The sequence below is a fragment of the Panthera pardus genome, unplaced genomic scaffold, assembly GCF_024362965.1.
Source record: "Panthera pardus isolate Hobbes unplaced genomic scaffold, ASM2436296v1 HiC_scaffold_1, whole genome shotgun sequence".
In the NCBI taxonomy this organism is placed as follows: domain Eukaryota; kingdom Metazoa; phylum Chordata; class Mammalia; order Carnivora; family Felidae; genus Panthera; species Panthera pardus.
Genome location: NW_026526654.1, coordinates 57563751 through 57707929, shown reverse-complemented (window position 1 = coordinate 57707929; position 144179 = coordinate 57563751).

Below are 144179 nucleotides of genomic sequence, written 5' to 3'. Positions count from 1 at the left end.
GTGCGCGCACCGCCTCGCCGCCCTTCGTACCCTCTTCCGTGGGCCTCTCGTCTGTGCTTGGCTCTGGAGACTCCGTTCTGCTAGTCTTCTGGTGGTTTTCTGGGTTAGTTAGGCAGGTGTAGGTGGAATCCAAGTGATCAGCAGGATGCGAGGTGAGCCCAGCATCCTCCTAAGCCGCCATCTTCCCTACCTCCTCCCAACTATTGTGTTTTACCACTATAGTTCTCTCCTAGTTTCATCAAGCTTAGATTTTTCTGTATTTTTCTGCTTATTTTCAATGATTTTCAGATGGAAAGAATCCACATTCTTTACACTGGCATATTAAAATTGTTCAAATTGTTTTTACCAAATAATTTTGATATTATGTTGGATAATTTCTGATATTTATAGGAATATTTATCTACTTGAGTTTTTTTTTGTCTCCTTCTATTAAGTTTATATTACCACTATTATTTAAATATTTGGTGGTTGTTGGAGAACCACGGAATAACTGAGGGCAGGGTACAACTGAGGTACAACTAAAAAAAGTTATTGAAAAGTAAATGTATTTTTCTTTTGGCTTTTTACATAAACTTTTAATATCTGAATATGGACATACACATAGTTTTCTAGGCTTTTACCCTTTGTCTACCTGATAATATCTCATTACAAAGTATATTGAAACACATTCTTAAAAACTCAAAATTACTGGGGCACTAGGGTGGATCATTCGGTTAAGTGTCGACTTCAGCGCAGGTTGTGATCTATTTGTGAGTTCAATCCCTGTGTTGGGCTCTGTGCTGACAGCTCAGAGCCTGGAGCATGCTTCGAATTCTCTCTCTCCCTCTCTCTCTCTGTTCCTCCCACACTCATGCGCTCTCTCTCTCTCTCTCTCTCTCTCAAAAATACAATAAACATTAATTTTTTTAAAGTTAAAATTACTTGTGAATATAGTGACAATGAGTGGGTCTCCTAAATTACACACTATTTATCATAGGCTTGAAGAGTTATAAACATTTACTAGCTATTAAAAATCAAAAGCACTTGGCTCAAATACCTATAAAATAGACCTAAGAATACCAGCTTATTGCACTCATGAAAAATGTTTACACCTGAATCTATTGCATTGAATTATATATTTAAAAACTTGGTTCGGAAACAAAACCCAGGGATTGAAATTCTAGGTAATTTATCAAAACCTCTTGCTAGTCATATATATTTTCTCCATCTATGTATTTTTTCCAGTTCTTTCTTTTATGGGTAAGATTAAATATTTTCCTGAGTTCAGATGGTAGGAACACTCTGTAAACTCAACTGCACTTATATATATTATTCTGTCAGAATTTTCTTTTTACAAATATTTATTTATTTTTGGGAGAGCACAAGTAGGGAAGGGGCAGAGAGAGGGGGACAGAGGGGTGGGAACAGCTAGCTCTGTGCTGACAGGCTGACAGCAGCGAGCCCCATGTGGGGCTCGAACTCACGAACCAGGAGATCATGACCTGAGCTGAAGTTGGACTCTCAACGGACTGAGTCACCCAAGTGCCCCTGTCAGAAATTACTGATAGTTTTTATATGGTTCTATGTTTCACTGGTCTTCTTAATATACACAATCAACATAGGTGATGTTTTCATGTACATCTGATCACAGTTAGGGCCTTACACTCAAGGAGAAAACACACTCATATTTTGAAATGTACTTGATAACTCTATGCTCTTCTTGTGTTTCAACATTTTTCAAAACTAACCTGTCTTTGAGGAAAAATGTAGCACTTTGGTTCATTTGCTTCAGACGAGTGGAAAGAATTTTGTATTAAACTAGCTCCAGATGTATTCTTTGCTTTCTAACCCACCTAGTTAAAAATTCTTCTAGAAATCCCATTTTTCTAAAATGCTCACACAAACTAGATACAAATACATCTTAATAAATATTTATATTACAGGATTGAACTTTGTATATTTTGAATAATTTTACATCATTATATAGGAAAACCAAGACGCCAGAGACACTCTTTGCTGTATTTAACAACCTGGGGCAATCAATAACTTTTAGGTAAATATTTCACTGAATATTTCTGAACAATCCATTTTCTGAACTTTTGTGCAGGATGTAACTCTTAAAATATAACAAGCTTAGTTATTGTACTTTGGATTTTTATTTAGAAACATTTCCATAAGGATATTTTCCTATATGTTTTAAGGAGATACAATCACAGAGTTATATAAGCACTTTCCTAATCAAGATATAATCAAATTATAATCCTACATTTATGCTGTATTTGAAATATTATATAGGGGGCACCTGGGTGGCGCAGTCAGTTGACATCCAACCTCGGCTCAGGTCATGATCTCACGGTTTGTGGGTTCCAGCCCAGCGTTGGGCTCTGTGCTGACAGAACAAAGCCTGTTTGGATGGATTCTCAGTCTCATTCTCTCTCTGCCCCTCTCCTGCTCTCTCTCTGTCTCTCAAAAAAATAAAGGAACATTAAAAAAAATCTTATTTAGCAGCCTATTCTCATTGGGGATGTAACCATAAGTCAAAAGAGTAATGAGAATCTGTCAATATGAGCAAAATCATTAATATATAGGCAGGTAGACTATATTTATTTTTAAGTAGTTATTTATTTTTGAGAGAGACAGATACAGCATGAGAAAGGGAGGGGCAGGGAGAGAGGAAGAGAGAAAGAATCCTGTCAGCACAGAACCTGATGCGGGGCTTTGACTCATGAAACCCTGGGATCATGACCTAAGCTGAAACCAAGGGTCTGATCCTTAACCAACTGAGCCACCCAGATTCCCCAACTATATTTTGATATTAAGTAGATAGTACTCCTGGGGAGCGGCAAGAAAATAATTCAGTTAACCATCTTTTCATACATAGGTTCACACTAAAATTATCTCTATATCTAAAGAACTGTTTATTATTGCAATTCAAAATTTGTACCCAAAGCAAATTTTTATAGTACAATTATTGAGAAGATAAAAAGGAGTTAGTAACAAAAACGCTGACACATCTATAACTACACTCTTGCAACCAGGCTTCGCTATAATAAAGCACAGTTTTATTAAGCACTTAATTAATTGCCACATTAAAATGATAGGGGCCCAACTCATAAAAATGACTTATGAGAATGCAGGCTTCTTTTGCTGTGTTAACTGAAAATGCAAGCTGTACACACCATTTAATTAAGAAAAATGTAATCAAGCAATAGTGTGGGTGTTTAGTTTGGAAGCAAAACTTGCAGGTGTAAGGGGACAAAGAGTTGTGATCATGACATCTTTAGCTGAGAGTACCATTTATTGGAAGTGACTATACACATAGGCTTAGCAACTGAAATTAATAAAGGTGCTCGGCAGTTTCATCCTATAGGTTTACCTATTTTCAATTTTCAATTTAGAGTTGCATATAAGACATGTATACAGCAATCCTAATTGCAGACTATATACTCAGTGCCATTTGAGGCAATTTGTTTAAAGGCAACTTAATAATAAGAAATATTTGACTTCTTATTCTATTGCAGATATTGTGCTGAGGACTTTATATGGATTAATTTTATTTCTCTCAACAACCCTTTGAAGTTCATTCCAGTTTTACAAACACAATCTTAGGGACATTAAATAACTTTTCTAAAGCCACACAACATGTAGTGGAGGAGACAGATTCCTAATGGGGCCAATATACGTGACTGCACAGCCTGTGCATTTAAACCTTATACCAGCTATAACTGTTTTTAATTTAAACACCACCTATAAAACAATGATCACTTTCACACTATATGATATAAGATCTGGGGCAATAGTTTTGTCTTTAAATTACACTAATTATTTTAGATTTGCCTCCAGGGAAAAAAAAAAAAAACAAAAGAAAAATTATCGTTTCTATTCAGAGACTCTAGGGAAGCGACAGGAAATATAGTTTTCCCAAGTGGCTAATCTGGAACCCAAATAAAATTATGCTTTCTCAGAGCTGGCCAAACTTCTAAAGCTTATTCTTGTCTCCTTGTCTATAACCATTATTAATGCAATGAAAGCTATACTTTCTTTCCTAAAGAAATAAGCCTTCAGCTGGCCCTCCCAGAGAGCTATTCACACCATCATTTAATTATATAGCAATGACTCACCCTCACAAAATGTTGTAAAGGCGTGAAAAGTAAAGACAGTCATTATGATAGAATTGAAAATCATGGCATTGAGTTCTTAAAATATTTCCTGATTACAGACCCCCAAATTTCTAGAATACTTTACTCATTTATCCCTCCTTCAAATTTTTGTCCAGTTTCACCTTTTTTCACTCTATTTATCAAGAAAGCATGCCTAATTTTTAGCATTCACATGCATCTGGAATCTGATCAAGATAATATAGGCACTGAAGTAAGATAATTTAATTATGCTATACAGAATATATTGTTAATCAAGCTCAACAATATTTTATGTAACAAAAACAGGTAAGATGACATTTAATATTAAAATAAAATATTGCTGATCAAGAAATTTGCTGATAAAAACATTTCTCCTTTAATGATTTCAACAATAAAACTTTAAAAGTAAAATAACTGTCAAAAACAAACAAAAACAAACAATCAAAAGAACTACCATTTTTCTTCAAAGATTCAGTGCCTTGGCTACCAATGGTAAGGTTAGTGTTCCTAAGGTAACTTTGGGCAACTGAAGCAGCATATTATCCAGATAATTTTGACTACATTAAATATCACTATGCTGGGTAATGAAAATAAAGTATTTTTTTTACAGGAAAATTATAAAATATTTGTAATCTTTAATGTAACAAGCTAGAAACACAGTAAGAAGCAAAAAAAAAAAAATGAAGTGAGGACTTTAAGCATCAAGAAAAACCATATATAAAACCAAAATATACTTTTCTAAAAAAATAAAATAGTGGGTTCAAATATATAAATAGAAGATCTCAAAGCAAAATTCAAACACAGATTTTGTTAGTCATAAGTATATTACTGAAGAAAATCCCTAAAGCAATAAAAAACTTTAAAAATATTTACCCTTAAATGTAATTGTTTTTTGCAATCTTTACTTTTCTGTGTTTCTTATTTTTAGAGTTACCATTCTATAATAAATTTGATCAAATATTCAAATAAAAAAATTCCAGGAGCACTTCTACTACTAAAAAACATTCAACTATCTTTGAGTCAGTTCCCAAAAGTTTCTATATTGCATAAGTAATTTAGTTTCTATCAAACAGGACTGTGGTCTTTGAGCCAAATGATTCTTTGATTTTTTTTTTTTTTACAATAAAGAAACAAAAACCTAAGCCAACAAGACACATAAAGGATTTTTATCTCCATAAAACTTTGTGCGTTTTTTGTTTCCTTTTTTTTTCGTTGTTGTTATTTTTTTTTAAATTTTTTTTTTCAACGTTTATTTATTTTTGGGACAGAGAGAGACAGAGCATGAACGGGGGAGGGACAGAGAGAGAGGGAGACACAGAATCGGAAACAGGTTCCAGGCTCCGAGCCATCAGCCCAGAGCCTGACGCGGGGCTCGAACTCACAGACCGTGAGATCGTGACCTGGCTGAAGTCGGACGCTTAACCGACTGCGCCACCCAGGCGCCCCTCGTTGTTGTTATTTTTAAATCAAATGCAGTACAACATGCTATGCTGGCCAAAACCGGCAGGCTTTCGGGAAAGGTGAAGGATGTCAAATGACTGAATATTTCTAAGCCACAAAGTAGGTGAAACTAGTTTGTCAATGGTAACACAAAATGAGAGGTTTTTTACACTCTAGAATCAAAACTCTCCAGGTAAAACAAGAAGCTTGATGCAGTAAAGGGAAATGAATGTTTCTACTTGTCCAAAGGAAGAAATTATGTGTCTCAAAAGAGATTAAAAAATAATTTATCTTAAACACACACACACACACACACACACACACACACACACACACAATTACTCTTTACCCATTTGTGGAATATACTGGTCAAGTTTTCTATTTTACCTTTTTAAGATATTATAGAATCAAATTCAGCCAGTTTTGGTGTATGGTTTGATAAACTGGTAATTATATACATTTGCATGACCACTACCACAATCAGGACCTAGGACAGTTCCACGAATCTAAAACGTTGCTGGTACCACATTGCAGTCAATTCAATTTGACCTCAAAACTCAGACAACCACTAATGTGATTTCAGAATTTGTCATTATCATACTTTAACAGAATCAATTCATTCATGGTCTTTTGTGTTTGATTTCTTTCAATTAACATAACAATTTGTGATTCACCTATAGTTTGCGTATTAATATTATATGTCTCTACTTGTAAGTAGTATTCCATGATATGGATACACCAAAATCTATTATTATTAATATTGATGGTTGATGATTATTTTTATTGATTACTGATTTACTAATGGATATTTTATTTGCTTCCAGTTTTTAATGAATAATGCTGCAATGAATGCACATATTAACATATTTCTGTAGGCACGCATGTTAATTTCCATTGGGTAATTACCTATGATTTGAATTGGTGAGTTTTCATGAGAAAATCTTGAAAGAAGACATAGCTGAAGAAAACATCTTACCTTTAATGAAACAAGGACATACATCACAGTGGACTAATTATTAGAATCCACACAAGCAAAAATACAGTAAAGTTGAAAGTTTTGAAAGAGAAAAAAGAAAACCACCAGACTAGACTTCCACATCCAGCAAATTAATTTTCCAAAGTGAAAGAGAGCTCTTTGGTTTTGTCAGCAGAAATGAGATGACAAAGAGGACGTCATATGTGGAAAGTGATACAAGACCCACATGTGTGTTACCACTGTGGCTCTAAGGCCCATCACTTTCAGAAGGTGACCTGTGGCAAATGTGTCTATCCTGCCAAGAGGAAGAAAAACTATAGGTGGAGTGCCAAGGCTAAAAGACTGGGACCAGTCAAAAGAGGCACCTAAACATTGAATACCACAAATCCAGGCATGGATTCCATGAAGGAACAACACCTACACCCAAGAGGGCAGCTGTTGCAGTACCCAGTTCATCGTAAAGATTTTGGTACTAGTCACACAATAATAAATGTTCTGGTTTTAAAACATTTAAAAAATGAAAGCGAAATAAAGACAATCCAGGTAGAACAAATGCTAAGGGAATTCACCACCAGCAGATCTGCCTTTCAAGAAATGTTAAATGATTTTCTTTAGGTGGAGGAAAATACAGGTTAGAAAGATGGATCTACATAAAGAAAGGAAGAGTTTGAGAAGGAATAAAAAGGTAAAATAAAATATTTTTTTTCTCATTCCCCACTGATCTAAGAGGTAACTATTCAAGTAATGCTTTGGGTGATTATAACAACTAGATAAGCGAGATGAATGATAGCAATGCCACAAAGGAAGGAGGAAGGTTAAAAGGTACCCGCACTAAACTTACAATGAAATGGTTTTATTTTAAAGTAGACTAAAATTAGTCATAAATGTATTTTGTAAATTTTAGGACAAACAACAAATTTAAAGTATAATCCGTAGACTAAAAGATATAAAAGATGATTGACACAAAATATTCTATTGGAGGAAGAAGATAAAGGAAGCTCCAGTAATAAAGAGAAAATAGTTCCAGACGTAGTAGATATTAATCTATCTACTGATACAGAAGTGATATGCATTTACCACAAACTATATTTTGAATTTTAAATTTTGGTCTTTTCTTGGGCTAGCAATATGTGATATGATACCCTCTCATTATGCTGAGAGGGAGTGCAGAGTGCAGAGAGCTGCAGCTCCCAGCCAGCCACACAATCACAAGAGTGTAACTGGTACACTTACAACCCTTATGCATCCATATAACCATTCTGTTTTTCGCTTTTGGTATTCAATAAATTACATGAGATATTCAACACTTTATTATAAAATAGGGTTTGTGTGAGACAATTTTGCCCAACTGTAGGCTAACATAAGTGTTCTGAGCATGTATAAAGTGGATTGGGCAAAGTTATGATGTTCAGTAGGTTAGGTACATTAAATGCATTTTCAACTTAAGATATTTTCAATTTACAATGGGCTTATCCAGATGTAATCCCATTCTAAGTCAAAGAAGATCTTATATAAATACTTTAAATACGAATGTTATTTTTGTGACAATTAAGAGAGAATGATAAACAGTGTAGGTAAAAAAAAAAAACACTATATGTGTCTAAAAGAAACACACTTTGAATGGAAAGACTCTAAAAGCTTAAAAGCAAAGGGATGAAAAAAGATATACAATGCTAGCACCAATCAAAGAAAAGTTGGAGGATCTATATTATTTTCAAGTAGACTTTATATCAATAAAAAAATATTATCACAGAGGATTAAGTGATCTAATTGTAATAATGCATAAAAATCCTAAATGTGTATGCACCTAAAATAGAATGTCAAAATGTGAGGCAAAAGTAATAGAACTAAACAGAGAAGTAGATAAATCCACTATTACAACTGGAGGCTTCAACAGTCCATGTTAATAATTGATAGATTAAATAGGCAGAAATCAATAAACACATAGTTGACCTGAACCAGACTATCAATCAACTTGATCAAAATGACATTCAAAGAAAGCTTCATCCAACTTCAAAAGAATACATCTTCTTCTCATAGAATATTTATTAAGATAAACCACATTCTGGGTCATAAAACACACCTTAACAATTTAATAAAATGCAAATCATGTAAAGTTGGTTCTCAGACCATAGCGAAATTAAATTAGAAATCAGTAACAGAAACATAACAGTACTGGGTGTTGTATGGAAGTGTTGAATCACTGTATTGTACACCTGAAACTGATATTACACTGTATGTTAACTACCTGGAATTTCAACAAAAAATTATTTAAAAAAGAAAAATACCTAGAAAATTACCACATATTTGGAAATTAAACAACAGATTTCTAAATAATACAAAGGCCAAAATTAAAATCTCAAAAGAAATTTTAAAGTATTATGAACGAAATGTGTGGGATGCAGTGAAAGCAGTAGTAGAGGGGCATTTATAGGATGTAATCTATATATTAGGAAAGAAGAAAGATTTAAAACCTAGCTTTCACTTTACGCAATTAGAGAAAGAAGAGTAAGGTAAGGCTTGAGCCAGCCCAGGGAGAGAGATCATAAACATTAGGTCAGAAATCCAGAAACTGGAAAACAATGGAGAATATCAACAAAACCAAAATTTGTTTCTTTCCATATGAATGCATATCTAGGCAGGATAACGAAAACAAAAAGAGAGAGAGAGAAGATACAAATTATGAATTTCAGAAACATAAGAGACATTACTTATTTCACACATAGTAAAATGATAATCAGGGATTCTACAAACAACTCAATATCTATAAATTTGGTAAGTTAGATGAAAAGGGACAATAATTTAAAAATCAAAACTACCAAACTCTCAGAAGTAAAAGATGACCTGAACAGTATGACATCCATTAAGTAAATTGAATCAATTATTAATAATATCCCCAAAATGAAAGCACCAGTCCATTATGATTTCACTAGTGAATTACCCAATCATTTAAGGAAGAAATAATTCCAATTCTTCACACCATTTTTCAGTATATACAAGTAGAGGGAATATATTCCATATATTAATAGCAAAATGATATAAAACCTTTATCAGCAAATTGCACACTAATATTTTTCATAAACATAGGTGCAAACATCCTCAACAAAATGCTTACAAATTGAATTTACAAAGTGTAAACATAATTATTAACCTTGGCCAAGTGAGATTTATTCCAGTATTGTAGAATTCTGGAATTCTATTCCAGATATGAAAGGCTGGTTTAGTATTTGAACAGCAATCATTGTGATGCACAATATTGACGAACTAAAGAAGACTAACAGACTGAAACATACGGTCATACCAACTGATGCAGAATAAGCATTTGACAAAATCAAATAACAATTTATGAAAAAAATCTCAGGAAACTAAAAATTGAGGACTTTCCTCGATTTTATGAAGAACATCTACAAAAAACCTACAGCCAATATTTTACTTAATGGAACAAAACATCACATTCTTCCTAAAATTGAAAAGATGATAAGAAGATCTTCCCTCACCACTCCTATGTAGTAACATAGTGGAAGTCCTAATTAGTGTAATAAGACAAGAAAAGGAAATACAATATAAAGAGTAGAAAGAAATAAAACCATCTTTATTTGCAGATGAATCAATTGTATAAAAAACAACAGAATAGGGGTGCCTGGGTGGCTCGGTTGGTTGAGCATCCGACTTTGGCTCAGGTCATGATCTTGTGGTTTGTGAGTTCAAGCCCCACATTAGGCTCTGTGCTGACAGCTCAGAGCTTGGAGCCTGCTTCGGATTCTGTGTCTCCCTCTCTCTTTGCCCCTCTCTGCTTGTTCATTCTCTTTCTCTCTCTCAAAAATAAATAAACATTAGAAAAAAATAACAGAATTTACCCCCCCGCCAAAAGCCTCTGAAAAGACATAAATAAGTTATACAACATTACAGGTTGATATTATATGGATGTTAATTGTTTTCCTATATAGGAACAATAAGGAAATGGAATTCATAATTAAAAATACAATTTAGGGGTGCCTGGGAGGCTCAGTCAGTTGAGTGTTCAACTTCAGCTCAGGTTATGATCTCACAGCTTGTGAGTTTGAGCCCCACATCCGGCTCTGTGCTGACAGCTTGGAGCCTGGAGCCTGCTTTGGATTCTGTGTCTCCCTCTCTCTCTGCCCCTCCCCCACTCACACTCTGTTTCTCTCTCAAGAAATAAACATTAAAAAAAATTTTTTAAAATACCATTTAGCGTTGCATCAAAAAGTGATACTTAAGCATAAATCTAACAAAGTATATAAAAAACCTGTCTATGGAAAATTTCTAAATAACAATGCTCTTTTAAAATATTTAAATAAATGTGTAGAGATTCCTCAATCACTCATTGACAGACGTAATAGTGTTAAGATGCCAATTCTACCCAGCTTGATCTAAGGATTAAGTATGACCTTAATCAAAATCCCAGGAAACTACTATTAGATATCAACAATCTGATTTGAAATTTATACAGAAAGCCAACAGTCTTGACAAGAGTCAACACAGTATTGAAAATGAAGAACAAAGTTACAGGACTTACACTACTTAAATTCAACCTTTCTACAAGATTTTATTAACCAAAAGAATGTAATATTGGCAATAACATAGGGTAATGGAACAAAATATAGTTCCTAGAAATACAGCCTAAAAAATTTAGTTAACTAATCTTTGACAAAGAATCAGAGGCAAATCAATAAAGAAAAATCTTTTCAACCCATGGCTCTGTATCAATATGCATATTGATCTGACATCCATAAGCAAAAATATTAACCTAGGGCTTGCACATTACACATAAAATGACTCAGAATGGATCATAGACCAAAATGAAAAACAAAAACTATTAAACTTCTAGAAAATAACTTAGAAGAAAATCTACATCATCTTGGGTTGGCTGATGAGTCATAGAATATGATGCCAAAAGCGATATCCATGGAAGAAAAAAATTAGTCTTTATTAAAATAAAAAAAAATGTTCTTTATGAAAGACATGGTTAATACAATAAAAAGATAAATCAAAGATGGGGAGAAAATATTATCAAAATACATATCTGATAAAGTACTTGTGTCCAAAATATACTGCAAAAATATTAAATATTAAGAAAACAAAAATTCAATTAAAATAGGCAAATGTCTCAACAGATGACACACTAAAAAAAGACATGCAGAGGGAAAATAAGCATATGCAAAGATGCTTAACATAATTTGATCTTAGGGAATCGCAAATTAATACAATAATTTTTCCAACACACACCTTACAATGACTAAAATTTAAATGAACAGACTCTAAATATGCACTAATGATGTGGAGCAACACGAACTCTTATCAGTTGCTGGTGGGAAAAAAGAATTGATGCAGCCACTTTGGATGGCAGTTTCTTATAAAAGTAAACATCTACTTATCAAACATTACAGCAATTGCACTGCTGGGAATTTACACTCTAACCTGAAACCTTATGAGCACGCGCGCGCGCACACACACACACACATACACACACACACACCTGCACATGGATGTGTATAGCAGCCTTATTCATGGATAAATCTCAATTTCTTATCTATAAATGAAGGGAGCTAGTCTCTTAAAGCAATATAATGTATGAGTCCAATTATATTTCATTCTGGGAAAGGCAGAACTACAGGTTCAATGAACAGATCAGTGATTGCCAGGGGGCTGGGGAGAGCAAAAGTGAAATAGAAAAACTATTTTAGTTTTTATAAAATGATACCATGTTAAGCACTGGTCAAAAGCCATGGAAATTTGCAACACAAAACGTAATATTTATTATATGTAATTTTTTTAAAAGAAAGCATTTAGGAGATCAGGATTCCCTGGGTAGAATACAGAATGTGATAAAGAATATACATGGGTCACCTGGGTAACCCATCAGTTAAGCATCCAACTTCAGTTCAGGTCATGATCTCACAGTTGGTGAGTTTGAGCCCCTGGAGCCTGCTTTAGATTCTGTGTCTCCCTCTCTCTCTGCCCCTCCACTGCTCGCACTCTGTCTCTCTGTCTCTCAAAAATAAATAAACATTAAGAAAAGAATATAAATGCATTACAAATGTATAAAACAACCTCACTAAAAGTAGTAGGGAGTAGGGGCTAACCGACGTTACTTTGAAAATAAATAGATGCTGTAAGACTAAAGCCCCCAGAAGCTGCACATAAGTACTGTACTCTAGCTGATAGAGTACTTTTCACAGCGGTGTAACAGGCGGTGTACATGAAAGTTGCTAAGAGAGTGTTTTTTTAAAGTTCTCACCGTACACAGAAAATAGATGTAGCTATGTGAAGTAATGAATCTGTTTACTTATCTTATTTCCATAATCTTTTATATATATATATATATATATATATATATATATATATATATATATATACATACATACACATACACACACATACACACACACACCACTATATCTTAGTCTAAACATTTTTATTTCTTGGATAATATTTAGAAATATTAACTTTCATTACAGCATATGTAACTTTTGTATTGTAATGAATGTATGGAATGTGACACATAATTATAATTGTCTGATATATATATATATATATATATATATATATATATCACTGTTATATAACTTTAAGTCACAAAATGTTACATCTCAATTATATCTCAATACAGCTGGAAAAAATAAAATAACTTAGAATACAATTCTGAGACCAATTTACAAGTCTACTGTAACTGAACCCATATTTCCATTAAGTAAATGGAAGATTGGGTGTTAAATCTACATTCCTCATGGCTGGTTGGAGTGGGCAGTTACAGGTAAACAAGAGGAAGAAAATAGAATGATTTCTGTGGTAATGGATTAGAATTGGATATATCAGTATTTTGTCAGGTTTCATTTCCCATACAGATGGTTACACATAGACAAATTTATAACTATATGCTACACACGTATGTCCTTGCTCCGTCAGCTAAAAGAACCTAAGTGCAAAACCATCTCAGAGCAACAGATATACTTAAGTATCCAAATCTTGGGTTCTAATATGATTTCCCAATAAAATAAACCAAGGATCATTGGAGAGATGACTGATTCAAGGACTGGAGCAGGAAATACACAAAATGAGCACAGAGCATCTTGTATTGTGAGACGATATGAAGTTCTGGGGGAAAGAAAAGTATGAAAAGAAAAAGAAAATTCCCAATGATGGGGGATGTAAAAGGTACACAGATATAAGCTAAGAGAGCTCCCACTGAAAAATTTGCAGTAATTCAACAGCAAAATAAAGACTGCTGTATGGAATCATAAAGCATGAAATAAAAGTCTGAGTCCATACTAATATAAATAAAGTGAACAAATAAATACATTATTAAACCCCTAATGCAAAATAATCCCAAATAATGTATGTAGATAATTCATCCTTAACAAGAGGGCTCATAACTTATATTTCTTAAGTGTGGGGTATGCACAATGATTTCCTTTCAAAAGTAAAAAAAGGGTAAAGAATAGTAACTTTATGGTGGAGAAAAGTGACAAACATCTCCTCAAGCCAGGTGACTGTTAACATCAACAGTGATAAGTCATATTGATAGTATGTACTCTTGACTAATGTAATGAGAATGGCGTTTTATTTTTATGATCCTCCTCCAAAAACACATTACCTCAGTGGGAAAACATCAAACAATTTCCAATGAGTGACAACCTATAAAATCTTTGACCAGAATTCAAGGCCATCAAAATAAGAAAAGTCTTAAAAACTGTAAAAACCAACAAGAATCTAAGGAAACAGCCCTATGAAATGTAATGTGGAATCAGGGATGGGATTCTGGAACAGAAAAAGGATATTCATTTCTTTCAAAAGCTAAGAAAATTGGAATAAATATGGGCAGAAGTAATAACAACATGAATAGGTGTTCATTAATTGTGACCAGTATACTGTACAAATGTAAGATGTCAATAAAAGGGTGCTCAGCATGGGACACAGAGTAATGTGATTTAGATATAATTCATATTCCATGCAATTCACCAACTGAAAGCATACCATTGGTTGTATAATACAATTGGCTATTAGTATTTCATGGATAGGTGCAACCATAACCCAGTCGATTTGACAACATTCTCATCACCTCAGAAAGAAAACCTGTGTCCTTAAGCTATCATCCACTATTCTCCCATCCCATCTCCCCGTCCATAAGCAACTAAGTTAAGTTTCTGTCTCTATAGATTTCTTGTTCTGGATATTTTGTTTGAGTGGAACGATATAACATGTGGTATATTGTGACTGGTTTCTTTCCCTTAAAACGATGTTTTCAAAGTTCATCCATGTTGTATCATGTATCAGCACTCCATTCCTTTTTGTAGTTGAAAATATTCTACTGTATGGATAAACAACATTTTAATCCATTCATCATCAGTTGATGGACATTCGGGTTGTTTCCACATTTGGGCTATTGTGACTGATGTTGCTCTAAATATTTTCATGCTGGGTTTTGCATGGACATAATTGTCAACAATTTTTCTAGTTTGCTTTCTTCTCAATCTTCCTATTGTGCATGCTTTGAAACTAAATTGTCACATAGTCAAAATATGCTCTTAGGGCATAAATGAGGTATATTTTGATAAACCACTATATCTTGGTCTTAAACATTTTTATGCCTTGGATAATATTTAGAAATATTAACTTTCATTACAGCATATGTAACTTTTGTATTATAATGAATGTATGGAATATGACACATAATTATAATTGTCTGACTTCTCTGTTAGCAAGAGCTGAGAAGCCCCAGAGATGAATGATTGACTAGGTATCTGCATCCAAATGAGATTCATAAATTTTAAAGCAGAGCTTTTAGAAGTATCTGTCATATCTACTTCCGTCTACTGTTATCCTAATTATAAGTATTTGAAATAAAGATATTGTGTGATATGATTCATACCCCATCAGAAATGTTAGTTTCCTTCTTCATGAGTCTGTGACATATGTGCTATATAGTTTAGAACAATTCTGATGAAAATGTTAAAAATGTATAAGTTGCTCTCCCCTTCCCCCCTTTTTAAATAAAAAAAAAGTATTACTGAAATGTAATAATGCCTAGTAGCCAAAAGAATTTCAATATAAATCTGTAACAGTCCTCAGAGTCTTATAAGCAACATTCATTATAACTTTAATAAATACTCCAATTAACCATGACACCAAACTCCAGCTAAAATTGTATCTAAGCCTTTTTAACATGCAGAGGGTTTAACATACTGCGGACTACAGATTCTTGGAAATAAACTGAAAGTCGCAATTTCTTAAGTTCCCTTACCTTTCTTACTCTCCATCATTTTCATAGATGCCCAGAATTTCCCAGAAATTAGTGTTGTATTGTTAACTTCACATAATCCCTCAATCAGTAGCTGAATGACTGTATAGTCACAAACATAACGAATTACAAAATCAGCCTTTCTTTTCCATTTTAAGCACAAAAGGCAGCTTTTGGATAAACACCTTGTCAATATCCAATAGAAATTTGAATTAAAGATAGCCATAATGTAATTTAGACCAAAAAAAGTTTGATTTCAAATTAGTTAAAAGGTCTTAAGTCATAGCCATAATCATTATGTAGTTCATTGCTTAACAGGCAACATAACTTAGGATACAAACGTTCCTCATCACTTTTTTTTTACTAAATATAATTCTTACTAAATTTGTTTCAAAAGAAAAACAAAACCATTATGCTAAGATGTCTTGCCCTCCTCAGTGTTGGGTTCTTCCTTCTCTCTTATTATACTAGCCATGAATTAGCAACTAGTAATTTTAATTCACTAATTCACCCATTTATTTATTCATAGAACATATGAAACATCTGTTATATAGCTGCTGAGGTTTATTAGTTAAACCATTTTTTTAAATTATGGAGAATGAAGGCTCATAATACAGACTGATGTCCTGGATGCTCCCTAGGAGTTTATCCTGTTAACCCTTTATTTTACTACTTTAATTATAAAATAAGAGGAGGAAATTACAATATAAAGTATTTTTAGGAATAATATGAGATAGAAATAGCTGGATAAAATATGCAAGAGAAAAAATAAACACATGATGTTTTCACAAATAAAAATGATAATGTTCACTGCTATCAGGCTCCCACATGAATGACAGATTGCTTGGGATAAACTTTAGCTCAGACAGAATGCTGGTTCTCCTCCTACTACTTCTATATTTTGTCTTCTTTCCTCTTGTCATTATTTCACTTCCTCAAACATGCCATTGATTTTTTTAACAGAATGTTTGACTAATCAAACGTCTATTTAATAAGAATCTATTTGTGATAGTCACCATAGAATTAGAAAAAAAAGGAAAAATTTCTCACAAACAATTGGAAGTCTGGGATATATATGCGATGATGGTATGACTAACACAGTATATAAATTGTAGTGTAGTGGGATGTAGGATGACCACCAAAAATATAGGTCCACACCCTAATTCACAGAACCTGTGAATATTATCTTATATGGTAAAGAGTGGTTATTGCCTTATCTGGTGAAATATGGATTTCCTCAAGGATACTGAATGGAAGGGATTATGCAGGTAGGCCCTAAATCCAATGACAGATGTTCTTATGAGCATGATGTAGAGGGAGATTAGATATATAAGAGTAGGAGGTAAGGTAACCAAAGAGGCAGAGATTAGAGTGATGCAGCTACAGGTCAAGTTATACCTGGAACCATCAGAAGCTGAGAGGCAAGAAATGGATTCTCCCACACAGCACCCCCAGAGAAAACAAACATGGCCCAGCCAGATTTAGGCCTACAGAACTGTGAGGGAATAACTTCCCATTGATCTAAATCACCAAGTTATGGTAATGCATTTACAGCAGCCTCAGGTGTGTGTGTGTGTGTGTGTGTGTGTGAGAGAGAGAAATATCACACATATGTGTGTATTAGAATTACATGTATGACATATAACGTATGTTCGTGTGTGCGTGTGTATAAAATAAAAAACAATTCAGAGGCATGTACAAGAAAAGACTGGCTCTCACTAAGTCATTTAGATTTGAACACAAATGTCACCTCTCCTATCTGCTTCCATTCTCTATGTTTTATATCTCCCTGTTTAAGGGTCCTCATATCAGTTATCATCTTTGAAAATCATTTTTCTATTTATTTTTCTTTGCCTTTTGTTTATCTTTGTATTTTCTATGTGTCACCACGACAATGCAAGCCCTATTAAGGCAAGGAGAACAAAGAACTTTTCTTTCACATAACAAGGGCTGAATAAATGTTGAATAAATGAAATAAATGAAGAAGGTTGATGGGAAAGAGGAGATATTTTGGACTATTTTTTTATGAAGACATAAATATGAAGACACTATTCTTAATTTATCCATAGGATTAGCAGTATAATCTATTTTAGTATAAAATACTAAAATGATACTAAAAAGTGCTTCTTTCTCCCAGTTTTACTATTCCTTGTAAGAATCTATTGTTTAATCACCTATGCTGGAAATTTCTATTATCCTTGACTTCTTTTCCTCTATTAAATTATCATCAATCATCAAATCAATTGCCAAGTTTTAAAAATCATCAAAACACCAATGCATACAGTATGATTCTTATTTGGAGAAGAGCAAATAATCCTCCATATATGGACAGACATGCTTGCATATTTTTACTCAAGTAGAGATAGCACAATGTAAAGATATACATCAAGGGGTTAAAAATTAATTACCTCAAGGACATGAGAGAGCTTTGTGTGTATATGTGTGTGAGTTTTGAAAAAAAGGGCAAGAGAGGTGATTAGCTTTGCATCTGTAGATTTTATACCATGTTTCAATTGTTAAAATATGAACACATTAGTCCCATGACTTAAAAATCAACTAAAGACAATTTTAAAACCAAAACTCTTTGTTATTTTTTAAATTCCATTTTCACTCAGGTTATCACCATCTTAATTTAGCCTAAAGTTACCTCATCCTTGAACTAATATATGCTTGTTCTCTCCTCCTTCAGAATTTTCCCATTGCAGTCTATCCTACACGCTTCTTAGATTTATCTTCATGTAACTCAACTTAAAAACCTATAATCTCTCTCTCTTGAGACTATAAAATTATTATCAAAGGCCTATAGAACATCCATAATGTTCAAAATGAGGCTCTTTTTAACTTCAGTATTCTATTACTTTCCTATCCTTTATAGAAAAATTGAACTGAGCACAAAATAAAGCCGGTCATTTTATTCTACCAAAGTTATACCTCCTGTGTTATCTCTACTAATAAAGACTTCATAGAGTTAGCCATTCATAAGTATCTAAGCAGACAAAAGACATCTAATATTGAAACAGAATTACATATTTATCTTAAAACACTGATGCTAATTTTATATTAAAGAGAATTTCAAACTTGCCTTTTTAAAACAATAGTGAATTTTGCTACTTTACAAACTGTTTCCCCCATATGAGCTCATTCAATCCTGACTGTAGCTGTGATAAACAGGTATTATTAAGTTATTAGAGCCCACAAACAAAATTGATTTGACCAAAACCATGCACTTGGTAAGTTTACAAAACTACACTTGAATGTCAGTTTTCTGACTACAAAACTTGTACTCTTTTTCCGTTAAATGACAATGCATCTCATCCTGCCCAGTTCATTCAACTTGACTGCAAATTCTCTGATAAAACAAAACTCTTGGCTTTATCTTTTTATCTTCAAAGGTAAATGACAAAACACTTTGAAACAGAATTTCAAAAAATATTTCTTGAATTAAATTATCTGTCTTTCCGACAAACAGACAATATTCTTCATGATATAATTTAGACATTACCAGAAAATATGGTCACAACACTTAGATGAATTTTTAATCAGTTGGGTAAATATACACAGCGTTATAACTCTGTTCTAAAAAGTCTCTGATAGCCTAGAAGAATGGGCTAAAATTAATAGAATAATGTCAAGCTTTTATACTTAGTTCCAAAACAGCAATCACTGAAATAGAGATAAAATGATGTGTAACAAATTTTTAAGACTATTTCATTTTAACACACACACACACACACACACACACACACACACGGTAGTCAGTAACCATGTTCTATAAAGTTGCTGGAAGTACTAAATTAGTGACTATTAAACCATTGCTCCTAGATAAAATAGGTTCCTGTGAGTTTCTGGTTACATTTCCACCGATTGATCAATATACAACTTGTTTTATGTGTGTTTCTGTTAAAAGACAGCTTATATTATTATGGACTCTTGTTATATATGATGATATATTGCCAACCCTGTAACATTAAAATCACAGCCAACAGCACTACCACACATGCCTGAATAAAGCTAATCTGACAAATATTTTCTCCATAAGACACAAAGCAACCTTCTTTTGATTAAGAACACCAGATAGCACTTCAGTACTGTGCTTGGGGGCTCATTTTAAAAAGTTAAATCACCAAAAAAAAAAACAGAAACAAAAACAAAAAACACACACATGTAGAAATGTGGCATTATTCAGACCATGAAAAAGATAATGGTTTACAGTAGGAGAGCTGAAATAAGAAGGCCAAGTCTTACCTTGTTCAACGTCAGCTGGGAATTTGCAATTGGGTGATGCAAATTTTCACTGGCGTGCACCTGTGCATGAATGACATCCAGTGAAAGCACCATGAGTACTGAGGTGACAAATACATGTTAGCCATCAGGCGAACGTGCAAATACAGAATCTGCCAATAATGAGATTTGGCTTTATATGTACATGTAATTTTAGACAGTCTACTTTTCTTTAAGAAAATCATGTTTTCTTGTTAATGTAAGATCCAAGAAAGCACACAGGTTCACAATTGTCTTTTTGTTGCTGTTGTTAGTAGAGTATCTAAAAGGTAGTGATTACTGTCTTACAAATGCATCAGATGTTGAGGGCCTTCCAATGTTTCTTGAGTCTGATGAAAATTATGGCACTTCATCCTCAGAAAATATGGTCATGAAAATAATATTTTGCACATAATTTCAGATAGTGCATGGAGAAATAAGGCACACATAACCACACTACTGTAAGTTTCCTTCAATTAGAAAACTGCATTCAGTTCTAGGAAGCACATTTCTAAAATAATATAAAATGAAAATGAATATACAATAAAATGAAAACTAAAAGCTATGGAACATAACTCAAAAAAGGTAGGGAGAGTTAAGCTGGGGACTTTTCATAATATAGCATTTTTACTAAAGGCTAGTATATGAGGCACTTTCTTCATTTCCATGTAAGAATTCACAGGACAGAACAAGAATTAATGGTGGGGGGGGGAGTTACAAAAGACTATAAAAAATCATCTTTTGCCAACAGAATTATCCAAACATGATTGAGCCACCTCAGAATGTGGATTATCGAACATGCCTGTCCCTGAAGTCTTTAACAAAAAAACGAGTATTTGCTGGAGATATTGAAGGTGTTCAAACATTACGTGGTGTTTAGACAAGATGTTTAAGGATCAGATTCTAAAAATTAATGAATATTAAACTTTATTTTTAATTCAAATACTAATAAGCAAAAAGACATATTTACAAGTAAAGTAATATCTTGCCCTTAGGGAAATGAAAATTTAAGATAATGAGTTAATGTTTTAAACTTGATTTTTGAAACAGTTGTATCACATAACTGTGTTTTGTGTGAGGAGAAATTTGGGAATGCAGCACTCCTAGGCCCTGTGCAAGCAAAAACTGTCTTTAGCTATAGTTTCATCCAAATAAACTCCTACTTATTTAAATATATATATATATATATATGTGTGTGTGTGTATATATATATATATATATATATATAATATACGTGTAAATATATATGTATATACATATATATGTATATATAAAGAAACTTACAGTTAAAAATTTACTAATACCAAGATAACAGCTTAACTTAAAGATACTCTCCATTGTATAAATGGGTGAGAATACCACCTTTAGTTACATAAGTTTCTTAACAAGTCTTTTTGTTTCTGAATTTCTCAACATCATTTATGTGTATAAAAATTATTTTATAGGGGCACCTAGGTGGCTCAGTCAGTTAAGCGTTGGACTCTTGATTTTGGCTCAGGGCATGAGGTCTTGGTTCATGAGACCTAGCCCCATATTGAGGCCATATCAAGCCCCACATTAGACTCTGTGCTGACATTGCTGAGTCTGCATGGGATTCACTCTCGCCCTTGCTCTCTGACCTTCCCCGCCTCCCTCACTGCCTGCTCATTCATGCACATGCGCTCTCTCTCAATAAATGAATACACTTAAAAATTATTTTGTAGCTCATTTTCCAAAGTGAATTTCACTTTCATTTTTAAATTTCTTTTTCAACTTTTTCCATAACTCACAATAGAACAATCATAAAATACTAGTTTCAGGATGCAATAGACATTCAATAAGTGAAGGATATCTGATTTTTACTGAACACTGATAAAGTAGTCCAACCATTTGTGTTAATTTCCTTATTGATTGCCAGCTGGGGAATTGAGACTAAGAAAAATGCCCTAAAAACTGTAACTTGGATTGTCAGTGGGAACATAAATATGTCCCCTGAAAACTTCATCCAAAAATTGTTTCTTAGCAAACAAACTCAGTTCTGCTTAAAGATATCCAGGGAAATGAAATATCAGTTGATCTAGAATTTTAAAAATAGAATGTGAAGGGGCGCCTGGGTGGCTCAGTCGGTTAAGCGTCCGACTTCGGCTCAGGTCACGATCTCGCCGTTCCTGAGTTTGAGCCCCGCGTGGGGCTCTGTGCTGACAGCTCAGAGCCTGGAGCCTGTTTCAGATTCTGTGTCTCTCTCTCTCTCTGACCCTCCCCCGTTCATGCTCTGTCTCTGTCTCAAAAATAAATAAACGTTAAAAAAATAAAAAAATAAATAAAAATAGAATGCGAAATTAAAAAAAAAATAGAATCTAAAATCATAATAATGTAAACACATTTCAAAGTTATTTCCTAGTAATTCTAGGTCATTACAATCTAAGAGGATAGCAAATCAAGATATTGTCATTCTAATAAGTAAGTGAGCACTATTTTATTATGTATGTCCTTTGGGTAAAATTATCCAGAGAAAATATAATTAAAGGAATCCTTAGAGTTATTCATTTTTCTTCCAATAGGTTTACTGAGGATCGACTTCCAAGATTACTTATGTGTTGTTGCAAGATGCAATTCCTTTTGGGTTTTTGGCCTGAAGGCCTAACTTCTTAGCTGGTTGTTGACCAGAGGCTGCTCTCAGTTCTTTATTGTATTGGCCTCCTGAGATATCGTGATTTATAAGAAATGTATCAGATGACCAAAATATCTTTTGTCTATATTTTTACTTCATCTAAGGTCCCTGGCTCACAGTTCCCAAAAACCTTGGAATTTTCTGAGAGATAAAAGCAATGGAAGCACCTTCTGTTATAATATTTGGTCTCTTATTCTCCATTCCTAAAAAGATTCAGAACATGAAAGTGAAATAGATGTCTTTTTATTCATAACAAGCACCTTTCAACCATAACTGAGTTTATATTAATGAGATGGCTTTTGGAAATCTCTTAAAGAAGGTGGGGGGGGGGCGGGAGTGAGGGGGCTGGTTACAACTGGGGACCAATCATGAATGAGGGTTGGAACCCTCTACCCCTGATTTCCAGGGAGGGGGAGAGGTTTGCAGGTTGAATCAATCACCAATGGTCAATGTTTTCAGCAATGATTTAATGCCTTTGTAATGAAGCCTCCATAAAAACACAAAAGAAGGGAGTTCAGAGGGCTTACAGATTGGTGAAACCGAACACTTCTACATGCCACCACACAGGGCCCCAAACTCTACAAGGACAGAAGCCCCTTTTTTGGGGACCTCACCCTATGTATCTCTCCATCTGGCTGTTCGTTGTGTTCACTAATATCCTTTGTAATAAACCAGTAATCTAGTGAATAAACTGGTTTCCTGCATCTTGTGAACCACCCTCGAAAATTAATTGAACCAAAGGAGAGGTTTGTGGGAATCTGTGATAGCCAGTAGGCTGAACCTGAACTTCAACTGGTATCTGAAGTCGGGGGGACAGACAGTGTTGTGGGACTGAGTTCTGAACCTGTGGAATCTGATGCTATCTCCAGGTAGATAATGTTAAAATTGAGTTGAACTGTAGGACACCCAGCTAGTGTCTGAGAAATTCTTAGTGGTGTAGGAAAGCCCCCCACCCCCTGCACCCACACACTGGAGCTGGCGATTAGAACCCTTACCTTCCTGTGGGAACGCCGACCACGCTGACTTCAACTTTAGCTCTCCATCTTGTGCTGCCATTTGGTGCACAGGTGGCGTCACTTTAGATAACCAGCGATCCCTCTGGTGCACAGGTGGCCCCACTTAGATTAACTACCCTGTGGCCTCACCACCACGCCCCTGGTTCTGTAAAGGTGGGGATTAAGTTGCAGAAAATGGGCAAAGAGAATAGCTGCATAATTCTCTGGATCAACTGCTCACTTGCCCATGTCGGTATAAGTTACCTTAAATAAAATTCGGTGCAAACCATGTGGAGTGGCTTGCTTTGTTTTTCAGTATTAAAGTGTCAGATTGGAGGATACTCTAGTGAACCTCCTCTGCCTTCTAACACTTCCCAACATAGCAACTTGCTCCATCAAAGCAAGAAAAATAAAGACTGCTAGCAAGAGGGAAGTCAGTATTTCTTATAACCTAATCACAGAAGAGATACCCACTTAAAGAGATACCAACTTTAGTTGGGGTATTTTAAGAAGTATTTAGAAGCTACCTGGCAAACTATGGCTCCAATAAGAATTGACTGGTTATTATATCCTGGGCACAGTTTTAGGTATTGGAGATAGAGTGGTAAGCAAGACAGTCAAGTACCTTGCTTCATAGAACTTAGTCTCCAAAAGGAGTAATATGTCATATTTCCGTTTTAAAGACATCCATATAGGCAGGTCAAAAGAATAATTAAAGGAAGGAATTAGAGACAGAATGGATGGACATAGTAATCTAGATGAAAAAAGCCGAGGGTGAGCTAGAGGATTTATTAGAACAATTTATAGCCTTAGACAATTGGCAGCACTACCAAAACAGGAAATGTCTAAAGGGATGGAAGTTATAAGGTAAAAGGAATGAGCCATTTGAACTTGTTCAATTTGAAAAATATGTGGATGTCAACATAGAAAGTGCCACCAGGCAATTAATTTCAGAATTTCTGGAGTTCTAAGGAACATCTGGAGACTTCCAGACATCATATACTATCTGCTTCCTAATATGTCTGAAAAATTTTGTGAACATACATTCATTCTAAGCCTATCTGTATTCTATCTTATTTTCCTGCTTTTTAGTTTTGTTTGGTTTCTATGCCTTATCCCTCACCTTAACCCACATTCACCACTGCACCCACAATACTGGGTTTACTATATGTCTTCCTAATATACTTTCCATAATTGGTTTGCATAATATTTATCTACATGTATGTAAAAAACACCCTTCCAAACTACCTTCCATAAATGGTTTCTCCACCTATCCATCTATTTTTTAAAATATGATTTTGGCTACTGCTGATAGTGCTGCTATAAACATTGGGGTGCATGTGCTCCTTTGAATTAGTACTTTTGTATCCTTTGGATAAATACTTAGTATTGCAATTGCTGAATCATAGGGTAGTTCTATTTTTAACTTTTTGAGAAAACTCCCTACTGTTTTCCAGAGTGGCTGTAAGAGCCCAAATGACCATCGACTGATGAATGGATAAAGAAGATATGGTATACATACATATATATATACATATATATATACATATATATGTGTATATATGTATGTATGCCATATATACACACATGTGTATACACACACACACACACACACACACAATGGAATACTATTCAGAGATCAAAAAGAATGAAATCTTGCTGTTTGCAACAACATGGGTGGAACTAGAGTGTATTATACTAAAAGAAATAGAGAAAGACAAATATATGATTCCATTCATATGTGAAATTCGAGAAACACAACAGATGAACATAGGGGAAGGGAAGGAAAAATAAGATAAAAACAGAGAGGGAGACAAACCATAAGAGACTCTTAAAAATGGAGGACAAACTGAGAGTTGCTGCAGGGGTGGTGGGTGGGGGGATGGGTTAAATGGGCGATGGGCATTAAGGAGGACACCTGTTGGGATGAGCACTGGGTGTTATATGTAAGTGATGAATCACTAAACTCTGCTCCTGAAACCAATACTACACTATATGTTAACTAAATTGAATTAATTTTTTTAATGTTTATTTATTTTTGAGAGAGAGACAGAACATGAAGGGGGGAAGGGTCAGAGAGAGGGAGACACAGAATCTGAAGCAGGCTTCAGGCTCTGAGCTGTCATCACAGAGCCCAACGCGGGGCTCGAACTCACAGACTGAGATCATGACCTGAGCCGAAGTTGAATGCTTAACCGACTGAGCCACCCAAGTGCCCCTTAACTAAGTTGAATTTAAATTTAAAAATATGATTTTAGTTTCAGAGTATATATATTGAAATATAAATTAATAGTATCCTATTTGTCTCATTCTATTTTTTTTTCATTTAATAATGCAATACCCCCATGTATGTACATCTAGTTCATTGCTTCTGACTGCTGCATACATTCTCATCAATTATATACACATCTTTTATATTTCTTATAATGAATGAACTAATACCTCTATCTATCAATATAATATTTTGGTGAATGCCTTAAATGTGACTCCTTATGAATGTGTCCCACAGGTTTACTGGGTTGAATACTTTGGAATGAAATTGCTAGTATATAGTATATACAAATACTTCATTTTGATAGTATTCCAAAGAGCTCTCTTACAATTGCTTATGCTCTCATCAGCACGAGAAATTATTTGGCTTTTTAATGGTTGCTATCTGATGGATATACAGTGTTATCTCATTGTATTTAAGCTTGCATTTCTCAAATAAATGGCACTGTGTCTCTGTTTATAACATTATTACTTACTTAAAATGTTTTTCTCCTGCTTTTATGGCAGCCACAGCTGACTAATATATGTCATATGTGTATCTTCAATTTTAGTAAGTAATATCTGTTTTCTAAAGCAGTGTCATCTATTTACATTCCCACAATGCCGTATTAGCCATCCAGTTTTCCACATCTTACTAAGATTCTCCCCTAGCCTACGCCCAATCTTTGAGTTAGAGCTGTCTCTGGTTAGACACAACACACACACACACACACACACACACACACACACACATACTCTGGGTATCACACATTCACATCTCCACACACCAAGGGGATACAACCATTTATCCATTTATAGGATACCTGTGAATTTCTCATAGTTTGTGTGTATTTGGTTGTGTGCACATGGGCACACATATGTGCATGCAGACATGTATGTGCATGTGTGAGAGAGAAACAAAAAGGAAGGGAGCTATCAGTATGTGTTATCTTCAGGATTCTGTGGTTTCGGGGAAGGAAGCCAGAAACCAATGCTAGTTTCCCATGTGTTTGGGAAAAAAAAAATTATTTAGAAATCAGTTCTTTTTTATCATTTAATACTTTAATTCTATAAATATGAAGTACTTTTACTCATTCATCAAGATGATGATTTCTCTAATGAGCTGTAATTTAAGATTTTCTTCCTTTAAGGGTACCTGGGTGGCTCAGTCAGTTAAGCGACTGACTCTTGATCTCGGCTCAGGTCATGGTCTCATGGTTCCTGAGTTCGAGTCCTGAATTGGGCTCTGCACTGACAGCATGAAGCCTTCTGGGGATTCTCTCTCTCTCCTTCTCTTTCTCTCTGTCCCTCATCAGCTTTCACTCTCTCTATCAAAAAAAAACAATAAGTAAACATTTAAAAAAAAAAAGGTTTTCTTCCTCTAAATACATTCTTTCTAACAAAGTAGAATCACTTTAACCTGGATGCAAGGTATTTTTTTCTTTAATATTTACTGATGCATGTATACAAACACATGTATAATGAATCTGAGCTTGTTTCTATGTTCTTCTTCATATTCTCTAAATATTGACACCCACAAAATATTTTGCTGAAATTAGAAAATATATGCTAGTTTTAAAATATATGTTTGGAAATCTTGGTGTGATAAGGAGAATTGCCTTCTGAAAAATTCATTCTAGCATCAATGTTTGTAGATGCAAATATGTCAGAAAGAGGAATTTTTTAGAAGCAATTTGACTCATCATTTTGAACTGACAATTTCTTTTTCTGACGTAGGATGTGTGCTTTGTTCTTATCTGTAGTCTTTCCACGTTCATTTGCGTTAGTGGCCTTGACTCCAACCGTTGTTATTGTTACTTGTGATTCCTAACAGTGTAGTCCCCCCAGGGTCATTCAGTCAACAGATCTAGATGCTTCTTTCAGTGGCACAAAGCCATGCTCCAGGGGTGGCCGTTCACAGAGAATGATCCCGCTATCTTTGCTCTTAATAAAGTAGCGAGACTTATAGCTATCATACTCATTTCATTGCTAGTAGTCAGTGTTATTATATTCCCTTGAAATTGCCTTGTAATGATTCATCCAAATTCTATGTTAATCCAAGAGAAGCTAATAAGCAATTTTTATCATACATGCTTACTAAAGAGTTGTGTGTGTGTGTGTGTGTGTGTGTGTGTGTGTGTGTGTGTGCGCGTGCGCATATGTGTGATGTAGAAAACATTTTTAGTATATCCTTTAATAAAAAGTTTTCCAAGGGGAGCCTGGGTGGCTCAGTCCCTTAAGTGTACAACTTCGGCTCGGGTCATGAACTCGCAGTTCATGAGTTCAAGCCCTGTGTAGGGCTCTGTGCTGACAGCTTGAAGCCTGGAGCCTGCTTTGGATTCTGTGCCTCCCTCTCTCTCTATTCCTCCCCTGCTCGCACTCTGTCTCTCAAAAATAAATAACGATTAAAAAATTAAAAAAAAAATAAATAAAAAGTTTTCCAAGACTGGCTCCCAGTGAACTATTAGACATAATAGTTCAAAGATAATATTGTTGGTACAAAAATTTTAAACATAATGTATTATAAAATTAACTTGTTTTTAAGAAGTTAATTTGAAATTTTCTCTTTCCACATATGCTAAAGTTGTGTGTGTTTTATGGATATGGCAGAAACAAATCCCTTGTTTTTTTTTCATAAAATTTGAGATAAGAATATGAGTTTTGAATACTTTTTTAATGCTGAAACATATAATGGACTATTGGGAAAATATTGAAGATATTAATCTGTCTTTTGCATATCTGTCGAAATTACTATAATTAGAACTATCAGAAGATGGCGATTTTGAATATGTGAGAATGCACAATAATTCATTATATTGAGAAATTTTAATTCTGGAGTAAAAAAAATAGTGAAAATGACAACAGTGCTATCCACGCCCCCCCCCCCCCCCCGCCACTTTAATTAATTTCTTTCTCTTTTTTTCTTGTTTGGAAAAAAAATTTTGTCAGGTGTACGCATATATCCAAATTCATCAAAATGTATACATTAAATATGTGCTACTACTTGTATATTAAGTATACATCATTAAAATTGGAAGAAAAAATGAAGGTCTACCTTGAGGGAGGTTAAATGGTTCATCATTTAAAAATCTAGATTATGGGGTGCCTGGGCGGCTTAGTTTGTTGAGCATTGGACTCTTGATTTAGGCTCAGGTCAGGATCCCAGGGTCGTGGGATCGAGCCCCTCATTCTTCGGCTCTGCCCTGAAAAGAAATGCACTGAAAAAAATAGTGTTCCATATGCAGTTTGGAAAGGAAAGCAACTCTATACTAGTACAGAGTTTTGAAATTATCTTTGTTCCTATTGTTTATTCCTATCTGTGATTTATTCCCCAGCACCTTCTTCCAGTAATTTTCCTGTTTCCTCTATTTTCCTCTATGTTTCTTCAGTGCACCTGGAAAGCTTACAGAATCAGGTAATGCTGTATGGAAATAGACAACAGCCTTTTCTTTTAGGAAAAAAGATCACAGAGGATTCTCAATGTGGGCCTTCAACTCTGATAGCAATCCTCATGGGGAAAGGGAGCACATAGAACATAAGGAACATTAGTCTATGTTCGAAAGGAGTTGCACTATGTTATCAGTCCAGCCAGTGATTGGTGGAGTTTCAAAGTACATTGATGTAATGAGTGAGTACTATACATCCGGGGACTAGGCGCCCGTTACAAGACGACTGAGAGCAGGAGGACAGAGAATTCAGCTTGTGAGGACAAGGTACGATCCACGAAGCCTGCTTCTGCAAATGCAGATACAAATCAGATTACTCACCTAATGGACTGAATACCCGGGAGGAAACAGAATTACAGGCACAAGAAATAAACTGAATTACTAAAGAATAGGAAAAAGATGAGACTCTACACTGGTTCACATTCACTCTGAAAAGTGGAATAAGACAGAAGACCTATATACAAGCTGATCAAGAATAAAAAGAAATGTCCACCAGGTTTTGACAGGTAGCGATTTATTGTCCCCCTGGCAAGGGCCAGGTTTATCGGGCCTATAAGGCATGGGGCTGAGAGCATAACTGCCAGGGTTAGAGAAAGGAATAATGCAATTATTTTATAGTTTCATATACCTTCTTTTCAAGATAAAGAGAAATAATAAAATGTATCCAATAAAGATAAAAATGAAGCAGATAAAACTGAATTTATTTTGCATATGGCTATCAATTAGGTTAAAAAGAAAACAATAAAAACATGTTCTTGACATTGTAATCTAAATTACTCTAAGAAAAAACAAGTATTATAGGCGTCAAAAGGGATATATTTATCTACCATGTAATTAAATATATGTAAACACAGTGACCCAATATTTTTTACCAATTGGCCATTTTACATGTTTGATAAATTTTGGTAAATTAATAAAATAGTGGAATGATTGAAATTACCCCATAACGGGGGGGGGGGGGAGGGTGTATCATGAAGATGTGTAGGCAGAAGCTTGAGGATTAACAGTTACATTTCTTATTTCAGAGATAGATGAGTTGATTATGTGGGTCTTTGCCCTTATCAAATTAAAAGTTCCCTGAGGTCAGGTGGAATAACCTCTACATCATCCTCATCAATGAGCATAATATTTTGAGAATATTATTTAGTCACAACTTTAGTCATTCAACTTTGGTTGAATGAATGAATAAATGTTAGGAACCATGGCAGGACCATTTACATTTTCAACACACTAGGACAAAGAAGTGTGGGAAGATTAAAAGAGAGAGAGAGAGAGAGAGAGAGAGAAGAGATGAAAGAAAATGGAAGTGGTTAAAAAAATGTAGCTGAATCACAAGCAAGCTAAAGCATGAGAAGAAATAATAAGGGTATTATTTAATATCAGAATCTATCTACAGCAATGATGTTTTGTGGTGTGGAAACAAGGTTTTCAAAATGGGTCCTTTCTTTCCAGGTTTTGACAAAGTGAGATCAAGTTGCAGGAAGTTCAAAGTAGCATTTAAAACTTGATTGAATGGCTATTAAGTCATTCTTTCATAGCAAAGATGTAAAAGCATAGGTAGTTATACGATCTTTGAAGACCATTCTTGAGGAAGACCTTTGGCGAGAACTTCAGCAATCCACTGTGGTTTCCAAACTCCACAAGGGAAGGGTGTCCTTCTTTCACTGTACGACAAGGGAGAGGAGACTTGTGAGGTCCACACTATAAGACTTTAGTAGGGGTTTTCATACAATAAACAAGGTATGAGAAAAACAGTGTCTGTGTAAACGCCTGAGAAATCTTAAGGACAAGGTTAACTATAGTTGGAGAAGTACCAGTGCTTAGGCAGTGGGTGAGGGGTGAGAGTAGACTTTCATATGCCTGGAGCTACAAAAGGTGTAGCACGTGACTAGAAACTTGGTAATTCTGGTGAAAATTTTAGTTATGTAGAGAAATGGACATTGCAGCTGGGCTATTGGTGTCTTTAACACCAGTTGAAGCAGTTGGGCTATTAATAGCCGTTGGGCTATTGGTGTCTTCAACAATGCAGAGAAGTGCCCAAAAGCAAAAGAATGAAACATATTCCAAGTTCAAAGAGCAAAGATTATAGATCACCACTCTGATATCAGTCTAGGATCCACTTGCTTCCGAATTTCTTCTTTTGACTCCCACTACTCCAACTTTACAAGCTTTGGAAACTGAAGGTAACTAGTTGGATGAAGAGGAACAGAAACAGGAAAGAGGGCAGAGGCATAAAGCAGAAGCCACATACACACTATTTTTCTAGGAGAAGGCTGGAGAAGAAGATAGGGTGGCTTTAACTACAAATCAATCTCAGAGCTTTGACTATTATAAAGGAACTTATCTTCTAGTTACTAAATTGCACCTGATGTTATCATCTGTATTAATTTCCTATTGTCACCTATAACACATTACCACAAATTCAGTGCCTTAAACAAGGTAAATGTTTTATTTGGCAATTCTGTGCATCAAAAGTTCAATACAAGTCTCCCTAGATTAAAATCAAGATGTTGGTTGGGGTACCTGGATGTCTCAGTTGGGTAAGTGTCCGACTTCAGCTGAGGTCATGGTCTCATAGCCCTGGGTTTGAGCTCCACATCAAGCTCTGCACTGGCAGTGTGGAACCTGCTGGGATTCTCTCTATCTGCTCCTCCTTCACTTGTGTGTGCATGCCTTCTCTATCTCTCTCTCTCTCTCTCTCTCTCTCTCTCTCTCTCTCTCTCTCTCGGAAAAAAAAAATGTTGGCAGTGTTGTGTTTCTTTCAGGAGGTGCTAAAATAATCCATTGCCTTTATTTTTTCCAGCTTCTAGAGACCACACACATTCCTTGACTCATTGCTTCCTTCCTTCATTTTCAGAATGAGCAATGCTGAATCTCTCCGATCATTTTCCACAGTCAGGAAAGGTCCCCAATTTTGAGAATCCACGTGATGACAAGTGGGTCTACCTAGATAATCCAGGATAATCTCCCTGTGTAAAATTCCTCAGTTTAATCACATTTGCACAGTCCTGTTTGCCATGAGAGGTAACGCAGTAACAGGTTCCCAAATTAGGACCTGGGTATCTCGTGGTGGTCTATTACTCAGCCTACGACATTCATCTAAGAGAGAGGAAAGCGTCTCTGAAGCAAATTTGACACTGAAAAATTTTAACAAGATGGTGTGAGACAAAATAAACTTGCTTTATAAATAAATGCCCTCAATACTGTCTTAGCAATGTATCAGATAATTACAAAGTTTTGTACAAATTAATTTATTTGTATTATCATTCACTATACTTTTTCTTTTTAAAACTTGGTACTCAGAGAAGAACGCACAGTGAGCATTCAGAGGAATTTAGGTTGAGAAGGCAAGAAGCTTCAGGAACTCTGAAATCCTTTAAAAGGGAGGCGCAAACATGGCAATTAACAGAAAATATGGGATTGGTATGTTAAGGAATACAGCCTGCAGAAAACACAAAGAAAAAAAAAAAACATCAAGGGCTGGATGAAGATATTAGAAGTAGGAATGTGGAACAAAGAATCAAAGTTTCTGGGAGGAAGCAACAAACCAGTCATAGCTATAAACTGGGTAAATTAGCTAGGAATAAGTTGGGAACAAAATATCTTGTCCCTGAAAGGCTTCTGAAGATATCTAAATGTCGCTTTCAATGTGTAGCCACCCTCACATCTGCCTTTGTCCGTACAAGCATTGACAAAAACAGTAAATGATGAAGGCTCAGCTCAACCCCCATTTATTTGATAAGAGACTATGTATTCTCACGGCCTGACATCCAACCAAGCAGCCAAATAGGTTACTAGGATTAATGTATCTCTTCATACTATCCTAGAGAACTGTAGGTTAAGTACTTTAAACTTATCAAGTAACGCACATTACAAAGGAGAAATTTGAGAGTTTATTATGGTATTGATTTAACCTAGCTTTTAGATCTTTGCTTTTAGAATAAAGGGAAGCTCTGACCCTGAATCAGCATCTGGATGTATACTGATTCCCTCCCCTATCACTTTATAAAATGAGAGATATCATTTACTTTCCTAAATTCCTGAAAATGAGAGCAACAATAGAATTGAGAGCCACTTACCTTCGTATTCACAACTCTCCTCTTTAGCAACCAGCGCATGGCAATATTCATTGGCCCACGACAGGAAGAATATCTTTCCTTCCTCTTTCAAAATGACACTCAAAAATTGATGGGTTCTCACTATTTTTGTTCACTGACACTGGCTAATTATTAACTCTGCGGGAAAAAATTAAATTTTAATGTTAATGTCATTGTAAAACACCAGGATGTGTCTCAGCATGATAAGATACCATAAAGGTTTAAGTTGTTTTGGTAAGTTGGCCACCTGTTCAAATGTTAAAAATTTACACAGTCTCTCCAGCCTCACTTGTGTCCATCTTTTATATTGATAAATGTATCATAGTTACTGCATTAGTGTGGTTTGAAATAGTCTGTCTTTAAGAGGCCTGCTGAAAGCATAGTTTCAACTGCCACTGTTATTCAAATCTTTCAAGAATAATTTATACTTTTCACATTTTTCCATCTGATACCTTGTTTGACATGCCACTAAATGATTAAAATTTCTTGGAAGGAAGTAGCCTAAAATTGGAATAATCTAACTATAAGCACATATAGTAACCTCTGGACCATAATTAACATCCAGCATATAAAACAGCAGACAGAGGACCCCGTTAATTAATCACATGCTTCCTAATAAACTTTTGGAAAGATATTCTGCGTATTTCTTTTACCTAACGATCTCCATAAAGAAAAAATAACTGGTTGAATAGTTTGAGTAACCTTTTAAGTAACTATTTTTATAAAACAATCACATTTTATTAAAAAAATCATATTCTATCAAGCCAAAAGTGTCGTTTTATCATTAAAGATGCCACTGTATTTATTTAACGGAACCACAAGAAAAAGATTATAGCCACCAACCTCATTTCTATTGTTAACCTGAAAATAAAGAGCCACAATGAGAAGCAAACAAGCATTTATCTGGGATCAAAGAATTGCAATTCGGAAGCACAGATTCAGGTAGAAACTTGAATAGTGTCCTGCTTGTACAGAGAAAGCAAGGGGTTGTTAATAAGGAAAAGGATAGTCAGAGGGCAATTTCATGAGTTAACAAGGCAAAAAAAAAATTTTTTTTTGTCTGTGGGTGCTAAGCTAAACTACTCTGGGTTATACACATTGATTGATTACTGATTCTATCTTCAGAAAGTCCACAACCATCAGTCTTGTGATCAGGATGTCTGTTCCCCCAAGCAATTGCTTACAACAGCTACCAATTTGCCCCGTCCAAAGGTTTTGGCTCAGTTCAGAGATGGGTAGGGCCGTTTCTCTGCAGTGGCTCACAGCAATGCTTCCACTAACGGGGCGCCTGGATGCTTCAGTCGGTGAAGCCTCCGACTTCAGCTCATGACCTCACAGTTCATGAGTTTGAGCCCTGCATCAGGCTCTGAGCTGTCCATTCAGGTCTATTTTTCACATTATTAATACATTTACTTGAATATGAGAAGCTATAATTGCAAGTTAGGTTCTAGCTCAAAGATGGACATTTATCTTATGAGACACTATTTTAATACTTAACATGCTGAAAAATGTATGTAAACTATTCATAGAAGACCTGTGGATCCATGTTAAAAAAAAAAGAAAACAGGAGACAAATTCTTTGCTCTCAGGTAGCTTATAATTTAGGTAAGGTTTTATTTTCATGGATATGAAAAGTTATTCAGCAACATTTGTTTTGAAAACAAGTCCCCCTCCAAAAATTTTTGTGATTTTACAGAAAGTCAATCATGTTAGGAAATGGTGCGTAGAGTTTGATGATGAGACCAAGGAGCATCTTCTATGATTAAGGGAAGGATAACTGAAGACTAAAGGTTTTGTGTTAGATTGAAACATTAATTATTTAATCAGCACATATTTATTACAAGTCTCCCATGTGTCAGGCAGTCTTCTTCACATTGGAGGGGTAACCACAAACAACAAGGTCATGGACTCCACCCTTACTGAAGTTAAGGTGATTAAGCTGTCAGAAACGCAGTGACTGAAGTGCAGGTTGCTGAGATCGCCTCCCCATGGTCAATTTTCCAAGCCAGACAGTGCTGGAAATTTTTAAGAAATTGTAATTATAATATAAAATTATGTATATAAATATATATGTTTATATATATATTATTATATATATAATATTATATGTTAAATTAAATTATATATAAATATATATTTAAATTATGTATAAATATATATAATTATAAAATTATATAAATATAATATAAAATAATATTAATAGTAATAAAGATTGTAATAGCCAAAATTGCTTAAGCACACACTCTATATGAAGTACTTTTGTACCTACTTTGTAGGTATAAAAGGAGAAACTATTCTGACACCTATTAAAGGTGGTAAGGCAGATTTTTTTCAGTGGGCCTAAGACAATGGGGTTTTGTAATAGGGGAGGGAGCTTGAAGTCAACCCCAAATACCAAAAAGACAAGTTGAGATTTATAGCCAAGGGGCAGGGTGAGGGTCAGTGGGTGGAAAAATACTGAAAGGGGACTTCAGGGGTTAGGGGATTCTGGCTAAGCCAACTTGACAGAATTTTTGCTGTAGGCAGGCCAGGTGATAAGATATTGAAGGTTGGGGATAAGGAATCTGATCACATATCAAGGGAGGGGGGGTGATTTTCACTATACTAACCCAGCAGGATTCTTGCTGAAATTGGACTAAATGGGCTTAGGGCAGAGCCCAAGGGCAAGACCTAGTCAAAAAGAGGTCTCAGAGGAGCAGCACTAAAGTAGTCAGAGAGTCTTTGTCATAGGTTATAAGCCACTTAACTACTCACAATGCATAAGGCACACATAGTAATGTCATGCTTACACTGATTAGGGAATCAGGGAACATCTAGGGTAAACTACTTGCTGAAGATCACATGGCAAGTGGCATAGCCAGGTCTCAAGTCTAAGCTCTCTCTCTCTCTCCAGAGCCAATGCTGTTGGCTTCCACTCCATGGATATTTTCCAAGTCAGAGAGACGTCATGAGCAATCCTTTACAATGGGAGAGGAATATGTCAGTTGCCACATTTCACAATTTTTAGGGTATATCTGGGATTCATTTCCACATTTCTTTATATATATATATATATATATATATATATATATATATATATATATATATTTGTGATAACCATATTATATAAATGTCTTATAAGTTTTTAGTATTATAGCATTTTAAAATTACCCATTATCTCTATAAAAGTTAAAAAAATCACAAAGTACAGTTGATCCTTGAAAAATGCAGGGACTAGGGGTGCTGACTCCCTCAACCCCTCGGTTGAAAAGCCACAAATAACTTTTGACTCCTCAAAAAATCATCTACTACGTCTGGTCACTTTCTGTTGACCAGAAGCCTTACAACAACATAAACAGTAGATTAGCACATATTTTGTACATGTATTAGATAGGCACTGTCTTCTTACAATAAAGTAAGCTAGAAAATGTTATTAAGAAAATCATATGGAAGAGAAAATGCATTTACAGGACATTACTGTATGTACAGAAAAAAACCTGTGTGTAAGTGAACCAGCATAGTTCAAATCCATGTCGTTCAAGGGTCAAATGCATTTATTCTGTAAATATACCTTAGTGTTAACAGCCATCTTACTATGATTTGGCAATAAAAGTGTTTACCATTCTTCACTTAGTATCATTTCAAATTTAATATTGTTTACTTTTTTTAAATACTATTCCTGAAATTCAGGTTGTTTCCTAAGACTAGGATTAAATGGAAATGACTGTGTCATAGCTCCCTGCTCGGGTACCCTCACTCTCTCTCTCTCTGTTTCTCTTTGTCTCTCTCCAAATAAATGTTTTTTTTTTTTAAAGAAAGGTTTGTAACAATTTATATTCCCTCTCATATTATACAGAAGGGCTCATTTACTTGAATATTTTATTTTTAACCATTATAATTCTCTTTAAATATTTAATTATGGTGCATACTTATTGTTAAGCTTTATTTTATTTTGGTATGTTGGAACAGGTTTTTAGGTTCCTAGTTGCTGTTATATCAATCTGTATTCCCCTTTCTGTGAACTGTCAATACTTTTGCCCCATGTTAAAAATTAAGATCTTGGTTTTGGTTCATGTTTACAGAGTATCTACCATGCTCCAGGCACTGTGGATACAAAAGCACTGTCTCTAACTCTAGAGGGGAGGTAAACAGGGAAAGATCATCACAGTAGAGGAGGACAAGTAGCGGTTCTGGTGAGAGCAAAGGGAGAGGCTAGATCAATACATAAAGTAGTTTTTAAACTGCTTGGGGAAAGAATAGGACTTAGCCATGAATTGGGGGTATTTTTGCAATTACTTAGGAGAGTAGCACGTTTAAAGTCTCAGAAGAGCAGGAATACAGTGATTCCAGGTGATGGCGTGTGGCTGGAGCACAGGGTAAATGGAGGTGTGGGGTGTGATCAAAAATGAGGATGTGGAGGTAAGCAGAGACCATATGATGAAAGGCTGTGCAATCTACACTAAACTGCTCGTATGCACGCCTACCTTATCAACTTTGATTCTATTTTAAATGTTTTATATTTTTAACACACTTTCCCAGTGTGTTTGCTTCTGTTTAGAATGTGTTGGGCATGCATACATTCTCTTCCTTGTAATCCACTCTGTTCACCTTTCCTCTACCATTTCTTCCATTTTTTCTATATTAGTTCAACATAGTTTTAAAAAGTAGATGGATAAGACCATCCTGGACTCGTTTTATTTCTCAGTTAACTCGTCATATTTTAAAAGCAATGCACTTACAAGGGAAACTACATATTTGGTGGAAGAGAATAGCCATGATTATGTTTATTTTAGTAATTATATGTGACCATATCTAGAATAGTAATTTCAAGAAATATCCATTGTTCCCAGCAGTGTCTCATGAATATTCCATAAGCTATTGGAAATGCAATTTTCCAAGATTTCACAGGTGGTTTGGAAACCCCGTATAAATTGAAAGGTCTGCGTATTTGAATTATAGCTCAGTTGGTGTTACAGCCAGCCTCTCCACAACTTGAACCAACTGCATTATGTGGGAGTCTGGAGGGTTTCCACAGCACAGGGACATTTAACGCTGTTTATGCCACCACCGATTCTCATCATAATAAATGTACCTCATGGTACAATACTTTCATCTAGATCCAAGTTGTCTTTGACACAAAGCCTAGAAAGTAATTTGTAGGCAATTTTAGACAATTATCCTCTTATATTATTTACTGTGAGAGATTATTACTATACTTACCAGGGGATTTCGAAAATCTGTTGATAATCCGAAATCGAAATACTGAGAAGAACACAAATGCAGATACTAGATTTCAAGTGAAAATACTTTATTCCAGAAAACCCCTATCCTTTCGATCATCTCATTCAGGAATATAGCTTTATTCCTTTTATACCACATAGTGGCACCTGGTAGCAGTATATTAGAAAGGTGCAAGATGTACTGATTTATGGCTACTCTTTCTTAGGATACTTTTATTTTCTAATACTAGAATCAAGTAAATACAGAGAAACTTTTACTGAATACCACCACCTGTAATAATAATGTTTAGTGTGTTTGATTTTAATGGCCTATACCACCCTGTGTCCAAACACCCCCAAAGAGAATTGTTCATTCCAAGAACTATACTAATTATGACTTCATAATATATTGAAAGGATCATTGAGTCCTCTAAATCCTAAGTTTATCTAATTCTTTTATTGTTGACTTCATAAAACTTTTACTAGAACAATAATTGGTTTACCTTCGTTCCTTAGTTCTCTGTCATTTTTTTTTAAACCATCAGACAGATCTGATAATTATTAGACACATATAGCCACAAAAAAAGAAGGAGGAGAACAAAAGGCTTGAATAACTTTGAAATGATAATAAATACAAGATAATAAGAATTTGCCTCTGCATGAACTATGACCTATTAGAAATCAATATGAATTTTATCCTATTCAATATATAGTCAGAGTTAGAAAGGTGTTAGCAATTATAGAAATACCCAGGTTCTAGGGGCATTTTTATCCTTATAGTGTATTTTACAGTTTGGTCTCTGATTTCAGATATATCCCAGTCATGAGTACTTATTATTTCTCTTTCTTTATTTTTTTTAACCTACCACTTACACATAACATTAAGTTGATAAATTAATTTATCCTTAATAAAAGAAGCTGCTTTACATCACTGTCTGGATTTTACTGTCTGATAAATGGTGGAAGTCACATTCCAACCTATACCAAGAGAGCACTCACTATATACTGCTAAAGATTTTGAGAGTTCAAGGCTAAAAGCCCTCACAGAGTTTTCTTCCTGCCCTCTTCTCAGTTAAGAAAGATATTGTTCAATTACTTCTTCAACTGGGAAAGAAATAGAGATTGGATTACAGAATTCTATGAATTTTTGGTTATTTCCAGAAAATGTATCACTAATATCACAATAACCTATACAACAAATTCACAATCTTGGATCAGAGGCTCTTTCAAATTCATCTTAAGATGCCCCTTATCAACAGCATTGCTAACTTCTTGATTATATTAAGATTACCTACCACCCTACTGCACATTTTGACATGAAAAGATATGCAAAATTAAAAATAAATAAAACAATCCCTGAAAGAAATGAAAAACTGAATATAAAAATATTTTTGTTATTATTTTTTAATGTTTACTTATCTTTGAGAGAGAGAGAGCGAGCGAGCATGAGTGGGGGTGGGCAGAGAAAGAGAGACACAGAATCCGAAGCAGACTCCAGGTTCTGAGCTGTCAGCACAGAGCCTGATGGAAGGCTCGAAATCATGAACTGTGAGACATGACCTGAGCCGAAGTTGGACATTTAACCAACTGAGCCACCCAGGCCCCCGAATACATAAATTTTTAAAATGAGTAAGCAAAATTATAAATCTCTAAATATTTTAGGTTTCATATTCACAAGAAAATGTTTATTTTAAAACATGAAAACAACTGTTTTGTCAATCTTTAGAAATGTGATAGTTTCTTAATATAAATAGAATTCAAATTTCTCTACTTATTTCATAAAGTCATTTTATAAAGTGTTTATTTATTTTGAGAGAGAGAGTGTGAGATGGGGAGAGGAAGAGAGAGACAGGAAAAGAGAGAATCCCAAGCAGGCTCCGCACTGTGAGGGCAGAGTCCGATGTGGGGTCCATCTCATGAATCGGTGAGATCATGACCTGAGCCACAATCAAGACTCAATGGGCTGAGCCACCAAGGAGCCCCACATTAATTCATTTTGACTGTTGGTTTGTTGGAAATTATGTCAAACAATGCTCATACATGTTAGTCTCTTAACTCTGCAGGTGTCTCCAACTCTTTTTTTGGTCTGGAAAGTTATGTGGTGAAGAATGCAGAAGTGTATTCTCTACTAAAAAATTCTCCACATGTTGGATGCTAAAAGCTGCTAATTGCATCCCCATCACGTGGCTTAACACGGTCCTCTGACTTTTTTTTTTTTTTTTTTTTTTTTTTTTTTTAAGTTTTAGAGCAGGAGGCTTGATCAGATTCATGGTTGATTTTTTTGACATGACAAATTCACAGTGATGATGTGTCCTTCCTATTGTACCATATTCAGAGTTGAAAAATATCTAGTCATCTCTTTCTTGATACTTTTAAGATTGATCAGAGGTTGCAGATGTCGTCTCCCCAATTCATCTAGTAGTTAGAGCCCAACACCTCACTTGGTGAGGTTGACAGTAGACAAATACTGAAAAACTACGGATGCTGCTGGAATCAGTTGGTGATCGACCCAGAGACTAGTCCTCAAACATGTGCACTGAATGAGGGCAGAGGGAAAGACTGCATTCTCAGGTGCCTTGAAACCCCAAGAATCTATGATTTCTAAATTCCCCACTTCTATCCATCTAAAAGTTATGCATTCCATAGTTAATTTGCTATCTCAAAACCTTCATTAGGTCTGGTAGGCAATGCAAGTGTGTATATATATTATATTATCCAGGGATCTCCAGAAAAACAGAACCAATAGTGTATATGTAAATACATACAAAGAGATTTATTATGTCAGGTTGGTTTACATCTTTAAAGAAGCAGAGAAGTTACAGGCTCTCTCTGCACGCTGGAGGCCTGAGGAAGTTGGTGGTATAGTTCAAGTCCTAGCCCAAAGGCCTAAGAACCAGGAGCAGAGATATGCAAAGTCAGGAGAAGACAGAGGTTCCAGGTCAAGCAGACAGCAAATTTACCCTTCCTCTACCTTTCTGTTCTATTCAGACCCTCAAAGGATTGGATGATGCCCACTCACAAGTGTGAGGGCATATTCTTTACTCAATTTATTGGTTCATGGCTAATCTCTTCTAGAATCACCCTCACAGACACACTCAGAAATAATATTTCACCAGATACCTAGGCATCTGTTATCCCAGTCAAGTTGATATATAAAATTAACCATCACAAATGTACGTATATATAATTTTATTTAGTATTTCTTGTGGAGGATATACCTTTGAAGTAAGTTTAGGCCTCTTGTATATGATTTTGTATTTTGGATATATTTTTTTATTTGATCACGTCACTATATTTCATAGAAAATGGCATTCAATAAAATTTGTGTATTGCACACAAATTTTCAGGGCTTATAGCTTATGTTTAAATTAGTGAAAAAGTGCTTATTGGCCCAACGTGTTTATTGAGTCTTTTTTAATCCCAAGACTTCTTTTTAGTAAGTAGGATATATAGTAAAAAAGCAATGAAAACTTCTGCTCGAAAAAAGCTTATATTTTCACACATTTGTGGGGTTTTCTTTGTAAAAGTCTCATTTACTTTAATAGCATTCATATGTTCTATTTATAAGTGATTAATATATAAGCATATAGATCTTGGACAATTCAAGTTACCTCTACAATTTCATTTTCCGAGGACTCTAAACACAATGAAGACCGAGGAGAGTTATCTTGTTTTAATACCAAGGAGAACAGCATATTGGCACATTGCTGGTTAAATTGCATGGGGAATCTTAGCATGACTCCATCTAGAAAATGCAGAAAACTTTTCCTTAAGTGATATATATTTACCAGACTTTAATGTGTAAGTGTTTTGTTTGAATAGTAAAACTTACTCTGAAACTAAAATAAATTATCAATTTGTGACTAAGTTTTATTATCTGATAAGGTAAGGATATATTTTATTTTTCTTTGATATTGCTGAAAAAATGTGAATATAAGGGGAGCAGTAAGTTGCCTTATTTTTATCATTTTCTCTGGAAGATTGAAAACTTAAGATATGTATATTTTATTCTGGAATCAATAGAATAAACTGAAATGAGAAAAGAAAATGTAATTGTTGACCCTACCCCAAATCTGAATCTGTGTAAAGGCTGACACCACTCTGAGTATTAACATAGTAATATATTAACGTAAGAAGCAGGATGAATAAAGAATAATTAGCTTGTGAAAGAATACCTTGAGGTTAGTTATGCCTATTTGCAGTTGTAGGGGCTGGCTAGAAAATTCTATCCAACTATTTCACACCATACTATTAGAATGTATGATCCAGTGCCCTGCTCTCAAGACAATGTAAAAGAAAATCATTATTCTAACACATTTTTTCCCACCTTTTATCATTTTGGACCTCGCCAGTACTCCTGTTTCTTCCCAAATTGTGTATGTAATTAACATTTATTTAAAGGTTACATATAAACTTTCACATGTATCATATCAAATATAACTAATAATGATTACTAAGGATTAAAAATGTTTGTGCCAGTGCTGTGACACTCTTGGACTGAAGGACCATGATGAGCCAGTTTATTACCAATGCATTAACTCGGTCAGACTTTGATTTTCAACTGTAATATTTTTTTTCAGTAAGAAAAAAAAAATACATGATACATATAAGACTATGTGAGACTCAATGTAGCCCACATGACGATGGTTATGACTGAATTAAACAGCTGAACCTTGAGCTGAGACAGTGCAGAAGGTAGTGGCAAGATATACACACTGCTCTTAAAAGAATCCATTTCCAGGTTAAGAAGTTAACAAAGCAAACAAATAAAAACCAACAATTTTAATTTCAATTCCCACTCTTGGTATAGCATAGGAAAGTGCAATAAATCTGTGGGCCAGAGAACGCAGATGTCTCATGTTACAGACAAAAGACGGTAGAGTAACCAAAATCAAAGAAAGAAACAGAAGACGGAATAGGGAAGAAGAAAGAGAGAGAGAATAAAAGTAGGGTTGATGTTGAGTTATACCAACTGTTAAAATATTTAAGTATATAAATGTTTCATATCAGTTACTAAGAAGTTACTACCATGAGTCACTTAGAGGGACCACATTAATTCAGAGTGCTCCGGCTCGTCTTCCTGGACCCCTAGAATTACTCATGATCTAACAATTAACCAGTAACATTGTAAATCATACTCATATTGTATCACTTGTCAAAGAATTTTACATACTGGTAATAAAAAACAAATTAGTAGCATCATTTTGTAAAATACCAGATCAAAATATAAATAATACATGAGCAAGGACATATGTAAGAAAATTAGCAGGCTTTAACAGAAAAAGCATGACACCTACCTAAAGTTGGGATCAAGTTGGAGAAGTCAATCCTACCATGTGCCTAGGAGAGAGAACCATATACTCATAAATAGCCTTAAGAGTTACCACAGGATTGTCTCCAGTTCCTTAGTGATAAGTTTTAAGGGAAGGAGTATTTCATCTATGTATCTATCTATCTATCTATCTATCTATCATCTATCTATCTATCTTTTCCAAATGCAGCAGTAAAATATACATGTTTTTTGGTGTTCTTTCAATCATTCTGAACAAATGATTGTACTTCAGTTATGTCTGACACACACAGAAGGCAAAATGGGGTGAGGAGCATCTTATTAAGTGTTGACGATATTCCACTTGCTCATTAACTTTTTTTTTTTTTTAATTTTTTTTTTAACGTTTATTTTTGAGACAGAGAGAGACAGAGCATGAACGGGGGAGGGGCAGAGAGAGAGGGAGACACAGAATCAGAAGCAGGCTCCAGGCTCTGAGCCATCAGCCCAGAGCCCGACGCGGGGCTTGAACTCACGGACCGCGAGATAGTGACCTGAGCTGAAGTCGGACGCTTAACCTACTGAGCCACTCAGGCGCCCCGCTCATTAACTTTTTTACAAAATCTCTGCTCAGTACTTTTAAATAAGAAATACTGTTAGGAAAACATCAGATTAAATTCAATAGTCTTTTATTTACTACCTGCATATCAGATGCTGTACTAGTCAGTAAAAGTAGAAAAATAATTATGCCACAGTCAACGTCCTCTAGGAGTCCAAACATAGAAAAGTGGAATGGTCAAGGACAATGCTATCAGCCTGGAGGATGAAGGTGAAGGTGAACAATTGTTTCAGGGGGCCACTTAACTCAAACTAGGAAGAGGAAAAAGGAAGCAGAATCAAGGAATTTCCAACTTCAACTGAAACTGAAACTTCAAGTGAATGGAGATGTGCAAAGTGAGCCAGGGAGACCCAAGTCTCTTCAGTTTTAATAGCACACTTCTCATCCCATGACACTGCTCTTCAGGGAAAGCAACCATCATGGCTCCTCAGGCCTCCTGTGGAAGGATTTAAGCTGGACTAATACTCCTTGTCCTGACCGCTCCCCCTAGACTCTTCATCTATTCCTCTCTAAGGAAGGAGAAGTGGGTTATCCGGTTAATAAGTTTGGAAGAATGCTCCTCTTTGGAGCAAGCCTGCATTATGGACAGATGTGTTCTGGCCTGTTTTCTCAGCCTTGTGGTGAGCTTAGGGAGCTGGCGATGCTCTGGTGGGGCAGCCCGCAGTCTTCCAGTAACTGGGTAAATAAGTTGATCCAATTCTAGGAGGTGTTCTCAAGTCCTTTGGCTGTGTATCTAAGCCATGTCCTTTACTCCTTTGATCTATTTTTTATTAGCAGTAAAGCTGACAATTTGGTCTCCATCTGTCTGACTCCTGTGTCTATTTCTAAATTTATTCCAAGTATGGGCAGTAAAGAAGGATGCTATTTAGGGACTCATTAAAACTGCAACCATCACTTCCAAAACATTCTCTTAAGTGGTTAAACACATACAGTTTAGTTTTGGTGATTAGTTCAGAAGCCTAGAACCTTATTCAAATACAGTTTGGGACCTGATAGCATCTCTTTTCCAGAATCATGGCCAAGAACTACACACCTAACAGCTACAGTTTTTAAATTAATGAGTTTATCCTCTCAACTTGACTCCCTTGATAGTTCAAAAAGTAACAAATCATACAAATCTATCAACACTGAAAAATAACTGTGAGTGCTTTACAGTATTGCTCACATGTTCATTGCGTTGCGGTCTTAGTTGACTTTGGCTACCATAACAAAATACCACGGCCATCAGGCATTTATTTTCTCACAGTTCAGGAGGCAGGAATTCTGAGATCAAGGTAGCAGCATGGTCAGTTTCCAGCAAGGCCTCGCTGCCACCTTGCTGTGCGCTCACATGACCTCTTCTTTGTGCATACAAAGAGAGGGAGCAAGCACTCTTGTGTCTTCTTGTAGAAGGATACAAGTCCTGCAGGATCAGAATCTCATTGTTATGACCTCATTTTACATCAATTACCTCCTTTTAGTCCCTATCTCCATTTCTAGTCACGTTGGATGTTAGAACTTCAACACATGAATGGCCGAGGGTGGAGGGGGTGGGGGGGGTGTACAATTCAGTACATAAAAATAACCTTTGTAATAGAGTAACAATGACTAATTGATCTTTATTAATCACTTTTTCTCTGCCGGTCTGGGCTGTGCTTAAATTTAATCCTTAATCTTATTTTATTATTACTATCTGTTTTTAAAAATGAAACTAAAATTAAAGAAATTTCAGTAACCTATCAAAGGTAGCTCAGTGACAGGATTAGAATATAAATCCTGCAGTCAAATGTTGTCATTGTTTGTTATCTCTCGGCCCGGGTTGGTTCCTATGCCTTGTGTAACCTCCGTTTGCTTGTTGCTAGGGATTCAAAGACATGGGGTCTGCCTTTGTGAGTGGGAAGAAATGCAAACACAAATGAAAATTAATATGTTGATTAGTTGCTTCAATGGTATTAAGTCCACATGTTTTAAGTATATACTACTTATTTTCTCCTTCTTCTTTTGGTCCTTTTCTAAGCAAACATGTTGCCCATGATAGAGGCTGGAAAGAACATAGGGCTAGCATACTCTGACAGGCAAAAGTGAATGTTAGTATAAACTACATAGATTCCAAACAATAAGTAGGCAAAGAGAATTTGTAGAATGTTTCTAGGATGGTACCACAGTGCTGGGGATTTGGGTAAACAACAGTCTCAATAAATTACTAATATAAGTCATAATACATTAATTTTATGTATGCATTGTAAAAGTTAGCATCTAGAGAAATTTTTTCACTTTTTCAAACTCTGGGGCACTGTAATCTATTAAAGCTGTGTATATGTTTGAACTAATAAATTAATTTGTTCGCATATTTACTTATTTAATTTCTTATTACTGATACTGCAGGCATTGTACGAGTAAATAAATCCTACAAATTCCTAATTTATGCCCAGAGATTAATTTGTTCACTAAACACGTCCCAATATGTTCTTGCTTTGAGGCTGTAATACTACTGATACAGATAAAGACAAAGCTGAATATTTCTGTTGTTTCCTATTAGCTTATTTTTATTTCCTTCTAATATCCCTATATTTGACTAATTATATTTGGACTTGTTCAGAAATCATTTTATTTTAAGTAAAAGGAGATAATTCCTAGGTTATTTTAATTTGTATTTTTAACAAACATCTGTCTTCCTAACGGAGACCTTTGCATGACCCAGCAAAACAACATGCTATCAATTAGAATTAATATTATTCAAACAGATATTATAGAAGCAACAGCAGAAAAATAGAGCTTGGATAAATAATTTCTAAGGCAGTGCTGATAAGAGGTAAGAAAAAATAAAACAGATGTGTTTCATTCCTTTTCGTTTTCCTCCCAACGTGAAGTAAATAGCCCCACAGAATATGCTATTTTGACAATACACAGAGAAATTTTCTTTAAAAGATGGCTTCTGAGGAGGCAACCTAGGAGATTTTAGAATAAATTATATTATTATTTTCTTCTAGGAAAAACAATATTACAGTCAAAATGGATATACCCTTTCATTGAACCTCTTCCTAGAATTCTTTCCAAAGTTGCCTTTACTTTATCATCCAGCAGCATGTTCTCAGCCCCACTCCCCTCTGTTTCTCCTTTAGCAAAGCACCACTTCTGCTATAGATCTTCAACCAGAACAAAAGCTTAGCTTAAAATGGCTTGGATATAATTCAGACCGTAGAGGCAGAAAGCACTGTGAACTTTTAAGGCATTTTCCCAACAAAAATGCACATTTCGAATTGGAAATTTCTGTAAGATAAGATAAGGTCCATAGTGTTCCTTTATTGATGCACTATGCAATGCAATTTTTATACTCTCCTATCTCCTGTAATAGAAAATATGACCTGGAGCTACACATAACACTGGTATTTGGAACCATTACAGGCCTTTGTAAAGTGTATTATGCCTTGGTGATACATTCAGAAGAAATCCAAAAGCATATAAATCTAACTATTGCCCTTAAACTACACCTTTGGGTGAGATTTCAAGTTTTCAGAATCTGAATGTTTCTTAGCAGGTTAGAATTTTAGAACCATCGGCTATCCCTCAAATGAATGTTTGACCTCTCCCCAGACAGGAACGGGAAGGGATAAGAGAACAGCATAAAGATGGTAAAGCTATTTTTTATAACAGAGGCACCATAGTAATATTAAAGAATATATCATCTAGAGATATAAACGTGCATATGTGCACACGCACACATTCACAAAAACACACACGTCTAAATCCTTTACCAACCTTTCTCCCTTTGTCCTGATTTACTGTTCTAAATACCATTTTTGATCACTTGATACCCTGAATACATATTAATTTGTTTTGTCTCATTCATCTATGTCTCTACACTTAACTGACACATAGTAAGGGTTTAACAAATATCTATGAATGATGAATAAATGCGTATGGAAAGAGACTTTCTGCTACTTTCCTTATTCTATTATACACTGTTTCTAAAACACAAGGTCAGTATCAATTTATTTGATTTTTAAGTATCTTGGCAACTGTGCCCCTACTAGATGCCCAATCCCTGTTTGATGGCTGTGAGGCTACAAAGAAAATTAAGACAAGGAACTGTCAAACATATAGTTTTACTGACATCTCTTCTGCTTGAATGTGCCTTATTTCATCAATGGAGAAATAATCACCATTACCACGATATTGGATAATTAGGTAATACACAGAATTTTCTTGCTTATTAGGGAATATGAAAAAAAAAATAAACCAACCAATTGGCAGTTTTTTTTTCAATACATAAACACATGTGGGTAAATTTGTATAATTGTAGAACTAATACAATTATTATTAGTAAAAAATATATATGGAGAATCAGATAATCATGTGGCCTGGAGATGTGGTATAAGTATAAAATAACGTGTCAAGATTTTCTTCAGGGGAATTTCTAGATTAGAGAAAAAAAATTAAAAACCTTTGCACTACAGATCAATGTTTGTGATATGGAAATTGCAGGTGTAGGTATAATTTGATCAATGTAAAATTAGAAGGACGATTATCTACCTTGGATGAAGTAGATACAGGGGCACCTGGGTGTCTCAGTCATTTGAGCATCCGACTTTGGCTCAGGTCATGGTCTCACCGTTCCTGGGTTCCAGCCCAATGTCAGGCTTTGTGCTGACCGCATGGAGCCTACTTCAGATTCTCTGTCCCCCTCTCTTTCTCTGCTCCTCCTCTGCTGTCCCTTTCTCTCTCTCTCTCTCTCTCTCTCTCTCTCTCTGTCTCTCTCGAAGATAAATAAACACTGAGGGGAAAAGTTAAAAAAATATGCAAGAGATACAGTTATAACTAGAGGCAGAAATGTTTTTTTTTTTAAAGAAAGAGCTTTTAAGAATTTTTCTATGCTATCAGCTCTTTATTTTTAGAAAATATTTTCCTTTTAACTATCTATGCATCATGTTATTCATCAAGATATATTTGTACCTCTCCTAACATAAACACCAGCACATAATAGACTCATAATTTTAAAACCATACTTTGACTTACTACTATGCTTTATAATTATGCTTAAATATTAATTTATGCTGACAGAATATACAATATGAATTATAAATATTTTACTCCTTTTCATAGATTTTTTAAAAGATAGCATTTAATAATATTGACTAATGTAATAATATAATAGGTTATATTATTATAAAGTAACCTAAACTTATTCAATTAAAATAAATGCTATAAATTTGCATAATTCAGAACTAAAACTCATTACTAAAAATATTTCCTTTATCATCCTTTTCCTTTTTCCTCAGATTACATGCTTATGTTTTGAAGCAGATATTTTAGTGTAAGTAAAATATTTTAATTGGATTCTTAAATTTGTTTTAAAAGTAAGGAAAATCATTCAAAAACATTACTCTAAAATATTTTAAGTCACCAATAATAAAACATGGTTAATTTTTCAAAAATATGACTGACCTGATTTTAATATTGATAAAAAATAGTTTCCTCAAATAATAGGAACAGAAAGAACTCACGGATTGCATTTAAAAATAAATAAATCATAAAAGTACATGTTTTAAAACATACGTTCCCACATGCCCCACCAGGGTCAACTGTATTTGAAGCATGTCACTAAAAGATATTAGTATAGAAATTATTTTGTTATCAACAAAAAAACCATGGAGATCACTATACGTGTGGGTAAAGAATTGCAAAGCATGCTTGTTGTTGTGTGTCAAACTTTTGCACTGCACATGTAAACATGTGTGAAGGGCTCCAGGTATAATATGTATGCAATCTTAACTTTTCAGACTAGGTCAAGAAAAGAGTGGAGAGATCAAAGAAAAGAATAATGTGTACTCTAAGGTGTTTATAGTACATTATGTAGTTCTGTGCACCACTCTGAAATAGTAGAGAAAATTCGTTTATAAAAACCTATTGAAGCTACAATTCAGTTTGTATGTTATTACAGGCAACTTCAATGCTGGGATTGTTCAGGGTTTCTACCTCTAGTTTTTTATCTTTTTTTTTTTTCAATGTAATCCGTTAGGTGAGTGTTACTCTCCTTACACATTGTGAAGATATAAACCATTGTTGTTCTGAGTGCAATCATCATCCTCAAAAGAAGCCAATCGTCAACCAAATTCCTCTTCTTCCTCCCTCTTCTCCTACTCTTCTTCCTTCTCCTCTCTTTCTCATTCTCTCTCTCCATCTTCCCTCTCAAGTCATGTTTACTTTTCCTCAATTGTTTTCAAATCGCCTGGCAGTTTTTGTTGTTTAGCAATACACAAGGATGGAGCAGGGGACAATCAATATTCCCTTTGTGAGCGGTGAAGGAAATGGAAAAGAGATTAATTACTCCCAATATGATATCTACTGAAGAAAAAAAGATAGGCAAAACATTATATACAAAATTAGCTTAATGTTCTAGAAAAATAAAAAGTGTGAGCAGTACAGAAAAAGTTTTGGCAGGAAGACTATACAACTATGTTAACAGACTATTTCAAGTGTAGAGATCATCATGAACAATTATTTTCTTCTATATCATTTTCCATTGTTTCAAAAGACTCAATGAGGATGGATTTATTTTTAATTTAGACAGAAATTATTTTCTGTAAATAAATAGTAACAAAACACCTAATTATGTTACTTATTCAAGGTATTGCAGGGCTAGAAAATGGTCTTTCTATTTTTATTCAGAAATCTTTCATCATAAAACTAGGGACACCTGGGTGGCTCAGTCGGGTAGGTGTTCAAACTCTTGGTTTGGGCTCGGGTCATGATCTCAAGATTCGTGATATTGAGCCCTGAGTAGGGCTCTGCGCTGACAGCACGGAGCCTGGTTGGGATTTTCTCTCTCCCTCTCTCTCTGCCTCTCCCTTGCTCATGCCCTCTCTCTCTCTCATTCTCTCTCAAAATAAACTTAAGAAAAAAATTTTTTCATCATATGATTATAATCAGCCTTAATTGTAAAAAGCTGAGAAGTGAAAATTAGACTTACAGAAAAATATTTTTGTAATTTGCATTACCATGATTCTGTAATTTTAAAAGTAATAAATGAAAAGGCAATTCAAGTGGAGAATCCATTTCAGGGATTTAAAACGCCATTACACTTTTTAAGAATGAATTTGCACACCATGCTTGCTTCAGCAGCATATGTATTAAACTGGAGGAATGATTTGCACACCTCTTTAAACTTACAGTCTGTTTTCAAAAGAAGGAGAAGGTATGCCTTCTATGTTATAAGAACTGTATGGAGGGAAAATCACTGGAGAGTCTCAATAAGAGCTCAAATAATGTGATATACGAGTAGAAAAACAATTCCAAGCAAAAATAAATTAAAAATAATAAATAGATAAATATCATTTGTATTTGCAAGGAAAGAAGGAAGCATATTAATAATAAATTAACAAGAAAAACTGAAATATTGTAAAAGAATGTATAATTAAAAATTAAAAAAGCTAGCACATGAATATAGAAAGAAAATTATAAAATCTTACTTTGTTGAATTTAAAAAGCCAAAATTAAAGCCTTGTCTTGGATGTCTTAGTTGTTAGTACTGTGCTTGAGTGACATTTCCTTGGTTGTGTAGTTGAAAATATTTTTAATGTGAACATTAAAATAGAAATTTAAAGACTAGAGAAAAAAGAAAGAAAGTAAACGCGGTAAACCGCACCACTCACAGATTATTGCTAATATTTTAATCTGTGACACTCACACACCAAATTAATATACATCTGGGATGGTAAACTGGTGATGGCAGCTAATATATCTCTTTTTTTAAACAAATTCTTCAGCAATAGTTGTTGCAGTACATTTTTTCTTAATATTCTTGTATTTTATGTCTTTCTGTTTTTATAAAGGGGTTGTTTCATTATATGACCTAATTGATTATTTCTATGTAGAAGAAAGTTTTCAATCCATAATATATTAAAGTTTATCAAGGCAATGTTTATAATTCAAATAATGTCATAAAATGTTTTATTGAATCAAGTATTCAAATTTATTTAATGTAGTATTTTTAAATTTACTTTAAGGTTTCATTATTCATATATCTTTAAAGAACTGATACTGTACTCTATAAACTGTTTTATACAGTGTATGCATTTATCTGTTTAGCTTTTTGTTTGGTATGTTGGCCAACTTTTTTCCTACTTATTACTTCTATGTTATAATTATTTCTATCTTATTATTTCTAAGGTTGCTATTCAGCTGTTCCCTATTTTCATTGTGTGGTTCAATTAACACTCAGACATTTCTTTGCAACACAATTTTCTGGAAATTGGTGTTTCCCAAACTTTGTGCCTAAGTAGTCATGAATTTCAAGAGAGTTAATTAATGCATTATCTGGGCTTAGGTGGTATTTTAAAAATGAATCTACAGGAGAAGGAGTGCGATAATTAAATGATACCAGTCTTATGACTCAGACTCGGTGTTACAGCTCTAAGACCATCAGTGGGCAACTGGCAAGGTATCTCTGAATGACATTCTCTAGACAGGGAAGCTCACAGAACTGTATTTCAATTTCAACTGTATGCTCTTAATCATTTACGAAAATATGATACAAGATAAAATCTCAGGATAAAACTAGAGATCATAGGGATTATATTTTGGTCTTTCTCTGTCTAGATACAAAGTCATTTTATTACAGATGCATATCCAATTGGGCTCATAACAGGTACTCTCTCCAATATTATGCTGCTTGCAAAGTTTCTTATTCTAGGGAATTGTAAATTGATAATTTGATGGCTTGTCTCAGTATCCTTTCATGTATTAAATTTAAGCTGGCAAGTCAAGAATTACTAAATTATTCCTATTTCTGTTCTAATCGTTTAAAATATGCGTACATATTCACAGATTATTTTTAAAAATATAAAGATAGAAGATAAAAATAGCTAAGGCGACAGCGATTTCTTTCTTCACATAAGAGATATTGTTTTAAATCGTATAGTTAATGTATATATTAACTCATTTCCAGAAACAGAAACTAAGGCACAGAGACGTTACACAGCACGCCTAAATTGGCAAAGCTAGTCAATGCTGAAGCCAGAACTCTGGCCCAGCAATCTTGTTCTACCACATTGTACCACTCCTGCTGCAGCCACACTTTGTAGTCATGTGGAATGTCTACTGTCACTCAAAAGCATGCATTATCTATTGTATTGCTGATTTCAGTAAATAGGAAAAAATGGGAGTAGAAGAATCCACCAGAGCAAAAAACTCAGGAAATTGTCTTAAAGTTTGTAATGTTCGCCGAAGCATCTCATTAGAAAATGCATTTTATTAATGTTTCCACAAAAAATACAGGATGCCCAGTTAAGCTTGGGAATACCCGGAACATGTTTATATTCGAACACATTTTCCTGGTTATCTGAAATATGATTTAATGGGGCATCTGGTATTTTTGTTGGCTAGATATGGAACCCTAATTTTATAAACTAATAGATATTACAGATCATAAAAAAAAACACAACATAGGTAACCAAAGAACTTTGATGGCGTATATTGCATAGCTGGAACTTTTATAAACTCAAATTCTCAATTACACAATTTTAAACTATATGGTTTAATTTTTTTTAAGTTTATTTATTTTCAGAGAGACAGAGACAGCACAAGTCGGGGAGGGGCAGAGAGGGAGGGATATAGAGAGAATCCCAAGCAGGCTCCGGACTGCTAGCATGGAGCCCAATGTGGGACTCGAACTAATGAAACTGCGAGATCATGACCTGAGCCGAAACCAAGAGTCGGTTGCTTAACCAACAACTGAGCCATCCAGGCACCCCTAAACTGCTGGTGTTTTTAAATCAAACAATAAAATCATCTAAATCAGTGTTCAACTGCCATTCACAGCAAGAGACATAGACAGCGGTTTTTGCATGGTTCATAGCACTCAGAAATGACAGATATAATTTTAAAAACCCAGAAATATATGTATATATATATATATATATATATGTGTGTGTGTGTGTGTGTGTGTGTATACATATATATGTATATATGAACATGTATGTGTTGTCTGTGTGAATATGTATATATATGCTTATACATATATATGAAATACAGAACACTTCACTGAGTAAAAATATAAAATGTCTCTACATATCAGAAATGGAAAAGACATTCTAAATTTCCATAAACAGAGGTCAATATCATCTGTGCTTCACATCTGGAATCTGGGTTTGGTACTGTTGATATGTAGGCACTGAAAATGAAGCAGGCAAGAGAAGAAGAAGCCTGAAATCTAAGAAAGGATGCTGTAACTCACTGGAAATTAGAAAAATGTAGATTGAGGGGCGCCTGGGTGGCTCAGCCGGTTTGAGCGTCCAACTTCAGCTCAGGTCATGATCTCACAGTTTGTGGTTCGAGCCCCGCATCAGGCTCTGTGCTGACAGCTCAGAGCCTGGAGCCTGCTTCGGATTCTGTGTCTCCTCCTTCTGCCCCTCCCCCGCTCACGCTTTGTCTCACTGTTTCTCAAAAATAAATGAATGTAAAAAAAATTTTTTAATAAAAAGAAAAGAAAGAAAAATGCAGATTGAACAATAAGAAAGCAGGATTTCATGTCCTTGATATGGGAAGAATTTTAAAACCTGACAATATTAAGTGTTGGGAGGGATCTAGAACAAAAGTAACTTTCATATACTGATGGACCTGAATTGGGAAAATGACAGTTAAATTTCAGGATGGACTCTTGACACCTTTTATGTATGCACTATAATATTATAGACTGTAGCCACCATGCTGAACATCACAGCCAATTTCAGAAGCTTGGCAGGTTTCTAAAATTCATATACCGAGACGCTTTTCTGGAACTTATTACTTGCTAATAAAAATATACTTGGTAGTGGTAACTTAAACTATGATTTTCCTCCCAAGGAATGGCATTATTCAGAATATCATGTGCCAAAACTATTCAAAACCATTTATTGAGCACGGATAGCGAACCAGCAACTATGGCTTATTCCTGGAAAATGAAGACGTAACTACCTAAAGCCTACTTTCCCCTCAAAGGCATATTTAAATACCAATTACCAGACAGGGTAGCAATTTCTTAAACTGATATTAATGCAATGATAACAGAGAGAAAAGGAAGTCAGTGCAAGTGTAGTTTTCCAGTATAGTCCAGCACTGCGTTTGCTGTTTAAACATGCAGCCTGGTCCAAAATAGATGAAACTATGGTTTCCAAAGGAAGTAAGGCCACAATAGTCCTTTGGTGCCACATCAGGAAGTATGGGTTTTATCCACCAGAAAATGAATTGCCTAAGGCAATATGCACTATCGTATAAAAAAGCATTTGCCTAAGAAAATATAAAATTAAATATTTAAAAATACAGATGTACTTCTAGCTTATTATTAACTTATTTTCAACAATGGCAATATTGTAATTATATTAAATTTTTTAACATATATTTTGATTTCCTTTACTGGAAATTATCTTCTAGACTTGTTCACATTTAGCTCCTCCAAAATTTCCAAGAATAGTTTTTATTCTTTTTAAAAATTAATTGCAAGAATCATTATTTCTGAGTGAGATTGCTGTCTAATTATAACACTTCCTTTAAAATTGTGCATCTGATTCTAGTTTTTGAAGAAATGCTCTCAACTATAAAAGAAAATCTTTTATGCATTTTGTTTGAACTGATCAATCACATTAAAATATAATTACCATACTTTAATTTGTTTTTTAACAACTTTGAGTCACTACCCACTACCAGGCTATCTTTTGGTCTAGCTCTCGTTTTTAGACATTTTAACTGAATTACATTATTTTAAAATACTTTTGTCTCAAGCCATGTCTTTACACTGCTTTTAGTCACAGTCTTCAAATCATAAACTTCTTATTTTAGATTTTGTTTGTAGGGATTATAGCGTTCAGATGTCAGGAAACAACTCACTCTTGACGGTTTTGTTACCACATACTGAAGATTGTCTTTGTGCTTCAGACATCTTTTTGTACATTTCCACATTAAATTACTTTTTTCTGTTTCCCTATCATTTCGTCCTTTTCCACTGGTATTCTGTAATCTTGTCACTGACAATCAGCTATAGCCTTTAGCTTTATCGGAAACATCACCTCACACATTGGCATGAATTTTCTTTCAAATTTTAATTCTACGTGCAGCAAACAATTTTGAATATCTTCTACTTAGTGAAGTAGATGTGTCTTGAGCTCTAAATTCTTCCGCATTCTGTCATGTCACCTTGGGGGAGTGACCTAATTTCAGTATTTCAGCTTCCACATGGTACGATAGCAGGCAGATAAAAAAGTGCACATAGGAGCTGTGAAGATAATAATTGCATCGCTCTGTGCCAATGTGAAGTGTGGTAGGAATAGGGCAAAAATGAAATACTACGTCTTTTCATTTCATTCTCGCGTTCTCATAAACGTATCTTGCCAATGTGGTGCTCCGCCCTCAAGTGGACATAATATTGCTTTGCCAGCAAACACTTAAGCTGACAGCAACTAAGGAGCTATTTTATTAAGAGTCTTAGGCCTGTAGGAAAGGGAAACAAAGTGAGAGCTTGGCAGAATGTAGGGAAAAATAAATATATTTTTTTCTCTAACTAGGAAGGAACATAGTAGCCTACGTAACTTGCCGTAAAGTAGAAAGGAAAGTAAGATATGTGCATTTATTTGTTTATTTGTAAAGCAATGCTCTGTGTTATACAAAGAAAAGGTTTGGGATTCGTACTGATCTAAGTTTAAAGCATCACTGAGTCACTCCCTGGTTTTATTAAATGAAATTTCATTGGGCACTCTGAGACTCCATTTCAACACTATAAAATGGGGATTAAGATACAGCACTCAGATATTTGTAAGAATTAAAAATAACAAAAGCACTTAATGCCATAATTGGCTCATGGTTAGTATCTCCTAAATGGTAGTTTTTTTTTTTTTTAATCTGTGTAAATGTGCACACTTGATTGAAAACTGTTACAATGGAACCTGTACTAAAACTTAAGTATTTGAACATGCAATATAAATATTCAAGTACCAAAAATGTGTGTGTGTGTATATATATACATATATACATATATATGCCTGAATTTTATACATTTACTAGTATAAACTAATGGTCTCTAATTTCAAAAAAAAAAGTATTAATTCTGCTCAACTTTCTGTTACCCATCACCTTCCAAAAGATGGTCATTATTAATGCTTGTAACATCTGGTTTATACTTTTCTGATTCTATCTTTGGATGTTAATAAAGGTATTGCCACAATTTCTTGACAAAACATATTTGATCAGGAGCAAAACCACACTAGGAATTTCTAACATTTCAGTATTTCCAACAAGCAGTTGCAAATCCATATTGTTTTAGCCTCAATCACCTTCTTTCCAATATTAGTGTCTTAATACATTAATTTCATTTGTAGAACATTTCAGTGTTTGTTCCCTTCTGCAACAACCTAATGAACAGCTCCTGAATGTTGCTCTCAAAAGCAACTAGAAAAGGAAAGACACCTGTAAATACTCATGGCAAATTTCAGTGACTTTAGAACAGCCTTATGAAATGAGTAAGCAGTCTTTTGGTGAGAGCCTCCTTCTGGAATGAAACGTCTTCCAATATACTCTTGGCCAGGTGATCTGCTCACAGACATCTGATCTTGGTCTCTTGTGCAAATCCTACCATTCCTATGATTTGCATTCACACTTTAATTTAAAGCACTACTCAAGGTTCAGTAAATATTTATTTAGAATACTGTGTGTGTCACCCGAAAAACAAATAAGCCGGTGAAGAAATGGGCAGAAAACATGAATGGACACTTCTCTAAAGAAGACATCCAGATGGCTAACAGGCACATGAAAAGATGCTCAACGTTGCTCCTCATCAGGGAAATACAAATCAAAACCACACTCAGATATCACCTCACGCCAGTCAGAGTGGCCAAAATGAACAAATCAGGAGACTATAGATGCTAGAGAGGATGTGGAGAAACGGGAACCCTCTTGCAGTGTTGATGGGAATGCAAACTGGTGCAGCCACTCTGGAAAACAGTGTGCAGGTTCCTCAGAAAATTAAAAATAGACCTACCCTATGACCCAGCAATAGCACTGCTAGGAATTTACCCAAGGGATACAGGAGTACTGATGCATAGGGGCACTTGTACCCCAATGTTTATAGCAGCACTCTCAACAATAGCCAGATTATGGAAAGAGCCTAAATGTCCATCAACTGATGAATGGATAAAGAAATTGTGGTTTATATACACAATGGAGTACTACATGGCAATGAGAAAGAACGAAATATGGCCCTTTGTAGCAACGTGGATGGAACTGGAGAGTGTGATGCTAAGTGAAATAAGCCATGCAGAGAAAGACAGATACCATATTTTTTCACTCTTATGTGGATCCTGAGAAACTTAACAGAAACCCATGGGGGAGGGGAAGGAAAAAAAAAAAGAGGTTAGAGTGGGCGAGAGCCAAAGCACAAGAGACTCTTAAAAACTGAGAACAAACTGAGGGTTGATGGGGGGTGGGAGGGAGGGGAGGGTGGGTGATGGGTATTGAGGAGGGCACCTTTTGGGATGAGCACTGGGTGTTGTATGGAAACCAATTTGACAATAAATTTCATATATTGAAAAAAAAAAGAATACTCTGTGTGTGTGTGTGTGTGTGTGTGTGTGTGTGTGTGTGTGTGATTGCAATGAAAGCAAAATCAAACTAGATTGGAGAGAATGTAAGAGAGTTTTTACTTACTTGTTACTTTACTTAAAAAATTAGCCAGTCCTACTTACAGGTAACAAGAATTTCTAAATGAATTGTACTTCTCTGTCTTCATTTTTACATACACAGAATTAAAAGAGATAATAACATTATGGGGTCATAATTATGGACCAAGTATAATTAGCTTTTCCTCTTACGGTTGATTTTTGTTGACTAACAAAAAAAATCAATTTTCAATTCAGATAGCACAAAAACAAGGGCTTTCGATATTAGAAATGTAGGCACTGTGTAAATTGAAACAGAGATATTTTCCTTTTGAGAAACCAATATACATATCTCATCTCACAACATCTGCTCTTCTATCAAAAAGGAATGAATAATGTTGAGTTCTCACTCTAGTTTTTTGGAGGTGATATTTTAAATTTAATCTTTAACATTATTGTCTATAAAACATCTCTCTGTTTCTATCTCCATCTCCCATTCTCTCTGTGTGTCTCTCTCTCCTAAATATGCAGACACGCAGTATTTGGTGTGATGTTTTTCTGTGGCATCTATTCAGTATTATTTCCTTATCACTCTCTTCTTTTTCTTCTGCCTTAAAAAGAAATGGGTTCTTACAGCTGGGTTGTAACGCATGCAAAAATACAAGGCTTTCTTTGCCCTTGGAAAAGTGGAAGGGCTTAAGCAGATGTGTCTGGGATAAAAACATATCTTCAAAATTCTAAACGTTCTTTACAACAGATCTCATAGAGTAACAAACTGCATTATGATGTAGTTCCCCAGGAGAAGTGAAAATTCAGAAAAGCGGATGTCTGCCAGTTACCCAGAGGATAGCTTCAGGTTCCTGAGAAAGTTACCTGTAAGATACTAGATGTAAGTTACAAGAATGACTTCCAAATGCTGTCCTCCTTTCCAAATTAATTATGTAGAATAAAAAGAAACGTGCTTATCATCTGCCTTAAATTAAGATTCAGGAACATCTAATGTAGCATTCATGATTTATTAGATATTTAGTTTCTATTATGGATGATATGTGCTTCATTGTGAATGGCATACAAAGTAATTCTACATAACCCTTGCTACCAAAGGAGTTTAGAATCTAGTTGAGTGTTATTTTAAGATAAAATGCTAGATGTTAACAAGAAATTGGTAATATTATAATTTTAAATGTTTAATGAATAGCTTTAAGAGCACATATTTATCACCCTTCGCCTAGAATTTATCCAGCACTGGCTTATATCAGCTCCTTCCACAGCATCCCGTACACCAAAGCACAGTGAGTTTTAGAAAAATCTATGACTCTATTATTCACTCTCCTAATGTCTTTTCTGCACAGGTTTTAGTTCCTCCAACCCCTCATTTCCACACGTTAATTTTATTGGATTTTACTAACGTACAAATCGGTTTTTCAGGGCTATGTAGAGGATTTAGAACAAGGACTAATTAAACAGACAAAAGGACCCTTATAACAGCTTTCATCTCTCCTGAATGAGAGGATTAATTTCAACAAATTACAATTGTCTTAAGAATAATCCACAAAGAACTGCCCTACAAGAGTCTTCAATGATGGAAATTTTTCCTTAGCAATTTGTACTACTTGTTATTTAGATGTTTTTCTTTAATTGTTAAAAAGATTCTCCATGATTCATTATACATAAATTCCAAAATCAATATAATTCAGAGGAAATGCTAATGTGTGTTCTAGCCTATATAGGTCATAATTGTCATCCACAAAGCAAAAGTTCTAACTATACATTCTACTCTCTTGTCCATTGAAACATAATAATTTTGAGCAATGTTAGTGCTCCATGATGGCTGTGAGTATCCAGTAAATTCATCCCAGTTTTGCCCCAATGAAGCATCCCATTTATGTCATTTGATGAAATGACACTCTTCCTTCAATACCAAATTGAAGTTCCTCCTTGTTAAGCTTCTTCTTTCTTCTCTCAGCCTTCTATTCATGACATAATTTGGAATATTTATGTGACTCTAAACGAGCACTAAATACATTACAAATTTTGTTGCTATTATTGTTTTGTCTTGTGAATACATATTTTATAGTGTAGAGCATTTGGATTTTAAGAAAATTTCCTATCATCATTAAAACAAATTATGGAGAACCTATATATTATGATCATTTAAAAAAAAGTCATCAACAGAACTACTCAGAAAAGCAAGACTAAAAAGAATAACAAGCATGATTTCGGCTTTAAAAGTATAATTTATTTATCCCAATATAATTTAAAAGTATATGAAATTAAATACAAGTGAGGAACAAGATATAGTAATTCTAAATATTTGAGAATGTGTAGGATGAAAAAGAGTAATGATTGTACAGTCTATTATGAATTTGGGACAAAGTAATATATTAATCAAAATTTTTCATTGTTCATTCATAAAATAATATTTATTGAGCCTGTACCAGATGCTGCTTTGAATAAATCATTAATTTTATAGAACTGATTCACATTGTAAAGATTTTATTTCAGAAATGGATTAATGAGTAAAAAAATCACCTATTTAAACCTAGTTTTTATTTCATTTATATTTTTTTATTTAAAAACATTTTTTAACGTTTATTTATTTTTGAGACAGAGAGAGACAGAGCATGGACGGGGGAGGGTCAGAGAGAAAGGGAGACACAGAATCTGAAACAGGCTCCAGGCTCTGAGCAGTCAGCACAGAGCCTGAGGCGGGGCTTGAACTCATGGACCGCGAGATCATGACCTGGGCCAAAGTCGGATACTTAACCGACTGAGCCACCCAGGCGCCCCTAAACCTAGTTTTTAAAAGGAGATAATTTGAATAGGATATAGTACTACCACTAAGGAGTTTATAATTTCTTTAATTCGGGGCAAAGGTGAAAAAATTACATAAAAATTAATATTAAAAAATAGAGGATGGGCAGCCTGGATAGCTCAGTCAGTTAAGCCTTCAACTTCAGCTCACGACATGATCTCACAGTTCATGAATGCGAGGCCCGCGTTGGGCTCTGTGCTGACAGCTCAGAGCCTGGAGCCTGCTTTGGAGTCTGTGTCTCCCTCGCTCTCTGCCCTTCCCCTGTTCATGTTCTGTATCTCTCTCTCTCAAAAATAAATAAAAATTTAAATTAAAAATTAAAAAAAAACACAAGAGGATCAAGTAATAATATAGAGTGAGGAAGATGAAAGCATATGACCCGTAAGGTCAATTTTTTTATTCAATAAAGATGTATTAATAGTGCCAGGCACTGTGACAGACACTAGAAGTATGGTGTTTAGTATAAAAGAAAAATCCCTCCCTTCATGGAGCTTGTAAGTATAATGCATGGTGTATTAGTGATACATGCTAAGAAAATAAATAAGACAGGTAAAGAAGATAGAAAATGTATTAGATTGGGCTACAGTTTTATAATGTGTGTAGGGACAGCCTTACAAATTAGTGTCTTAGGGATAATGACCTGAAGGAGGCAAGGGAAGAAGTCATGATTATATCTAGTGGAAAAATTCAGAAAGTAGTAAATGCAAGAGTCCTAAGAAAAATGGGATAGGAGGCTGCTGATCCATTTTTAGGAACAGTGCAAATGTGAGTATAGCTCAAAATTGGAGAGTGAGGGGACAGTTATATGAGTAAAATGAGTAATATTAGAAAAAAAAAACTTACAAAAGTTTTTGATTAAGTATTTGAAGCAACGAGATTTCATTTACTGAGGTAAATGAAGGTAAAGGTAAAGGCTTGATGAGAGGATTAGGAAATGAGTGAAAAGAATGACAGGGTTCTGTTTCAAGATGATGAAGCAGGAGGCTTCTGAATTCACCTGTGCCCACGGATGCATCAAATCTATAGTTACAGTGGAGTAATATTCCACTAAAAGAGATCCAGAACCTAGTTGGGTGAGTCATGTGCACGGGGTGAATGAGAAAATACCCACATTGACCCGAGTAGGAAAGGCTGAAGAAACACACTCTTGCCATAAACCACATCCCCGGGGGCGCCTGGGTGGCTCGGTCGGTTAAGCGTCCGACTTCAGCTCAGGTCACGATCTCGCGGTCCGTGAGTTCGAGCCCCGCGTCAGGCTCTGGGCTGATGGCTCAGAGCCTGGAGCCTGCTTCCGATTCTGTGTCTCCCTCTCTCTCTGCCCCTCCCCCATTCATGCTCTGTCTCTGTCTCTCAAAAATAAATAAACGTTAAAAAAAAATTAAAAAAAAAAAAAAACAAAAAACAAAAAACCACATCCCCAACTCTCAACTTCTCCCTGAGGAGTAAAGGTATTGGATCCAGTATCTAGCACTCCAACTTTTAAGATGTCCACCAAAGTAAGAAGCTGGCCCTTAAAACACCTAGCTCTGAAAGCTGACGGGGCTTGCCTCCATGAGACCCACAAGATAACAGCAAAGAAAGAAAGAGTTTTAATCTGCTCCAGAGGACTCTGTGGCCATGCACCACAGAGGTTCAGGCTTAGCACAGAAGGGACTCACAGAAACACCCATCTCCCAGTCTTTCCCTGAAAGAAGCCTGTTCACATACGTCAAAAGCTGCTGCTGGAGGGTTATGCTTCTAATTTAGCACACATCTAGGGGCGATTGTGATTCTCCTGGAAGCCCAGAGAGGCCGCGGATGCCATCTCTGCGTTCTCCCTCTGGCCCCCTCCGGGGCACCAGTGTCTTCCTAGAAGGAGCATGTGCATACGTTATGTGCCTGGCAATCTTGCTGTAACACGTCCTCCAAGTTACTCATGTATGGTATATTTTCAATATGTGGGCAAATTTTAGGAAACGTGGCCTATTAAAATAATGATAAAATAATGTCTAATTTGTAGGGCTAAAACAAAAAGAAATAAATAAAATACTAGAAGAAGAGGACATATTTCTCATGAGATGAGTGAATGGGTTTGAAGCATATATCCTTTGGGATTAGTGTAAAGAAAATTATTAACTTTAAAATTCCGTGTACGTTAAAATTTTAAGGGTAATCATTAAAGTAATTGAAATAGAATGCATATATTCCAAACTAATGGGTAAGAAATAAAGTGATTAAATATCAAGTTACTGGCAACCCAAAGAGAGAGAGAGGATATTCACAATACACATATTGGACAAATTTAGAACATATGAGGTACGCCAGCAAATCAATTAGAAGAAAAGTCAGATGATGGAAACAAAGTGGGAAAAAGGATTTCAAAGGCACTTCGCAAAAAAAAAAAAAAAAAAAAAAAAAAAAAAAAAAAAAAGATATTATCAAAACCCCTATAGGTAAAAGTATTGTTCACTGACTACCAATAAAATGTCAATTAAAACTGCAAGGCCATCATCTCAACGCTAGAATGTCTAAAATGAAAGAGATGAAAAAGTGTCGGTAAGGAGGTAGAGCAGCAAGCACTCTGTATGCTCTTAGCCAGTTTGAAAAAGGGATGATTTTGCGTGAAGGTATATCCTTTAATGAAACGTGGACATAGGTTTACCAAAAGGCATATAGTAGCACACGTAGAAGTACCGTTCACAACAGTCCCAAACTGTTAACTACCCAAATGCCTATCAAACATAGAATGAATAACTCAACTATGGTATATTCACAAATAAAGACATTAGAGCAACGAGAATAGATAATCGACCACTTCATAGGAAAATAAAGATGATTCCTATAGAGAAAATCAGACAAAAAAAGATATGTATTCTTTAAATCTATTTACCTGAAGTACAAAATACCAAATCTCATCTGTGCTGCTAGAAATCATATCAGTGGTTCCTCTTTAGTGGCTACAGACTGGACAGGAGCATGAGGGGGTTTCTGGGGTGATGGTAATACTGTGTTTCTTAATCTGAGTGCTAGACATGTAGATACATTCAATTTGTAAAAAAAAATTATTGAGTTATATACTTAGGTGCATTTTTGTTTGCGTGTTATACTTTGACGAAAAGTTTTGTTTTTTGTTTTGTTTTTAATTTAAACACATTCCCTTAACAACAAAAAAGAATTCAGGAAAGAAAATAAAAAAGAGAAACAACACACATAAAAAGTATTCCAAACATAACAAGCGTCATGGTGAATGTAAATTTATTAACTATTCAGTATATAACAATAGAAACCTAGGCAATTCTTAATAAAATATATATGTGTATCATAAGCCCAAAATAGGGTTGAAAGTAGAATAATATAAGATTGTACAAGAAAATCCTAACCAAAATGAAGGTGGTATGACTATCTCAGGGTTTCTAAACATTGGCACTATTGACATTTGGGACTAGATAAGTCTTTGTTAGGAGAGATTGCCTTTGTGGGTGTTTAGCAACATCCCAGGCCTCTATGCAGTAGATACCAGGATCACCACCACTTCCATTATAATAACCACAAAATGTCTCCAGACATTATCAAATGACCCCTGGATTACAAAGTCACCCCTGGTTGACAACCAGTGGGCTCCCTTAACAGTGTACAAAATAGACTTTAAATAAAAGCTATTAACAGACTTAGGGGTACTCGGTAGTGTTAAAATATTTAATTCATATTTGTTCCTCAATAAATATGTATTAAGCTTCCACAACATGCTAGACATCAGGGATACAACAGAGAATAAGCAAACAGAATTCGGGTTGTCACGGAACTCACAATCTAGTGAAGATCAACAAACAGTAAACAAATAAATAATTCATCGGCAACAGTGAGCAATAAAAGTAAAACATGGCAAGTGGATGGATTTTGATGTAGTTAAGTGCTATTTTATATAAAGTTCCCAGGGAAGATTTACGTAGTAAGTTGACATCTCAAAACGCACACCAAGTAAAGGTTGTTCTGGAAGAAGGGAAAGCAAGTGCTTGCACAGAATCCAAGAACCATAGAAAGGACAGTGTGGCTCGAGCAGGGTAATAAAAAGCAACTGCAAAGGAAGACAAAAGTAGTGCAGCTAGTTTGTCAAGGATTTTTGGATTAATTGGATAGAATTATTCTAAACACATATGGAGGTAGCTAAAAACAAAGAATGAAAACACATTAAAACATAAAATACATAAAACTATCAGAATTCCAAACTAATGAAAATACATAACCACATGTGGAGACCTTTCTCAGCAACTAAAATATCAATCTGACAGAACATCAAGGATATAGAAAAACTGAACAACATAAATAAATGACTCACTTCCTCTAACAGACATAACACTAAGTTTGAAAATAAACTCTTGTCACCCTGCACTATTTGGTGAGCAGCATTATCGAACTATTCACATCATCACCGAATTCAGAAACCCAGTTAGTAGAGCTGACGCCTTTATCCACCCCCAACATTTCCCATATTCATGCAATCATTGTCTCATGTCTATCTCCAGAACTGCCCTAATAGACTTTCCGCCCTTTCCACCTGGGCCGTCCAAGTCCAAGAGTCTCCCCCCACCACTTGCCTACAACATAGTTCCTGGAGAGCACAAGCTGTTCTCTTTCAATGCATCCTTCCGGTTACAGAGAATACCTCTTCAAACACAGATATGATCATGCAACTTCCATACTTAAATCCTTCAACCAACCACAGGATAAAGCCCAAACTTGTGGCAGACCCCCTACCTTACTAATTCTGGCCAAATCCTCTTCCTTATCTAAGTCTCGGCTTAAATGTCACGACATCAGAAAGACATCCTTGCCAAACCTTATTTGAAGTCAGTTTTCTTATTCTTCATCTTAGCTTTCTGAATTTCCACTCCTTTTTTCTTTGGGGACATTTTTTCTTGTTATTTAGGTATTTTAAAAATTAATTATGTAATATCAACTGTTACACCAGACTGAAAATGCTACAACTTTAGGCATGTATTCTATTTTGTTTATGCCATAAAACCAGCACGATGATTGAATGAATGATCCAAGATACCCGACGCCGTATCACCCTAGCCCCGTTGTGCTCCCACTAATGTCTCCCATCCTACCAAACCATTATCGTCGTCTCTGTCCATGCTATTTCACAGCTCTGGGTTTTTGCTCAGGAACCTCATTCCCCTTTCTGTCAAATGCCTTTACTGCTTATATGGGTAGTTTGCCACCGTCTATACATTTTTTTTTTTCAGGAACCAATTAAGAAATGATTAAAGAGATCAAAATGATCTCTTTAATTAAATCATTTTTTACCCTCCTCTCTTCATTGTACTGCCAATGGAATGGATGGTATCCACATTTTTGTGCTAAGTTTGTATCATTCAGAGTTCATTCTGGGCACAGAAACACAGCTGCTACTGCAGCAAAGATAATTTCATGCAGAGATGTGTTAACTAGGTAGTGAAGAAATGCAAAGACAAAACAGGTACATGAAGGTATCTCCTTAGGTAGGCAACAGCAGAGAGCAGCTATATCCCTAAATGCCAGAGGAACAAGAGGAGTTGGAAGTTTAAAAACTTAGCCTACTCAGAGGAGGGGCCTTTCATGCTGAAACTCAGATGTCTGAGAAGGTGCCCCTGCATTGGGTTCCATGGTTCTGGTTTTGTAAGTGTTGTGGAAACTGCTACTAAGGGAGCAAAGTGCCAAGGTTAGGATAAAGAAGCTCTCTGTTAAGGTGGCGCTGACAGGTATAGGAAACAAACAACAGCAACCAAATGGTGCACAGCCCTTCTCTCTCCTTCACCCTTTTAGGATCTATCATCTCTTACTGACAGAGACTTAACAGCAAGCTGTCTTGCCAAGGAAAATGTGGTTTACAGAGTCCGCAAGTATAGATGTGTTTAAAGGAAACAGATAACAATTTAATAACTGGCACACGGTTCAATATGCTTTATCGTAGTCATTTTTAATTTACCTTTCATTCATTCACTTATTCAACAATCGTTTATTGATAACTCACTCTATGTCAGGTACAGTGATAACCTAGGCAGCTAGAGTGATGAATCGTAATTAGAGTACTTGCCTTCATGGTGTATTTTTTTTTTATTGTGCTTATTTTTTGAGTTTTCTATTCCACCAAACTCCATGCATTTTTAATCAGAGAACACAAGTTTAAAATCTATATTATTTTAAAATATAGAATATTTTAGATAAACAGAATATAATACAATAGGCACCCATGTATGCAGTGACCCTCGTCTCTGGAGAACAGTAGTTCTCAACTGGGGATGATCTGGGCCCCCGCACCAGCGGACATTTGGCAATGTATACCAAGGGGCAGCAGACTATAACCTGATGGCAAATGCTTCCTGCCACCTGTTACCGTAAATACAATTTTATTGGAATATTGTCACACTGTTCATGGCTGTTTTCATGCTCCACTAGCAGAGGTGTGACAGGGATAGAGACCAAATGGCCCACAGCATCTGAAATATTTATTATTTGTCCCTTGGGAGAACAAATTTGCCATACTATATTACTATATATATATCTATCTATATATGTGTATATATATGTATGTACACATACATATATATATATATATATACATATATACGTATACATACATATATATATATATACACATATATACACACACACACACACTATATATACATATACCTATACTATATATGTACAATATATACACTACATTAAAATGTAGTAGCAGCACTTAAAAGGATATCATATAGGTGAAATTTTTTGTTATGTATGCATGTAAACACATGCTACCAAAATTAACCAGGGGAAATGTATGAATTTACTTTTGAAATTTAAACACATTTTGCGTAAACAACTTCCCTAGGGCATGACAAGTTCAATTTTCAGTTTTCATTTAAATATTTTCATTTAAAATATTTTCAAGCATTTTTCCGAGGATACTCGGTGGAGATAGAACTGATATCATTTTGTTTGTTCATTTATTTCTCAATTCCCTATACTATTTGGAACCGGTGTGTCTTCTTAAGCTCACTAGATAAGAAACATACATTTTCCCCAGGGGTAGTACAACCTAGTACTATTTAGCAGATCATTTTCCACTGAAGGCCTAATATATACAACCGTACTTTTACCCCGCATTACGTGCCTTTTAATTTGCAAGGGCAATCTCTCTCTTTTCTTTTTGTTTATTAGCACATTGAAAATTAATTTATCAAACTATATTGCAGTAAACTTTAAAAAGAATCCCAGTCCATATATAAGCAAAGTTTCTATATGATCCTGTCAATTTAAAATGCTTTTTATTAGCCATGATGCGCTACTAGCTGAACTTAAATATGTTACAAAGTTTGAGCAAAAACATAAAGTAAACAAGAAAATTCCTGCTGTTTATTGCCTTTTACTGTTTATTATTTTTATATGTTCAGAGACAAAGTATCACTCCCTGAAAAATCTCTCACGTGCACTATCATTGAAATTATAAAATTATTTTGAAACACTATATTTTTAAATTATTTTGAATTAAATTTTCTTCCCTTAGACTTCTTTTTACTAGTTTCACTTCACAAAGCAACAACCTATTGGCTTTTTTCTTTTACTTTTTTTTTTTTTTAGCAACAGTCACATTTTTCTCTGTCCATGAAAGAAATATTTTCCCTTTCACAGGTTGTATGAAGTAGGAGTACATATTATCTTTGCCCTTTCAAACAAGAAAAGGGCAAAATCCTTCAATGCATTTTTTTCTAATTGCATGCATTTTTCTTTATTTTTCTTTACAAGATAAGAATACAGTAAGTTAACCTCTCCTAAAGCTGAGTTCCTTTGTGACACTGACTAAATCAAGTCATTCAGGCCCTCAGCAATTATATAATTTACTCTTACTCATTCAACAAATAATTAGTAAGCACTTACAACTTACTATAGGTGTAGTTCAGATTGTTTGGGATCTATAGAGTTGACAAGAGGAGATCTTTGCTTTCACGGTGTTTACAGCATGGCAAAAAGTCAGAAGAAGTGACAACATGTCATTAACTCTACCCCAATGGTACAATGTTAGAAAAACTATAGTGTAAATACTAGATAACTATTTTAAGAGAGTCAGAGTGGATGTTTTACAGAGGAAATAATGTGTGTATAAGGTGTTATAGAAATAAGACATTTGGTACTCTTGCATTAAGCATAGATGGGGAAAGGTCATTCCAGGCTGTGGGAAGAATATGTGAAAAAGTGCATTTTGACAGTCCATTTGAAGACTTAAACATCCATCTATGTCTCTGGAAAATTAGGTGCAATATTAAAAACTGAAGATTATGAGAAATATATAAAATTGTACTGCATATAACACGCTGAGGTGTGATTTTACTTTAAAGACAATGAGGAATACAAGCTAATTTTAGGCAAAACATAAATATTACCTAAAATATTACTAGAATAATAGCAATAATGGAGAGAAATGTCTATATAAAATAGATAATTAAGAGGCTGTATCTATATGTCTTGTTTAGTGTACAAAACAGATGAGGAAGAAGGAAGGAAAAGAATTATTGCCAGCTTACAGGCATGCTTCTGGCTTGTTTCCGACAGGAATAGCATGCCATTTCAGAGGTCGGAAATCTAATACGATGAATTTGATAATTACACGCAAAGTTAGAGATGAAGTGTCAAGTAAGGCTACTCACTAGAGACTGTTGATGAGCTCTTAACGTTAGGTGAAGTCATTTCTGTATATGCAGTTTCCCAGGAAAAGCGTATGAGGAGTAAAGAGTGTCTGGGTAATATGTGTAAAATGACAGGGGAAAACCACTCCATTAAAGAGGAGACAGTTTGGGAGTTTGTTACAAAGCGAACTCACATGATTCAGCAATGGACTCATAGGTATTTACACAACTGATTGGAAAACTTCACACAAAAACCTGCACATAGATGTTTGTAGGATACCTGTCCATATCTCTGTGATAGCTCTCAGTAGCAAGCAGTCCAATCTATTCATATGGAGATGGTTCATTATCATTTATGAATATATTCTCATCAAAATTCTAGCCAAAAAACCCGCTGTTAAATTTTCACAAGGTAAGCCTTGTAACTTCCATTCTGAAATTCAATAGTTTGAAACATTTACGTATTTTCCTACAGGTGAAGTAACAGTTTCCTAGAGCTGAAATAATATTACTAATTCTCCACGTTTGCTTTTTTTTTCTAGAAATCAATGTTAGGAAATGGGATAGTTCTTAAGGTTTGGGTAAATCTAAAAAAAAAAAAGAAAAAGAAAAAAACAGTGACAATCTTGAGAAGATCCAGTTAGGTTCACAGACCCAGGCATTCATCAAAAAGTTAATTTTCAATTGAGACTGAGTTAAAATTTCGAGTGTTTGAAAGCTGGCCAAAAAATGATTTTGCTTGTATCACCCATTCTTTAAAGGTAAAAACTTTTGGTTCAAAACTTTTGGTTTAGGATCTATGGTCTTATATAAGACAAGTAGTCAAAATCATGAATAGCATGTAGAGAAAACTAAGATTCCTCTCTGTGTCTTTGTTGTTAAAATAAGGAAAATCCATCAATTTCTTCAAGAATTCTTCTCAAATATGCTGTCTGACTTTACCCAGAGAAGAAACTGTGCATCTGACACAGCTGTCACAGGGCGGTTTGATTCTGCCCCTTCAAACCCCCAGTTTACTCATTAAAGGTATACTTCTACAACTTACCCAATGGGTCTAAGAGTCAAGTAAATAACATTCCCAAAAATGTAACTCGCCTTAGAAGTGTGTTGTGGCAGTTCATACTTTCCTTAAAATCGAGTAATATTTAATGATTCTGGGATAGAAGAGACTGCACACATTTGAATGCATATTTCTTTCTCCTCTCTACCTTTAATGAATCATAAAATATAATACTCCCTGGGTTATATGAGCCAAGGAGCCCATCCCCCACACCACTCATTGATGGCTTATTCATTTCACGATTTCCACAGGCAGTATGTCAGGCTTCACCAGCTCCACAGAGATTGCCAAAAGAGAAAGCCCTTAGTGTTTTATGTCCATAAAACATATTTTATGAATAGGTTCAAACTGCTTTAATAATCTATCACGAGGAGTTTGTGCCTATCCTTAAGTGATTATATCATATCATGCTAGACATTACTATAAGAATATGTATTATTTACATGGCAGAGCTGAATAGCCAAGAGTAAAGTCAAAGAAAGGCAAATAAATTTTAACTGTTACTCTGTTCTGCTCTAAAATGGCTGGAATTCTGTACTATCTTCCTTTTATTTCTGCTTCAAACAGACTGCCTTTTTTTCATGCAGCAACCTCTCTTCATTCACTCTCCTCTTGGCACAATCATTTTCTTTATGTACCCTCAAGTTCATGAATAATAACGATGCTAATGTTTAACATATTCTTTCATCTCTAAACCAAGTTCATATTCTTGAGTTTGTTCTCATCCTTCAGTTAAGGGGAAAGTTAATTACCGCATTCAACTTTGGGAAAATATTTACTCAGAGTAAGTGCCTCTCATTAATAAGTTGAGAATTCTTTCAAATTTACCTTCCCTTAATTTCATATAGCATTTCTATGTGAAATAGTCTCTCTCTGCTACAGGATGATTGGCGATGATGATGGCGGGGGATCCTGGTGCTGTAGCTGATAGCGGTAACAATAATGGTGATGCTTTAGGTGATTTACAGAGATTGACAATGCTGCAAGGTTTGGGTCCTTATTCCTACTTTTCTTACTTCCCGTCATGCCCCCACTCTGGCTCCTGATTTCTATTTTAAAAACTTCTCATCTTAAATTTTGTGTTTCTAATTTTCAAATACCTTTACTGATTTTAATTGTATGCTTTAACAATTTTTTTAATCTAAGATATGGAAACAATTTGTGATCTAGAAAACTCCATTTGAATTTTTAGTGACAACTGAGATTTTTTTTTCTGTGATCCCATTAATAAGCTCTATGTTTCATGTATTGACTATGGGGTTTTTTGAGAGTTCTACTGTAATATGTGGATTGAAATCAGAAAGAAAAAAAACATGGAATTATAAAAAATAAAAATTAAAAAATTGAACAAATATAAAGAGATTCTATTAAAAGCTATATTAAACAATGTTAATATATTCCTAATTTTCTTTGTTTTTATCAACTCAGAAAAATAAAGTTAAATGGCTGATTTCAACAGCATCTTTTAGAAATACATTTTTTTAAATTCAAATACTTGCAATAAAACTGAACAAAAGTGGAAGCATGGCTGACATGTAAACAACTGTAATATTTTAGGTTCTTGATAGAATTATATATATATGTGTGTGTGTGTGAGTGTATTTACATATATACATACACACACACACACACACACACACACACACACACATACAGTAGTAGTAAAAACTTCCATTAGATTTGGTTAACGTAATCAAGATATGTCCCAGATATGGAACTTAAATCTCACTATTAAAGAAACAGCTCCGTTTCCATACTATCACATTGCTTTGCAAAACACTTTCCCATAGGTTATATAAATAGAAAACATGAGGGGCGCCTGGGTGGCTCAGTGGGTTGGGCGACCGACTTCGGCTCAGGTCATGATCTCACAGTCCGTGAGTTCGAGCCCCACACCGGGCTCTGTGCTGACAGCTCAGACCCTGGAGCCTGTTTCAGATTCTGTGTCTCCCTCTCTCTCTGACCCTCCCCTGTTCATGCTCTCTCTCTGTCTCAAAAATAAATAAACGTAAAAATAAATAAATAAATAAATAAATAAATAGAAAACCTGAGGCAAATGTCCATATTATTCAAACAAATGAATGATGTTTTACTTACCCTCTTATAGCTGGGTACACTCTAGAGAAAAGTCTGTTCATGATTATTCTTGATTATTAAAATAGTTTATTCTTCGTAATGCAATGATTTGTTACTTATTCTAACACCAACCACATTGCAGCAGGAGCTTTTCCTCTCTCTCATCTCTGTGGATTTGTATACAGGATAATGGACACATATTTAGGGAAAGACTTAATAGTTTATATTGGCCTAGCATGAACTTTCAACAAAAAAATTGTTTCTGTTCTGGAAATAATGTAGCTATAAAATATATCCTGATATTGTGGAGACATTTTAAAACTTTCATATTTGCTGTCAACTCATAGATTGCTTCATCTTTAACTCCTTTCAACAACAGAAGGGATAAGTGATTGTTGAAGGAAGGAAGGAAGGAAGGAAGGAAGGAAGGAAGGAAGGAAGGAAGGAGAAAGAAAGAAAGAAAGAAAGAAAGAAAGAAAGAAAGAAAGAAAGAAAGGAAGAAAGGAAGAAAGAGAAAGAAAGAAGAAAGAAGAAAGAAGGAGAGAGATGAGAAAGAGAGTGAGGGAGGGAGGGAGGAAGAAATGGAGGAAGGGAGAAAAAAGAAATTAAGAATAAATCTATTAGTTTCATAAATTTGGAAAACCTGATCTCTGAATGTTACAATGTCCTATTCTGCTTTACAAACTTGGAAGACTCCACAAATATAATGAAAAACTACCCTTAAATGATATAAAATGTCCACAAATTATTAATAGTGTGATTTTGAAATTATACATGAGTCATGTTCAAGAAAATAATTCTTATAAATTATATAAACTTAACACACATTGCAACTTTAAGAATATCAGTAGAAACTACCTTAGCTCCACTCATGAGTTCAGTGCCTTACTAAGTAAATGGCATAAGAACAGCTGTAGAAAATGAGACGATCCGTCAGGTACAGATTCTGCAGCCAAGCCCTTAAAATATATCAGGTTTTCACCTTACACCTAGAAGATAAACACACATGCAACACAAAAAACCATACCAGGTAAATTCCGTACCCTTTTAAAAGTCATGATAAGGACAATGGGTTATATAATGTTTACTATGTGCCAGTCTTTGTTCCATGAACTTGATACATATTATATCACTAAATTTTCATTACAACTTTGTGTCAGTTCTGGAAGGCTAAGCTACCATAACAAAAATAGACGCCCAGTATTTAGTGCCCGCACAAAAATAATTCCTTTTTGATGTAACATTTCAAGTCAATTGACATCACAGTGACTCAGGGACTCAGGCTGAGGAAGACTTGCTCATCTTCAACAGGTGGTCTGCAAGACTGTCATTGTCATTTTCATTCCATTCAGCCAGAAGGCAGAAATGGAATGAAGCACTGGGAAAAGTTCCTGGCTAGCTTAGAAGTGACGTATATCACTCCCACTTACAAGCCAATGAGTGAATATTTTAGCGAGAAAGTGAGTGGGCTGTAGACCAGGGAAGCAGGACCACGGTGTGTATTAACATGGTGAGCCCTTCAAGAAAGGGCTGGACGTTTCAGATTCTGTGTCTCCCTCTCTCTCTGCCCCTCCCCTGTTCATGCTCTGTCTCTCTCTGTCTCAAAAATAAATAAACGTTAAAAAAAAAAAGGGGGGGCTGGAGGGAGAGATCAGGACTATATCATTCAGGGTGTTACTGTGTTAGAGAATCTCACAAATCATATTAATGGACTTTTTATTTTAAACATAGTAAAAGAAAGGATTTCAGTAAAGAATGACATCAAACTTTTTGCATTTGAAAATACTGATCTTTCTCCAAAATGTTTCATTTTAGAACCTATAGATTTATAGAAAATTTGTCAATATACTACAGAGTTCCCACATATCTCACACCCATTTTCCCCTATTATTAATTCATTACATTAGTATGGTATATTTGTCACAATTAATGAAGTCTAATTTATCTTTTTTTTTTTTCATGAATTTTGCTTTCAAGTTTTTAGATTTGTTTATCTCAATAGTCATTTAAAACTCTGGTTATATAAATGTCCTCCTGTGTTATCTCCTAAATATGGGCTTGCAGGGGTGAAATTGGATATTTCAGTTAGGAGAAACACGATGATGGTATGGAAGTTTTGTGATACTTGAAAAAGAGAAAAGTGGACATATTTGACATATATTCATTTGCTGACAAACTGTTATTGTGTATCTGTTCATTACCCAAGATAATTAAGTGCCAATATAAGCAGGCCTTTAATTACTTATTAACATAGAATAAGAGTGATGAAAGATGAATATATGAAATTTATCAGAGCTTCCCAAATTACACTGTTCATGTTGCCTTTCATTGAGTAAAATGCAGGCTCCTGGAGGGGGAAAAGCAAAACAAGTATTTCTTGGAGAGCAGGGAATTCATGCTCCCAGAACAGATGGAAGAACCCAGCTGATCATTTTTAATTACCTGTAGAGAACTTTTTACTTTACTTGATGAATCACTAAGACTGTAGTTACTTTATTATCCCTTTATAAAATTGTTTCCTGCTTATGTCCTTACTGCCAACAAATACGTGAAGTTTATGATTTTCATATTCTAAAGATAGTAAGGGAAAAAAGAAAAATGTAAGAGGAAATATTGGAAAAAATAAAAATAGTTTGAATGTTTAACATTACTGGACATAGGTTTCTGGTTCACACTGTCGTTTAATATATGACAAGGAAAGCATTTGAGGTACTCACATTTGACATTTTTATGTCTATTGGACACATATTTATCATTTCTTCAATTAAAATTCATTAGATATATGGTGCCCATTATTTTAACAAATGCATACTCAGAAATAATATTAAGCATTCAATTATAAACACTGATGTGAAAATAAGCACAAATATAATATCAAAATCACTCAGGAGGAAAATTAATATGGCTAACTACAGAAGAGGATACGTTTTAGACAGGGAGATGGTTAAGCATCAGTCTGAATATTATAGAGAAACGTCCTCCAATTTTCCATAGCAAGAGAACATCAGGAAATTTATCTAAATGAGGAAGGTGTTCATTATTTATTATTTGAGTTGATTCTCTTTCTCTGGCTCTCTTTCTCTCACACGCGCGCACACACACACACACACATCACACACACATACTTCAACAACATAGAGAACTGAGACAATTGGTAATCAGAAAATTTCTCTAAAAAATGTCATTAATAACCACATACTTGGTGCTTGAATCTCACCTGTCTTCACACACATAGCATTTGCCAATGTTAATGGACTACATGAGGTTTACACAATTGTTTTTTATTTTCTTCATAGATACTAATTTTATCTATTTCCCTTCTATGTCTCTTATCAGTCATTTATATTTTATGATAAATATAAAGTACTAATATTCACTGTAGATTTGGAATACACAGAACAATTAAAAGCAAAGAAAAATTAAACTACCCTCACAAAAGCAGTGAGTTGAAACAGTTTTTCACCTCATTCATTCCCATTGAGTAGTGGCTATTTTCAACATTTTTAAATTCGATAGCAAAATAGTTTTCTCCCTGAGCTTTCATTCAGATGTGTTTATTAACAAGATTTGACTTCAAATCTTACTAGCAAAATATCTTTCTTAGCAGTCATTCAAGAGGGATGAGGGGATGGGCAAAATAGGTAAAGGGGATTAAGAGGTAAAAGTTCAAATAATAAAATAAATAAGCTATGGTGATGAAAAGGGCAGCACAGAGAATATAGCCAATAATACTGTAATAACTGTGTATGATGAGGACAATAACTATACTTCTCATGGTGAGCCGTGCATAATGCAGTGCATAGAACTGTCGAATCACTCTGTTGTATGCCTGAAACTAATATAACATTGTATGTCAGCTATACTTTAATAAAAAAAAAAAAACTTTCTGTTTATATTTCCATGAATTAGTATTTAATGAGAAAATGAACGTAAAGAGGTTGGGACAGAATATGATGTCAATGAAACATACAATAGAAATACCAGTTTTCTTTATATTGTGGCAACTAGGAAGTGTTTTGTTTTGTTTTTTTCTTGTAGCACATCCTTATATGTTCTTTCACACTTTTCAGGATGCTGACCATGGAAGTAGGAAGAGATAAACAAATATATATGTATTTTTTATTATATCTTATTTTCCAGCATTTGAGATTCTTATTTTTATTTTGTAAGATTTGTCATCATTTTCCTGTTGGCTTTTTTCCCTTGATTTCATGCTTAGAAACTCCTTGCTTAACTATAGGTATATGTTTTACTGCTAGTTTCTTCTTGCTGTTAATATTAACAATTTCCCATTTATTTTTTATATTGTGTGAGACTAAATTATTTTCACATTCTAGTTAATTTTCCTAATATTAATACATAAAGTATCCCTTCATCATTCCTTTATAATGCTGCCTATATGATGACATTACACATTATTTCTTAGAATCAAGTTTTGCAGAGACGACTTTGTACTATTCAGCCTATCTCTGGATCAGTTACTAATATCATCTGCTTTTCCATTCTTGTTCTGCCATCTCCATTAATGCTATCTTCTCTGGATTTTTATTCTTGGCTTTGTTTCTTGAGGATTTTCATTGGTTCGTTGATTCATCCCTCCATTTTTAAATTTTTTTTTTTTTAACGTTTATTTATTTTTGAGATAGAGACAGAGCATGAATGGGGGAGGGTCAGAGAGAGGGAGGCACAGGATCCGAAACAGGCTCCAGGCCCTGAGCTGTCAGCACAGAGCCCGACGCGGGGCTCGAACCCACAGACCGCGAGATCATGACCTGAGCCGAAGTCGGCCGCCCAACCGACTGAGCCACCCAGGCGCCCCTCATCCCTCCATTTTTAAGCACCTGTTCCATATCACAGCATGTATTGGGTGCTAAGGAATACTAACAAAGACTCCAGGCAGTAGGACTACAAAGTGCACAACTAGCGGAGGAAATATCCAGCTAGCCTCCTATGAGTTCGTCTACGGTATAGCTGAAGTCTGAGTTTCTATAGCATCCTTTGCCTTCCCAAGCATATTTCCTACTACTTATTAATATCTCATTATATATTTCTTATTAACTATTGCTTCCAGGTGGTCTGTGAGGTCACAAATATCTTCATAATAATATTTAAAATGATCACACCTTTTAACTGTGTTGACATTTGTACTACTGAAGCAAAAGTAATGTTGGAAGGTGGCTTAGTTGGTTAAGCGACCAAATCTTGATTTGGCTCAGGTCACGATCTCACAGTTTGTTGGTTCAAGCCCCGCATTGGGCTCTGTGCTGACGGCATGGAGCCTGCTTGGGATTCTCTCTCTCCCTCTCTCTCGGCCCCTTCTCTGCTCTCTCTCTTTCTCTCTCTCGAAAAATAAACTAAAAAAAAAATTTTTTAAGTAATGTTGGGCAAAATTGCATGTACGTTGGAATGAATCAAGCCAATGGTACAAAAGTATGGTGGAAATCATATTCTTCACTACCACACCCTCCGATTCATTTTCTAAAGGGACTGTTTCATAGAATCATTTAAGAACGCCCTTGATGGGGCGCCTGGGTGACTCAGTCATTTAAGCATCCAACTTCGGCTCAGGTCATGATCTCATGATTTGTGGGTTCAAGCCCTGTGTCAGGCTCTGTGCTGACGGCTCGGAGCCTGGAGACTGCTTCAGATTCTGTGTCTCCTTCCCTCTTTCTCCACCCCTCCCCCACTGGTACTCTTTATCTCTCTCTCTCTCTCTCCCCCGCCAAATAAACATTTAAAAAAAAAGAATGCCCCTGATAAAATAAGACAAAATATCAACTGTATTAAATCTTGATCTTAAATATACCTCTTTTCATTATACTGAAAAAAGATGAGAAGTAAACATAAAAGAACATCTGTTGCACGCCATATAACAGTTGTCTTGAGGAAAACACATGAGTGAGTGCAGTCTGAGCTGAACTACTCACATTTTAATTGAACACCAAAAGTACGACAGAGCTAAACTATGCAGATGTGAGTATTTGGCAGATATTATCTTGAAAATAAACCAAGATAGTCACTCAAAGGAACACAAATGACAGTATCTGATATCAACGTTAAAATGCGTGCTCTTAAGTGAAAATTAGAGTTCTGTAAAACTCGTGTCTGTCACGGTTTCTAAAGACTTAAAAACTTAAAAAGAAAAGTCTGGTAATTATATTAATGAATGTAATTCTTGGCTCTAAATTGAAATGTGCCACTACATGGAAGATCTCCATGACCAGTTAAAAATATTAAATATGTATTTTAACATGTTTTCAGTTTTAATTTCTACCACGGACACTATCCACCTAAATTATCCAACTAGACTAAGAACCTTTGGAGTCATCAATTGTTTTAAGAGTGTAAAGAGTTTCTGAGTTCCAAATGTTTATCTACATGATAAAGCCCAAGCTCTCAGACTGTTATATGAGTACTAGCACAAGCTTCTCAGAAATTTCATATTTTCCTTCAAATATCATAGACACTAAATAAGCAAATCTACTGAAATGCTTTATCCCTGCATACCTCCATGCAATCTTTCAATATAATCTTTCATAATATAATGTAGTCTCTCTTCACCTGACATGTTTCCATTTATATTACAAAAAAAATTATTTAAATGTCATCTACTCATCCTGTTCATCCTACCCATCCAGATATGGAATAACTTACATCTCATGTTGATTCCCTCAATACTTTGTAATACACCTATTATATTTTAAATTGCACCAGTTTTCAGTGCCTTTTTTGTGCTGATAAATGGTAGTGGACTGCGAGCCATTTGGAAAAACCAACTTTGGTGTATTTTACACCAAAACACCAGGTTTGCTGTTTTACCTTATGCTAGGGTAGCTAGCACATAATGATTAAAAATAAACTACTGAATTTTATTGGTGAATCCTTCCCAGAGCTGAGATTAGGCATCAACATTTATTTGAAAAATAAAAAGTATATTACTTTTAAATTAGGATACACAGATACCCTTGAAAATTGAGTAATAGGAGTGTATTTTAGGTTATAACATAGCTTTATATTCCAGAATGTCAGCACCTTTCTTCTTGCTTTTTTAAGGTTATGGTAGCCATAACTTGTTTGGTAATGGATAATATGTTGGCTCCTTAAAAATATATGCTTCCGTGTATTCATGTGCAATATGCTGACTGTCTCATTTGATGCACTATTAATCCTAGAGTGGCTACTATTTGATCTTTATTTCCATTTATTATAGAAATCAGAGTGTTACACAAATCGTCAAAGTGTGCAGCCTCTTTTCTATCTGCAACATTGAAAGAATTGAAGTTGCTGATGTCAGTTTCATAGAAGGCTTCTTTTCTAAGATGTAAATATAGCTCACATTGAACCTGAGATATGTTTCTATAGAAAAGCACATTGCTTACAAAACTTACTTTTCAGTGTGTATGTGTACAAGTTAATTTATAATGTCAGCAGTGTCTAGTGCCTAATGTACATGACAGATGCAGTTTTTCAGCTGCATAAATATAGTAACTTATTATTACAGTTATGCGGACGTGAATGGTTTTAGCCTAACATTTACCCAGCTTTATTCTGGTGGAGTCTCTGTGATGTTCCTCGGGTGAATGTTCCTTCCTCATTCTCAGTATTTGGCCACTTTCAGAACTGGCTCACATCCAAACTCCTGGATCACAAAACACAGCCAAGTGGTTGGCTACAGTGGTTGATTCAGGGATAGGTATGTTGCAGCCAAGTCAACATGAACCGTATAGAGTCTATTACTTGAAATATTTGTAAAGAAGTTTGCTTTTTCCACTGAAGTTGCCAAAACACAAAGGTGGAATTCTGAAGCTGCTGATGGCTATATTTAATGACAACATTTGCAAAGAGTCTGCCTGGGAATCATGCCAAAGACAGGTAAGCGAGTCATAAAATAAAGAAAGATTAATTCCTAATGAAATATCTTAGTCCCTGGATCCAATTGTTCCTGAAGCCAAAACAACCCCTGGACTTCCTGGTTGTATAAGATATTAAATTATTTCGCTTCTTAAAGGCAGGTTGAGTTGGGTTTCTGCTCTTTAACATTGAAAGTCATAACTAATACAGTAAAATTAACTTTACTTTCAGGTCAGTCTTGCCAGAATTATACTATAAAACAGACCAATGAGTTCACAGTATGCATAATGACCCTATTAAGAATATCACCAACTATAATGTAAACATCATAACTGAGGCAATAGTATTCAGTTCCTGAAACACAGAACATGCTAAATTTCTTAGCCTATTTTCCCTAATAACTTCATGTACAATTCAGGAACAAAAATACATGTCAGTTAAGTTGAAATATACATTACAACTAAATTACAATGCAATTCCTAATTATTCTTAGTGTGTCCTTTCATGATGAAAGAAGAAAAGCAATTTTAGTACAGTGTATTATTGGTTTCTAAATCTTCTGAATAATGAATTAAAAAAGAATCTTGTAAAAATGATATAATAACCATATAACGTATATCTCTGTTATCTCTAGTTTGCTGAACTCTAAAGCACAACACCCACAGTAATATTTTCTAAAATTTATTGTAATTTATACTAAACTATGCAGTAAATAAACCCAACTATAGTTTTTTTTTTACTATTTTATATTCATTTAATTTGTATAAAACCTTCTATTATTATAATAATCACTAAGTCTGCTAAGCTTGAGTAAGATGTATGTCACACAAAATATATTGGACCTCTGTATGAAATTTGGCAAGACGAAGAATAATGTTTTACTTATGAGTGATATTTACTATTTTAATACGCTACTTATATACTATAACCAGTTTAGTGAAAGTTGTTCCTCTTCTTTTTTCGGTTAATAAAATAATAGTTCCACAACTGAAAAATTTAGCTATCTCCAGCATACTTCAATTCTTACAAAATACTTTATGATATTTCAATTCTTAGATACTTTAATTATTAAAAAAATTATAGATACTTCAATTCTTAAAAATCCTTACAATGCTAGATACTTCAATTCTTAGAGTATTTTTACAGCTTTATATTTGAATAATGCATAGTCACTATACTTCTGTTATCTGACATATCTTATATTTGCCTAGATGAAAGTAATTCACAAAGTACTCTTACAGAATCTGCTTTTTTTCTTGTGTAAGCAAGATAATTTTTTTTTCTTTTTTTAATGTTTACTACTTTGAGAGAGAGAGAGAGAGAAAGAAAAAGAGCGAATGAGCAGGGGATGGTCAAAGAGAGAAAGAGAGAGAATCCCAGGCAGCCTCTGCACTATCCACACAGAACCCAATGCAGGGCTCAATTCCACGAATCATGAAATAATGACCTGAGCCAAAATCAAGAGTCAGACACCTAACCAACTGAGCCAGCCAGGCATTTTTTTTCTTTCTTAATGTCAGGCAAGAAGAAATTTAGAAATGCCAAATTCAAGTTTTACTCAAATCAAAAGCAACTATAATAATCTTAAAGAGCATTCCAATTCAGTTTTATTAGATGTCTAAATATATAATTTGGAATCATTAATTGATGTTCCAAAACAAGTGTTTCCAAGATCAAATTACACACACACACACACACACACACACACACACACAAAACACATATCTCTTTATTGAAACAGTTCTGAGAACTTAATGTTCATTTAATTCTCCAAGAAAAAACAAATATATAATATTCCCCAGGCTTATTTCCTAAAAAATATTTTTAGCTGAACTTTTTAAAAAATTTTTTTATTACATTTATTTATTTTTGATAGAGACAGAGCGCAAGTGGGGGAGGGGCAGAGAGAGAAGGAGACAGAATCCGAAGAGGCTCCAGGCTCTGAGTTGTCAGCACAAAGCCCAATGCAGGGCAGGGAGTCACAAACCGCGAGATCATGACCTGAGCCAAAGTGGGACGCTCAACCGACTGAGCCACCCAGGCGCCCCTTAAGTGAACTTTTATAAAATTCCATGGGGAAAAAAAATTCCACAGGAACAGCTGCTTTTTTTTTTTTTTAATGTTTATTTATTTTTGAGAGAGAGAGAGAAAGAGTGTGAACAGATTCTGAAATAGGCTCTAAGGCTCCGAGCTGTCAGCACAGATCCCAATGCAGGGCTTAAACTTGGGAAGGGGGAGATCATGACCTAGGCCGTAGTCGGACGCTTTATCAACTGAGCCGCCCAGGTGCCCCTCCATAGGAACAGTTTTCCGCTGAACAAATATTTAGGAAAACAAAAGTAGAATATTTTCTTTACTCCTTTAATGAACTGAGAATAGGGGCGCTTGGGTGGCTCAATGTATTGAGCGTCAGACTTCAGCTCAGGTCATGATCTTACGGTTCATGAGTTTCAGCCCTGCATAGGGCTCTGTGCTGGCCGCTCACAGCCTGGAGCTTATTTCAGATTCTGTGATTCTGTGTCTCCCTCTGTCTCTGCCCCACCCCTGTTCACGCTCTGTCCCTGTCTCTCTCAAAAATAAACATTAAAAAAAATAAAATTAAATAAAATTAAAAAAATAAATTAAATACATAAACATTAAAAAATAAAAATAAAAAAATAAAAAAGTAAAGATTGAGAATATATTTAATTTTCCCCATAATGCAGTATGGATATATATTATATAAATAAAACATAAATATAATATATATGTAAAATAAAGAAAATTATAAAATATAATGCATACCTAAAATAAAAAAGTATGGGTTAATAAATATATTAATAAAATATAAGAATAATAGATATATAAATAAAATATACATATATAAAATATACATATACATATAAAACATGAAATATATATATAATACATATATACAATAAAGTGTTTTAATTTATGTAAGTTTAAAACTACCTTTATTTTATTTATTTTAAAGGTTTGGACCAAATGGGTAGTACAAAGTACATTTGCAATTCACGGACAGTATCTGCAAACTAAAATAAAAATATTGAGCAGAAAATGTGCTAGCCATATTTAAACTAAAATTTTCATCATTTACAATATTTTTACAAATAGACCATTCAGTAGATATCTTCTTAGTGTTTCTATCCAATATTGTTTTTGTTTGTTTGTTTGTTTGTTTGTTTTTATGTTTTGCTGTATTTAAAATTTTCCACCTGGGCAGTTCAAAGCCCATTTTCAACAAGCTTTCAAGGAATGATTAATATGATTTTCAATAAAGAATCCACATAATTAAATTGAATATGTACATTTTTACTGTTTACATTTTATATTTACAGTTCACCTGATACATTATTTACATTTACAAGAAATATATTCGGTCCTAGAAAAAATTGCTTAATAAAATTTAAGTATTCAGGTAGCTTCAGTAATGTCATCATGCTTTAATAACTAAATAAATAAAATTAGAACAAGGTTTTTTGACGTATATCGGAAATTTTTTTCCTCCATAGAACTAACCAAAATAGCACATGTAATTATAGTGATCCTTTAAGAACAGAAAAAACATTCACAAGTTCAGAAAATGGTTTAAGACACATGGGGTTCCATCTGCTACCTGCTCTACTTTTAAAGAACAAACCCCAAACCAGGGTAGAATCAGTGAGCTGCATTCTGAATCTGAAAATCCATCAGTGCCAGCTCTGAAACAAGTAAATAGATTCCTCTTCTATTATAGAATGGGAGTCGTCTGTCCTGACCACCTTCCTCCCTCAGACCCACCATAAAATCTGCTTCATAGCTTGCCACAATTTTTTAAATCATACTTCAGTTTATTACTTTGGGACAAAGTATCAATATTCCAGGAGGCTCCCAGAATATACAAATTTATTAACTGAAATATTATTCACTTAATACCCCATTCAACACTACTCAGTGTTTCAAACTGTCTACCACAGTACAGTGATTCTCCAATTTTTGGTCTCAGGATCCCTTTACATTCTTAAAATTTATTAAGCACCCTAAGGAACTCTTGCTTATGCAGGTTATAGCTCTCTTTATTTAGTATTAGAAATTCAACTGATACCTTTTGTAAATATTTATTGATCGCTTTTAAAACAGCAAGAGTAAACCAATTATATATTAACCTACATCCCATACTTTTAGTGGAAAAAATTGTTTTGTATCAGTCTCAGCATAGTGATAGTGATGCTATCTATCATGATGTCTGTGAACACTCACCTGGGTTCCTGCTACTCGTGGGAGCCACCATAGACAATTCCCAACCAAAACCAACGTTGTGAGTAGACCAGCCTTTGTGGTTCTTATTGTGATTGCAAGACACATCTCAGCAACAACCATCAGGGAACTTTGGAAAAACAAAAACAAAAACAGAGTTTATTATTCACAAGTTTTGAAGTGTACCAGGTATGCTTGGGGCCACATGGAGAGGTAGAGACAGAATAGACTTGGCATTCTGCCTTTATTGGGGTAAAGGAGTGGTTGCCCTTATTGGAGAATTTAAAACATAAAAGTAGGAATTAAAGTGCAGGGAAGGGAAAAGCAGGGTCACTGTAGCCATCAATTATCTAGCTTATCTAGTTTTTTAACAGGGGGACTTCATGGGTGAGGTATCCTGGCTCTTTCTCTAGTTGTATAGCTGGCAACATGCTTATTCTAGATAAATATCTTCAAAATGGATTCCTTGGGGTGCCTGGGTGGCTCAGGTGGTTAAGCCTCTGATTTCAGCTCGTGTTATGATCTCGGGTTCGAGCCCCGCATGAGGCTCTGTGCTGACAGCTTAGAGCCTGGAGCCTGTTTCAGATTTTGTGTCTACCCCTCTCTCTCTCTCTCTCTCTCTCTCTTTCTCTTTCTCTCTGCCCCTCCCCCACTTGTTCTCTGTTTCTCATAAATGAACAGATGTTGAAAAAAATTTTTAAATAATAAATAAAATAAAATGGATTGCTCAGCTATCCAAGATTAATGTCAGGCATTTACATACACTGCCCACATATATTTTCCAAAACAAAAAGAATGGTTAGAGGAGTTCATTGCTTTACATTTTTATAAATCCCTTTAGTGGCTGGATTAATGGAAGACAATTGGATTGTCATATCAGCTCTGCATTCAACCTACTGTAATAATATGTCACATACCCTTTGGGAAACTCCGCCACACAATCTTAGTCTTGTAAAATAGTTTTGACTTGATACACACCCTATTAGTATTATCTGGTGACTCCTAGCATCCCCTAAACCCTTCCAAAGTCTATGTAAAGTCAAAACTCTGGTGTAGTGGTTATCACCATTCCTGAAAAAACTCCAGAAAGAAATAGAAAGCATATGGAAATAAATACCAGAATAGGGCCTAGGACAGAAGGGCATCAATATGTCAACGGACAGTGGGTAAAATGTATTAGAAGGGTGGAGGTTATGGGAAACCCCCAACCAAATTTCACTAACTTTTATACAATTTCCCTGAGCTGACTCTGTGAAATTATTAATTATTGAGCTAAGACATTTTCTTGACTTTTTATATTTAGGTTCATTTCTTATATTGAAGTTGATTTACCACACTGCAATTATTGGGATGCACGTTTACTCATCCTTCCTGCAGTACAATATAAGGTCCAAGAAAACAACACTGACTGCAAAAGATTGCCACATCTTACAGCATGTATTTATTTCCCTTCTAGTCAATTGTGTTCCCTTTCTGAACACAACCAAAGGAGTGCCATAAAGGTAGAATCCAACCAGGAGTAACTGTTTACTTCTTAGTTGAAAGTAATCCACTCTTCACTTCAGAGCGTAAACAGTCTGAGACAAAACAACCCAGGCACTGAGATCCAGAATTGCACACTTCAACATTTTTATCAGTTTCCTTTATACTTACTTTACTTACCAGTTCTTTATGTGAAAATAAAACATAATTTTAATTATATACTTTCTCAGGATATTTAAAGGATAAGATATGGACACAATCTGCATTCTATATTTAAATATTGCTTTTTTCTGCACACACCTGGCCTTTCTTCTATTGAAAGTGATTATTGTAGACAGGACTCCTGATTCTGGAAACACAAAATCTTAAACTTAGAATAATATTTTAATTGTACATGAAAATATATAATAGTCATATAAGTTTATAAATATAAACAAAATTATATAAACACATTGTGGCTTCAAAAAAGGAGTTACACATAAGGCTGTGAAATAACTGAATCTTAAATTATACACAAATTATAGTCGTTTCCTTTTTTTTTAATGTTCATTTATTTTTTTTTGAAAGAAAGAGAGAGAGAGAGCATGAGCAGGGATGGGGCAGAGAGAGAGGGGGACAGAGTATCCGAAGTAGGCTCTGTGCCAATAGCAGAGAGCCCAACGCAGGGCTTGAACTCACCAACCATAGGATCCTGACCTGAGCTGAAGTTGAATGCTCAATACCACCAAGGCACCCCCATAGTCTTTTTCTTAAGAGAGGAAGACATTTCTAATTGTGATATGCCAGAGTGAAAGAACAAAGAAATAATACAGAGTGAGAAGTAGTTTTAGGTTAGGAATTCACACCCAACTTAGATTGTTCTATTGGAATATAAAATTTAATTTGAATAAGAAATGTAAAATGATTTTCATGTAAAAATGTAAGAACGTAGAATATGTTAAAATATATAAAATCAGGAAGGTTTAGTCTATGGCGATGATTAGTTATTGAATTCAGAACTTCTTGAATGAAAATAATGGCAGCCATTGAAGGAACTGTTGAAGTCAAATGTGTCTTAAAGTATTGCACAGGTTATGCCCGGGAATGGGATTTAGGAGAACATGTTGAGCTTGTTCCTGTATTTCCAGAGATAACGGAGTTGGTTTGTGTAAGGTTCTTGATTGCTTCCTCAAGATAAACCCAATCAGGATATTGCTGGGCGGGTAAGACGCTAACATCCACCCAAACGTAGTCAGGCTATGTGTTCTCTGAGCTTATTAAGAATCAGAAGAGTGACATTTTCCCCATGTGATATATGGCCCTTGTAAAGAAAATAAAACTCCAGAGAAAGGTGTACACCTTTAGAAAGGAATATACAGTTCTAGAGGTCTCTCCATCACCAAGGGAAGGTATATATATAATGCAGGGGTAGGGGGGTACACCATTACAAAGCAGATTTCTGCAGAACCTGCGTGTTGCCACTGGCTGATTAACAATCACCCATCTGCTCAACTAGGTTTCCTGACCCCTGAGTAGCAGACCAAGTGCATGTTGTTAACTGAACTTTAGAATGAGGTAAGAGAACATTCAATAAGGACATCAAAATTTCAACTTTGATTCAGAATATGAGGGAATCCTTCATTTTTTGGTAAAAACAAACAAACAAACAAAAAAAACTCATCTTGAATTTACAAGAAGTTACCAAAGGCAGCACAATAACTTCTTAAAATTTTGTAAGAAACTACCAAACGTTTAAGAAATGGATTTTATGGGTGTTTGACTTTAAATATCAATTTTTACTGGTCTAAGTTAAATGTGATCATTTCTGTTGCCCCATATTTGCTAACACTACAATTTGGGGACACACCATGTTTTGGTGTGTATTATGAAAATTGAATAACCTTCTTTTCTTCCTATGCTGAGAAACTTAGAAGAAGCCGCAGAAGACCACCATTTTATTGTTCCCATTTGTTCTCTAGTCTTTTATTCTTTCCCATATATTTCACATATGGTGCTCCATATACTTAGTAGCAACAGTGCAGGTAACATATATTTACAACAGGTGCTCATGAATAAAACCAAATAAAAAGGTAAAACCTCCTAGATTTTGCAGAATTCAGTTCCCACTGTTGAGTTTTTCAAGCAGCTACACGGTCTGTTCTCCACCGTCATAAAACAGCTCCAACACATGGAATCCAAATAACAATAATAAATATTGCTGGCCATTTGGCTCTGGAGATGAGAATCACATCTTCATTTTCTCAGCAATGTATTTGTTAACCTACATTGAATGGCAACACAGATTATTTAATCTTCATATTTATACTAGTTATTATCCGTATTTCCATACAAAAGGAAATTGTCAAAAGTTAAAAAGCTGATTAAAAAAAAAACAGAAAACAAAACAAAACAAACAAAAAAAACCCTCAAGCTTTTTCACTAACATTCCTAAAAAAATTCTACTCATCTAATTTTCTTACTAGGCTTGTGTTAATAGCTAAAGATTTCTATTGCAACTTATTGTGAACAAAAAGACAGTATTCATGACAAAGAGGTTCTGATTTTCAAAAGAGCCCCAAGTACCAGTAAAAAAAAAATCATTTCCAAATGTTCCTTGCCAAAATGTCTACTTTGATTATTTGATTCTGTTTGAACTGTTATTTTTAAGTGAAATATTATCTATAGCACATGACTAACCCTCCATAATTCAATATATTGTTTTTAAACTGATTTATGTATATGGATCATGCATACCCAATGAAGTTTTTCATGATTCCCCAAAAGCCCGTCACTTGTTATTACATATGTAGTGATACCTCAATTAACACTTTTTTACTAACAAAATAAATCAAATTTAAAGCATAAACTGAAAAATAACATGTTCACTGTACTTTATAAAAATGGCAAACTGTTTCATCATTAGAGCAAGATTAACAAGTGAAAGCACTTGGCAAAACTCCTTTACATAGATTTATAAAAGAGAAGCATTGATCTTGCCATTCTTTCCTAAAACAATAAAATCTACCACCAGTTTAGTTCAGATCTAACTCTGAACAAAAGTTATAAGAAGGTGTTTTGGGGCACCTGGGTGGCCAGTCGGTTAAGCATCTGACCCTTGATCTACCTGGGTCATGAGTTCAAGCCCCATGTTGGGCTCCATGCTGAGCATGGAACCTACTTTAAAAAGAAGTTATAAGAAGGCATTTTGCCTTCACGCATTAAAATAACATGAGGATTTCTAATAAATATAATGGATTTGGCAAATGTAAATAGAAAGTTCTTGTGTTATGCTGAATATATAACCAAAAAAAATCCTAATAAGAAAATTTCAGGATCATAAACAATATTGATTGAAAGTCTCCATTCCAGAACTAAATGTTACAGTGACTTAACTAAATAGTTTAACATACTTCCAACTAGAAATAATTCACAAATTTGTGAGAACAAAATATATACCATATTTGCTTATTTTCCTTTTAAGCACTCAATATACAAATTCCTTTGATAATTATTCTTCACCTCAAGTTCCTTCCATATTTTGTTGATGCAGATCCATTCCAAATGGTTTTCAAGGGCTTTCCTTCCTTCCCAGACTTTCCATTATACTTTCTAAGACCTCATATATATGATTAACACTCTCCCCTACACTCCTTGTGTGTGTGTGTGTGTGTGTGTGTGTATGTGTGTGCAGTTTTATAACTTTTTTTGACAAACAGTGGTTACTTCCCATCCATATTGATTGTCTGTAGAGTTTTGAAAATGGTGACACGTACACTCGTAAAGAATGTACAGAGGTTGGTTGGTGAATCGTCATCTTCACTTCTGGACAACCACACACAGATACAGTAGGAAACATTCCTTATTCCCTTGGCCCAGGCAGCCTTGTTAAGCCTTGTCTCAATGTGCACATTTGAAGTTCCAATCTCTTTCTCAGCACATTTCTGAATCTCTGAGTGTCCAAGGGGGACTCTGAAGGATGCACTTGTGCATGTTGATGGTATATTCTCTGGTCACCACCTCATTGATGGCAAAAAGGCCCTCCTTGCCACCCTTCTTTGCAGAGTCCATCCCACTAGGCACAGGTTGGAAACAACTCTCCCCTGCCCTCTTAAACATTTTATGAAAGCTTAATTTCACCCTTTGAACCTAACTGAAAGCTGTTACTATTTTGTTTACATAATCTCTTCTTTCTCCATCACTCATCATAATTAAGTGTGAAAAGTTAGAATTTGACCTCATTAATCCTCACTGATTAATCCTTAGTGATGCTACTACTCCATATTTTTATAAAAATATACATACAAATATTTGTCTTTTATGATATTTTGTGAGATCCAGCTTTTATCTCTGCTGGTTTCTGTTAATTTTCGTCTAACCAGTTACCCTACTTGATTCACTGACCACTTGCCATTTGGCTCAGACTCCTCCTTTGTGCATCAAGTAAAGATTTATGATCTGCTCAATACCATGGCCTCCCTGCTTTTTAACTCATACATCTCCAGTGTGGTTTTTTTGTTCGCTTGTTTTTTGGTTTTTTTTGTTTTGTTTTGTTTTGCTTTCTTTGCACCCTGCTCGGTACCCTTCTCCACCTACCCTGCTATCACTTCAAAATCTATCTCACTGGATTATTTGATTTTTGGGTGCCGAGTTTGATAAGTTCTTTATAGATTTGGGTAGTAACCCTTTATCCGAAATGTCATTTGCAAATATCTTCTCTCATTCTGTCAGGTGCCCTTTAGTTTTGTTGAATGTTTCCTTCACTGTGCAGAAGCTTTTTATCTTGATGAGGCACCAAGAGTTCATTTTTGCTTTTGTTTCCCTTGTCTCCCCAGAGACATGTCTAGTAAGAAGTTGCTCCAGCCAAGGTCAAAGAGGTTGTTGCCTGTTTTGTCCTCTAGGATTTTAATGATTTCCTGTCTCACATTTAGATCATTCATCCGTTTTGAATTTAATTTTGTGCATGATGTAAGAAAGTAGTCCAGTATCATTCTTCTGCATGTCACTGTCCAATTGTTTTCCCAGCACGATTTGCTGAAGAAACTGTCTTTTCTTCCATTGGATATTCTTTCCTGCTTTGTCAAAGATTAGTTGGCCATACATTTGTGGGTCCATTTCTGGCTTCTCTATTCCGCTCCATTGATCTGAGTGTCTGTTTTTGTGCCAGTACCATACTGTCTTGATGATTACAGTTTTGTAATACATCTTGAAGTCCAGGATTGTGATGCCTCCACCTTTGGTTTTCTTTTTCATCATTATTTTGTCTAGTCAGGGTCTTTCGTGGCTCCGTACAAATTTTAGATTTATTTGTTCTAGCTCTATGAAGAATGCCAGAGTTATTTGGATAGGTATTGCATTGAATATGTAGATTGCTTTGGGTAGTATCAACATTTTAACAATATTTTTTCTTCCAATCCATGAGCATGGAGTGTTTTTTCCATTTCTTTGTGTCGTTTTCAGTTTCTTTTATAAGTGTTCTACAGTTTTCAGTGTACAGATCTTTTACCTCTTTGGTTAGGTTTATCCCCAGGTATCTTATGGTTTTTGGTAAAATTGTAAATGGGACCGATTCCTTGATTTCTCTTTCTGCTGCTTTATTATTGGTGTATAGAAATGCAACCAATTTCTGTATGTTGATTTTATATCCTGCAACTTTGCTGAATTCATGTATCAGTTCTAGCAACTTTTTGGCAGAGTTTGTTGGGTTTTCCACGTTTTTTTATCATGTCATCTATGAAGGGTGAAAGTTTGACTTCTTCTTTGCCAATTTGTATCCTTTTTATTTCTTTTTGTTGTCTGATAGCTAAGGATACAACTTCCAGTACTATGCTGAATAACAGTGAGAGTGGACATGCCTATCATGTTCCTGAGATTAGGGGAAAAGCTCTCAGTTTTTCTCCATTGAGGATGATATTAGCTGTGGGTGTTTCATATATTCCCTTTATGATGTTGATGTATGTTCCCTCTATCTCTACTTTCTTGAGGATTTTTATCAAGAAAGGATGTTGTGTTTTGTCAAATGCCTTTCTGCATCTTCAGATGATCAAATGGTTCTTATCCTTTTTTTTTTTTTAAATAAATGTGGTGTATCACATTGATTAATTTGTGGATGTTGAACCAGCCCTGCAGCAGAGGAATAAATCCCACTTGATCATAGTGAATAATTCTTTTAATGTACTGTTTAATTTGATTTGCTAGTATATTGTTGAATTTTTGCATCCAGGTTCATTAGGGATATTTTGTGGGGTCTTTGTCAGGTTTTGGAATCGAGGTAATCTTGGGTTCATAGAATGAGTTTGGTAGCTTTCCTTCCATTTCTATTTTTTGGAACAGTTTGAGAAAAATAGGTATTAACTTTTCTTTAAATGTCTGGCAGAATTCCCCTGGGAAGACATCTGGCTATTATTTGTTGGGAGGTTTTTTTTATTACTGAATCAATTTCTTTGCTGGTTAGGGCCTATTACAATTTTCTATTTCTTCCTGTTTCAGTTTTGGTAGTTTATATGTTTCTAGAAATTTCTCCATTTCTTCCAGATTGCCCAGTTTGTTGGCATATAATTTTTCATAGTATTCTCTTATAATTGTGTTTCTATGGTGTTGGTTGTGGTCTCTCCTCTTTCATTTGTGATTTTATGTATTTGGGTCCTCTCTTTTCTTTTTAAGTCTGGCTGGGGGTTATCTGGCTGGCGGTGTCTGGCTGGGGGTTATTCTTTCAAAGAACCAGATCTTTATTTCATTATCTGTTCTACTGTGTTTTTTGTTGTTGATCTGTATGATTTATTTCTCTAATCTCCATTATTTCCCTTCTTCTGCTGGCTTTAGGATTTATTTGCTGCTCCTTTTCTAGCTCTTTTAGGTCTAAGGGTAGGTTGTATATTTGGGACCTTTATTGCTTCTTGAAATAGGCCTTATTTGCAATGTAACTTCCTCTTAGGACTGGCTTTGCTTCATCCCAAAGATTTTGGACTGCCATTGTTTCATTTTCATTTGTTTCCCTTTATTTTTTAATTTCCTGGTTAACCTATTCATTCTTTACTAGGATGTTCTTTAACCTACATATATTTGAGGCCTTTCCAAATATTTTCTTGTGGTTGATTTCAAGTTTCATAGTGTTGTGATCTGAAAATATGCATGGTATGATCTTGATCTTTTTGTACCTGTTAAGGGCTGATTTGTGACCCGGTATGTGATCTCTTCTAGAGTGTCCCATGTGCACTTGAAAAGAATGTGTATTCTGCTGCTTTAGGATAAAATGTTCTGAATACATCTGTTAAGTCCATCTGGTCCAGTGAGTCATTCAAAGTCATTGTTCCCTTGTTGATTTTCTGCTTAGATGACCTGTTCATTGTTGTAAGTGGGGTGCTGAAGTCCCTTACTATTTTTGTATTATTTTCAATGAGTTTATTTACCTTTGTGATTAATTGATTTATATATTTGTTTTTTCATGTTGGGGCATAAATATTTACAAAGGTTAGATCTTCTTGATGGACATACCCCTTAATTATGATATGATTTCCTCATCATTTCTTGTTACAGTCTTTGTTTTAGAGTCTAGCTTGTCGATATAAGTTTGGCTAATCTAGCTTTCTTTTGACCTCCCTTAGCATGATAGATGGTTCTCCATTCCCTCATTTTCAATCTGCAGGTGTCTTTAGGTCTAAAATAAGTTTCTTGTAGGCAGCATAAAGATAGATCTTGTTGTTTTTGTTTTTTAATCCATTCTGATCCCCTATGTCTTTTGATTGAAGCATTTAGTCCATTTACATTCAGAGTGATTACTGAAAGATATGAATTCAGTGCCATGTGCGACCTGTAGAGTTGGTGTTTCTGGTGATGTTCTCTGGTTCTTTGTAGTCTTTGTTGCCTTGGTCTTCCCCACCCCCCTTCAAATTTCTTGCAGGCTGGCATACTGGTCATGAATTCCTTTAGTTTTTGTTTGTCTGGGAAAGCATTTATCTCTCCTTCCATTGTGAATGACAGCCTTTCTGGATAAAGAATTCTTGGCTGCATATTTTTCCTATTTAGCACATTGAAAATTTCTTGCCACTCCCTTTTTCAGTGGAAAGGTCTGCTGCTAACCTTATGTGTCTACCCTTGTAGGTTAAGGACCTTTTGTCCCTAGCTGCTTTCAGAATTCTTTCTTCATATTTTGCAAGTTTCACTATGGTATGTCATGGTGTTGACATGTTTTTGTTGATTTTGAGGGGAGTTCTCTGTGCCTCTTAGATTTGGATCCCTGTTTCCTCCCAAGGGATTCCCCAGATTAGGGAAGTTCTCAGCTATAATTTGGTCAAACAAACCTTCTGCTCCTTTTTCCTTCTCTTCTTCTGGGACTCCTATGATATGGATGTTGTTTCATTTCATGGAATCACTTAGTTCTTTAAGTTTGCCCTCATGATCTAATAATTTCCTCTCCCTTTTTTCAGTTTTATTATTTTCCATAATTTCACCTTGTACATCACCTATTCTCTCTTCTGTTTCTTCAGTGCTCATTGTCACTGTATCCAGTTTACTTTGAATCTCAGTTAAAGCATCTTTTATTTCAACCTTACTAGTTCTTAGGTCTTTGTTCTCTGCAACAAGGGTTTCTCTGGAGTCTTCTATGTTTTTTCTTTTTTTTTTAATTTCTTTCAAATGCAGCTACTAATCTTATAACTGTTCTTCTAAATTCTTCTTCAGATAAATTGTGTATATCTGTTGTGAGCAAGTCCCTGCCTATAATTTCTTTTTGACCTTTCTTTGGGGGAGAATTCCTCTATCTTATCATTTTGGCTAAGTTTCTGTCTTTTGCATGTTTTAAAAGCTTGTTATGTTTCCTGCACTTGTGAGTACTATTATATTAAAAAGGGGTCATACACTGTCCAGGGCCTGGCACTTCAAGAAGTGTTTATGGTATATGTTATGTACACTCTGATGTTGAGTTTTCCCTCTGATCAGTCCTCTGCAGAGTTCCTCTTTGCTTGCAGTGGTGGAGTGTTTGGACTTTTAACCAAGTGTGCTTTGAATTTTGTTGTTGTTGTTGTTGAAGTAACCCTGGAAAAAAGGGGGGAGGCCTGAGCCACCAAAAAGAGAAAATGAATGGGAACAAAAAGAAACAAACAGAATCAAAAGACTAGAAAGGTGGTTCTAAAGAACAAGAAAGAAAAGAGAAGAAGAAAAAGAAGAAGAAGAAGAAGAAGAAGAAGAAGAAGAAGAAGAAGAAGAAGAAGAAGAAAGAATAAAAAAGCCTGATCCAGAGAGAGAGAGAGAGAGAGAGAGAGAAAAGGAAATAAAAAGCAAACAAACAAGAAACTCTGAGCCTGGTTCCAAAAGAGAAAAAGAAGAAACAAAGAAAAAAGAACTATGGGTGTCATTTTGAAGCCCTGGATTTTCAGTGCACTTGGTGTATGGCGGGTGCTGGGTGTGCTGGTCTTCTGGAGAAGAGATCTGTTGCTTTGGCTCCAAGTCAGTCCTGCCCCAATAAATAAATGGTTGCCAGACATGGGTGGGGCGGGGGGGGGGGGGTGTTGTGGGGTTTGGTGTAAGCAGGTCCTGCCTCCACTGGGGCCTGCTATGTTGCTCTCTGAAGTCCCACTGTGTTGGTGTTGAGGGGAAAATGGTCCCACCCCAATAGCTTGTCTCTGGACTGAGGATCTCACATCCTCCACTGTTTAGGCAGCCTTCACAGAATAGTGAGGACAGTCAGCTCACCCTGCACCACAGCTCTCCTGTCTCTTTGATTCTGCACACAGCTGGGATTCAAAACCCAAAATCTTAAAGGACCCAGGATCATGCAGATCCACTCCCCTCCTCCAGAGTAGAACCTGTCCATGCTGTCTGAAGTCCTCTGTCCCTGAGCAACAGCCCCATGCCTGCACAGTGTATAGAATCTATGGTGTGGCACTGCTAAAGAAGAAAAGGTTATATTCCCTCTGGGTGTGCCTCTGTCTCCTGCTGATTAAAAGCCTTTGGCTGGCACCTGCAGTGTCTGTTATCCTTGGGAGGCAATAAACCCTCTTCCAAAAGTACTCCTGGAAAGGGAAAGTTCTTTTTCAGTGTCCTCTGGAGATCCCTACACTACGCTATGTTATCCAAGGCCAGCTCCCAGTTACACACTTCCAAAACCTCAGAGTTTGAGCTCCAAAAACTATTTGCAAAAAAACAAACAGACAAAAACAAAACAGAAAACTGGGATTCTCAGTACTTCTCACTTCTCAGTCCATGGTCTAGAGAGGTTTTCCTCTAGTGGGAACTCGATGCCACATTTTCTCTACCCCCTTTCTTTCTTTCCCTTTTGTCTCTCCATGTAGAGTTCCCTCCCTTCCATGGCTCTGCTGTCTTTCTCTCCACCAATTCACTTCCACACACCTTCCACCTGCCAAGTTGTCTCCCTCCAACTATGGAGATCCTTCTTCCATTCCGCAGATAAATTTCCTGGGTATTTCAAGTGATCTGATCTCATTACAGCTGTGTTTGATGGATGAGGAAAGCTCAGGGTCCCCCTACTTCTCCACGATTTTAAGTCCTTTCTCAAGATGTCTTATAATTACAGAATCATTTGGGAAGAATTACTATGAATATATTGTAACACGTTTATCTGTTGTTACCAATTTTTTTTAGTTTATACGATGTAGTTATTAGTTATTAATGTAATAATCTAATGTTAAGCTCTTAAAGAAAAGCCTTATGGTATATTCAACCTCATTCATGTGAATCATCCTGCCTGCTATCCCTAAAGTTGCAGAAATGTAGATGCCTTCCAAATATCCTCCTTAGAAACAGAATCCTAATTTTATTCAATAAAGCAGTGTTCCCAGCCAAAATAATACATTTCCCAGCCGCCGCTATAGCTAAATATGGGCATGTGACTAAATTGTCATTGTCAGTGACATTAAAACGACTATTTGGTATTTGGTAGAAGGCAATGTGGTCAGTTAGGAAGCATACATATTGGTTATTTCCTGCTTTCCCCTTTTTCTTTTTCATAAAATGAGCACACGGGGATGGTGGCTCTACCAACCATCTTGCATTATAAATTGAGTTCGAGGATAGAAATAACATTTTACAAATGTGAAGCAGAGGACAGAAGGAACTTCGGTCCCTTGAAATTCAGCAAGCTTTTAAGATTCACAAGGGATACCATAATAATGCTGACGATGATTAGTTGTTGACTAATTACCACCTCCTCAGAAGTTTTTCTGTACTGCCAAACTTAGCTGAAAACTACATTTCTCAGATATCATTACAGGTAAGATTCTGTATTGAAAATTATTTCAAAATTAGATGAATTTGTGTGAGGTTTGGGAAATGTTACCCTCAAATCCATCAATTTTGTCTTAAATTAAAACTGGCCATCATTGCTCCATAGGGACCTGTTTTTGTTTGTTTGTTTGTTTGGTTGGTTGGTTGGTTTTTGGGTTTTGTTCAAATTAGATCACTGAGTTTAATATGACTGGGCTTCTCATTGTTGCTGCAAGATATTCTCCTTTATTGTCCTCTAAAGGCCCCAGCTGTGATATTCATTCGTGTATAGGTTTTATAACCCTGACTACTCTTGTCATTTAACAAATTCTGTTTATTCCCCAACTCCTAGTGACTCATTCCATTTCTGGCATGGTTATACCAATTTATACATTAAAAACAATCTTTCTATCCCTTTGGAATTTCCATTCTACTCAGCTCACCAATGATGGTGTCATCCCTATCTCAACCACCTACTAGCCTGGTCATCCATGAAAGTAGACCTTGGTGTTACTAACAGCAAAATTTTCATAAATCCAATGCCATTCATCCAATTCTTATTCTCTGACCACTTCTTCCTAATTTTCAAGTTCATTATTTCTGGCATTCCCAAATCCAACATTCTCTCAAGTCCATTAAGAACTCCAATCCATTGATCCTATAACCTTTTGTTACTCATTCACATGATTTTCTCTTTGCATTCCTTACTTTGCAATAGAGATCACTCTAAAATGTAAGCCAACGACTCAGTTCTCTCCTACGACTCTCCCCTTTGTTCACACTTTCCCAGTCACACTGACTGCTATACTATTTTCAAACATGTCAGGAACATCCCTGCTTTAGACTTTTATAGCTGCTTTTTTACCTCTTCCCCAGATATTTAGTTAACTAAGTCACTCACCTCTTCAGGTCTTCAGGCTTTTGCTCAATTCTCATCTTCTCAGTTAGATTTACCTAACCAACTATATCATGTTTTTCTGCCCTGCATTCCAATTCCTCCTTACCCTACTATTCTTTTTTCTTTTCACTCTCCCTTTTGTCTATTCATGCTCTAGCAAATTACCACAAATGTAATGACCAAAAATACCATGAATCAATTGTCCTATAATTCTGTAACTAGGATTTCAAAATGGCTCTTCTTAGGCAAAATCAAACTGCTGGCAGGACTATGTTCCTCTCTGGAGGCTCTAGAGGAGAATCTGTTTCTTTGCCTTTTCAAGCTTCTAGAAGACACCCACATTCTTTGGCTCATGACCACTTTCTTCCATCTTCTAAGGCAGCAATGCTGGGACATCATCCTGATTTACTTCCATTGTCACATTTCCCTCTGAAGCTTTTCTGTTTCCTTCTTCCACTTTTAAGTACTCTTGGGATTACACTAGACCCATGTAGATAATCCAAGGTAAACTCCCTGTTTTAAGATCAGCTGATAAGCAATCTTAATTCTACCTGCAACCTAAATTTCCCGCTGCCATGTAGCATAGCATTACCACAGGTGTGGAGGACTGGGATGTGCATATCTTTGGGAGGCCATTATTCTACACACCATATCATGTATATGTGAGTCTATTTCTTGACTAATTCTGTTCCATTGATCTGTTTGCCTATCTTTACACCGATACCATAGTCCCACTTACCGAAGTCTACCATGAAAGTAAGTGTGCTATGAGGTAACTGAATATTTAACATAGTTTTTTAAGATTTAAAAAAAAAAATCTATTCTACATCCTATGTTTTTCTATATAAAGGATAGAATAAACTTTTCAATTTACACACAAAGGTCTTTGGGATTTTTATTGGATGGCATTCAACCTATAAATCAACCTAAGGAGAATTAAAAACAAAACAAAGCTGAGTTTTCTGATATACATGTATTATACTTTTCTTCATTTGTACAGGTCTCGTTCATTTTCCCTTGGTAATTTTTTATGTTTTCATGTAAAAATGTTAATTTTTTTTTTTTTACATTTCTTCCTAAGTATTTAGATTTTTGATAATATTGCAAATGCTTCAATTCTTGAGTCTTTCTTTTCAATTCTTTGATTTTTGTATATTGGCCCTGTATCCAGTGAGAAAGGTTAAGTTCAATTTTTGTTTTAACAGTTTTTTTTGTTTTCTTTTTTTGTTTGTTTGTTTGTTTTTTTGCTAAATTTCTTAGGACTTTTCTACATAAACATGTATGTCATTTGCCAATAGCAACAACAGTATTTACTCTTTTCTGGTCCTTGTGCCTATAATGTTCTTTTTTTTGCTGTATTGCACAGTGTAGGACTCCCATGTAATGTTGAATGGAAGGTATGAGAATAAGCAAATTTGCCTTTTACCCAACATAACAGTAAAATAATTAAATAGTTCAGAACTAGTAAAAGGGTAGTTCTAGGAGTATCACTGCTACCGTTTATCAGATTGAGAAAGTGGGCATCCATTTCCAGTTGTCTGATCTTCCTGTTGAATAATCACTTATCTTGTAATTAATTTAAGAATAAAGAAAAACATTATTTTTTTACATTTAATCCACTACTTACTGTTTGGGTAAAATTTATTTCTTTTTCTAGATCACATGTTTCTTTCATTTTATGTTATTCCCCTTCATACTAAAGATCTTCCCTCTTATAGTCTGATAGTCTTATAGTATAAGTGTGCATTCTTATAGTCTAAGCATTTCTTATAGTCTAAGTGTGCTGGCTAAAAGTTTATTAAGTTGTTTTTTATGTTAAAATGTCTGTTTTGCTTTATGAGTTAAAATATACTGCTAAAGGGTATTTGGGTGGCTAAATTAGTTAAGTGTCCAACTCTTGATTTAGGCTCAGGTCACAATCTCATAGTTCATGAGTTCGAGCCTGACAATGGGCCCTGCACTGACCATGCAGAGCCTGCTTGAAGCTCTGACACAGGGCTTGATCCCATGAAAGCAAGACCATGACATGAGCTGAAATCAAGAGTCAAACTCTTAACTTATTGAGCCACTCAGCTGCCCCCCCCCCTTTTTTTTTGATGGCACTTCCATTTATGCAGTCCCCCAAGTCAATTATTTAGCTCAAACCCATGAACTGTGAGATCATGACCTGAGCCGGAGTCAGATGCTCAACTAACGAGCCACCCAGGGGTCCCAAATATTGCCATTTTATTTTATTTTTTTTTAATGTTTATTTATTTTTGAGACAGAGAGAGACAGAGCATGAACGAGGGAGGGTCAGAGAGAGAGGGAGACACAGAATCCGAAGCAGGCTCCAGGCTCCGAGCCATCAGCACAGAGCCCGACGCGGGGCTCGAACCCATGGACTGTGAGATCATGACCTGAGCTGAAGTCAGTCGCTTAACCGACTGTGCCACCCAGGCGCCCCAATATTGCCATTTTAAACTACATGGGTATTATGTTAAGTGAACTTATAGGGTATTAGTATAGGTATATACTAATTAGAGAGCGATAAATACCATATGAGTTCCCATATATGTGGAATCTCTAAAACAAAACATGAACAAACAAAATAAAACCAAAACAGACTCATAAGTACAAAGAACAAACTGGTGGTTGCCAGAGGGGAGGTGTTAAAGGAATGGGCAAAATAGGTAAAGGAGATGAAGGGGTACACACTTCCAGCTATAAAATAGATAAGCCACGGGAATGGAAGTAGACCATAGGGAATATAGTCAATAATATTGTAATACATTTATATGATGACTGATGGTAACTACACTTATCATGGTGAGCATTTCATGTTGTATATAAACATCAAGTCATTAAGTTGGACACCTGAAACTAATATGATATTTTATGTCCACTATACTTCAATTAAAAATAAAGCAAAGAATTAAACAAACAAAAACAAAACTGTTTAAAACTCAATGACTATTAAAGATAAGTCACAAACTTAGAAATATATTTTACATGACATTACTGGCATGTTTGTCAATGGGAATTTCTTGGAAATAAACTCTTAAAACGTCTCTAAAACTTCCCAGACAAGTAACAGATAGGAAATATCTCTGAAAGGAATAATGTCAAATATTTTCTATGGGAAAGTAATAGACTATTATTGTAATGGGCTACTTTTTAACAGATAAAATTATGTTACTGCATAAAATCAAAATTGTCCTTTCAGTAACTGCTTCTTGAGGCTCAGCAAGAAGTAAGAACATATATTAACTGTGAAACTGGAATAAAAAAAAATACATGCCCTTGTAAATGCAGAATAACTAACAGAAGACACAAACTCCACTTAGTGAGCTTGAATATAAGTTTTCTCTCATACCTTTAACTGGAAATTCATGAAAATTAATAATTATTCTATTTTCCTATATCTGATTTAGTTTCTAAAACAAATCTAGAATTTCTTAGGATAAATAAAAATTACTGAAAGTAAAATAAATTTTCAAGGACTGAAGGTATTTTTTACTATCTTAATATTCAACTATGAAATAAGTATTTCATTTCTTAGTTATAATTTCTAGTACATTAAGAGTGAGAAGATATACTACTTATTGCAATTATTTCTCATGAAAACAATACAATTGCAATGTTGATGAGGCCCTTAAAATGAACCACTTTCAAAAATCTTAGAAAGCTAAGTCTCCTGTTGATTACCTACACTGCTTTCAAGGCCGTCAATATTTCTTTGTGTATATCATTTAGTAGTATGTGAAGTCATCAGTATTTTGATTAGTTTTGCCCTAGGTGACCAACACACTTTTTTTTTTAAGTTTATTTATTTTGAGGGAGGCGGGGAGCACAAGCAAGAGGGGCAGAGAGAAAGGGAGAGAGAAAATAAATCCCCAGAGCTCCTCACTGTCAGCACAGACCTTGACTTGGAGCTCTATCTCATGAACTGTGAGATCATGACCTAAGCCAAGATCAAGACTCGCCTCTGAACTGGCTGAGCTACCCAGGCACCCCTGACCATCATACTTTTTTATGGACTAATCACTAAGAAAGATTATTTAGAGCCTTTTTAAAATGTTTTTAATTAATTAATTAATTTTTTTTTTTTTTAATTTTAGAGAGAGTGAGAGAGAGCACTAGTGGAGAGGGGCAGAGGGAGAGAGAGAATCTCAACCGGGCTCCACACTCAGCATGGAGCCTGATGCCAGGGTTGATCCCACATCCCTGGGATTGTCACCTGAGCTTAAATCAAAAGACAAACACTCAACCAACTGAGCCACCCACATGTCCTTATTTAACCACTTTTGAACAAAGACAAGATAGACCATCTATGGGTCTATCTATGGAATAATTTAAGAATTATTATATGTAACGTGATGGTGAATTTAAGTGTCAACCAAGCTAGTCCATAGTACCAAGATATTTGGTTAAACATTATTCTAGATGTTTCTGTGAAGTTATATTTTTTAGATTAAATTGACGTTTAAATCAGTTGGCTGAATAAAGCATATTACACCCCATAATATGGGTAGGTCTCAATCAATCAGGTGAAAGCTTTAAAAGTAAAAAGACTGACTTTCCCTAAAGAAAGGAATTCTGCCAAGCAGACTGACTTTGGCTTTGAGCTGCAATTCAATTCCTCCCTGGGTCTCCTGCTTTCCACTCTACCCTGCAGATCTTGGACTTGCCAGCCTCTGCACTCATGGGAGCCAAAAATATTACAATCTTTTTCTTTCTACATAAAATCTTATGTACAAACATAACATATAGTGTTGCTGAAATTATTGTGGCATCAGGATTTTATATATATATATATATATATATATATATGTATATATATATATATACACACACACACACACACACACACATATATATACACACACACACATATATAAATATATAATTATCATTATGATATCTATATCATATATACAATCATATATATACAGAGAGAGGTGGCAGGGGAGGAGTAAGTGAGGGAAGGATCAGGGGAGAGGGAGACAGAGAGAAAGTATTTGTTTCTCTGGAGATCTGTTTCCCCAACTAATATACATGGTATATTTAGACTTGAAAAACTGCATTGGTTTTAAAATTAACATTATTTGAATATGTCAAGGGTTTTATTTATTTTTTATTGATACTTAACTTCAGTATCAATTATCCAGAATAAACACAGGGAAATGTGTGATTTAAAAATATTAGACGTATTTTCAGAAAATGTTATTTGTCTAAACTCCATCACTGTCATAAAATTAGGGATTTCTCAGTATTTGAAAGTATTTGTTGGCAGTAATATCACTGGGAAATAATATTAATAACTTCCCTCCCTAAAGCTGTCATCTAATTTGGCTCTGCTTAAAACCTAATTGGGAGAAAAGAGCAAAAATTTATTTGCATTGTTTCCAATACAGAATTGACATTTACCTATTTCATAGTGAAAACGGATAATAACATTTATTTAGCCCAATTCTACTCTAGATGTGTCTTAGAAAAGTTAAAAAGTGAAATTAATAGGTAATTATATTTCCAACACTTCTCTCTGAATAGGAAAGGGGATGTTTAATTTCAGGGGTAAGGGCTATTTTTTTCATCTGCTGAGGTTCTATGTTTTAGACCACAGAACCTGCTGAGGTTCTATGTTTTAGACCACAATACATCACTCTTCCAGTTAAAGCGCTTAGGTAACATGCTATGAAAAACTCAGACTCTGCTGCATTAAATGCATGTTTCATCTTCATAAGCACATTTGCAAATGGTAATAATCTTTACATGATCAGTAATACGAACAGTAATAATCATTCATCTTTAAAGAGAAAGGTCTCTTTAAAATGGGAGGGCAAAATGGGTCGTTGAAGGAAGAAAATACACAATAAGAAATGATAGAATCAACCAAATAGAGTATACTAGTGATTTAGTCACATAGGCTAGACTAACTGCTACAAGGCTTATGTGACTTGTCAGCTTCCCAGCTTCCCAGCTTCTCAGTCTTTCTGTGCATAATTTTCAAAATTCACAGGCTGCTTTTGTTTCCAAGCTCCTAATGTGTGGGTTTTTTTTTTTTTTTTTTTTTCAGTCTGTTCTTAGTCCATTTGGGCTGCTATAACAAAATATTACTGGGTGACTTAAAAGCAACAGAAATTTATTTCTCATAGCTCTGAAGTCTGGAAGTCTGAGATCAGGGTACCAGCATGGCCAGGTGAGGACTCTTGCAGGTCGCAGACTGCCCTTTGTGTCTGCAGAGCTCTGCATGACTCTTTTATTATAGCATTAATCCCATTCATCAGGGCTCCACCCTTATGACCTCACCAGCTCTTAAAGATCCCACCTGCTAAGACCATTACTTTAGGGATAAGGATTTCAACACATGAATGTTGGAGGAGATAACAGTCCAACCATAGCAGATGAGACTGGACAAAATTTCCAGGTTCCCTGTATAAATAACCTGGTTGAAGTCTTGCCTTTAGTACTCACTAGTTATACAAACTTTGACACTTCCATAACCTCTCTAGTTGAATACCTTCCTCTTTAATTATGGGGTTAGAGATATCTAACTTATGGACTGGTACAGAATAAATGTGAAACGTTTAAGAGGGTCTTTGTAAATAGAGAAAGGCTCTATCAATATATTCAGTACTTTTTGTATTTTTCTGAGGAGAGTGATGCTTTGAGATGACAATCTATTTCAATACACTTTTTTAAAATTTCTTTTTCTTTTTCTCCTAAAACATCACCACTCTCAGCAGCTAGTTCTAAAAGCTGTCCATGTGCAACCAAATCCTGTTTCCTTTGGACTTTGCTGCTTGCTATTTAATGCCTACTATATAGATCATATGAGAAGTTGCTAAAAAAAAATATTTGTAGCATTGTGAAATAGATTTTTACAAAAATATCATATTCTATATTATTACAGTAATAAGAAAATAAGCTACCTAGTTCCTAAGTGTTTTAGTCTTATTTTAAAAAACTTTTTTTCCAGATCTCCACTGATTCTTTCTTTATGTTGATTATTAGGTATTTTTAGTCAAGTCATAGAAACTGCAGAGAATAACACACAATAGAGTCCCTTCACATTGGTAATAGTTACGGATTTCCACATGTGTCTATAACCTGCAGATCTGGGGAAACTTGAGTCCCAGAAGGCCCCCTCTGCAATGATACCTGGTGAAATCTGCAAGGGACCAGGGCAGATGGGGTCATTTGCAGAGAAGGTCACTGGCAGGTACCCACTGCAGAAGTTTTCACAACATGTCTGATAGTGATATCCCCTGCTTTTCTTCCTTGTTCCCAGCTGGCTCTATACATCTATCTTAGCTTTGCCAGTCTTTGGGTGGGGTGAAACCTAAGTGGGACTTTTGTACGGTACCCCAAAAGGCTAGGGAAACTTGTCATTCACCCCCTCCTTTTCCCTGTGAGGGGGACTCTTTTAAGCTAGGGAGTTCCCTGTTGGTGCTGTGCAAAGGCAGTTTGGGGAATGGGGTGATGCATGCAAAATGAACCTTGTTCTTCCTTCCCCAGTGCAGTTATTCTGAAGATTTATGTTCCACTGTGTTCCTGAAGTTTCTTATGTGGTTTTGTTTGTGGATTACTGTCTAATTGCTGATCTTTTTGCTGGAACAGAGACTGGAGTCTTCTAGTTGGCCCTCTCATTGATGTCACTGTGCAGATCCCAAATGACTATTTCTTTAGGTGAAAAGACATATCTATTTGGTGATATTGGCTACAGATTTAAACTGTGTGTTTTGCCTCCATACCTACCTGAACCGTAATGTAAACCTACTAGCCAGTGAGTTCAAGGTAATTTTAACATATGTGGTCATGAAAATAACTCTTCAATGCAGGTCAATTAGGAATGCATTCAATTTTGACTTGAAGAGACACGCGGAAGAAGGAACTCAAAATTTAATGCATGTAACTTGAAACCCGTGTCGAAGAGAAGACTATTTTGTAAACACTAAAACTTTGCAGCTTTCAGGAGTTCCAAATTAGCTATTCTCCCATCTAGAGAAGAAAAATAATATTATCTAATATCTAGGTCAAATTAGACATATATGTAGTGTTTTCCCACCACATAAATTTTAATATATTAAATACATGACATGATTCCAGTCTGGTGGTGGTTTCGTTGTTAAGCTACCTATGAGTGCTGGGTATCTACCTATAATCAACTTAACAAACTGTTTTCAACACTGTTTGTTGTCCCTTTCCTATGGTTACAATTTACAACTTTTGCTTTAAACCGATGGTGAATTCATCTACCTTAACATCTCCTACACGAAATTGACTGACTCAATGACTGAGTAGTAGCAAGCAGCGTCTCACCTGATTTTTCCTTTTTGCCATATTCAGGACCAAAAAAGCAAAAATAAAAACATAACTCACATACACTAGCAGAATCATTTTCTGAAACATGCTATGCCTTTCTCCTTTCTTAAGCAGCACTAGCCTGGGCTGAGGTCTGTGCTTCACTGTAAAATTTCTATCAATCGCATAGTATATTTTTCAAGACTGAATAAAATGGCACCTGTAAAAGTATTTAACGCATGACCAAGAATGCACTATTTTCATGAAATTTGAATCTCTTCATTGTTTCCCACTTTTTCATGTCGAAGTCATCCATACTTCTTTATTATCCAAGGGGGTTTTCTTACTGATACCATAATTGTACATTTTCTTCATACATTTGCTATTCAGTTTAGATTGTTTCAGTCAAATTAGAAAATTGTTGAGTTCTGCTCAAGGTAATCCTTTATTTACAATCTACAGTATAATTCTATCACATTTATTTTTTTTACTTTTTTAATCGAAATGACTGTGTTCAATAATGCACATTTTCAGCTTAGGATATTCACTCGCCATCATTTGTCATTGAAGCTAACTGCCAAGGAAACAAGGAGTGGGAACTGAGATATGTCACCTGCCAGAGTTCTACTGGAAGTTGGTGACAGAAGAATTAAAATTCACAACCTCAGAAATTCAGTGTGGAGCTGGGCACATTCTGTTGCATTCTCCATCCTGCACAAGAATGGAAGGTAGAAATTAAAATTAAAAAAAGAACAGAAAAGTCTGTTGATTGTTTGCTGAGATCTAAATTATAGTGTTGCAAACTGTCAGGATAAGCTGCCCAGCTCTGTCAATCAGAATGATGGAAGCTGATACTCTCGGGGTGGTTTTTCATGCCTCTTGGGAAAATCTCTTCCTGATCTCACCAGCAAGATCAATAGAAGCCAAGAAAACATAATGTCCGGAGGCATATCCCAATCTAGAGGGGAGATTTAGCCACTACTTTCACTCAAAGCCTACTCTGAAGCTTCCTCTGGGTGGGTTTCTGCCCTGGGGCATAAGGATTGGAGAAAACAAATAACAAGACAAATTTAGTTTCTCAGTTTTTTGGCCACCACCCAGCAGACTGAATGGCTAAGATTAAGAAAACCTGAGCAACATACCAAAGAAAAATTGAGGGAAGGAAAAAAATCAACCAAAGAGAAACCAGGAAAGAGAGTATTAATTTTCTGTAGTTTAGACAAAAGCTACATTTTAAACAATATGTCAGTAAAATAATAAAATCAATAATGTTAGCAGTAACTGCTCTGGGCCGGCCAGAAAATGGGTGTCTCAAATTGTCATTGAAAGGTAACAATTTCTTTACGTTATGAATATTACAGTTGAAACTACAAGTTAAGAAAAAGAATATGAAAAATTGTCCTAAGTCCGTCGGTATATTGTACAATTCTTAGAAAACATTTACATAGTATAAATCATAAGAAAAATCTTTTAAAATATAACTCAATTAACAAAAACAAACAAGCAAAGCCTTCTGCTATAAGGATTAGCACGTGCTAATATAAACACTTGAACTCTTTCCAGCCAGACTGAAGTTTTCATCAAGTTTCCTAGGAGACCGGGAAGGAACAGGGAAGAAAAATACTGATTATGTTTTTGAGGAATGGTGAATTGCATAAGAGAAGCACCTAAGAGCAGTCTAAAAGATATAGCAGCATAGTCAGTGAAAAGAAGAATCTAATCAGAAGGTGGGAACTCTCAATTACTTGGGTAGAGCTGACACAACTCCTACTGGGTAGCCTAGAAGATATTAAATGAAAAGTGATAAACAATCAAAATAAATAGTATGTTTAATAGTGTTTTTAGGAACTTCTATGTCATTACCAGCTTCTCAGTGATGATGGAATTACTTTTAACTTGGATCCAAGGCAAATCATTGTTTAAACTCATACTAGGGCATCATGAAACAGAGCAGAAATTAGAGTTCTCAGAGAGAATGAAAATACAAAACCACTTAGAGAAGTTAAGGGTTTTTTTTAGTAACTATAAACACGCATTTGAAAAATCACATCAGTGGAAAACAAACCACCATAGGAATTGGTTAATTATGTACTCTATTATCTATAAATTTGAGTAAAGGTACGTACATCATGGAGACAATCTTTTCCAGCAGTCTTAGAAGTCTTGTTGCTCCCCAACAAAGGAAGGGACAATGCATATAAAGACTGTAATAGACAAATAGTATAGAACCCAGACTGGAATATTAGCCGAAAAGAAAGCAAACTCTGAGTGCAATCTGGACCCAAACTGCAACAATCTCCTTAGATAAATTTTGCCAAAATTACGCTCAATCCCTAGAGATGAGCTATTACTAGTTACTAGCAGAACCCTATCTGTGAGTTTTTATTGTTTCTTTGATATATCCTTTCATAACTGTGTAACTCTTACTATTATAATGATTTTTCACACACTCCTCCCATTGTTTTATCAAAGTTCCCATTTCGTTGTGCCGTGAATGAACACATGAGTATAATCTTAAAGTTTTCTATTTCTACTAACTCAGGACCTGGTGTTGCAGCATGTATGTGGACACTAACAAAAATTTAACTGCCCACTGGCATGTATTACATTATGTTGTTGGGCCTTTCTTCCGTTTGGAAGCAAACACTTTCTGTATGGAGAAAAACTTTTGTTTAAACAATACCACAGAAGAGAATAACCGATCCCTTCTTATCCATCCTGCTACTCATCCAATCTATCACAATACCCAAAAGTTTCTCCCTTATTCTTAAATGCCTCATTTTCCTGTGTGTCAGTATTTCTATCAGTCTCATTAACCAAAGTCCTTGTCATTTTGCTACTGAAGGGTCACCAAACTGGCATCATTAAAAAAGATTTACCTGTACGTTGCAAACAGTTGCTAAGCTCTGCTTTCCCACCTCTTCACTGTTCCAACACCAGATTTAATCAGCCCATTTCTCACAGAATGAGGGAAAAACTCATTAAAGAATCATTTAATGTTTCACTGACCTATCTCCAAACTTATTTTCCAAGTTGTCCCCTTTATTTAAGCTAAACGTTCACATTTGGTAATTAACATGTGTTATGTGGAACTGTTTCCTCTGTGAGTAACTCAACCAGTTTTTAAATTTTATTCTTCCAGATCATTTATAACTGCAATCTGGAGAAGAAAGAGAAGTAATGCTGAAAGTAGGAAAATTATTTACAAGACAACTACACTAGCAGAGAAGAGAGATGAACTAAGGCAGTGGCAGTAAGTGAGGGTAACATCTAAGGCAGTAAGGCAGGTCAGCCTCAACAGTAACATGATCGGCATTGCTGCACTGTGCAATATTTTTCTGGTGAATGCATACAATTTTTTTTTTTTTTTATATTTGCTTGACTTTCTGGGTACTAATCATCATCCTTCTTCAAGGTTCTTTAAAAAAAAAAAAAACAACTGTAGGGGCGCCTGGGTGGCTCAGTCGGTTGAGCAGCTGACTTCAGCTCAGGTCATGATCTTGGGGTTCGTGAGTTCGAGCCCCGCATGCAGCTCTGTGCTGACAGCCTGGAGTCTGCTTCAAATTCTGTGTCTCCTTCTCTCTCTGCTCCTCCCCCGCTCATGTCTCTCTCTCTCCTTCAAAAATAAGTTAAAAAAAAACAACTGTAAAAACCCTTGTTTCATGGTGAATACACATGATGTAATAGTTTTGTCTTTTTTTTTTTTTTTTTAATATGGTGGAAATAGAAAAACCACCTCCTCCTGAGCCCTATTCTCTAGCTCCAATCTGTACCAATTATCCATTTTACTGGAAATGATTTCCTACTATTTCTAGGAAACATTGTTTCTTTCTCTTTTTTTTTTTTTTTCTTTTTCAGAGCTTGCATTTATGAAACTGCTTTATTCTACCCTCATATGTAACGGATAATGTACAAAGTTTGTAAACTACTGAGTTGGAAACAAATGTTCTTTATATTTTGAAGGGTTGTCTTCCCCTTCCCACTTTCAAGGGTGCTTTGATAAATTAACACCATTACTTAACATGATAATCTTGGCATAAACTAACTCTCACTGTCTGTCTGTCTCTCTCTCTGGAAGATTTTAAGGTCATTAATTTTTCTCAGTTTTTTTTTAAAAATCACGTAGCAATTATACCTTCATACGGGTAACTGAAAAATTCTTTGTTCAGCTACTCGGTGTGCTCTTTGAAATGGCTGTTTCATGTCCTTCCAATTTTCTTCAGTTACTTATTTTATAATTTCCTCCTGACTGGGCTTGCAATTTCCCTACAACTCTTTTAGTAGGATTTTTAGTTTCCTATGACTTTTCAAGTTTCTTGAGTAATTTTTCTTCTTCCTTTTTTTTTTCTTTTTTGTTGTTGTTGTTGTTGTTGTTGTTGTTGTTGAGTGAAAGCCCATAGGCACACAGGAAGGGGAGGGGGGAGAGGTAGAGGGAAAGAGAGAATCCTAAGCAGCCTCCAAGCCCAGCACAGAGCCCTACACAATCTCACAACTGTGACATCATGACCTGAAATGGAAATTAAGAGTCAGACTCTTAACTGATTAAACCATCCAGGGCCTCCTCATTTTTTTTTTTTAATTTTTTTTGAATGTTTATTTATTTTTGAGAGACAGAGACAGAGAATGAGTGGGGGAGGGGTAGAGAAAGAGAGGGAGACACAGAATCCGAAGCAGGCCCCAGGCCCCGAGCTGTCAGCACAGAGCCCGAAGTGGGGCTCGAACTCACCAACTGTGAGACCATGATCCGAGCCGAAGTTGGATGCTTAACCGACCAAGCCACCCAGGCGCCCCCCTCCTCTTATTATTTTTATATCAGCATCTATTTCTTTCTATTTGCAATGGTTTCCCAAAATGCCTTTTCCAGTATTTATATTTATATTTTACCTTACAAATTTCAAATTTCAAAACAATACCTTCCCTGTGTTCTGATTGTTTATCACTATTCTTGTTTAAAGAATGAGACAGACATTTCTTCTGTTCTATTGTCTCTGTTCCCTTCATGTGCATTTTTGTTTGATGTAGATTTCCTCAAATGTGTCATAATTCTTGGCTGTATACTATACGATATACTATGAGGCATAAAAACACTATCTGGAAGCTTTGTGAACCTGCATGAGCATTGTGAGTGAATGACATTCAATGTAAAAAGACTAAGTAGAAACTTCTAAATTTCAATGCTTATATTTTCTCTTGGCCTCTCATTGTCTCTAGAAAAGAGCCCAGCATTCTCCTTCCTCGGGGATATAAGCCTATACACACTGGGAGGCGGACATGTGGCAACAGGCTGCCCAAATCTTTTATGTGTAGAATTTGACTTAATCTCTCCATCTCTAGTGCACTCACCCTGCAGTGCCTTCAGTGAGCTCTGAAGGTCCCAATCCACAGTCTTCTAGATTTACTATCTCAAGAGCAGAAATGTCTCCTTTGTTCAAGGGAGACTGAGGTAGGGTTGGTTTTCAACAGATTCTTGCTCTTCTAGTGCCTCTATTCATGCCCATACTCTGAAGCTCTTCATGTCTCCACTCCAGGCATGTGTGCAAGTTCTGAGTGAGAGACTGACTTTGGTCCTCATGGGCTTCCTCCTGGCCAGCGCTCAGGTTTCAAGTTTAATTGGCTCCATTCGGTCAATTACCAATGACTCGTTTTCATAATTTGTTGACTTTCATGTTTTACTATTTCTTAAGTTCAATTGTTCCTTCTCTTCTTCATCTCTGTGGATTTATACAATTGTAAAAATCTAGTTCAGCCATTTTAGTGTTTCTGTTTATTTTGTAGGAAGCTGAGAGAATCTCTTATGTTTAGCTAAAAACCCAGGTGATATCTTTGAAATGGAAGAAAGTTTGTAGAAAAGAAAATACAAAGGGTTGTGAAAGAGGTCAGCAATGAAAGAAATGACCCTGAGTGGGAAGATGTAACACAAAGCCGTATAGCAATAAGGGTATGGATAAGGGTATGGGGTCCTATACAAAGAACATGAGTGAACTAACTGACCTCACAAGTACGGGTCACCCAAGATGAAGTCCCAATATCAAAAGCTCAATAATGAAAGTAGATTTCAATCTCTGAGCAGTATTCAAATACTACAATACTGAAGACATTTTTTGATGTTTTTTTGATAACTCTCTCCAGACAGATCAAGGTGACTAGCATGCTCAAGCTTAGTGTAGTGTAAATCATAAGTCCTGAGGTGGCGTTGGAAAAGTAGGTATTGGGGTTGTATGGCCTCATTGTTGAAAAGTAACACACTAGGCATTGCTTGGATATTGATCTTAAAACTACAAGTTTTCATAAGAGCTAACTCTAGATAATCACCAATAGTGGATGGATGTAACAGTCTCTGGTCTGTGAATTCAACATTTTCATTTTAAATTATTCTATACTCTATAAGCTAGAGCATCTCCATTTAAGCATTGGCCCCCCCAAAATTCAGAAAAAAATATGTGAACAAGCAGCCTCAGCGAATGTATACTTTATTTCCTGAACTGTAAAATGGGGGATAATTATAGTTCTTATGGCTTCATTGTGCATGTGACTTAAACAGTTACATAGAGCCTACACTTAGAAGAATCTTGATTTGGTGTTCAGTTTTTGGTATCTTGAAATTATTAACAGTTTTTTTTTTTTTTGGACAAAGGGCCCCATGTTTTCACTTTGCATTTGGCTTCGAAAATTATGTAACTGGTCCTGTTCCCACCTCATAGAGCTGCCGTAAGAACTAAATGAAACAGCACAGTGCCCTGTAGATATTAATCCTTCCACAATGCCAGCTGCCAGACTTATTAGAATAATTGTTGTTATTATTACTATTAGCAATAGTAGTAGTATGAAGGATAGACCTTTATTCAGTCATACTTAATCACACCATGCTCATTATTCACCCATTCGTCAACATAGAAGCATTCATTATTCCTTATGTGTTAGATACCGTTCTGGGGAACGTATTAAAATCACCAGTGTATCCCCAAAGAAAGAATCACCAGTTCATCTATATTCTCAATTAGACCATAACATTTTTTTAAAAAAGAGAGTTTATCATGTTCATTTCAATAGCCCCCATACCTATCAAATATACTGGATCCGCAAGTATTTGTTGGAAAAATAAATGACTAAGTATTTTGAAAGTACCTTATAAGCTATTAAGCCATATCAAATGAAAGCTATTTCTGTTATTCACTCTTTTTAACAATTATATATTAGGTACCTTCCTATTTAACTTTTAACTGTGTTCTTCCCACCTACTCACTCCCCTTGGCAAATATTTCTAAAAGCATGGTCCTATTAATATGAAAGCATCATACATACTACATCCATTAGGAAGCAGGCAAAATTCTTAAATTCGACACACTTAAAACTCAAAGATTATAATGGAATAGGTCACTGATGCAATTGTATTCTCTTACAAAATTGAAATCCCTTAATCATCATATTAGAAACGTATCACTTCTACGAACAGCGTTATGGTATGATGTCCGATGATATATAGAATTTAATTATAAAACTTTTATCACAACATGCAAATACCAAATCACAACTGTGTTCAGTTTTTAAGGAGATGGTTCTTGTCATAGCAAGCAAAGAGTAAGTCTTTTGGCTATAAAGGCATTTTCCATCCACAGCCTCAATACTTAACTCCAAATACCTCCATCCGAAAAAAGGGTCCAATTAAACACACAGTTCTTTTGAAAATCAGCCTAATTAGAGATACTGGGGGATTACTGCCAAGAAATCAGATTGCTTTACTTTCAAGTTTTATAGAATCCATATGCTTGATAAGGTTATATAATGCTGATATGTTTATCAGGTATTTCAATTCTCTGAATTGCAAAGAAGATTGTAGCTCAACCATGTGGACTTTGCCACTTAACTGATTTTAGTTATGCAAATATTAACTATATGTTGCTGCTCATGAACTACTCTACTTGAAACTCTTGTTTCCTGCACAATTATGCCATAGCGTTGGTGTAGTGATAATGTTGGTATAATAAGAATAATAAGAATCATCATTGTTAAGTTCTACCTTTGTGGAAAGGCACTAAAAGTTCTTAAGCTAAGAAAACAAAGATAGTACAGTTGACCTTTGAACAATATGGGGGTTAGGGGCACTCTTTCCCAAGCAGTAAAAATCAGTGCATCACTTTTGAGTCTCCCAATACTTACCTACTAATATACTATGGTTGACTAGAAGCCTTACCAATATAAATTTGGTTAACACACATTTTGTATGTTATATGTAATACATACTGCATTCATAAAATAACCCAAGCTAGAGAAAACATAATTAAGAAAATCATAAGGAAAAGAAAATATATTTAAAATGTGGTGGTGTATTTATATTTCAAAAAATAGGGGGATACCTGGGTGGCTGAGTCGGTTAAGCATCCAACTTCAGCTCAGGACTTGACCTCGCGGTTTGTGAGTTCAAGCCCCATGTCGGGCTCTGTACTGACAGCTCAGAGCCTGGAGCCTTTTTCAGATTTTGTGTCTCCCTCTCTCTCTGCCCCCTCCCCATTCACACTCTGTCTGTCTGTCTGTATCTCTCAAAAATAAATAAACATTAAAAAATATAGGGTATTGGGTGCCTGGGTGACTTAGTGGGTTAACTGTCCAACTCTTGATTTCAGCTCAGGTCATGATCTCACAGTTCATGAGATTGAGCCCTGCTTCAATGCAGAGTCTGCTTGGGATTCCCTCTCTCCCTCTCTTTATACCCCTCTCTCACTTGTGCATGTGCACTTTCTCTCTCTCAAAATAAATAATTTTAAAAAATAGGGTATAAGTGGACTTGTGCAGTTCAAACGTGTGTCGTTCAAGGGTCAACTGCACATGCAGAGAATACAACCACTCTTCTGAATCTATTTAACATATTTACAGATAAAAGGGTTAGAGATTTACTGCTGATATGCTGGCCCTACGTGGCACAGTCTGACTGAGGTAAATAATAATAATTAATAATAGAAATAATGATAACAATAACAGCAGCTACCATTTACTAACGCCATGCTATGCACTCGGTGTTATATTCACTGTCAGTGAATTTTCACAATACCTTTATGAGATAACAATGAATATGTTTATATAGAGATGCTTTAAGATAGTGCAGACTTCATGGCCATCTTGAGAAATGTCAGAATGAATGGAAGTTGTAGTCAAGTTACCCGTCTGGTGAAACTGGACTTAAATCTAAATGAAGTACAGCACATGTATGATCATACTGTATTTGGAAAAGGATGAAAGGTGTGGGTTTAGAAGAAAACTCATTTTATCTGTCTGGGGTTATAATGTGATGAGGCTAACATTATTACAAATATTATAGTCAAATGGTCAAGCAAATATAGAGGAAAATCGAACCTAGAATGTTACACTCTTAGTAATTCCAACATTTAATTGTTAAAGTTAATAAAGGATTTTTTTTACTCATTTGAGATGCAGAAGAGAATTGAAAACCATAAACTCCTTAAGAAAGGTTCATGTACTAGTTTGTATGCCCAAAGAATAGTGGTAGCTAGTTGTATTTTGTTTTTTTAGGGTGGAAGGACTAAAGTAGTGGCAGAAAATTTACTGAGAGTTTGAGTTACCTATAGTGATCAGAACTGGCCTCATCTGTTGTCCGCGGTGTATTATAGCTGTATTAGTGTTTAGTATGCATGTATTTATATATGTGTGTAAAAGACCATTTAATTCAAAACATATTTTAAATAGTTTTTTTCAATACTGACTGTTTTGATAATACAAGTTTCCCTATTTCCTCCTCATATTCGGAAGTCAGCAACCCTATTTTAACTTCCTGCAAAGAACATGAGATGTCGACTTTCCAAAGAAAAACAGCAATTCTGGACTATTCACAGACTTTCATTTTGTATGAAATGGAAGTTTTTCAATAACAATGAAATTCATTTCCTTGCAAAGAAAAATGGATGCAAGTATGACTTCATGTAGGAACAGCATGGATATCTCTATCTAGTCCAAGCCATGTAGTGTGTTTTCAGGGAAGTCTATGAATATATAAACTTCTTAATAGCCTGGTTGATAATTTGTAAAAACTGTACTTTTAAAGTCAGTTTTGCCTTGAGCCACTATTTCAAATATAATCACAAAATTCTTTTATTACTATATAATTTGAACAATGCTAAATATACCGGAACCAAAATATTCTGTTATATTTTGACTGATTGTGTGAGTAATAAAGAAATAGTTTTACAGTTATTCTTAGGGGGTAAAATGTGTATTTCATTTACTCCTGAAGCAAATATCTAATCAACAAAAAGCACTAGTGGTACCTTTCCATCGACAAAAGGAGAGAGGAATAATAAATTTCCGTAACGTCGTGTCTTCAAACTCTCCAAATGACCACAGTAGTATAAAATGGCAATGATGTAATTCAGTGAGCTACAGAAATCAACTGTAAACTCACTTGTAGAAAGGTCTTCATTAGAAAACAACTATGATATTTGTTCTAAAAGAATGACTAATTTCCTAATTAGCCCAGTTTAAAAAGGACTTGTTTTGACAGATAATGTGACCATATTTCTCAATTTCCCGTGTCATTAATTTTTGTATTCTTGAAACAGCAAACATTAGTTGAAAAACTCTATACTGTGTAAAAAAATGTAAGTAAAAAACAATAAAACATCATCGCTTCCTTCAGTGGGCTTACATTTGAAAGGAAAAATGCAGACTTGAAATAAAGGTCAAATAAATACGATTAACCTCAACAGAGCACACGGGTTTCATTCAAATGGCACCAAGAAGTCACAAGGTGGTTATGGATGCTTTGCCTTTTCAGGTAAGCCCATGTAGGTGGAAGAAGACATCAAGTAAATGTCAAATGAAGAGCCAATTTTGATGGCTCAGGCTGTGCCTCTCTGTAAGTAACTGAACTCGGCTATAGCAAGCTAGTAAATCATTTAATAGTCAGTTCGAAGGTGGAAAACATACCGTAAGTGCACTAAAAATTCATCAGTGTAATTTTCAATTAAAGTCATGTTTGGGGCACCTGGGTAACTCGGTTGAGCGTCTGACTTTGGCTCAGGTCATGATCTTGCAGTTTGTGGGTTCCAGTCCCATGTGGGGACACAGAGCCTGAGGCGGGGCTTGAACCCAAGAACTGTGAGATCATGACCTGAGCTGAAGTCAGTCGCTCAACCAACTGAGCCACTCAGGTGCCCCCCCCCACAAATTTTCTTTTTCAAAGTCATATTTTACTCAATTTATTTTCATTGGAATCCATAGTTACTTCTACTCTCTCTAAAACCCATATAATAATGGTATAAAACTGTGCCTACCACATAGTTCTCAAAACAAACGTTTGTTGAAAAACCTATCATTGATACAACAAAACACCCCACTTTGAGAAAGTATTTGCTCAAATTGTTTCTTCATATTAAGGTTAACTATATGCACCCATATATTTTTGACAAGTTAGCAGGAATAAGCAAGAAAACAAATATGTATGCATTTATTTGATCATATTAAATAGAGAAGTACAATGTATTAAGAGAGAAGTCATTTAAAAAAAAAAACAACACAGGGGCGCCTGGGTGGCTCAGTCGGTTGAGCGTCCAACTTCAGCTCAGGTCACAATCTCACGGTTCGTGAGTTCGAGCCCCGCGTCAGGCTCTGGGCTGATGGCTCAGAGCCTGGAGCCTGCTTCAGATTCTGTGTCTCCCTCTCTCTCTGCCCCTCCCCCATTCATGCTCTGTCTTTCTCTGTCTCAAAAATAAATAAACATTAAAAAAAAATTTAAAAAAAACCACAAGTGTTTAAAAGAAGCACTATACAAATGACAAAATTTTCTGTTTGGCACGCTCACTTAGGAAATTATGTTTTCTACAAGTATAGACATATAGATAGTCATTTGTGTTCTGTTTAGTGGTTTTAAATGGAACTTTTAAAAGGAAACTCGAAGACACCTGCTATGGGGAAAGACAGACTGGTTACTAATAATGCTACAAATTAGAAGTCATCATTACTCACAGGGAACACATAAAAATAACAAAAATCTGATTGTCCTACTATATAAATAGTATTTTAATGGCCATGCATTGCTAATCTCCTCTCCCACAAGTAATAATAGTACACATCTATTATTCCTTAGTAGATTAGAAATACATTTCAGTTTGCAATGTAATGTGAAATTGTAAGTATAAATTGAAATATAATTGAAATTATAAATTGAAATTTTCAACTGGAAGTAGTAAAGAAACATCATGTACCTGATGTAGTCCTTACAAACTGTAATTAGATAACTAGCATGAAAAAATAAATCTCCCTGTTTAGGTATAACCTTGATAATAGAAAATAATTAGGTAGATAATATATTAACCTAAAGTCTAAAGTTATAAGCTTGAAATATTATTTGCTCGAACTTTATGAGTACAATTGTTGGTGTAATCATTAAAAAATCTTTATGTTATGCATTTTGCTATTTTCAATTTTTTCAAGTGCAGATTACATATCAAAATTACACTAAACTTCTTAAAAGTTCAAGACTATGTGTTTATTCAGAATAAATAAAATTTCTAAAGTCAGAGAAAAACAAATACCATATGACTTCACTTAGACGAAGAATCTAAAAAACAAAACAAATGAAGCAGAAACAGACCCATAAATAGAAAACAAAGTGATGTTTGCTAGATTGTGGAGGACGAGGGGGAAAACAAAATGGGTGAAGGAGGGTGGGAGGTCCAGGCTTCTGTTATGGAATGAATAAGTCATGGGGACAAAAGGTACAGCATAGGGAATACAGTACTGGAATAGTGTTGTATAGTGACAGATGGTAGCTATACTTGTGAGAACAGCATCAAGTATAGAGTTGTCACATCACTATGATGTACACCTGAAACCTGTGTGTCAAGTATACTTCCATTAAAAAAACAAATATTCCAAAACTGGCTTATTAGATACAAGATCTTAGCATAGACATGTTGGCATGTAAACACCAACACCACAATACTGTCATAAACAGAATTTTAATCTGGTGACTAATTCAGCGTTTCCTGTATGAGCCATTTCACAACAATCAGTTTCAAAGCTGATCTAACTCTTCAGCAGTATTTACCGATTATCAAAGCATAACTGTGAACTGGAATGGAGGGATTTAATCAAAGAAAAAATGAGATTCTCTGCTTTTATGAGCTCCAGTATGGAGCTAGGACCACAAGTGAGTTCAAGAAGATGTAATTCACAAAACAGAATCACGAAGAATTACAGAAACAATATTCCTTTCTTCAATTAACTAAAATTTAATACCTAGGAAGGATACTGGTCTAACTCCTATGGTTTCCTTATAGGGTCAATGAGTCCTGATTACGCTGGGCATATTCATCCTGTCTTTCCATCTGCAAATTCCCTAAACTAAAAGGAGGTCAAAAATCACCTTTCTTCATAAATTTAGCTTAGTATGCACTTTTCTAATGAACTTAGCCATCATCTCAGCTAGTTGAAATTGTATAGCTTAAACAATTGAGTTCACTGGCACGTACTTTGGGTATATTTTATATTCTGTAAGTCAACACAAATTAAAAAATATAGAATTACATTTATTAACTCTAAAAATATAATGATGTTGAATGTAATCAAGTAATTACAATCAAATAATCAGACCATCAAGTAATGCAAAAATAAAGTGTTTACTAAATGATTTTTAAAATAATAAGAAAAAAATCTAGTCACAGTCATAACAAAAGAAAAAAAAAGAACAAATCCTGACAAACCTTTCTATGTACTAATATACTAACAAGTACGTTCTTTATAAACTTGTTAGACTTGCAAAATTTCATTGTCATGTTTACATTTACCTTTCCCATCTTTTACTCTTCCTATCTCCACCTCCCCACTCCCATTAACGATAGACAAATATCTATCTGCCTCAAATCATGTTTGAGGAAGTCCATTCCCAAGCCCAAATATTTATCTGCCTCAAATCATGTTTGAGGAAGTCCATTCCCAAGCCCAAGCCCAAAAAGAAAAGAAAGAAAAGAAAAGAAAAGAAAAGAAAAGAAAAGAAAAGAAAACATTCTGAAGAAGTTGTTGAATAGATTTCATTTCTTTTAGACCCTCTGAGTCTTATTAATTTTGACTCTTCTTTTCCAAGAAGCACGTTAGTCATCCACTGAAAAGATCTGGCTGATGCTTCAATAAAATGCATAAAAGTTCACTGTTACTTTGATCTGCAGGCAAAGAATCATGATATCCTGGGACACATGGGTGATAGCCTTCCTTATGTAATTCTGATGAACTGCATCAAAGTTCCATTCAGTTTGGGTTGCCTCAGTAGCACAGAAATGTAGACAGATTGGAAGGAGTTCAGAGAAAAAGCTCAAAATGACTAAGGGAATCAAGTCGCATTACAAACAGATTAGATTAAAAGGGGGAAAAAAAGGGATGAAGAGCTTGTTCTAGTGATAATAACTAAAGAGTTACATGAAGATATTCAGAAACTTGATTTAAATGCTATTTAACCAAAGAATTAGCCAATTTGGTACTAAGATCAGTAGTATATAGAGAAATATCTCAAATGTAAACAAGGTGATTTTAGATTTTAATAGCCAGTTCTGAGAAGGTGAGTTAATCAGCCTCACAAATATGTACAAAAGAACACGCACCTATCTGACTAAACAAGAACATATTGATCCAAGAAACACTTACTACGTTGAAATGCATTCTTCAATCAATAATTATTCCAAACTGATTTTTTTTATCATTTAAAAATTTTTTAATGTTTATTTATCTTTGAGAGAGAAAGAGAGCAAGCACATGTGCACGAGCTGGGGAGGGACAGAGAGAGAGGGGGAGACACAGAGTCTGAAGCAGGCTCCAGGCTCTGAGCTGTCAGCACAGAGCCCGATGTGGGGCTCCAACTCAGGAGCCGTGAGATCATGACCTGAGTTGAGGTGGGATGCTTAACTGACTGAACCTCCCAAACTGATTTTTAACAGTAAAAAGTAAATGATAGAAATTAAATGGTCTACAGAAAGAGAGTAAATTGACTAAAACAAGTACACTTACAATAATTCTTTTAATGTACCATGCACTATACTAAGAACTTTACATCACTCTGTGAGATGATGATGATGTCAATGATGATGATGATGATGATGATGATGATGATGATTCCTACTTTACTGTTGATGGAACCAAGCAAATAGGAGGGCAGATAACATACCAAGGTCACACAGCTTGTTAATGACTTAGCCACTGTAGGTTCCAGTTTCTGTGCCTGAATCCTGTAGCTCCTCGAGTCTCTGATGGTCTCTTCCTATCTAAATATATCAACCACATCAACTTACTTCAGAGTAAGTATCCTCACATCTGAATATCAAGGTAGTGGGATGCTGCAGATCTATGCCATATAAGATAGCCGACAAAATAGTAACAGGTGATTCCAGAGTGCTTGAAATGTTTATTTCCAATGACGTGCTGTAATTGTGAAATATATAATAATCTTCAATGATTTTGAGAAAAAATACAAAATCTCTCATTCATATTGATACTGTTTTATGTCAAATAAAAATTTTTTTGAGATATCGGGTTCCATGAAATCTACACTTTTTAAATGGAGCTATATAGAAAATTTTAAATGTATATGTGCTTCACCTGTATGACTCATTGCATTTCTATTAGACAGTACTCTTTAGATGAATTCCATGGTCTTTTCTATTCCAAGTCTCTATAATTCTGTGCAAATGCTGTAAAATAAGGTTTTGGAAAACCTGTCCAAACAGGATTTTAATTATTATGACTGATTCTATTGATAAACCTGAAGAAAAAAATAAGTTATTAATAAATGAATATCTATTCTAATTATCATTGCATTTCTTCTGTTAGTGCTCAGTGCATCTCTAGCAAAATTAAGTACATTTTGGGGGCATCTGGGTGGCTCAGGTCATGATCTCATGGTTCATGAGTTTGAGCCCTGCATCAGGCTCTATGCTGACAGTTCAGAGATTGGAGCCTGCTTCAGATTCTGTGTCTCCCCATCTCTCTGCCCCTCCCCTAATCATGCTCTGTCTCTCTCTCTCTCAAAAAATAAACATTAAAAAAACTTTTTTAAACAATGAAGTGGATTTTCTTTAAAGATTGGCATGTTTTGAAATTTCACATTCTAATAGGTAACAAAAGCGTTTTTTATTTGTTATGCTAATTTTTGACCTAGCAATTAAAAAAAATGTAAACTGAGTATAATCCAAGACAGCAGTTTAGAAATGATGTTAAACTGCTTAGTGAAAGCCTGGTTAGGGTCTTCATGTAGTCCTGAATTTCTTCTACCTATTAATACTTACAATTGGAAAATGCCTCAAACTTTAAATATACAATATTTTAGGGGCGCCTGGGTGGCTCGGTCGGTTGGGCGTCCGACTTCAGCTCAGGTCACGATCTCGCGGTCCGTGAGTTCGAGCCCCGCGTCAGGCTCTGGGCTGATGGCTCAGAGCCTGGAGCCTGCTTCCGATTCTGTGTCTCCCTCTCTGTCTGCCCCTCCCCCGTTCATGCTCTGTCTCTCTCTGTCTCAAAAAAAATAAATAAATAAATAAAATAAAAAAAAAACGTAAAAAAATATATATATACAATATTTTAATACAACAATTTTACTTTGATGGTCAGTTTGTGAAATGCCAAAGGATAATAGGAATTTAAATCTGTCATCTTAAAAACCATATCTAAACTTCATTAATTCTAGAAAATTGAGGATCGGTTTGAATTTGTAATTGTCAGTGAATTTGAAAGACTTAAGGTGCTGAATTTCAAATGTGTTGTTTTTTGTTGCTAATCAGCATACTATTTTAGTTACCCTTGTATCCTAATGTACCTTCAAAATGCCCTAGGGGCGCCTGCGTGGCTCAGCCGGTTAAGCATCAGACTTAGGCTCCTGTCATGATCTCGCGGTCTGTTGGTTCAAGCTCCAGGTGGGGCTCTGTGCTGACAGCTCAGAGCCTAGAGCCTGCTTTGGATTCTGTGTCTCCTCTCTCTCTGTCCCTCCCACTCACACTCTGTGTCTCTCTCAAAAATAAACATTAAAAAAAATAACACCCTAGAATGCATATTCAATATTATGTTCATGTTTATAAGTAAATCCCAACTTAAATTGGTATTTATGAGCCTTGAACAATATGGTAATTGAGTTCTGTTTAATTTTTAAAGTCATAATTTTCTATTAAATATTTTCTCATACAGGGATATTTTAATCATGAAAACTAAAACAATTATTTTTTATTACAATGTTAAAGGAAAATAAGAACCCAAGCTTAAACATAATGAAAATGAATACTATCAATAAACTATGTAGTGTGTTCTCTTTTTACTCATTTCGCACATTAAATCAAAATTTATTCACGTCTAGCTATTCACCTTACAAAAGAAAATAAATCAAACATCGTCAAAGTGACATAATGTTTTGATGAATATGACAGGTGACATCTGATTCATTGTAGTTTATATATAACAAGGGCACCCTACCTGTCAGTTATCTTTCATTCATGAGATATAATAATTTTCCATGATTGCAATATGAAAAAAAAGAAAAGGGAATATTTATTTGTTAGCAAAATTACGCTAAAGGTTTTATTGAATGTCAGCTAGATTCAGCCAAAATTTGAAATATGCACCTTATTAGTTTGCCTAGAAATATAAAGTTAAATATAATGGAATTTTAGATTTATTCTCAGAAATAGTATTACTTTTATCTTTTTTAAACCTTAATTAAAAACTAGAAATACCCTTGATGGTTACCAAAGGGAAGAGACGGGTGGGCAAAATGGGTGAAGATACAGGCTTCTAGTTATTGAATGAATAAATCAGGGGACTAAAAGGTACAGCATAGGGAATATAGGCAATGATACTGTAATAGTATTGCATAGTGACAGGCGGGAGGTACACTTGCGGTGACCATAAGCATAACATACAGAGACGTTGAATCACTGTGCTGTATACCTGAAACTAATGTATCATTGTGTGTCAACTATACTCAGGAAAATGTCCTCTAAATACCCTAGAGATCCATATTGCCATATTGCCTAGAATATCTGGATGCTGGTATATTTGAGGACTTCTAAAGAGTAAAAACCTAAATATTTAAAATCAGTAATATGTTTCTAGGATGGTAACTTCCAACTACCTTAGAAGTTTTGGACTACTATTCAGTCTGTAAAAAGTTTTAAACAACAGGCCACATACATGGACACTTTTAACACACTAAAATTGACCTTAAACACCAATGACATTTGTTAATCCTTTAATGTATAGGTTCTCCTTCCATCTCTCCTTTTTCTCTTCATTACAGTTAATTTGTTGATGAACTTGGGTCACTTTCTCACACAATATTTTAAAGTCAGACTTTTGTTCAAAATATCCTCATGGTATTCTTATTATTTGGTTTTATATTTCCTTAAAAATGCTAGTTAGATCTAGATATTTGTTCAGTTTCAGATTTAAGATTTGGGACAAGAATACTTCATGCATGTTGTTTTGTTATAAAAGTTTACCCTTTACTTCATGTAACATGTTTAAATAATTAACTCAGGTATCTGAAAGAAGTTAATGTCCCAGTGATACTGGAATATCCCTTTACCAATAAAAATAGAGACACTTTAAATACTATTTTTATTGACTTGTTAAAATATGTGCCACAGAGAATCCTATGAATAGGTATATACTTTTACCTTTGTAAGATATGAAAGGCCTTGATTACTTTAAGCCAAGTTATTGTGATATGATTATAAGTAGTTGTATTTTTTTAAGTTTTATTTATTTATTTTGAGAGAGAGAGAGAGAGAGAGAGAGAGAGAGAGCGCCTGAGTAGGGGTGGGGGAGGTAGAGAGAGAAGGAGATAGAGAGAATCCCATGCTGATAGCACAGAGCCCGATGCGGGGGCTCGATCCCATAAACTGTGAGATCATGACCTGAATAGAAATCAAGAGTTGGACACTTAACCAACTGAGCCACCCAGGCACCCCATGATGTAGTTTTTGATAGTAGTTTGGGTGGTAGTTACTGGTAAATAGAGGTCGGAGAAGGAAAAGATATATGGGAATAGATTACAAGCGGTATTTGATTAAAATACTTAGAATCCCAGCATATTTATTTTTATATTTGCTATGTTATTGGAGTATTCCTTTTCAGGTAACAAGTATTAGTTACATTTCTACAATGTTCCAGAGACAGTTCTGGGGTATCTGGGGTATAGGATATACCAGTGAACAGAATGATAAAAACCCCTAACCTCATTGAGTTAGACTATATATGTATATGTATATGTATATGTATATGTATATGTATATGTATATGTATATATATATCTCCTTAAATTCAATCAGCAGGTTCTTCTAAATACCCTTCATTCATGGCTATGACTCTATTTATGATGTTATGAAAAATACTCATGTCTTAATTTATGCTTTTATTTTATTCTTCCCAACCCTAACAGAGGCACCAAGATGTGTATGCGGAAAGAAAGTAGCCCAATGGGGCAGAGATCCTTTTTAGATCCTTTGGTAAGAGAGAAGCTCTTAGTAACTGGAAATTTTGCTTCCATAGTATTGGTCCCTCAAGTGGAGGATTTACTAATTTTCAGTAATTATTCAAATTTTCAAAATGCATTAGTCTGGACAAAACTTTAGCGTACTGTTATATTCTAAAACATTCTCAATCTACAAATTTTTGCTAGTGCCCTTATGAATGAAATGCAATAGAATCTACCAGAGGGTGCAGATGATAGATATATTGAAATTGAACATGTTATGGACTTTCTTGTTTGGTGAATAATTTATATTTCAATTTTTAACTAAATTTTAATGGCTTGGAACCATCTCTCATGAGGCTTCATGACATATTGATTTAATATATTTAACTTTCACCTTTAGAGGTTTGGGTTTAATCTGGCTTTGACCTCAAACTGAATGAATTTAATGGCTTCAATTTAGCCCATTTGTCCACATCACTGGACTACAAATTTCTGGTAATAACACAGACTTGGAAGCCTTTGCTTAGGAGAACCCTGGGATCTGTACAGGGATGCTAAACAGCAGGCTAATATTTGGCCTAGTCACTTGGCTGCCAACAGTACCATTAATTTCTTATTTTCATAAACATAATTTTCCACAAAATTTACTACGAAAAAGATAAAATATGCTTCAGCGAAAAAGACCACTCATAAATTCTAACGAACAGAAGATTAGGGGTATCCTGTCTGTATAGAGTAAGAAGATTCCAATCTTACAAATAATTCTGACACCAACTGAGTCTAGGATAAATGTCCATGTAACTGAGATACCTGGGTTTTGTTTACATTTTCTGGATAATTTCTTCAGTTCTTCTCTTGAGAAACAATTACCTTTGTGGCCAGCTGATCTTAAGTATACTTTCACACAGCTTTTCATAACCACAGAAGTACTTAAACTTGTGTTAGAGCCTTCTCTCCTGTGTGGCATCTCATAGTATCAACAGTACAGTGAAAACGAGTGAGTACAAAGAATACACATCTCATCCACAGAATATCCCTCCATATTAAAAGGCAAAATCTGGCTTTTATTTTGGTATGCTTATGCAATGTTTATAAAATCTGGCCTTTATATGACAAAAGTTTCTTGTTTATTGCTAACTTTTTTGTTTGTTTTTGGAGAAAGGAAAATTCTCTAGAAGGTAACAAAAGTGGAGATTTCTATGCAGGCTTGTAACAGTACCATTGCACAAAAAGAATCACACTGAATAACAATTCAGTATATTTTAATTTGGCCTTTTCATAACCATTTTTCTCTTTAAAGTAAACAAAGTATTCACTTAAGATTTTTTTTGGTGCCTAGACTGTGTGTTCTAGAGACATTTTATAACTAATGAGCTGACTATACTTAAAATAACCATGTTATAATAAACAGCTTGCTCCGGGATCTTAAAAAACATTGTCTGAGTGTTAATAACAGATTTTGAATACAAAGTTATGTGATGTTTAAAGAATAACTTAAATAAAATTTAAGATTTATAATACATACTCTTTTCCGCATCTTTCTTTATCGATTCTCCACTTAGAGGAAAATGGACAAGATATTTCACAGCATCTTCATACCTGGTCTTATCATATAACATGGAAACAGCACAATATAAAAGGGTTTTGGATGTAGATTTAGACTGTCATCCTATAGAATCTATACAAACTGTAGAAGCAGTTACTCTGTGTGTATGTGTTCATGTGCATGTATCTAGTTACTGTAAAGGAGTCAAATAAGACTCTTAGTCTAGTATAATTCTTTCACCTGTCCTCTTTATGAATATCAATGTGGTAATAAACAACAAAATCAGATTAATAATATGTATTTAATTCTATTATTTCTACTATTAATCATTATCTTCTACAATAATTACAACTTGCTTTTAAAACAACTGAATCAACTACTTGGATTATGAACATCTTTAGAACTATGATAGTCATTAACAAATAGTCCATTAACTCAATAATTCTGAGAAAGTGCTAGAAATAGTTAAGTATAATAATTTTTTTTCTTATCATCTTTAAATTAGGTAACAGAAAGTAGTCACCACCAAAAATTTTGTTGTAAAACAGTATTCATCCCAGCAATAATAAGGATTTTCTTGTGGATGTTAAGCTTATCAACAACTCTAAAAGTACACTTTTCTGTTTTCTGAGCATCACCTATTAAAATGTACCATAGTAGATACCTTGTGTCCTACAGGTGGCAGGCATTGCCAGCAGACATTGTGTTTCAGGGTAAGAGTGGCATAAGTAGCAGTTGAGTGACATTTGATGCACAGAGACCCATGAGAAAGCTCAAATTTATCTGTAGCCTTTTACAACAACAACGGAGCAAATACATCAAGAGGTTGATGAAATTTAGTATTTTCTAAAGCAAACAAATTGATCAAATATCCATAGGGGTGCCTGGGTGGCTCAGTCGGTTAGGTGTCCCACATTGGCTAGGCTAGGCGTCCTAGCTTGATTTCAGCTAGGGTCATGATCTTGCGGTTCACGAATTCAAGCCCCGCATTGAGCTCTACTCTGACAGCACGCTTGGAATTCTCTGTCCCCTCCCTCCGCCCCTCCTCCACTCGTGATCCTGTGCACATGCACGCTTTCCCTCTCTCTCTCTCTCTCTCTCTCTCTCAAAAATAAATTTTACAAAACAAAATCCATAAGTACATGCTGTCTATACTAAAGCATATTTGTGGGCATGGGAGGTAAACTATAGCTTGTGCATACCCAAACATTCTCTATATTTGCAAGTCTTCACGAGGTTTTCCATTTGAGTTACTATAATAGATTCCTTGTGCCAAACATTTCTTCAGAAGAAGGAAAGGATGAAGGGCAAAAAAAGAGACGGTAGCTAAACAGTTATTTAAAAAGTAAACAGATAAACATTTTTTGCACAACCACTGAATGTGCCAGCAAGCATTAATCCATATTTAATGGATAATATAATTGATCTAAATAATTTAAATAAGGTATGCAAGCAATTTTTATTTTCTTAGACAAAAAAATAAGCAAATATTTGAAATAAATAGCTTTCCTTTCCTACAGTAAGAATCCTGCACATCCAGAATGTGTTTTTATAATGAACTTTTTATATGCCCTAAATATATAAACTAGAAATGCCTCCTAAAATCAGGAACTCATCTCCAATATATCCAATCAGAAAGACATTTTAATGAAGTTTTTTTTTTCATTTCTCACAAAGATGAAACACAGTGTGTAAGAATCAGTCTCCAGTGTTGCAAATAGTAACTGCACTTAATTCACATACAAAAACAATAATCTCAGGAAATTTATTCTATGAATAAAAGATAGGAAACATAAATATCTATGAATGGAAAAACACAAAAAGTTCAAACTTCTTCATTATTATCCTACTATTCTAAAGGTAGACTTATGAAAGTCACTTCAAACTACATAATGGATAAGACACAGAAAGGAATAAGAAAATAGTGATCTTTTAGAAACATGGGATTTATTCTTCATTGGCAAATGAGACTACATTTAAGAACTTACAATTCACCAAAATTCACATATTAAGTTTTACATTTGTAGAAATCCTTAAAAATACTCTTGTATAGTGAACATCCATAGAAAATATTTTACTACGGTCAATATCTATGTATGTGTATATGTCGGAATTCAAAATCTCTAATAATATTTAGAGGTCAAGAGATTCTGTCAATTCAGTTCAAAGGCAACCCAAGGCATAGATAACCAAGGCATAGATAAATCAATACTTAAGAACAAATATTGTAGTTTTCACCTACTATGTGATCAATAAATATCTGTCACATAAATATTCCCAGATTAAATAAGATTTATCTATAATATATACTGAATATTCCAGCACTGGACTTACATGAAAGGACAACTTAATTAGCCTTAATTATCAAGGACAGCCAGATCTGCTTGGCATTTGGACATTTGCCCAGTGGTCTGCTGAACTCAGGTGCATAACCCCAGTTGAGGGATCATGTCATGGTACCATCTGTTTCTGATTCTGCCCAGATTTTTCTGCCCCTTGTGCTCTACTTGCTCAAATATTGCTGCTTGGTTTATTGATGTAGGGTCATCTTAGACAAAACTGTGAAGTGGATGATGTCTCTCATTGGCAGTCTCACATTTATCCTTTAACCTCCTGCAACCTCCTAGAAGTCCTATGACCTGTTCCCCAGGTACTCATACGCTGTCCAAAGTCTTACACCATAGCATACCGTCTAAGGCTTGCCACTGGTCTCAACTCCTCAACCTCAAAATTATTCCTTCAGGGCTATCTCAGTCAGCATTTTTAGTTGTTAGCAATAGACACCAAACATGCTTATTCTAAGGAAAAGAATACTGAAAGGGAGGATTCTGAAAGTTAAAAAAAAAATTCAGGAGGAATTGGAAAGAGAAGTTGAGTTCTGGATTGAATAAAAAGGCAACAGCGTGGCCAAAGGATCTAGGCAGCAAGCTCAGAGATGTTGTAAGTAGGTCAAAGTTCATTTCAACATAAACACTTTAGACAGTTTATCTGAGATATAAATATCAAGGAGTCTTAACAAAAAGATCCAGAAAGTTACCAAAACCCTTCCCTCCAGCTACTTTTGTTCACAAATACTACTTGTTTATTTTAAGATACAGGTGATGATAGCTATTACATAGTTACAGAAATTGGAAATTTATAATAAGAGAATTATCTATAAAAACCTCTGTGAAAGTGTTTCTCTGAGTCTGATTTGAGATAAGATCAAGCCTAAGTCCATGGTAAATCCAGGTATCATGTGGCCAATATAATTTCCAAAGAGTCTTTAAGTCATTCTTGACCACATAATCCACATGATTCAAGTTTTCACGCCCAATAACTGACAGGAGAGAAAGACTTCAAGTATCAGTGGTGAATGATTTTTTTGTTTTGTTTTTAGGACAAGAGGAATAAAAAGTGATAGCAATAGAGAATTTATAGTACAAGAATATATGACAAAAAAAATCAAGGAAAAAAAAGTGAAACCCTCTTTGGTAGGAACTGTCATGACTATTGTTGAGAATGCAAACTGGTATAGCCACTGTGGAAAACAGTATGGAGGTTTCTCAAAAAAATAACAATAGAACTATCCTATGATCTAGAAACTGCACTACTGGATTCCACAAAGCACAACAATATCCATATCATAGGATTCACAAAAGAAGAAGAGTAGGAAAAAGGGGGAAGAAGTTTTATTTAAACAAATTATAGCTGAGAACTTCCCTAATCTGGGAAAGGAAACAGCCATTCAAGTCTAAGATTCACAGAGAACTCCCCTCAAAATCAACAAAAGAAGGTCAACACCAAGACATATCAGAGTAAAATTTGCAAAATACAAAGACAAAGAGAGAATTCTGAAAGCAGGTAGAGGCAAAGGTCCTTAATCTACAAGGGTAGACACATAAGAGTAGCAGCAGACCTGTCCAAAGAAAGCTGGCAGGACAGAAGGGATTGGCATGATATATTGAACACGCAAAATGAGAAAAATATGCAGCCAGGAACACTATATCTAACAAGGCTGTCATTCAGAATAAAAGAATAGCTAAAGGATTTCTAAGAGAAGCAAAAACTAAAGGAGTTAGTGAACAGTAAACTAGTGCTGCAGGAATTATTAAAGGGGATCATTTGAGTGGGAGAGAACAAGAGCAACAAAAACTAAAAAGGAACAGTCAATGTACAGTAACAGCGACCCCACAGGTAATACTATGGTGTTAAATTCATATCTATCAATAATTACTCTGAATGTAAGTGGACTAAGTTCTCCAATCTAAAGGCATAGGGCATCAGAAAGGATTTAAAAAATAAAACAACAACAACAACAAAAAACAAGACCCATCATTATGCTGCTTATTATAAGAGAGTCATTTTAGACCCAAAGACACCTCCAGATTGAAAGTGAGGAGGTAGAGAACAATTTATCATGTTAACGAACATCAAAAGAAAGTTAGAATAGCTATACTTAGAGCAGATAAACTAGATTTTAAATGAAACACTGTAATAAGAGATGAAGAAGGGGCGCCTGGGTGGCTCAGTCGGTTGAGCGTCCGACTTCAGCTCAGGTCACGATCTCGTGGTCCGTGAGTTCGAGCCCCGCGTCGGGCTCTGGGCTGATGGCTCAGAGCCTGGAGCCTGCTTCCGATTCTGTGTCTCCCTCTCTCTCTGCCCCTCCCCCGTTCATGCTGTGTCTCTCTCTGTCTCAAAAATAAATAAACGTTAAAAAAAAAATTAAAAAAAAAAAAAGAGATGAAGAAGGGCATATATCGTAATAAAGGGATCTATACAACAAGAAGATCTAATAACAGTAAATATTTATGTCCATAACTTGCAAGCATCCAAACATATGAATCAGTTAATAAACTTAGGGGTGCCTGGATGGCTCAGTTGTTTGGGTGTCTGATTCTTATTTCACTCAGATCATGATACTAAGATCATGGGATCGAGCCCCATGTTGGGACCCCTGATTGATACTCTTTCTCTCTCTCCTCCTGCCCTTTTCCTTAGCTCGTGCTCTGTTTCTCACTTACAAAAAATTTAAAAAACATAACAAACTTAAAGAAACTCATTAATAGTAATTCAATAATAGTAGGGGACTTTAACACCCCACTTACAACAATGGACAGGTCATCTAAGCGAAGATCAACAAGGAAATGATGACTTTGAATGACACAGTGAACCAGAAGGACTTAACAGATATAGTCAGAACATTTCATCTTAAAGCAGTAGAATACACATTCTTCTCGAGTGCACATGGAACATTCTTTAGAATAGATCACATACTGGGTCACAAATCAGGCCTTAATCAGCACAAAAGGATTGAGATCATACCATGCATATTTTCAGACCACAACACTATAAAACGAAGTCAACCATAAAAAAAATTTGGAAAGACCACAAATACTTGGAGATTAAAGTACATTCTACTAAAAATTGATAGGGTTAACCAGGAAATTAAAGAATAAATAAAAAAATACATAGAAACAAATGAAAAGGAAAATGCAACTCTCTAAAACCTTTGGGATTCAGTAAAGGTGTACTTTCCTCTAATTGGGAAGTATATTGCAATACAGGTCTTCCTCAAGAAGCAAGAAAAATTTCAAATAAACAACCTAACCTTACATCTAATGTATCTGAAAAAAGAACAGCAAATAAAGCCCGAAACCAGCAGAAGAAGGGAAAGTAATAAAGATTAGAGCAGAAATCTATGATATAGAAACAATACAAAATAAAACTAAACTAAACTAAACTAAACTAAACCCTCTGTAGAATAGAACAAAAGGCACTGGCTTGCACAAGGAATTAACAAAATTAATAAACCCCTAGCCAGACTTCTCAAAAAGAAAAAGTAAATGGCCCAAATGAATAAAATCATCAAAGAAGAAAGATCATGACACCTGAGAAATACAAACAATAACAAGAGAATATTATGAGCAATTATATGCCACCAAATTGGGCAATCTGGAAGAAATGGATAAATTCCTGGAAACATGTAAACTACTAAAACTGAAGCAGGAAGAAATAGAAAATTTAAATAAACCCCTAACCAGCAAAGAAATTGAATCAGTAACCAAAAATCTTTCAACAAAAAAGAGTCCAGGGCTGGATGGCATCCCAGGGGAATTCTACCAAACATTTAAAGAAGACTTAACACCTATTCTTCTGAAACTGTCCCCCACACAAAAAAATAAAATAAAATAAGTGGAAGGAAAACTTCCAAATTCACTGTATGAGACCAGAATTTCCTTAATTTCAAAACAAAGACCCCACTAAAAAGGAGAATTACAGACCAATATTCCTGATGAACATAAATGCAAAAATTCTCAACAAGATACTAGCAAATCAAATCCAACAGTACATTAAAAGAATTATTTGCCATGATCAAGTAGGATTTATTCCTGGCATGCAGGGCTGGTTCAATATTCACAAAACAATCAATATGATACACCACATTAATAAAAGAAAGAAAAAGCATCACATGATCCTCTCAATATATGCAGAAAGAGCATTTGACAAAATACAACATCTTTTTTTTTTTTTTGATAAAAACCCTCAAGAAAGTAGGGATAGAGGGAACATATCTCAACATCATAAAGGCCATATACAAAAGACCCACAGCTTACATCATCCTCAATGGGGGAAAACTGAGAGCTTTCCCCCTAAGGTCAGGAGCATGACAGGGATGTCCACACTCACCACTGTTGTTCAATTTAGTACTGGAAGTCCTAGCCTCAGCTATCAGACCACCAAAAGAAATAAAAGAATCCAAATTGACAAGGAAGAAGTCAAACTTTCGCTCTTTGCAGATGACATAATACTCTGCATGGAAAATCCAAAAGATTCCACCCAAACACTGCTAGAACTGATACATGAATTCAGCAGTATAAAATCGATGTACAGAAGTTTGTTGTATTTCTATACACCAGTAATGAAGCAGAAGAAAGAGAAATCAGAAAAAAAATCCATCCCATTTACAATTATGCCCAAAACCATAAGATATTTAGGAATAAACCTAACCAAAGAGGTAAAAGATCTGTACTCTGAAAACCATAGAACACTGATGAAAGACACTGAATAAGACACAAAGAAATGGAAAAATTCCACGCTCATGGATTGTAAGAACAAATATCGTTAAAATGTCAATAATACGCAAAGGAATTCAATCCCTATCAAAATAATGCCATGATTTTTCACAGAGCTAGAATAGACAATTCTAAAATTTGTATGGACTCATAAAAGACCCCGAGTAGCCAAGGTAATGTTGGAAAAGAAAACCAAACCAGGAGGCATCACAATTCTGGACTTCAACCTGTATTACAAAGCTGTAATCATCAAGACAATATGGTACTAGCACAAAAATAGACACATAGGTTAATGGAACAGAATAGAGAACCCAGAAATGAGCCTACAACTCTATGGTCAGCTAATCTTTGATAAAGCAGGAAAAAAATATCAATGGGAAAAAGACAGTCTCTTCCACAAATAGTGTTTGGAAAACTGGACAGCGACATGCAGAAGAATGATACTGGACCACTTTCTTACACCATGCACAAAAATAAATTATAAATGGATGAAAGACCTAAATGGGAGACATAACCATCAAAATCTTAGAGAAAAACACAGGGAGCAACCTCTTAGACTTGGCTGCAGCAACTTCTTACTAGACATGCCACCGGAGACAAGGGAAACAAAAGCAAAAATGAACTATCGGGACTTCATCAATATCATAAGCTTCTGCTCGGTGAAGGAAACAATCAACAATATTAAATTGCAACTTGTGGAATGGGAGAAGATATTTGCAAATGACATTGGATAAAGGGCTAGTATACAAAATCTATAAAGAATTTATCAAATTTAACACCCAAAAAACAAACAACCCAGGTAAGAAATGGGCAGAAAATATGAACAGACATTTCTCCAAAGACATACAAATGACTAACAGACACATGAAAAAAAAAAATACTCAACATCATTCATCACCAGGGAAATACAGATCAAAACGACCGTGAGATACCACCTCACACCTGTCAGAATGGCTAAAATTAAGAACTCAAGAAACAACAGATACTGGCAAGGATGTGGAGAAAGGGGAACCCTCTTACACTGTTGGTGGGAATATAAACTTGTACAGCTACTCTGGAAAACCGTATGAAGGGTCCTCAGAAAGTTAAAAATAGCACTACCCTACAACCCAGCAGCTGCACTGGGTCTTTATCCCAAAAAAATACAAAAATACTGATTCGAAGGGGCACATACACTCCACTGTTTACAACAGCACTATCAACAATAACCAAATGATGGAAAGATCTCAAATGTCCATTGACTGATGAGTGGATAAAGAAGTGGCGGTATATATACACAAGGAATATTACTCAGTGATCAAAAAGAATGAGATTTTGCCAGCTGCAATGACATGGATGGAAGTAGAGGGTATTATGCTAAGTGATATAGTCAGAGAAGGGCAAATACCATGTGATTTCATTCATATGTGGAACTCAAGAAACAAAACAAATGAACAAAGGGGAAAAAACCAGGCAAACCAAAAAGGAGACTCTTAACTACAGAGAACGAACAGATGGTTACTTGAGAGGATGTTGGTGGGGGATGGGTGAAATAGGTGGTGGGAAGTAAAGAGTAGACTTATCATGATGAGCACTGATCAGTGTATAGAACCATTGAATTACTATATTGTACACCTGAACTAATATAGCACTGTATGTTAATACACTGGAATGAAAGTGAAAAGCTTAATAAGAAAAATAAAAGGAAAAAGTGGTCAGCTGCCCTAATAACCACGAAACTTTAGAGCACAATGAGTTTCCATTTAAACAACAGAGTTTGTATAGGTTTGAAAAACAAAATTGCTCATAGCTAACAGAATATGGAGAATTAGGCACTCCTGTGCAGGAATAAGTAGATGTACAAATGGCACAAGATTGCTGAGGACTATCAAACAACTTTCATCGGCATTTTTAAATGTAAAACTAATGAACCCAACAACTTAGAAGTCTAGGTATTTATCAGAAAATTATCATGGATGCGAACAAATATGTACTCACAAGTTTACCATTGCAGCATCTTGTATAAAAAGGTAAAATTTAAAACACTTTAGGTATCCAATGATTGGAACACTATGTAGTTGTCAAAAGTGATAGTACAGTTCAGGGGAAATGTTCAGAATGCATTAAAGGAAAAAAAAGCTGGTTATAAAAGTAGTAGTATATAATTTATGAAATAAACATATTACATGCATTGTATTAGTTTTTTACAGCTGCAGGAATAAGGCACCACAAAATGGATAGCTTAAACAACAGAAATTTATTTTGTCACAGTTTTGGAGATTAGAATTGCAAGATCAAGGTGCCGGCTGAATTGGTTCCTTCTGAGACACATGAGGGAAGTATCTGTCTCTCCAGGACTGTCTCCTTGGCTTTTAAGATGGCCATCTTTTCTCTGTGTCTTCACTCTATATATTTCTGTGTCCAAATTCCTTCTTATAAAGATACTAGTCATGTTGGAAAAGCACCCACCCTAGTGACCTAATTTTAATATAATGACCTCTGCAACAACCCTATCTCCACATACATTCTGTGGTACTTGGGACTATGACTTCAACATGAATGGAGGGGAGGGACATAATTCAGCCAATAATATGAATATCCATATTTCAATGTGTTTTTAAAGATATCAGAATAGTATATGTGTATAAATGTGTATAAGTGGAGTGTGCATATGTGTGCAAGTGTCTGTGTGTGTATACATATACATATACACATATATATACATATGTATATATAAATATACAGTTTTTATATATAAATATATATTATATTTTATTAATTATTAATTAATATTAAATATTAGTATATAAGTATTTATATATATATAAAGAGAAGAGCAGGAATGCATATACAATCATTTCTGCTGAAACACTATATGTGTCTCTGAAAAACATTCTAAACCCTACACACTAAAACTAATGGGATTTATGACAAAATTAGTGATAGGAGCAATATGCTTAAATCCTATGAAATTGTGTAACCAGAGCACCAATGAAAACAATACTAACCCTAATAAAAATACTTTAACAGTTAAATTTCTGTAGGCATTTTACTTAGATATCACAGTAAGAAGATCCTTTGTGGTCTTAAAACTAGGGGTCTTGCTTCCTCCTTTGAAATAAAAACTCTGAAGGATATTTCCTTTTATTCTTTAACACAAGGATGCATCTTTACAATTTCTTTATTAGCACTTTCAGCTTCTCCAGGCATCTTAACACATTTGAAAGTGTAGTATTTTTTAAGCCTCTAAACCAGTCACTACTTCTACGAATGGAAGGCAGTTCCATTTTATTTTCAGCTCTTTTTAGAAGTTCTCTCTGTATTGTTAAACCTTTGCTGGCAAAAGTTTGCCTATGATCTCTTCAAAACATTAATAGACTGTTGGGAAATGTGGAGGCATGAACCAACAGGGCTTGGTCGTTACACTATCACATCACGTCCTTTTTAAATAGATCAACTTTGGAATCAGTTTGCATTTTTAAAAAATGGCATACAGCACAAAGGACATTAATTCAAGATGTGAACAGTGTTTGTGGTAGACACCTACGGGGTTTTCTTCCTCCAACCACAGGGTTACTGTCAGCATCTGCAACTTCACACAATGTGACACTGATTTGAACACAGTGTTCCAAATGTGTGCATTTGAAATCTCAGACTATCCCCATTCCTTGGCATTGTTGGATTTGATGACCTCATTCTTTTTCCTGTGGCTGAAACTAAAATATAAACCGTTTCCAGCCATATGAATCAGAGAAGCAGAGGTCGTCCAGTTATAGGAGGAAACACAGGCTGAGGCCATGGGTAGAAATGAGGATAAAAGACAGAGAGACCTGATTGTATTTGAGTGTCTGGTTTCATATACTCCAAAGATCCTCCAGTTTCTGATTTTGTTTCTCTAAAACACTATACTATCTTTAAATAGATTCTTTTTTTTTTTCCCTGTGGTTATGCTGATTCAGATCAGATTTCTATCATTTACAACCAAAATAGTCCTAACCGATATATGATTACAGCTGAGTAGTGAGCTGATGTGTGACTCTGATCTCCTCATTATATCTTTCTTTATTTTCAAAAATTCTATGATAAACCTCTTTCCTTTTGTGAACAGACAAAATTATAAGTATTTGTAAAGTAAGCAGCGAAAGAAAAGTGCTCTATATTGATTATTTTATAATTTGGGCAGCTTTCAATAATGCAAAATGTGGTTGAAATTTAGACATTTACTACACTGTTTTTTTTTTAATCTTTACATTTGCAATGACCACATTACCACTCTCTGTGACATTCACTGTCCCCCACAAGTTTCCCTGAATGCAGATGTGTGGCTATCTCTGACTAAAGAAAGCTATAAAATACAATTGCATCTCTCATGCCTTTCTTATCTCCTTTCAGGAAGAGAAGTTATGGGATGTTTCCAGGGCAGTAGGATTCTCCCTATTCCTCCACCCCCTTATCTAAACACCCCCTCCCCTTTTTCTCTTAACTCCATGTTCTATGTATCTGGTTCCTCCAAAGGAAACATAATTTCTTTAAGAAATGTATTTGTTTGCATGAATTGCAATTAATCGGACAAAAGTAAAAAAAAAAAAAATCTCTTTAGAAGATACTCATCCCCAGTATATAAGCTATTTATATTTGAAAATGTTTTATACCAATAAATGGAATATGGTAACCAAAAAAAGGACATGAGTATTTCAAAGGAAAGTTAATATTTTGTACAAAAGAGGGACAAAGTTTCTCAGTGTCTACAAAGACATAATATGCCTTTAATTAAGCTTCATGATTAAGGCTAACGTAAGGTGAATGTTAACTTTAATCTTGGGTAAAATTCCTCTCATACTCTGATCAAGTGTAGATTTAATGACATTTCTGTCATCTTAACATCAATCTCCAAATTCAAACACAGAATCTAACACAATAATCAACACTTTAAACTGAAGATTAGATTTTATACCTTAAACATGTTTGTCACATCAATCTTTACATATATTTATATATTTATGATATTTTGCCTGCTAGCCTATAAATTATTTAAGGCAAAAGCTGGATCATCTATCTCCATTTATATATGGTTCAATATCCTGATGGTTTATGTCTTAAAAAAATGATGTTATTATCTGTGGAATCAAGGATATTTGAAGTATAATCTGGAAGGAATCTGTTATTACAATACATACATATCATATATGCATATGTACATATACATATACATATCACTAATATAATACACACAATCGCTAAGTATCCTGGCTATTCTCTACTGTTCTCTTCTTTATCTCCCCTGCCTCATTCTCCTTCATCCACACACTGGCTCAGCTAAAAAAAAAATCACCTGTGGAAGTAAATATATTGCACCGCAAATTTGAATGATTCTTTTCTGGAGAATAATTTGCATAGGAATTCTGACTGTGACTTGTTTAGATCATCAGTAAGCATTTGGTTTAGCAAATATTGCCTCATAAAAGATAATGCTTTGGGCAAGAGACACAAACAAAAAGAAAAGACAAGAAGAAAATGAAAAACATTTGAGAAAAAGTTTTGCTCATTTACTAACTTAACACACCAGTCCAGCCATTCCCTCTACTGCCCATATCGTTCTTTAGGCAATCTTTTTAGCCTCCATACGGAGCACGGTACATATCACAAAGTAATGACAAGTGCTGCAAACAAATATTTTACAGAGACAGTTGCTAATAATTTCTTAATACCAATAATGACATGCACTGATTTGTTTTTTGCTGAAATACGAGTTTTGTGTAGCATGAACATATTCTTACCGATAAGCCAGCCTAGAGATGTACACAAATTAAAAAGAAATAATTAAATGTGTTCTGTTAATAAAGTGTTTTAGCTAAATCTATTGGTAGAATGTGAATTTTACTTAATAAGATACTAAAATGTTTTTATTATTGTTAATAACATGTAACTACAAAAGTACAGAAGTGCAGCATCTATAACAATTGAGATACACAAATTAGTAACTGATCAAGTAGATCAATTACTTTGTGCTGAAGACTGACATTTAGATGACTTAAAGTACGACTGTTAATTAAGCTGGCCAAATGCAGAAGGATGGAGTCAATTGCATTAATCTTAAAGGAGGCTGAAAAACTGATGATACAGTAATAAACACTTTTGAATTTAAAGCTTTAGAAAGTCAGAATATGTTAGAAGAATCTTCTCTTTTATTTAAAAGAATGATATGTTCCTTGTATATAAAGCAACAATCTTAATCCTCTTCTAGCTGTTGTGAACTTAGCTGAATTTTCAGGTTTCCTCTGTGTGCCAAATCAAATGCAAGGGCAGAAATAACATTGTTCAAAGTTTTGCCCAGTTTTACTAAATTTAGGGGACAGAAACATAAGTATTATCTATTTTATTCTTCTAAAGAATAAAAGGGATTAGGACACTCCTTTTCAAGCAAAATTCAACTTGTAGCAGCATTACACTCAGTTTCAATACAATCCTGCTGATCCGATTAAGAAGTGAAGTTACACAGGTGCATTATGTAGTTCACTTTGAAAGGAAAAAGCAACAGAGTTGATCAAAACATTTCTCCCCATGGCTGCATTGTCAGACAGGACCACTTTTAGGATACTAACAGAAAATGTGATAAGAATTGCTATTTCCCAGAATTGTTAAATGAGTATCTAATAATGGGTATCAGATGTTCTTTCCATTTTCTTCCTAGTCTAACTCTGTAAGATTCAATAAAAGAATCAGTAATTTTGACTACAAACATATCTGGCTTCCTGCTACCACCTACCTAAGTTAATTCTGTTCGCATTTCATATATGTGTGTTAAAGCACTGAGTGTTCTCTTCCCAATGGTGCATTATGCAAAAGATTTAAAAGTATGATTTAAATAATATCTTCATTATACCGTAAAATAACTCCAATACTCTTTGAGTTGTCGATGAATAAAGATATCTTTCCAATGAACAGAAAGTCAGATCGTATTAGCATAGTTTGCCAAAGAAATGTTAATCATATATATTTATTCAACTATTACTTGAGTACCTACTCTGTGTCAGCTCATGTCCTGGATGATTGAAATATAGCAATAAACAAAATAAGAAAAAAAATTGCCTACCCTCATTGCAGTCATATTCTAGTAGTAGTCGGAAAGCAATAACCAAATACATAAGTGAAATATAAGTGTGTGTGGGGGGGGTGGTGGTAATTGGTTTTGTGAAGAAAACAACAGAGCACAAAAGAGTAAAGGGTATAGGATGAAAGAGTGTAATTTTTAAATACAATTATAAGAAAAGTCTGTTTTTAAGTGGTATTTGATTGAAGACCTGAAAGAAGTGAGAGAGATATGCAAGCTGCTGTCTGTGGGAAGAGTATTCCAGGCACAGAAGGCAGCAAGTGCAAAGCACACACAACCATGGCTACATTTCAGAAACAAGTAAATGGGTGAGGAGATGAGTGACAGTGAATGAGTTCAGAGAGGTAACAGAGAAACACACTGTGTAGCACCTGGTAGATCACTGTATTTTAGCGAGATGGAAAGTACTGAGAAGGGACGTGTTGAATGGAAATCAGGACGTGTTGAATGGAAATCTGGTTAGGGATGCTTTAAGTTGATTTGCCTGTAGACGTTTATACGGTAGCATTGAATATTCAGTTGCCTAGGCAAGACTAGAGATCACAGGGAGGTCCTAAGTGTATCAATTATCAATTGGCAGGTGCATTTAATGCCATGAGAATACATGAAATCACAAAAAGAATGAGTATAGGGAAAAAAGTGGATGCTTTAGAGGACTTAGAGTTGGGGCACTACAATATTTAGTGGCTGAGAAGATGAGAAATCTGGGGGTAAAAATTAAAAGAGTTGGTCTATGAAGAAGGAAGAAAATCACATTGTTATGATTGTTCATATATATATATATATACACACACACTATACATTATATATGTTATTAATATGTAACTTTTAGTCACTAAATTAGTATAGTTATTTATCCTATATCAAATATAGTATTTCTATTACATATGTCATGTATTATATGATATAATAAATTTATATAATATTATACAATATATATATAAAATAAAATATTTTATACTGGACATTGTATATAAAAGACACAAAAACTAATCCTAAAGTTGTTGTTATTTCCTCCCTTTGAGAAGGCAGATAAGGAAGGGCTGTCATCTCAATTCAATCAGGCATCTATCTGGATCAGCACTGGGTTGCTGTTTTAGTTAGATTTAGCCACCTCTCTTTTCCAATGTCTCCATGACAAGATGTATTGTGTATTTGCTTCAGGTTATCCCCTAGTGGGACTTTGTCTCCTAAGTGCCATCAGGGTAAAAGAACTCAGCTTGGCTGTCCAGCCCAACCTCCAGCCCTTGACATCATCATCTAAGCACTTAGAAATGTCCTACAGGGAAAACAGTCATGAGCTTGGAGGGGTCTCTCTAGATCCA